We start from the raw sequence: 140930 nt of genomic DNA on the forward strand, positions 1-140930 counted from the left end.
CGCAGTGCCGCCGCGGGAAAGTGCACGACACCATCCAGCCAGGGGCAGCCGCTCCTCTAGCGGGTGGAACCTCCCGGCCCTTCCCGGCATACTTTGCGGTGGGACCCCGCCCCCTGCCCCTTCCCCCCGACGGCTACCAATGGCAGAGCGGCGCGCTTGTCTGTATTTGCATACAAAAGGTTGCCCGTGCGCTGATTGGAGGAGGTGGCAGCCCGGTGGGCGGGGCCGAGGCATCCCCCTTTGGACTGGGGCACAGACTGGCTCAGCACGCCCCTTCTCCCCGCCCCATCGTGACAGCTCCTAAGACACGAGCGTGTGAGTGTGAGCGTGGGTGTGGGTGTGGGTATGAGTGTGGGTGTGGGTGTCAGTGTGAGTGTGAGTGTGAGGCGGGGCGGAGCCGGGAGGGGGGGCTGACCCTTTCCACTTTCCTGGCCCCTCCCTGCACCCTGCTCCTTCTCTGCCCGTTGTGCTCCTCACTTCTCGCGGTTCCCGGTTTTTCTCAGCCCCGCGGAGACTCCCCTGCCCCTCGGGCGGGGCTGTAAAGGGCCCAGGTCCCCCACGGGGCAGGTGTACACATTCGCTGCAGAGCTGCCTAATTAGCTCCACACTAAGCAAATCTGCATCTACACTGCACACCTAATGGGGGTGCGCACGGTGAGTGAACCCTGGGGCAGGCAAGTACTTGTAAATCCAAGTAGTAACTTGCTGCAGACGTTTTTGGCGTGCAACAACACACCTGTAGACACCTCCTGGCCGGCTGGGCATGAAGGTGCCAGCTAGCCCTGCCATGAAGCATGCTTTATACCCCAGCCCGCCCCTTGGGCAACGTGGTCGGAGCAGCCATGGGCTGCTGCCAGCTGGGCTGTCCTGAGTGGGCTCCATGTGCTGTGCACAAATAAACTCCGGAGCAATTTCCACTGCTGGGCTGCTCCGTGCCCCCTGCCTTCCCGGCGATGGGACGCACGTGGCGTCGCCTGGCTCTTGGGACAGCTGCAGCGGGAGCAAAGCCCAGCGTGCAGCAGCAGTCACCTCCACCCTGTGCACAGACTGGGGGGGCACATGCCCCGGCCCTCTGCCTGGGTGCATGCAGCAGTGGGAGCTCCCCCGTGCGCTGGGTCAAACTCCACCCTGAGGATCTTTACCCCCTCACGGGGGCTGGAGACCCCCAGGGCGACAGGTCTCTGAGATTGCCCAGGACTAGGCAGGTGCTTTTGCTCACACTGAGCTTGGCCCCTGCTGCTGCTCTGTATACCTGGGTGTGTTGTACCGCTTTTTCCAACAAACCCTTGTCTCTGCATATGATGTTAAGGTCGTCCATAGAAGCAGGGACTTTTGTCCCTCTCCCAGAAGCCTTCAGGCTGCTGTTCCTGGGGTCCTGCCTGAGCCACTGTGCGAGTGGCTCCATTGTACAGATAAACAGGACTGAGGAGAGTGGGCAGCCCTGCCTGATGCCCAGCTCCGTCGCTGCCGGGGTCCTGTTCACCAGTACCCTGCTGCTCATGTTGGTGTAGTGCCCTCATCCAGGTGACAGAGGTTTCAGGGACTCCCATCTTTTTCAGCATCCCTGAGGAAGGAAGTAATGGGATATCTGGTCATAGGCCTCCAAGCCAATGTTCAGCATGGTGATGTACTTTAGTGGTACTGTAGTGCGTCTCACAGCACTTTGTGGATCTGTCACCCCGGCACCGCGCACGCCTGGTCCTCATGGATCACTGCACCTATAAAAGACTCAAAATGCTCCACCAAGACTTTGGAAATTATTTAGTAGTCAAGGTTCAGGTGAACAGAAGGGTTGTGAGGTCCTCCTCCATCCCTGCTCCCAGATGGCCCTCCCACAAGCACTCCCCATAGACCTCCAGCAGGTCCAGGCCCACCTGGTCCCAGAAAACAATACACGACTCCTTGGGCAAGCTGTCTGCCCCAGGAGTCTTACTCTTCTGGAAGTTGCAGCGCATTGTATTGATCTCCTCAAGATCTCCTTCTCCACCAGCTTCTGTCCCTCGTCCTCCCCGAGGACCCATGTGAGTCTTTGCAGGCAGTCCTGCATTGCCCTGGGGTCCTCTGATCGTGCTAGGTAGAGCTCCCAGTAGCATGCCGCCGCCACCTCCAGCATCCCCTCTTTCGACTGGGGCTCCAACCCCATTACCAGGCTGGTCATCGCTGCTTTCTTGGTTTCCTTTATCCTGCTAAAATAAGCAGACCACTCTTCCCCCTCCTCCACCCAGGAGGTCTGGGCAAAGAAGATCTTCTTCCTGGCCTGTTCCCTGCACCAGGCCTTGATCCAGACCTTCACCTCCCCCATGGCCCCTCTCATGTCCCAACCCCAAGCACCCAGAGCTTATGCAGGCTCTGCAACTTGCAGTTTAGGTTTCCTATTGCCTTCTCTGGACCAGGCTCACCTCTTTCCAGCCTTGCAGAAGAAGTCCCTCATTCTCGCTCTCAGGCTGGCCCCCGGTGCCCAGGTCGGAGGGTTTTCCACCCTGCGTAGTGCTGTCTGAACTCCCGCTGTATCTTCTAATTTTCCAGAAGGGTCACATCCAGTTTCCACACACCCTGGCATCTTCCCCATCTGTTTTTGCTGTCAGGAGGCAGTGGTCCCAGAAGCAGACCAGCGTGCATTTGGCCTTTGCTACCACCCACCCTTTGGGGAGGAGAATGAAGTCTACGCATGATTCGAACTGCCCCAAGGGGTCTACCTGGGTGAGCTTTCCCCCGGGGCCTTTGCCCTCTTTGCCTGCATCCACCAGGCTGTGTTCGCAGATGAGCTGCTGCAGCAAGCTGGAGGGTCTGTCTGGTCCCTTCATTTGGCCTTCGCTTATTCTGCTGCCCACCTTGCGGATGCAGCGTAGATCTCCAGTGACCATCACTGGCTGGCCCCTGGGCACCACTACCATTGTTTCTTTAGGAAGGTGTGTTTCGCTGTCCTCTTTGCTGGTGTGTGCGCATTCAAAAGCTCGAAAGTCCCTTTTTCTGTTCCAGGGTGACCAGCCTGGATGGACTTCCCTGTGCTGCTGGGGTGCACCGTCTCCTGTCAGGAAGACTGTGACCCTGACTGCCGGATCCTCCCTGGCTCCTGACCAGAGTGAGGGGCCTTGTTGCCAACTCTCCTTGAACAAAGCACAGTCTTTCCTGAAGACAAAGGAGGTGTGCCTGCACTTGCCCGAGGGCCATGTCAATCGTGTCCCATTTCTCCTTCCTAAACAGGCTTCTGGCATTCACTGAGGCTGTCAGGATCCCCGTGAGTCAAAGTGTGCTGGCGTGGTGGGTCTGTAGCCTTTTCATTCCCCTTGTTTTAGCTTAAGGATTTGTTTGTTTCTCCTTTCCAGAGCGGTTTCCCCTTCTGCCTCCTCCCTTTCTGTGCTTTTTTCTGCCCCCTTCCTCTCTGTTTCTGCCCCCTTAGTTGCAGTGGGGCATTATGGTGGGGGTTACTTTCCACTTCCTTGATTGCAGTTGGACACTGTGGGAGGGGGTCACTCTCTGGAGTTTTTCTCTTTCCTTACATTAGCGTAGGCTCCCGGGCAGCCTTTAAAGATGTGCCTCTTGTTTCCACACAGATGGCACTTCCATTCCTGCAGTGCTCACGCTCCTTAGCTTCACGCCCCTTTCCCCCGCACACAGCACAGACTTTGTGCCTTGTGCAGTCAGGTGGCCCTCCTCCCCAAATTTCTTGCAGAGCTTGGTAGAAAAGGAAAGCCCTGTGGGGCCCAGGAAGGTGGCTGGGGAGAGGCGCTGCGCTTCTCTTGGGTTTCCAGGCTTGCTGCTGAGCACTGCCTTGGTTCTCCACCACAGTCCCAACTCACCCAGGGCCTTCTTCAGTTTTCCCAGCCTCTCATACTACCTTTGGAGGCAGAGCCTCAAGTCCTCTTCCTTTTCTAGACCAGAATGCATTTTCATAGTACCAGTCTCTCTCTTCTTGGGCTTTCCATAGCAAATTCAAAAAACCTTCAGCAGGGGCTTACCCATGGCTGCCCGCAGTTACACCCAGAACTCTGCCCTGCTCCTGGGATCTTTAAAGCAGAGCTCCCACACTGCCTCTCCAGGCATATCAATGAGCCAGTGCAAATTAGCAAAATTTACCTTCAGCAGTTCTTGGAACTTAAAAAAATTAAAAATCTATATGTGTGTATGTATATGTATATACATATGTGTGTATATATATATATATATAACTACCAACCTGGCTTGTGACCACTAAGGTTCACTTGACAATCCAAAAAACACACTTTTACAGTTACATCATTTTTAGTCTCATTACCAAAAGCACACTGTGCTCCTGCATGCCCACACATCCATCACTGTCCCCTTGACACCGGCACAATGTGCAAAGAACAACCTCAGTCTCCTCCCTGCTCCCAAATCCCACTCCTGCTTGTTCAGTCCTTTCACTCATTGTCGTATTTGTTGTCGTCATCCTTGTCTTCCTCGTTGCTTTCTTTAGAAGGGTCACCTTGGAGAAGTCTATGCCAGTCCCCTCTTTCCCATATGATGTCTGCTATTTCTTTCCCATTCCCTAATACTGTCTTCCAGTAGTACCAGTACATCTCACCCAGGCCGTGTTTTGGTCTCTGGCCCGGTCGCCAGCTTGCAGATCTGGCTCGTGTCCTGTGCCTGCAGGAACAGATGGATGTCTGGGCACTGCTGACCCTGTCATTCTCGCTGATAATAACAGGAGACTTCAACTGCGTTATTACCAGCCGGCCGCTCAGCATTGTTTTGGCCATGTTTTCTGGAAACTCACACCTGGCCTTGGGGTGGGCTGGCACGTACATGCTCAACACTTGGAAAGCTATCCCCTTTGCTTCCATGGTGGCTTGCAGCAGTCTCTTTTCAGCAGGATTGGGACCCCGGGAGCCCTACTGTCATCCACCCGACCACAGAGCTGCCCCGTGCAGCCAGCGTTTGGAGGAAAAGAGCTGGGTGGTTGACAAGGCAAGGCAGGTTATGTCTGCCTCTATTTGTTCCAAGGTCTGGCAAATCTGGTCCCAATTCCTTTGCCCCACAAGACTTCAAAAATTTACTGATACGATGTGGAGTCTCTTCATCTTGCTGGCTTTTCGGGAGGAGGTTGGGGGAGGCTTTCTGCTTTCACTTTCTCCTTTGCAACCAGAGCCTCTAGCTCACACCTTTTGTTTCCATATCACTGGTGACTGCTTTTCCAAGCCCTGTTCTGCTCTTTTGTGGGAGAGTGGTGGGTTTTCCCATGTCTGGCTTTCCTCTGACTGTAGAGTATTTCCCGGTCGCTAATATTCAGATTTCCTGCTCAGTCATGGGGTGGGGGGGGGGGGGCGGGGGGGGGGGGGTGGTGTCCAAGGTTTGGAGTTTGCACCTTCCTCTTCCGTGTCCAGCTCTCCCTCCTGGGGCTGGCTCCCTGCTTCAGGGGTCTCTTTAGTCACCTCCATTTCTCCTTCTTCTACCTCCCCATCCTCTGTGCTTTGCTCCTCTCTTCCTTTAGCTGCCTGATGGTTTCCCCCACTTCTAGGGATAGCATGGGGGTCTCTCTCTCTGATAAGCCCTCCTCTCCTTCTTTCTCCTCCTTTTGCTCTTGCTCTGCTTCCCCAGGCTAGCTTCTTCCATATCTCTCTGATATGTAATGTCAGACAGCATCAAGGGGACGTCAGCCTCTGGCAGCTGCCCCATTCCCAGCTATCCTGTCTCTGAGTTGGGCCCCCCTTGGAGACAGGGCCCTATCCCCTGGCCCCCACACTGCCCCTCTACTAACCAGTCTTGTGACTGCTGTGGTTTCCTGACAGTGCAAAACACACCTTTACAGTCACACCATTCCTAGTCCCGTTACAGAAAACTTCACTGTGTGCCCACGCACCCATCACCATCACCTTTAACCATTGCAATTACTACCTCAGTGCCCTCCCCCACTTCCCAGCTCCCCCACCCATTTGTCCAGTCCTTTCACTCATAATTGTATTTGGTGTCATTCTCCATCATCATTGTCCTCTTATTATTCATTGCTTTCTTTGGAGGGCTCACCTCTGAGCAGTCTATGCGACTCCCCTCCCTTCCATATGATCCATATGATATCTCCCATTGGGTCCCTGCCTTGTGTGCCAGGTTAGAGCGGAGTGGGCACAATAAGCCGCATGGGCTGGATGTAGCCTGCCAAGGGATATATGGCCCATGGCAGGTCCCTTGGCCCTGCCTGGCCCAGGCCCAGGGGCAGCCCAGGTCATGGCTTGTACAGCCAGTCCCCCGTGCACCTGGCCATGCAGTGGGGCAGAGGCGGTGTGGTGGCTGGACTCTGCTTCCTGGTCGCCCTGGCAGTGGCTCCTTCCAGCTGACACTGCCAGTGAAGTGGCAGGCTCCACGCTGCCACCAGTCCCTCTCAGTCTGTTTTTTTCCAAATTAAATAATAATAATTCCCTCAGCCTTTTCTGGCAAGTCATGTTCCCCAGCCCCCTCACTATTTTTGTTGCCCTCTGTTGCACTCTCTCTAATTAGTCCACATCCTTTCTGTTATGGGTGGCCCAACACTGGACACAGCACTCCACAGCAACAGCAGCAGCAACAGCTGGTGAGGACCACGTGGAGGCACTAAAACCCATCTGGTCTCCTACTTACACAAACACCCAGGCAGCCACATGACCAGGGCTGACCTGCAATATGGTGATGGTTACCTGCTGCACCCCTAGGCTTCCTGGACTGGATGAGCCACCGCCCCCTCCCACCATGCATCCAAGACCTCCATCCAGATAGAGTCTATGGTCCCTGCCCTCACACAGATGGAGCCCTGGACCCCAGGCTGCAGGGGATACCTGGCACATCTGCTGGGATCAGAGGCACGGGCACTCCCACTTGTGGGATGTGCAGCTGGTGGAGACCCTGGGGGGCCGGGTGCAGGACCTACAAGAGGAGGCGCACAGGCTGTGATGCATCAGGGAACACGAGGCAGAAATTGATGCTTACTGCCGGGCGCTGCACCTGGAGAAGAATGCCATGCTGAAGAGCGGGACTAAAAAAGATGTCTCAACTGATAGCAGGTGGAAAGTGGTCATGTCATGACTAAAGCCATGATGTGCAACAATTGCCCCACCAATAACCCTGCACAACAGCTACGAAGCCCTCACACCATCGATGGATGATGCATCTGTGCAGGACCAACCAACCCCATCAAGGAAACAGTATAGGGTGATAGGAGGGTGGGAGACTCCCTGCTGCGGGGCACAGAGGGTACCGTCTGCCATCCAGACCCCTTTGCTCAAGAGCTCTGCTGCCTTCCAGCAGCCAGGATTAGAGATGTTACACCAAGACTCCCTAAACTGGACTGCCCTACTGACCACTACCCCACGCTCCTTGTCCTTGTGGGCACCAACTGTTGGCTACAAATGTCCAACTCAGGATCCTTAAAATTCTAGTTTATTAGGTGGATTGAAACTCTGTAATGAGTTAAATCATAAACTTGGGGCTGGTCCCCCCCCACACACATGCACACACACAGTAGCAAGCTACAAGAGTCAGGTATACCTATCCTACAAGCGCTGGAGTCTGCCATCGATGGCCAGTCGAGGCGTCTTTCAGTGTGGTGTTATCTTCCAGAAAGGGGTTGCCGGCTGGTCCTTCTGGCTGGCCAGGTCGGGTACTGGTCAAGTTGGAGATCAAGAGGGTGCCACTGAGGGTCACTTTTCACTGCTTTTTATCTGTCCTTGGCAGACTTTGGTGACTCCCCAGTTTTCAGGGTTGCCCAATCCAGGGGTCTTTGACCCTCGTGGGACTTCCCCCTCGGTAGCTACTGGATGGCATCTGTCAGCCCCAGGGGTCATCCGTGTGTACGTGCAGGTTTGGGAGTCCATTGATGAATTTAGAATAGGGCTCTGGGAGCGGTCGATTTGGAGATATTCAGCCCAAAAGTTGGTCCCCGGTGTTGATTAACTCAGGCCAGGGCTTCTAGCCCTTGATCAGTGACGTTTAGAGATTTCCTGGTTGTTACATTGTTGCTCTGCAGTTTCCTTAGGTGTTAGTTGCTGCCTGCTGCTACAGTGTTACACATTCAATCACTGATTCACTCCTCTCTCAGGGGCCAGGCTGATACAGGGAAAGGCAGTTTGATTCCTGCCCTTATTAACATTGTTACAATGTATAACTTACTTATGAAACTAAAGGAAGACAAGGTTCCTTGAGTGAATTTGATATCTTTTATTAGACCAACCCAAATAGTTGGAGAATATTTATTAAGTAAGCTTTTGGGTTCAAAAACCCTTCGTCAGGCTAAGGAAGTTTCAGCAGTTGGTGTGTGCTCTTCCTGGATGGAATGAAACTAAACACATTTAGTTGAAAGTTGAAAGGCGAGGAGTATAAAATATAAGCTACAAAAGTAATGCCATGGCACACAAATAGACAAAAATACCAAAATACACAGGGAGATACAAAATGCACACATACAAATTTTAAAACACAATCCCTTATCTTAAAGTGAAAGGAAGAAAAGGTAGAAGAGGAAAAACATATTTAAAGAGGGGAAAGCAAATGCCGGCAAGAGGAAAAGGGGCTTTCTGCTACACAATGATATGCTGAGAAGTAGCCCTGGGAGGATCATGGGAGACTACAAGACCATGGGGGTGAAGCTCAAGGACCTTCACCCTCCTTAAGCTGCCGTGCAGTGTGGGGCTGGTGCACACTGATGGGCCCAGCTGGGCCCTCCCAGTGCTGGCTGGGAGGGGGCAGCAGGGCCTGTCCTGTCATCTTCGGTCAGTTCCAGTTCGCACACTACAGGGAGGGCCTGAGTCAGAGCCCAACAACCCTCCTAACCGTGTCCACCAAGGGGTAACACAGGAGTGAGACTGCAGGCTGTCAGGCTCTGGTCCTGGGAGAGCAGCTGACCTGCGATACAAACATTCACTGCCCAGGCACAGCCCTGTCTAGCTGCTGTGGGATCCATTTCCCCTGCCCCTTCCCTGTGTTTTGCCATAGGCAACACACACATAGGTGCTGCCCAGCTGGCTGGGGCACGAAGGTGCTTCAGTTCTGTATCTGGCTGCCAATGAGCCCTGTGCTGAGGCACACGTATGCGGGAGCCAGCTCGTGTGCAGCACATTGCAACTCAGTCAGAGCAGCCACAAGCTGCTGCCAACCGGGGCTGTACTCAATTTGCCGTGCACAAATAAATTCCAGAGCAATATTCCCGAGAGGTTTTTGCTCCAGGGCATACCTTCAAACAGCGTGCCCAGGAGCAAAGATCTGTGGAGCAACAAGCCCCAGAGTTTATTTGTGTGCACTGATTGCACACACAGACACACCCGCACTGATGTCAGCTGATCTCACCAGCAACTCCATATGTCTATGGAGAAGGGAAAAGCTTTCCTTGGGATGGGGAAAAAGCTCAGGAACACTCTGATTCTGATCTAAAGCTGAGGAGAGGTGAGGAAGGCCATTTTTATGATGATGAATTTCTTTTTTAAATGTCCTGGACTTGGGCCAAATGAGCCAAACCAGTTCCCAATTCGATGGACAGAGCACAGCTCAGTCATTCCAGTCTGTGAGTGGCTACCCCAGCAAGTCTCCTCCATCACTCACTCTTCAGCCTGGGGCCTCAGATAGTCCCAAATCCATGGCAGGCATCCTACATCCAAGCTCCAAGCCTGGAGCAGCCTGTGTGTGGGCCATGGGACAGAAGCAGCGACTCCCTGGGTGGACTTGTCACACGCTCCTCATTCATTCATTCATTCATTCATTCATTCATTCCCTCTATATTGCACTTACATAATCCTACAAAGGCAGCAGATGACAAAATAGCCTAGAAAAGACCAGGAGAGCAGAACAAGTTCAGAAAGAAAATCAAGAATCTCCTTGAAAAAAGATCCTCCCCTTTGAAGATCATCCCAGCCTAGCTCTCTTTCCTAAACACCTGCCCTATCAGAAAGGACGATTTAAAGCTCGTGGCTGCCCCTTCTGTGCCTGGAAGCATGTGGCTGAAGGGTTAACTATCTCATTAAAGAGGGACATCATCTCCAGGCAGAAATCTTTGGAGTAGTACTACAGAACTAATTACCCATCGATCTTTTCTGAATATCAGATATGCCTAAAAACTGATGCCATTCCGTATGTATTAACTACTCCAAGATGGGTACCTTTGCCACTAATGGACAAAGGTAAAGAAGAGCTAACAGGAATGGAGGAAATTGGAGTAATTACAAAAATTCAAGAACCTACTCGTTGATGTTCTGGGATAGTGGATGTGCCAACACCCGATGGTAAGATTAGGAGATGTGCTGACCCCTCACAGCCAAACAAGTATGTGTGTAGAGAAAGACACATTCATCCTGCTGTGAGACACACCTTGGCTCAACTTGCAGGGGCCAAAGGTTTCACAAAATAGGATGCTTGGGCAAGGTGCTAGCAGATTCCTCTGGACCAGTGTTTCCCAACCAGTGTGACATAGTACAAAAGTGTACCGTCAAAATGAACAGGTGTGTCGCCCAGTCTTGCTATGGCAATGAGCTACAATGAACTACAATAGGTAAGAGGATGGGGAAATGCTTTAACAGATGTGCCATGGAAAAAAATGTGTTAATGTAAGTGTGCCTTGGGCTGCAGGAGGTTGGGAAGCACTGCTCTAGACATTGAATTGCCCAGGCTAATGTCTTTTCTTACTCCATTTGGACATTACCGGTTTAAATGGCTACTTTTCAGAATTTCCTTAGCTCCTGAATTCTTTCAGTTTTAGAGATATTGGATGACCTAGAAGGGGCTCTTTGCTGTGCTGGTGACATTTTGATTTTTGGGACCACCAAGGTGCAACATGACGCAAGAGTGGATGCAACACTTAGAAAACTCCAAGAAGCTGGAGTTACACTGAATGAATAGTGCACCTTTGGTACTTCAGAGCTCATGTTTGTGGGACACTGAATTACACCACATGGAATTCAACCAGCTCCATCAAAAGTCGCAGCCATCAAGGGGTTCCTGGAACCAAAGATGTCCCCGAATTATGCAGATTTTTAGGCATGGCCACATACTTGGACCATTTTGTGCCAAACTTGGCAGCAATAACAAAGCCTTTAAGAGACCTCTTAAGTTAGGCGCTCTGGTGTAGTGCCCGAAGACTGTAAGAAGGCCAATGTGGTGCCTATCTTCAAGAAAGGGAGGAAAGTGGATCAGGCTAACTATAGGCCCATCAGCCTGACTTCTATCCCAGGGAAGATCTTAGAAAAGTTTATTAAAGAGGCAATCCTTAATGGACTAGCCGACGTCAACGTCTTAAGGGATAGCCAGCACGGGTTTGTTGCGGGTAGGTCTTCCTTGACCAATCTCATTTCCTTCTACGACCAGGTAACCTACCACCTGGACAAGGGAGAAGAGATTGATGTCATATATCTTGACTTCAAAAAAGCCTTCGATCTGGTTTCCCATGATCGCCTCTTGGAGAAACTGGCCAATTGTCGCCTTGGGTCCTCCACGATCCACTGGCTGGAAAATTGGCTCCGGGGTCGGACCCAGAGGGTAGTAATTGATGGAAGTCACTCATCGTGGTGTCCTGTGACCAGTGGGGTCCCCCAAGGCTCTGTCCTTGGACCCATACTGTTCAACATCTTCATTAATGATGTGGACACTGGAGTCAGAAGCGGACTGGCCAAGTTCGCAGATGACACCAAACTTTGGGGCAAAGCATCCACACCAGAAGACAGGCGGATGATCCAGGCTGACCTGGACAGGCTCAGCAAGTGGGTGGACGAGAATCTGATGGTGTTCAACGCCGATAAATACAAGGTTCGCCACCTTGGGAAGAAAAAGCCGCAGCATCCTTATAGGCTCGGCAGTGCTATGTTGGCTAGCACTATGGAAGAAAGAGACTTGGGGGTCATCATTGACCACAAGATGAACATGAGCCTGCAATGCGATGCTGTGGCTAGTAAAGCGACCAAAACGCTGGATTGCATCCATAGATGCTTCTCAAGCAAATCCCGGGACGTCGTTCTCCCCTTGTACTCAGCCTTAGTGAGGCCGCAGCTGAAGTACTGTGTCCAGTTTTGGGCTCCACAATTCAGAAAGGATGTGGAGAAGCTTGAGAGAGTCCAGAGAAGAGCCACGCGCATGATCAGAGGTCAGGGAAGCAGACCCTATGATGACAGGCTGAGAGCCCTGGGGCTCTTTAGCCTGGAAAAGCGCAGGCTCAGGGGTGATCTGATGGCCACCTACAAGTTTATCAGGGGTGACCACCAGTATCTGGGGGAACGTTTGTTCACCAGAGCTCCCCAAGGGATGACGAGGTCAAATGGTCACAAATTACGTCAAGATCATTTCAGGCTGGACATAAGGAAGAATTTCTTTACTGTCCGAGCCCCCAAGGTCTGGAACAGCCTGCCACCGGAGGTGGTTCAAGCGCCTTCATTGAACACCTTCAAGACAAAACTGGATGCTTATCTTGCTGGGATCCTATGACCCCAGCTGACTTCCTGCCCTTTGGGCAGGGGGCTGGACTCGATGATCTTCCGAGGTCCCTTCCAGCCCTAATGTCTATGAAATCTATGAAAGTGACAAGAACACATGGCTCTGGGGACCATTACAGCTGTTGGCCTTCAATGAGATCAAATCCATACTCAGTTCATCCCTGATACTGGCCCAATATGATCCAACATGACAATCCTGTATTGCAGCAGACGCTTCATCGTACGGGATTGGAGGAGTGTTACTACATCAGGAAGTGGGCCACTGGGCCCCTATGGCTTTTGTGTCAAGAGCGCTCTCTCCACCTGAAACTCGATATGCACAACTAGAAAAAGCAGCACTATCAGGTCAATGGACATGTGAGCAATTCTGAACTCTCCTTATGAGCCTGACTTTTACTTTACAAACTGATCACAACCCACTTGTGTCTCTATTAGGAGACCAACCCCTTGATGAATATCCACCAAGAACCCAGAGATTTCACCTCAGATTGCTGATATTCACCGACAATATAGCACATATCCCAGGAAAAGTCACAAACAGCTGCTGCTCTTCCCAGGCCCCTATTATGGACTCCACTGTCTTCAGAGGAACTCCACCAGGAGCGAGAGATTGCTGTTTACATGGATGTTACTGTGGATGGGATACCCATATCTGCTTCACTACAACCGAGAATTCAGGAAGCTCCAGAAGCTGATTCCTCTTCCCATGTCTAATATTAGAAAACCCGTCGTCTGTCTGTCTGTCTGCCTGTCTGTCTGTCCATAAAGTTTTATTCACACCGATTGGCTGTCTCAGCAGCCAGGTGACAGAGCAGGGGGGAGGTGGGGCCAGCAGGTAGAGGGGGGCCTGGCCCTGGCCCAGGAGAAAGTGGGGAAAGAGGGTAAGTGCGCCCGGCCCGAAAGTGGGAGGAACCGGTGCTGGACGCAGGCCTCTGTTACCGGCTGCTCCCCGCCCCCCACGTCTGTCATTCTTGCCAGGCAATTGGCTGGTATATAAAGAAATACTACTTGGAAGGATGTCCTCAAGGAAGATTCATGGACTGAAAACTAGCAAAGTACCAACAGGAGGAAATCAACCTCCACGATGCCAGAGATTTACTTATGCTCTACAACTGAGTGCGGATACCTTCCGCACTATGCCAGGAAATCCTAGACAAGATTCACAATGCTCACCAGGGCATTACAAAATGTCAAGCCAGGGCTCACCAGACACTTTGGTGGCCCTCCATCTGTGCGGACATACACAACTGGGTGGCCAGTTGTAAGGTTTGTGCCCAGGACCATCCAGTCCATGTGGAGCCATGCCTCACAACTGATTTACCAGATCATCCTTGGCCAATGTTGGGAGCTGATTTATTCACCTGGAAGGGTTCTGTTTACCTCATTGCTATTGATTATTATTCCCATTACTTGGAGATGGCACAATTACAGCGCACCACAACAGAAAGCGTGATAACGGCACTGAAGAGCATGTTTGCGTGCCATGGCATACCCTCAGTTTTAAGAACTGATAATGGCCCACAATTTTCTGGATCCATGTTTAAGCAGTTTGCAGCCCAGTGAGACTTTCAGCATGTCACCAGCAGTCCATATTTCCCCTGCAGTGACAGAGAAGCAGAATGTGCGGTGTCGACTGTGAAGAATTTGCTCCAGAAGAAGGAAGATCTCTACAAGGAATGATTGATCTATTGTTCAACACCATTGGAGCACGGGAGGAGTCCACCTGAGTTGCTTATGAGTCGTCAACTCCGTACAACCCTTCCAAGTATGACCAATGAGTTGGTGCCAAAACTTGTCACTCCACAGGCATTTCATGAGAAAGAAACATAAAGGACCAGCTTAGACAGAATTATGACACCCGGCATGCTTCAGGACATGTACCTGCTCTTTCCACTCAGCAAGAAGTTTGGATCGCAGATCCAGGGGTCCAAGGCACCATCCAGGCTAGGGCAGACACCCCTCGTGCCTACTGGGTGGAGAAAACTAGTGATCTTCTCCATAGGAATCGAGACCATCTCCACCAAATCGCACCTCTTTATCACGTTAGGTCTGGACGTGCCTCAGTTCGACCAAAGAGATTAGACCTGTCAAGTAGTTTGGTCTAAACGAATAGACTTACCAATGTTTCTGCTTTGTTTAGGTTCCTTTTGTAACTGTGTATCAGGTTTTCCCTTGAGAAAGGGGGACATAGTAGTTAGGGTTAACTCTTTTATTAAAGACTGATGTCATCCACAGAAAGAGGTCAGTCATCCATTTTTGTTCAGGGATTAGTTGTTACAATAAAGGCTTAATGAGGCCAAAGAATCTTCCTGATGCTTCCTCAGATCCGGAATGGCATTAAAAAAAAAAAGAGTTTGAGTTTAAATAAAATCTGAGGCATTTTCCAAGTAAAGGGTTTCATTTTGGGATCAAAATAAATGATCTAATGTAATATGTTCACTTGGGTGTTGTTCATAGGATCATAAATGTAGGGTCGGAAGGGACCTGAGCAGATCATCAAGTCCAAAACCCTGCCCTGGGCAGCAATGAATACTGGGCTTATCTGACCCCAGGTAGGTAACTATCAAGCCTCCTCTTAAAGACCCCCAAGGTAGGAGCCAGCACCACTTCCCTTGGAAGCTGGTTCGAGATCCTAGCTGCCCTGACAGTGAAGTAGCGCCTCCTGATGTCTAGTCTGAATCTCCCCTCTGCCAGCGTGTGACCGGTATTCTTCATTACTCCGGGAGGCACTTGAGGGAACAGGAACTCCCCCATTCCCCTCTGGTCCCCCCTGGTTAGTTTATAGGCGGCCACCAGGTCCCCTGTCAGTCTTCTCTTGTGGAGGCTGAACAGGTTCAGGTCCCGTAGCCTCTCCCCGTAGGGTCTGCCATGCTGCCCCTTGATCATGCAGGTGGCCTCCTCTGGACCCTCTCCATGCTGTCCACATCCCTCCTGAAGTGCGGCGCCCAGAACTGGACACAGTACTCCAGCTGCAGCCTGACCAGTGCCACATGGAGGGGGAGGATCACTTCCTTGGACCTGCTTGAGATACATCTGTGGATGCATGACAAGGTGCAGTTGGCCTTCCTGACCGTGTCATACATCTGTGGATGCATGACAAGGTGCAGTTGGCCTTCCTGACCGTGTCCCCACACTGTCGGCCCATGTTCATTTTGGCATCAATAATGACTCCAAGACCTCTTTCTGCCACTGTGCTTTTGAGAAGGGTGTTTCCCAGCCTGTAGGTATGCTGCTGGTTTTTACTGCCCAAGTGCAGCACCCTGCACTTGTCAGTATTGAATCCCATCCTATTCACATTCACCCACCCCTATAATCTGTCCAGATCCAGTTGTATCCTGTTCTCCCTTCTAGCGTGCCCATCTCACCCCAAATCTTGGTGTTGTTTGCTAATTTGAACAGGGTGTTTGTTACAATTTAGTTTTTCACCGAAAGTGTTTGTTGCTGGTGCTGTTTGTTGCTAAATTGTGGTTTTTTCCAATTTAGATATTCACTGAAACAGTGTTTGTTGATGGTGTTGGCATTTTTGGCTTTAGAACAAAGACCCTCTTTTTTTGGAAATTTGAAACAATTTTTACTACCAGGAGTTTTCCTTTTTCACATTTCTGTCAGACTATTTTTAGAGAAAATTCACAATCTTAAAAGGCATTTGCAAAATTCTGCACACTGGATAGAGGTTGTTGGCATTTTCTGCCCAGCAGCAGCCTGAAGCCCGTGGCAGGGCGGTTCAATGGTAGCACACCTCACCTATTCCCTTCCCCAAGGTGTCCTGTCCTCTGAGCTCCAGGACTGAGTGCTGCTGGGATTCCCCTCTGGGCACACACACAGTTGAGACTGCAGTGAATTGTTCACAACCAGGCACCCCTCACACTGGCCAAGGTAGGAGCAAGGAAACCTGAAGAGCAGTGGTTCCCAAACTCTAGCAGATTGCACACCACCAATATAAAATGATAAAAGTGTATCACCACCACTTAAGGGTGTGTGTATATGTGTGCACATGCATGTGTGTGTATGGTGGTGTGTGTGTGTGTGTGTGTGTGTGTGTGTGTGTGTGTGAATGTGCATGGTAGGGTGTGTGGGAGGCTTGCGAGATGGTGTGGCGAATAGGGTATGTTGAGGGGTTGTGTATATATGGGGATTGTGGGGACAGGGTGTGGGTGTGTGGAGTCTGTGGGGTGTGGGGGGGGATTTGTGCACCCCTGCACCTCCCCCATGGTGCAGAAGGAGGCAGGGGTGCTCAGGGCACTCACAGCACAAGCACCAGAGGGGTATGGCCAGTACTGCACATCCCAGTAAAGGGCACATCCTCCGTTGGGCAGTCTGTATCGTCCACACTCACTGACCATGAGACGGAAGCCCCACATGCTGAAACCAGCTGCCTTTCCCACTCTTCAGGAGAAGACAACTGGGGCTTCCCTCCTGTGCTGTGCAGCCCCAGCAGGGAGGCAGCCAGCTCCAGTGCCTGCAGCTTCTCCCTCCCCACCCCCGCATGCCTGGTGAATGCAAGAACTGCACGTGTGAGTGGGGAGCACTGGCAAAAGAGATGGCCCGACAGAGGCTGTGCTCCTTGCTGCATGTGCAATGCAGGTAGGGCACCTGTGCCAGGCATGAGTGCCCTGAGGGCAACTTCCTGCTGCTGCTGCCACTGCCTACCAGGGCTGCGTGTCATGAGGGCATTGTGGGGGGTCCCCACACCCCCACCCTCCCTTAAACTCAGACACTGCCCAGCAGAGCTTCCTGCTGCTGATGCCCCCCGGGTGCAGGCTCCGCGCTGTCACCAGTCCCAGCCCCATCTGCTGCTGTCCTGCTCAGAGACAGCCCCTGCTGCATCTGTTCCTGCTTCCTGCACCAGCAGGAGCCTGGGAAGCAGAGCAGGTGCCTGGGGCCCCACCTGGAAGCTGTGCTGGCAGGGCCAGGCCCTTCCACCCACAGGGCTGGGAGGGAGGTTAAATAGATGTTTGGCCTGTGCGTACATGTGGGCACCTTGCTTTCACCCTCATGGGTGAAAGGTCTTGGTGGGGCACGTGTACCACTGACATTTTGTCTGCATAGCACTGCTGGTATGTGTACCAAAGTTTGGCGACCAATGCCGTAGAGACGATGTTCCAGAGGACAGAGCAGGTCATGAAGGACTCAAGGAGGGAGAGCACAGAGAAAACAGCAGGGATGTATCTCCAAGAAGGGATCTGCCATCCATTGGGCAAAGGAGGGGAGGGCTTCCTTTAGTCACTGCACCACTCCTCTTGCCCTCCAGTCTCCCTGTGCCCTGCAGCCCTCAGCACCCTCCTGCTCTCTCCATGCAGGGGAGCTGGCAAGGGCACTCATGGGCAGTGGCAGCAACACCAGGCCCTTCAGCAGCCTCCCCACGTCCCACCCCAGACCCTCTGCCAAAGGCTTTTCTCCCCACTGCTGCCTTTACTCATAGCCAGGCCTGGCACAGTGGTCTCATGTCCTGCTCCTGTCCCAGGAGAACAAAGTCCTGCAACTTCCTCTAGTGCAAAGGCTCGGCTATGTGGGCTCTTGTCTCTGACCTCTGCCCACAGCATCTGGTCCTGGGATCCCTGGCTCATGCCCCCCTTGTTTGCTGCCTGACTTGGGGGCAGCCACAGGCAACTATCAGAGCAGGAGCCCATGTGTGCGGCCAGCTACCTCTGTGTGAACACGCTCCCCTGCCTTCTGCACACTGGACCAGCTCAGGCACTGCCAGGGAGGGAGGTCTCCCTCGCTGCAATCCTCCCTCCCTGAGGGAAGCAGTGGTAAGGCCAGACCCCCTGCCAGGGGGCAGTTACCTGAAGGATACGGGGGTGGTTTGGGCATCTGTGCAGCAGTACATATCCCAAGGATTATTATAGAGTCAAATGGCTGTGGCACTTTAAGGAAGGCCTCAGTACTCTAAGTGGGCAATTACAATGTGCTGCACTTCACCAGCAGAATGTTTTTATACTTTCCTCATCTTTCCAGAGGGGAGGGAGGACCTGCCACCAGCTGCACCGCCTTCACTCCTCCTACAGCACTGCACTCACGTAAGGGACTCTACTGCCTCCTGCCCAGGGTTCATTCAAGAGGGCAGGGTCTTAGCTGCACAGCGAGACAGGGGAGTGAAGCCAAGTGGGACCAACTCCTGCCCCTGAGGCTTAGCAACAAGCTCTGCGTAACAGTGAATCTTCTGAAAGACAAGGGTCTGGGAAGTCACAGAGAGATCTGCCCTGGAAAGGGTTGAGGGTTCCCACGGCACAGCTCTGCAGGGGACACAGACACCAACCACAAGGTACCATGTTCGGTCCAGGAGCTTTGCTAGCAGGGATGTCATGAGAGAATGCAAGGGAGGCAGGGAGGGAGGCAGGGAAGAGTGTCAGGGTGACAGTATTTGGATCTTGGGGAGCATTGGATTTGCAGCTGAATAAAAGGCAATAACCTGTGGCTTAGCAGAGCTGCTGACCAGAAGGCAGAATGGTATGTTAAAAGTAACACTGCAAGACACTTAGGCAAGCATTTTCCTCACAATAGAGTACTGTTGTAAGAGATATAGCTCACTGTGTACAAGAAACAAGATGTAGACCTCTCACTATCATGAGGAGATAAAGCACAAGCAAGACCTTGGAGATGGTGAAGACATCAGCAAGAAACTTCAAGTGACGGAGAGGAGCAGAGGTCAGGGTTTTAGGCATGCGCTCATAGCAAAAAGACATGTAAATGAGTGACATGCAAAGGCAACTGCATGCTAATAAAGTAAGCCGTAAACAAAGGCGGAGCTTAAGGTGGGAAGGACTAAGGGTGGAGAAAAGGAGAGACAAAGGTGGGGTAAATGTTAATGAGTAAAAACAAAGGTATATAAATATGAAAAGAACTAATGTTCATTGCAGCTTCCCAATTTGTTGAAGCTGGTCCAAAGATGTCTCCACTTTGAATAAAGCTGTTGACGAGCAATGTGTGCATCGATCCATTTTCTCCCTACTTGTTGAGCATCGCATAGAGGCAGGGTCTAACAAAGAGCAGGTACCAAGTGCTGCACAGGTCTGCAGAGGCTGAAAAGCAAAACTGGTAAAAAAGGCTAATAGGGTGGCAGTAGCAGCTCCTGGCAGACCCGACTGGGCATGGGCAGGTCTGGGAGAGGGCTGATGTGGTGGTGAGGAAAGGCGAGGTCAGGTAGGAGGGTAGGGAATGCTTCCTCAGCCATAAATGCACTCCTCCCTGCAACTCAGGGCTCATATGTCAGAAGCCCTAGACCAGGAGGAAGGAGAAAGCTGAGAGGCAGCCAAGGAAAGTCCCTGGGTGTCATTTGAAGACAGCTGTCTTGGGGAGGGCACCCTACCATGAAGGGACTTGTTGCCCTGGGATTACTACCTGCTTTTAAAGAAGGATGGGAAATGCACAGGCTCCAAGCCTGATCCAAAGATCATATCCTTCTTGTCTCCTTCCCCTGCATTAGGGCTCACCTCTGCCTGAGGTCCCTCCCCACAATCAATTCTAAGTTCCTCCCCACAATCAAACCTGGGCTCTGGACCCCCACTGTACCCTACAACGGACAAAGCCTGGGGGAACTCTTTCTGCAGGCCACCAGCATGAGGGTGCTTGTGTGAATGCACCACTGGTGGGTGCTGAGCAGGCAGACAACTCCAACCCCTTCCTGTCCTACTGGCAGAATCAGGGGTGCTTCTGGGTGTGGATGTGCTGATTCCAGAACAGGTGGGAGAGATGTGTGAAGACTTTGCAATACTCCGAGAACTGATGTGGCTTCTCCCCTATGAAGATGCACAGGCTGGAGGAGAAGGTGAACCTCTTCCTACACTAAGAGCAATGATATGGCTTCTCTACTTTGTGGATGCAATGGTACTGGGCCAGGCTGGAGGATTGGGTGAAGCTCTTCCCACACTCAAAATACTGATGTGGCATCTTTCCTGTGTGGATGCACAGCTGTTAGACCAGGAGGTAGGAGTAGGCAAAACTCTTCCCACACTCAGAGCAGTGATATGACTTCCCCCTTGTGTGGATGCTTTGGTACTGGGTCAGGCTGGAGGATCGGGTGAAGCTTTATCCACACTGAGAGCACTGATGTGGCTTCTCCCTTGTGTGGACACGCTGGTGCTGGGCCATCCAGGAGGACTGAGTGAAGATCTTCCCACACACAGAGAATTGATGTGGCTGCTCCCCCGTGTCAATCAGCTGATGCCTGGCCAGGTGGGAGGAATGGGTGAAGATCTTCCCACAGACATGGCACCGATGTGACATCTCCCCTGTGTGGATGAGTTGGTGTTGGACCAGAAGGGAGGAGTAGGCGAAACTCTTCCCACACTCAGAGGACTGATGTGGCTTTTCCCCGTGTGAATGCGCTGGTGTTGGGCCAGATTTGATGTGCGGGTGAAGCTCTTCCCGCACACAGAGCACTGATGTGGCTTCTTCCCTGTGTGGATATGCTGGTGCCGGGTCAGGTGTGAGTAGTAGGCGAAACTCTTCCCACACACAGAGCACTGATGTGGCTTGTCCCCTGTGTGGATCAGCTGATGGTGGGCCAGGCTGGAGTATTGGGCGAAGCTCTTTCCACATACAGAGCAGTGATATGGCTTCTCCCCTGTGTGGGTGCGCTGGTGCTGGGCCAGGTTGGAGGAGCGGGTGAAGCTCTTCCCACACACAGAGCAGAGATGTGGCTTCTCCCCTGTGTGGATAAGCTGGTGCTGGGTCAGACTGGAGATGTAGGTGAAGCTCTTCCCACACTCAGAGCACTGATGTGGCTTCTCCCCTGTGTGCACATGCTGGTGCTGCACCAGCCTAGAGAACTGAGTGAAGCTCTTCCCACACACTGAGCAGTGATGTGGCTTCTCCTGCATGTGGATCAGCTGATGTCGGGTCAGCTGAGAGGAAGAGGTGAAGCTCTTCCCACACACAGAGCAGTGATACGGCTTCTCCCCTGTGTGGATGAGCTGGTGCTGGGTCAGGTAGGAGGATCGGGTGAAGCTCTTCCCACACACAGAGCACTGATGTGGTTTCTCCCCAGTGTGGACATGCTGGTGTTGGGTCAGCCTGGAGAACTGAGTGAAGCTCTTCCCACACACAGAGCAGTGATATGGCTTCTCCTGCATGTGGATTAGCTGATGACGGGCCAGTTGGGAGGCAGCGGTGAAGCTCTTCCCACATACAGAGCAGTGATATGGCTTCTCCCCTGTGTGGATGCGCTGGTGCTGGGCCAGGTAGGAGGAGTGGGTGAAGCTCTTCCCACATTCAGAGCACTGGTGTGGCTTCTTTCCTGTGTGGATAAACTGGTGCCGGGCAAGACTGGAGGATTGGGTGAAGCTCTTCCCACACACAGAGCACTGATATGGCTTCTCCCCTGTGTGGATGCGTTGGTGGTTGCTCAGTTGGGAGGACTGGGTGAAGCTCTTCCCACACTCAGAGCACTGATATGGCTTCTGTCCTGTGTGGATGCGCTGGTGCAGGGTCAGGCTGGAGGACTGGGCAAAGCTCTTCCCACACACAGAACAATGATGTGGCTTCTGCCCTGTGTGGATAACCCGGTGTTGGGCCAGCTTGGAAGAGGAGATGAAGCTCTTCCCACACACAGAGCAATGATGACGCTTCTCCCGTGTGTGCATGCACCTGTGCCTGGCCAGGCTGGAGGGCTGCCTGAAGCTCTTCCCACACTTTGTGCAGCAGTGTGGTTGCTGCCTCTTCTGCACACACCGGTGTTGGGACAGGCCTTGCCAGCTAATGAAGTTCTTCCTGCACTCAGTGCAGCGGTGCGTCTTCCTCCCCAAGTGCATGCGCCGGTGCTGAACCAGGGAGAAGAAATGGGTGAAGGTATTACCACATGTGACACAGCAGTACTGACGCTTCTTCCTGTGCACATCCTGGGTTTGGAACAGCTCCAAGCTGCGCAAAAACCTCTTCCCTCTTTTGGTGAAGCGGTGGGAGAGTTGTCCAGAATGGATCTGGTGGTGAGCAGCCAGGGTCGAGAGGCAGGTGAAGCTCTTCCCACACATGGCGCATACACGGGGCTTCTCCCCAGCGTGCCTTATCTTGTGCAGAGCCAGGCGCGAGGGACAGCTAAAACTTTTCCTGCACTGAGGGCAGGGGTAGGCTTTCCCCCTGGGCTTGGCAGTGAGCTCCTGCTTCCCTCTGAGGCCCCCCACACTGCCTTGGTTTGCATGCAGTGTCTCTCTCCAGTGCACCTTTGCTTTCTGCCTCTTCAGGTGTCTCAGCATGACATATTCATCCCTGCACCTTGGCCTTTTTCTGGCTTCTTTCCCTTCTTCACTCCAAGGCCCTACCACAGATGGGACCACGTTCACTGCTACATTTTCCTGCTTTGGGGGCATCCCCTGACCCTTGTGCCATTGGTCCTTCTTTGGGTTCAGGGAATCCACCTCACACATACTCCCCAGGGAAGCCCATGGTGGCTCCAGCTTTCCAGGCCCTTCCTCAGGAGCCTGCTCCTCAGTTCTGCTCAGCAACCAGGCATGTCCTGCATGGGAGGAAGAAACACCAGATTAGTCCCTGCCTTGCTGCCAAGGGGCAAGCACTGCTACTCCTTCTACTGGGATGGGCCTCAGAGCAGGGCAGGGCAGTGCTTGGCACTTCTGTTTCCCCAAGAAAACTAGGTCTTTCGGCCAAAGGCCCAAGTGCCGGGGCTGAGACAGTGCCAGGTCCCTGTGCCAGTCTCATCTTCCCTACTCAGTGGAGTTAAGTGTCAGGCTCTCAAGATTTCTTGCCAAGCTCTCTGCCCCACCACCTCAGGCCCTACTAGATTACTATTTAATTACTATTAAACTGTACCTATTAAATCAGACAAGAGGCCATGTCTATCCTTGGGGGTCTTTGGTGAAAAGACTACTGAGAGTTTCCACAGTTTGAATTTCAGGGGGTGGAACAACACCCGTCTGCACACACGACAGCGTAAGCTATTTGAGGTCAGCACCCTGAAATGGCAGCACAGGGCAGGTCTGCAGTTTCCAGGCTCCCTTTCACCCTGGGCATGGTGCATTTGTGAGAGGGGAGTCGGGTGCAGGGGACAGCCACAACTCACCTGGCCGCAGGTCCTCCGACCTCGAGATTGCCCCACGGTCCTCATCATCACAGACCCAGAGCTCCACCTCTCCTTGCTGGATGCGGCAGATCAAGTCAGGTGTGGGACCTCGATATCCTGCTTGGGCAGTGGTTAGAGAGAGTTTAACCAGGGCCTATCACAGGTGGGGCCAGAAGGACCATTTGGCCCAGGCCTCTCATTCATGGAGGGCCTCAAATTTTGACTATGTTAAATAAAAAAGGAACATTTATTACAAAGTATTGCATTGTATTTTTTCTGTCTTAAAAGTGATAATTTGTTAAGTGTAAACATTTAAAATATACCACAAGTTTTGGCATTTCATTTTTGAATATTCATTTAATTTCATTTCATTTTTTAATATTTTGGAATATTTAATAAACTGGAAGTGGCCTGGGCCTCTCTCGACCTCTGAGAGGGCCTAAGTTTAACCACTGGTACTGGATGCAAAAAAACCAACTGAAATTTGGGGAATGGAGCCAATGAACTCAAGGATTAGACTAAGGACTTGAAGGACAAGGGAAGATGGACATTTAGTATGAAAGGGAAGGCATAGCAGGGGGAAGAGGATGGTCCTTTTCATCCAGGTAGTGGACATATGGTCATAGGAAGCAAACACCAGTGCAATTCCAGGCAAATGAGTGGAAATGAGTTTGGACAGGACACACTAGGCAAGAGAGGGAGGAAATCAGAATAACTGCCCAAGGAATGGCTGTTAGTGCATTTTAAGGCACAATGAATGGCAAATGATATGATCATCGTGAGAAGGCAAAGGGAAATCATGTTATCATGGGGGAAGACTCCAGAGAAGGCGACAGGATCAAATGAAGGAGGAATACATAGAAGTATGAGATGTGAGAGGTCTGATCATGGACAGAGCAGTGAGGAGCAAACGGATTTAAGCCACCAGCCAAATGTCCATGAGGGTGATACTGTTAACACTAGGAAGAAGGCAGAAAAGGATTTTGGAGTCATGCTTGATGCCAAAATGAACGTGGGTCGCCAATGTGGGGACGTGGTCAGGGAGGCCAAACACACTTTGTCGTGCATCCACAGATGCATCTCGAGTAGATCCAGGGAGGTGAACCTCCCCCTCTACGTGATACTGGTCACGCTGCAGGTGGAGTACTGCGTCCAGTTCTGCGTGTCGCACTTGAGGAGGGATGTGGACAGCATGGAGAGGGTCCAGAGGAGGCCATTCACATGATCGGGGGCCAGCAGGGCAGACGCTACGAGGAGAGGCGACGGAACCTGAACCTGTTCAGCCTCCACAAGAGAAGGCTGAGAGGGGATCTGGTGGATGCCTATAAACTTGCCAAGGCGGACCAGCAGGCCATGGAAGAGTCCCTGTTCCCCCGAGCACTACCGGGGTAAGAAGGAACAACAGCCATAAGCTGACTGAGAGTAGATTCAGACTAGACATCGGGAGGCGCTACTTCACTGTCAGGGTGGCTAGGAGCTGGAACCAACTTCCAAGGGAACTGGTGCTCGCTCCTACCCTCGGGGGCTTCAAAAGAAGGCTAGGCAATCACCTAGCCGGGGTCGTGTTATCCCAGCATCCCCCCTGGCATGGGCAGGAAAGTCAGATTTGATGATCTGCTTAGGACCCTTCCGACCCGACCAGCTATGAAACTATGAAGATGACAACAACACTGCAGAGCTCACATGGCTCCAGGGCAAGGCAAGAACCAGAGCTTTACCCAGGGAAACGAGGGCTTGGTAGTTCCTCAGCATCTGGTCCCGGTAAAGCCCCTTGTCCTCCTCTTCCAGCAGCTCCCACTCCTCCCGTGTGAAATACACTGCCACGTCCTCAAACACCTCCCGGAGCTGCAGGTGCAAGCATTACAGCATCAGTGTCTCCTGCCCCGCTGCCCCCACAGCCCTGTCTGCACTCACTCTGCACTACAGCCCTTTGCACACTTAGCCAGGACAGACACGGGTACGCTACTCAGCTGACACGTGACATGCAGGATCCTGGTTTTGTCTGTTTGCAAACTGCAAGTTCTCTCATAAAAGAAAAAAAAGTGCTCCCAACCCATAACCCCCCACCAATCCTGCTGGTGCCCCACACTCCCCCCACAGCCCCCTGGCCTTGCTGGGGACTTGCTCCCCACTGCTGGCACTGCTGGTCCCCTCAGTCCTCACCCACAGCACTCTGCCCAGCCCAGCCCTGCCTGCTCCGCGGCACCCTGGCCGTGGCTGCAGCCCGAGGGAGGTGCTGACTAGTGCAGCACAGCCCACGGGGTGGTAGGGAGGGCTGCCAGCTGCGGGCTCAGGCTCCCGGTCCTGCTGCCCACCTCCTGAGGCCTCCATGGCAGGGAGCAGGACACAGCATGGCAGGACAGAGCAGGGTGGAACAGTTTGGTGGTGGTGCCATGAGCTAGTGCCACCACAGAGAGGCGCCCTTGCCCACAGCGGGGGTTGTGGCACAGACTTGTGCTTCCCGCTGCTGCTGTGTGGGCAGGGGGTGAATCACCATGGCGGTGCTTGGATCGCAGCAGCAGCATCGAGCTTCCCTGCCTGGCCCCACTGAGTCCTCGCCGGCCAGGACACACCATTAATGACCTCCATCTCCTCCTGGCAAAGGAGGGCCAATTCAGTGTCCTATGGGGCACAGACATGTCTTGGCTACCACGCAGCCCATTCTCACCAAGGCACCAGGCCTTGCAACGGAGCCTGATGCAAACACTGCTCCCTCCTCAATGCACACCACATCGTCACTGAGCCACACAACATGGATCGTGGCATCAGAGGGTCATCCACCTGGGCCCCTACTGTTCTTATAGGGCATCCCCTGCTTACAGTGCCCCGCTGCTGTCTACACTGCCAGATGGTGCAATCCCTCCAGGAAAGACTGAATCAACCCCGCTCCAACATCTGGTCCAGGAAGAGACAAAGGCTTGTGGCAGGATACTTTCACCTCCCTGGACTTCCCAGTGCTGGCCTCAGAGCAGCTGTCCTTACACCAAACACTGCAACACAAACCTGAACATGGAGTTGTGCAACCAGAAATCATCTGCAGGCTGGGTTGTGTTACGCACAGTCCACACAGGGACTGTGCAGTCTTCTCCGATTAACCAGATTAGCTGCTGTGTCCCCTTTGCGTGCGGGGGTCTTTACTTACATCCCCTCTCCCAGCACTGTCCCCCTTCCCACCACGCTGACCCCCTGCACTTGGTATCCAAAAGACTCTCTCTATTTAATAGTCTGGTCTGTGCATATCCTTCAATTCAAACCTATCAAATGAGTGTGGAATTGAAAAAACCTGTGCTGCGCCTCTGATTCAGGTCGTTTGTAAGCTGCAAATCCATCCCGGCTTCTGCCTCCCCTCACACTAACACACATAATCAGCAGCCAGGTGTGCAGCTCACTCCTGCCAAACTGATGGGGTGGGGGGACCCTGCTGGCATCGGCTGCAGAGACCCTCTGTGCTCCCCAGTCCCAGGCAGGCGGGAGAGGCCTTGCTGGGCTCAGCTGTAGAGACCGCTGCCCCGGGCTCCCTGGTGCTGGCTGGCTGTCACGGAGTACCCAGAGGGGCTCTTCCCTGGTGCCTCTGCTCTTAAAATGTCCCATTTCAGTGGTTCTCAACCCTTTTTGTGTCAGGACCCATTTGTAAACATCCATGGCCAGTCCCAATCCAGTGCCCCTCACTCCCAACCCGCTGCCCCCCACCCCCAGGTCCCAGCACCCCAGGCTGTGGGGCAGGCAATGGATGTGTTGGGCTGGGGTGGGTGGGTGGGGCAGGGGGAGCCCCAAGCAATCTTACAGGCTGCAACTCTGCCAGCCTGAAAACGAGAAGCAGGGTTTCCCATGATTTTCTCTTTTAAAGGAGAATCCATTTTTAAAGTTCGATCACAAGCCTTTCAACTATTCTTACGACCCACTTTCGCACCCCACGGGCTGAGAAACGCTGTCCTGTTTCATCAATGCCTAGAGGCAGCCCAGGCAGCACGTCTGCAGGCAAAAGCAGTCCCAGCTGCAGACTCTGACCAGACCATCCTGTGCCAGCACCCTTGGCTCTCAACACCCCGGAGCGCGCGCCTGCTAATGCAGCCTGGGGGCTTTGCAGTCTCCATCACCACAGACTTCTCGCTTTTCAGGTCTCTGCTCCCCAAACTCTTGACAGCACCCCTGGCTCCTCCTGGGCTCTCCCCAGCTGCACTCCCACCCCCACCTCCAGCTGGTGCCCTGCTCACCTCCATGCTCTCCCCCTGCTTTGCCGGCCTGCCCTGCCCCTCCTGCAGCTGGCCCGGCCCAGGCGTCAGGGAGCCACTCTGTCCCCGTGTCCCTGGGGAGGGTCTCTGCAGCTCCAGGTTCACAGGCCCTTCCTTTGGAGGCTGCTGACCCGCTCTGCTCAGGGTCCTGGCACCTGCGGGTGGAAGAGAGTGCACAGGTGAGCCCTGGGGTGGGGGCAGGGGAAAACCCCACTCGTCCCCTGGACCGGCCTGGGGTGAAGGGAGCTGGAGGCTGCAGTGGGTGGAAGAGCGGGAAGAAGGGAGACAAATCGTCCCACAGGCTCAATGCTGCTAGAACTTCCCCAGCGTCGGTGGTGATCACAGCACCGTGACCTTGTTCCCTGGGAAAAGATCTGGAGGGTGCTGGCGCTGCGTCATGTCCACATGCTGGGTTGGGCGGGGGAGAAGGGAGGGTGGGAAATGCAGGGTCAGTCTACTCCAGGATGTGTGAAATGCTCCCAGGGGCACCGGGAGAACAAGAGCCGCCGACCTGCTGGAGCACAGACCCATCAAACTGTTCTGGCAGAGAGATTTCTGCACTGGGGGACGGGGCCTCCTGCCACTAGGAAGGGGAGACCCACCACTCCTCACCTCACCTGGGGAAGGGCCTGGTCCGGGGCACCCGCCTGGGGACCCTCCACGTGCCGACATCTCCCAGGTCTCCCCTGTCTCGGGGAGCTGCAACAGGACGGAGGCCTGGGTGGACTGCACCTGGCCCAGCCAGAGGCCACTGGGGACTCATTTCCGCATCACCTGCACCAGCCTCTTATTGACTGATATTATTACAACACTGATCGTTAGAACAGCAATTACATCACTGGTTGTGACCATGGCAGCACGGCAAGAGCCAGTCACCTAAAGCATCTTTCTGACAGCAGCAGTGCAGGCAGCGAGAAAGATCCTGGGCCTCGGACCACCCACAGGGAACAGAGCCCTGTCCCACCCCAGCCACACAGGTACAAACCTTGCAGCCCTGTCCCGGGCAGGGGCAGGCTTTGGAGGCGCTCACCCCAACCGCAGGACAGCCACTCAGGCTCCTAACTGCACGCCAGGACTTCATCCCGCACCTCACCTGCCCCTGGCTCCTTGGACTCATTCAAGAGCCACCGGCTACTGCCCGCTCTGCTCCGCTCGCTGTCCCCCCGTGCAGCGCTTGTTTGGAGCCTGCGACCCACTCCCAGCCCTGTTTTCTACCTAGTTGTCCCCCAAACTCAACTGACCTAAACCCCGTCACCAACACTAATAATGGCGGGGGTGTGGGGAGGTAACTGCTACTCTTTGGGTGTCAAGCCCATGTTAAGCTTGTGCATCAAAAAGGGTAGTAAGCACCTGGCTCCGGGTTGGGTAGGGGCTCCTCCTTTTGGACATGGGGCAGCTCGACCTCGGGCCCTGGGGTTTCCCGCTCTCCTGCCTCCTCCAGAGGCCTGTCCTCACCATGGGCCTTTGGCTGCTGCCCCCGGGAATCACCAGGCTCTGGCAGGGCCCCCACGGGCTGCATCTGGTCTGAGGACCCCTCCTCGACCTTCACACACACGGTGACCTGGGGACGAGATACACGTGTCATTGGGGATCTGGGGGGGAACATCCCCCAACACGTGGAGGGATGGACAGCAGCAATGATGATAAGGGGGAAACCAATGCTCTCACCTGGAGCTGATTGTCCTCCTCTTGGCACATTTGAAACCCCTGGGCCAGGGCCATGGCCTGGGCACAGGTCTCCACGCGGCACCCGCACACCCAGCTCCGCATCTCCGGGGGCAGGATGGCCAGGAACTGCTCCAGCACCACCAGCTCCAGCATCTGCTCCTTGCTGCGGCGCTGGGGCTCCAGCCAGCGCCGGCACAGCTCCCGCAGGCGGCTGCAAATCTTCCCTGGGCCCTCAGCTTCCTGGTAGCGCAGGCCACGGAAGAGCTGGCGCCAGGGCTCTGGGGTGGGGGGCTCATCCCGCGCTGCCAGGTGTGGGGTCGCGGAGGGCAGCTCGGCCTCGCAAGGGGGTTGCGTGGCCTGCATCGCGTCCTGCCCCCACAGCTCTCGGTGCTGGACTGGCTCTGGTCTGGACGACACGAGGGACTTCTGCACCCTCAGCCCCTCCTGCACACCTCTTGGGTCCTGCTCCTCCAGCTCCCGCCGGGAAGGGGAGGCCCACAGCTGCCACGGGCTCCAGCGCAGCAGCCACGTCTCTCCAGGAGGGATCTCACTGGCCGGGGGCCTGGGCTCTCGCTCTCTGTACACTTGTGCACAGCGCCTGTCATCAGTGTCCGGTCTCCAGGAACACCTGTGGGAAAGGAGACTGCAGAAATCTGACCATGGATCTGAGACCTGGGACCGTAATCCTGCCTCAGCCCGATGTCTGCCCAGCCCTGATGCTCCCAACTGTAAGGGTTACAATATTCAGATTTTGGAGAGCGCTGGATTTGCAGCTGAATAAAGGCTTCTGCGTCTCAGTAGAGCTGCTGACAGCAAGGCAGAATGATGCATTAAAAATAGCCTTGCAAACGCTTAGGCAAGCAGTTTTTTAACAAGGTCGCAGTGTTGTAAAGTACAGAGCCCATTGCGTAAAAAGAACAAGATGCAGCCCACCCACTATTGTCAGGAGATAAATTAGAAGCAAAACCTTGGAGAGGCTGCTAAAGTCAGCAAGAAACCAGGAAGAATCAGCAAGTGACTGAGAAAAGCCGAGTTCCTTGCCTTACGCATGCGCTCTTAGCAGAGAGGCATGTAAATGAATAACGTGCATAGGCAATGCCATGGTAATGAGGGCAGAGCTTGTGATGGGAGGAGAAATGGGTGGAACAATGCGGGGAGGGGCGAAGGGGGGTGGATTTTAATGAGCGTGAACCAAGCTGTAGAAATGTGGAAAGAAGTGTTGTTCAGTGCAGGGCCCCGGTTTGTTGGTTGTTTGGGAGCTCACCGGAAGCTGTCTCCCGGCTGAATAAGGCTGTTGTGAGCGCTGTGTGCTGGCGTTTGCTCCCTGCTTGCTCTGGCTAAGGAGTAACCGGATCCATGGGCAATTGGATCATCGTCTCCCTAGTCTTTGGACGCCACATACAGTCGGGGTCTAACACCCACTGCCCCACTCGGAGCAGTGTCGGAGCCGTCCTTCCTGCCCCTCCGGCCCCAGCGCAGGATGCGGGCACCGGGCCGGCTGGAGAAATGGGGCATCCGCAGCTCTCCACCCTTCCCAGCCCATCGGCTGCTCCCTCCTGTCCCCGCCCTGCAGTTAGGGTCACCCCCGCTCCCTGATTGGGTGGGACAGCGCCCAAATAGGAACCGCAAATACTGGACCTGGGCTGCATGACCAAGGACAGCGTTTGTCCCAAATTCACAGTGTCTAGAGGGACGGGAACCCGTGCTTTCCCTGCGCAGATGGGCAGCGTGCAGGTGTGCAAGGGGCTGGTGGGAGCGGGACGCAGGGGCACCAGGGCACTCGCACGCCCGCACACAGGCACCCTGCCGTGAATACAGCGGGAAAGGCTGGAGAGCAGGTCCCTGCAGGGACACGTGAAGGAGGAGAGGCAGAAGAGGTATGTGGGGGCTGGAGCCCCCCAGGGTGAGGGAAGGGGGGGGATGGAGACACGGGCAGGTTCTGGGGGTGGAAATGCCAGCCCAGACCTCTGCACAGTGTGTGGGGGGGTGCTGCCATCCCCAGAGCCCCTTGCGACCCGCACGGCAATGCCCCGCCCCGCAGCACGGATCCGCAACCAGGCTTGCGGGGAGGGGGGGGGGGTCCTGCCTTCCCCCGCCGGGAAGGTGTGCGCGGGCCCTGCCTGCAGCGCCGGGCTCGGCCTGGGCGGCTCCTCCCGCCCCGCCCCGCCCCGCCCGCGCCCCGCCAGCCTCCTCCCGCTGCCGCCGCCCCCATCTCCGTCTTACCTTCACCGTCAGTTCCCCCCAGCACCCGGGTCTGCCCCGGGGCGGGGCGGGGCGGGCCTGTCCGGGCAGAGCCGGGCCAGGGCCAGGGCCAGGGCCAGGGCCAGGGCAGCGGGCGAGCGGGCGGGGGGGAGACGGCGCTGCCCGCACCCGTGTCCCCAGAGCAGGGGCCCGCACCCCCAACTGCCCCCCAGCCCTGCGGGGCCCACAACCCCCTCCCCCCGCACCCGCTTACCCCTCCGCGCTGCGCCCGCGGGCCGGGCCGGCGCAAGGGGATCCCGCACCCGGGCTCGGCGGGCAGGAGGAGGGGCGGGGCGGGGCGGGACGAACCCGCCTCCCCGCAGCAGCCCGTCCTGCTCCCGCGCCTCTTCCCGCCCCGCCGGGGCCTGCCCGGGACGAGCGCGGAGCAGGGCCGGGCCGGGCTGCTTCGGGACAGACCCCAGCGGAGCGCCGGGCTGGGCCGTGGGGCCGCTCCATCCCGTCCCGTGCGCCCCCCCCCCCCCCCCCTGCTGCCCCGGCCCGGCTCTGCCCGGACAGACCGCCTCCCCATCCCGGGCAGCAGGACGGGCCCTGCCCGCAGGAAGGAGGCGGCTGGGACGGGACGAGGCGGGACGGGGCGGGAGGTACCGGGTCCGCGTCCGCCGCAGCCGCTCGTCCCGGCCGGGGCCGCCCCGGGCTGTGGGGGGGCTCGGGTACCGCGCGGGGACGGGGGCACCGCGGAGGGAGCCCGCCCGAGCGGACAAAGAAGCGAGCAGGGCTGGGCCCGGGACCAGGGCAGGGGCGCCTGGACGTTTCTCGGCCAAAAAATTGAGCAGCCCCCATGAGGCTGCAGTTGGGTCCCTAGTCCCAGGTCCTTATTCCTTATTCCCGGTTCCTTTTGCAAAGCTAATCTTCACCCAGTAAAAACTTGTTATTAATGAATTACACATCCTAAAGAGACAGCATTTCATTAGCTAGCATCTGTACTAATTAATATGTAAAATGATATTTCACATCAAGTACAGAGCCCTAAAAGAAAGGTCAGATTAGGATGCGATTATGGAGCAAAATACTTCTTGGGCCACCCCAAATCTCATGGCAATGCCACTGGGGGACTGTCCCAAAGAACCATGACCACAGTCCCGCCTGGCCCAAGTGCGGTCTTGCCGTGCCAGGCTGCCAGTTAACAGCCCCCATGCCTACTCTACTAAGTATAATGGCTTGAATAAGGAACTGACTTTTGGGCTGGGATTATGGCTAGAAATTCTGCTTGGGCCGCCATCACAATATCTCTGCACGACCGGGGGACTATCCTGGATGTCTGTGACCAGAGACTTGTCTGGCCCAAGCTGTGGTTTGGACATGCCAGGCTGCCAACAGACAGCACCCCCCAGACACTGTGCTAAATGCATGGACCCAAATAAGGAACGGGATTTGGGGCTGGGATTATACCCAGAAATCCTTCTTGGGCCACCCCATGGCATACCTCTGTGCCACCAGGGGATACTTCTGGACCTCTCTGAATAGAGACCTGCGCAGCCCAAAGTGCAGTTTGGCCATACCAGGCTTCCAAAACACAGCACCCCGGCCTCTGTGCTAAGTATCTGGACCCAAATAAGGAACTGGAATTTGGGCTGGGATTATACCCAGTAATCTTTCTTGGTCCAGCCCGGAACACATCTCTGTGTCACTGGGGGACGCTGCTGGACATCTCTGACCAGAGACTTGCCCAGCCCAAAGCATGGTTTGGCTGTGCCAGGGTGCCAACTAACAGTACCCCCCCCCCAACACTGTGCTAAATTAATGGACCTGAATAAGGAATTGGATTATGGGATGGGATTATGGCCAGAAATCCTTCTTGGGCCACCTCAAACCACACCTCGGTGCCACCAGGGGATGCTTCTGGACATTTCTGAGCAGGTACTTGCCTGGCTCAGAGCACGGTTTGGCCATGCCAGGCTGCCAGCAGACACCACCCCCCAGACACTGTGCTAAGTGTTAGACCCCAACTCCATGTGTTACCCCAACAACTAGGGAGACAACTGTCCAATTGCTCATGGATCCTGGTACCCATTAGCCAGAGCAAGCAGGGAGCAAACACCAGCACACATTGCTCACAACAGCTTTATTCAGAATGAAGACAGCTTCGGGCGAGCTCCCTCACAGACACCCAGTCTATGAACATGGGGAGCAGCCCTTAACAATATTTATATACCTTGGTTCATACATATTAACATTTAACCTGCTTTATCCCTCCTCTGGTTCCACCTATTTCTCCTCCCATCTCAAACTCCGCCTCTGTTTATGGTTTGCTTCATTAGCATGGTATTGCCTATGCATTTCCTACATTTGCATGATTCTCTGCAAACAGCGCGTGCGTAAAACTGTGACCCCCCCCCCTCCCCCCCCGGTCTTCTTTCGGTCTCTTGTGGTTTCTCACTGGCTTTTTCTAGTTTTCTTGCTGACTTCAGCACCATCTCCAAGGCCATACTTCCGCTTTGTCTCCTGACACTGGTAGGCTGCATTCTATTTTTACCCAACACATCATGCACTTTGCACCCTATCCTTTTAAGAATCCGCTTACTTAAGCATTACCTAAACTAGTTGCTTTTAATATATCATCGAGCCTTGTGACTAGTAGCTTTTGCTGAGACACAGGAAAAAGCCTTTATTCATCTGCATACCGAGCACCCCCAGATTCCATATCGTTACCCCAACATTGAAAATCCACATGGTTACCCCAACGCTCCCTCACAGAATTAGTATAGGCAGCAAAAGAGAAACCCAGCCGATTCTGCAGAGGTCATCACTCCCCCCGCACACTACACCTCTTGGGCATGGCAAGGTGGATGGTGTTTTTGTGTTATCTGGACAGAGGACGGACCTTTTTGCCCATCATTGGCAATGGGTGAGAGAGTGCTTAAGCTACTTACTTTCTAGCCTGAGACCAAGCCAGGAACTGGGATGATGGTACCATAGGGATATTCTCTTTTTTTATTATCATGAATATGCAGCTGAACATTAACTGGATGCTTGGTGTTACAGTAGCACTACTAGTGACTTCACATTTTATAAAAGTTTGGATAAGTGTCAAGGGCTAGGACCTTTTAACTCGTCATGGAAACTAGGTATGCTGTTTGCACAGGAAGTCCCTGGGCTTTTTTAGGATTTTATCATTTTACTTTGTATTTCTAATCTTTGCACAAATTCTGGGAATTAATAAAACCACATTACATGACTATTTCTACTATCCAAACTAAAATACGTTAATTTGAACACAAACAAAACAAATACAAGGGGAGGGGGACAGGAAGCAAAGATGACGACAATACAAGTATCTATTCAGTAGCCTTCTTGATGTTTGGCACAGCTGATCCCTGCGAGGTCATGGAGGTGATGCTCTGCTTGATGTATCATTTTTGTAGCCACTCTTGCCTCACCGCTTTTGGTTAGTTTGCTTATTATACACTGTGGCTGGCTTTGCTTGGCTTGTAGCCAGGTTGGCATTCATTAACAATTTCCCCTCCTTGCACCTTGCAGAAGCTACTTTGACAGCAGTGATCTTCTCTTAAAGTGGCAGGCGTTTTATGCCACACATCTCTTTTCCTTGGTTTATACCAAGGGTTTTCCTGCTGGAGTATGCTCCCCTAGCTTTTGTTAATTCACAAGGAGGTGGGAGCGAGGGTTTTAAGGCGCTCTGTATTTGCCTTTGCCTATTCCCCAGGGTGGTTATTATGCAGCATTTTGCAGACCTTACCTTGCTTCAGGTAGCTCTACTACACTAACCGTGCTTAGAAGGGTGGCGGTTGCAGGTTATACTCAGGATTAAACTTTTTACTCTCCTGCTTTGGTCTTTTTTTTACTTCTTATGGGCACAGTCTCTGACTTCTGGGCTTTTTTTTGGCCCCCCCTCAGGTCAGTTGAGATTGCATGCTCTCAGCTCCGGCAGCTCTAACAGCAATTTTTCTGCTGGTTCCCCTTTTCAGGACTGTTAGATTACTTGGTTTTTTAAGGTCCTGCAGACTCTTTATTAGATCTTTATTTTTTCTTTTTCTAACAACTTCCTAGAATCCTAACACTTTTTCCTAGGTTTTACTTAACTTTTAGTTTTTCTTTCTTAACAGATTTTAATTATATCCTTTCTGGGGTACAAGCTTCACAATCTGTTCTCATTTGTGACCCCTTTCTTGCCTTGCTGTCTGCAAACTAATCTATCTTCCCCCCCCCCCCCTCTTTTACAGCTCTACAGCCCAGCAAGCTTCACTTTAGGACTAAGAAAGTTTCCCTGGAAGACCGTGGGTGACAAATTACACACTACATACAATCCCTTCAAGAAAACTCTTTCCACCTTAAAAAAAGAAACTTTTAAACTATGCCTCTGCAGAGAAAAACAAAACAAAACAAAACAAAAGATGCCTCTGATAAGATTACTTTTCTTTCTCTGCTTAGAGTAACTTAGGAAATTCTGGGCACTGATTTTTCTTTACACAGCTATACCGTGATGTTTCTTAAAACAAGCTGTTACACTGCTGTAACAATCTCTACCTCTTCTAGGCTGTTCACTGTTCCTGGAGAAGCAGGGGGGAGAACTAAGTTTCTTCCTTTTTTCTAATCACAAATCCTCTGCCACTGCCTGAACAGATGTCTAGTAACAGTCCTTGTCTCTTTCTGTGCTACTTTTGCCTCCATGTTCTGATACACACAGGATCCCAGAATGCCTGTCTCACATTTCTCTAATTGTTTTGTTCTCTCTGAAACTATACTGCCTGTATACCACTTTGTCTTGCTGTCACTTGTCCTGGTAACTTACACTTTACAAACACCACAGCAAACACACACCGGCTTTTGTCCTTTTCTGCACAAAAACCTGTGATAATTTTCCCAGGGAGTTAAAGGACCCTGTTCATTTACACAGCCTTTCTAGCAGAGAGATGACTTCCTTTGTTTTCTAGCTTCCTATTGTAACCGCAACAGGAGGTTTTTACTTCATTCCAAGTGGACGACAGCATATACTCATGTCCGCTACCCTGCCTGACCTGCACTGTGACGGTGAGAAGCCCCCACAAGCACTAAGGGTACTGGAGGCAGCCCCGGGCACACCTGGGGTGAGTAAACAGACACCCTGTGCCCTGGTAGATTTACTTCCAGGATAACAGATAGAAATCCTTCTTGGTCCACCCCATGTCATAACTCTGTGTCCCCGGAGGACTGTCGTGGACATCTTTGACCAGAGACTTGCCCGGCCCAAAAGGCGGTTTGACCATGCCTGGCTGCTGTCTGACAGTCCCCCAGCAACTGTGCTAAGTATAATGGCTCAAATAAGGAACTGTTTTTTGGGCTGGGATTAGAGATGGAAGTCCTTGTTGGGCCACCCCACTCTATGACTCTGTGGCACTGGATGATTCTCCCAGGCATCCCCAAGCAGAGTATTGTCTAACCCAAAGCATGGTTTGGCTCTGCCGCGCTGTCAACTCAGAGCACACACCTGCCACCCTGGGTCCCAGCGACTGTACTAAGGACAATGGCTTGAATAGGGATCCCTTTTTGGGCTGGGGTTAGAAATGGGAATCCTTCTTGGTCACCTGACACCTTGCCTCTGTGGCACTGGGGGACTCCCCCGGACATCTCTGACCAGAGTCTTGCCCGGCCCAGTGCACGGTTTCTTCCTGCCATGCTGCTAACTGCAGCCCCCATATCCATTAACATAATAAAAGGCTTAGTCTGGCTGTCTGCGTGCCTCTCTGAATGTCTGTCCGCATTGCTTCTAGCCAGCTGCGCGTGCACCCCTGGGAGGGCGGGTGGCAATTGGCTGGGTGGCACGTTCTGCATGGGCCCAAGTTTGCACTGCTGACGGTGAATTTTGGCAGTGGGAAATGTGTCCCAGCCATCTAGGCAGCTGGTCTGCCCCTCATCTTCCTGCCTAAGGGCCAATGGGGTATCACAGTGGCCCCCCATCCTGGATGCCCCCAGACAACCAGCAGGGATGGGGAGATGGGGGCAGGGATGGAGGGAAAGGAAGGGAGGCAGGCAGATGCAGGCCAGGCAGACCTGAAGCGGCTGTGGGGGGAAGGAGGGGAGCGGGGTCAGACCTGAAGTGGCGCGGAGGGGGTGGAAGTGGGACCGGACTTGTCATGGGAGAAAACTCCCTGGAGTTTGTTGTCTAGCTGCATAGGAACCAGGCAACGTGGGTAAAGGCTTTTACTGCAGTTTATTTGCTTGAGCAAATGACCATAAGCCAGCAAAGAGGCAAAATGCCCCCCCCCCCCCCAAGGGCGGGGCGTTCTTTTATACTTTTTGTAACAAGGCAAGACTACAAGGTTAACAAAAAAGCAGTACTTGGGGAGGCGCTTCACAAATCTTCATAACAGCCTATTTCTGTTAAGATGAACTAGCACTTTTTAAAAGCTCAAGTTAAGTAACAGTTACATATTATCTTCTACAGTCCAATCTGTATTTCTGTTTTGAGTTTTGCTATCTTTCCTCCTTTTGGGCCCCTTTATTTTATCTCATTCTTTGCTGTAGCTGGTTCGCAGCACACAGACTTACACAGATTCACTTGCTGCCTTTCACTCAGAAAATGGTTAACACAGTTAAAATGGTTACTTAACATAAGCAAATGGCTGGCTTAGCTATTATTCTGCCTTGTGGTCAGCAGCATTGCTAGGCCACAGGTCATGCCTTGTATTCAGCTGCAAATCTAATACTTCTCAATAATCTAAATTATTGTTAACCTAACTGTATGCTATCAAAAAACTGTTTTATTTCAGGGTAATAACAAACTTGCCCATCACAGTCTGAAGTGGTAGGAGGGAGGAGGGGAGTGGGGTCAGACCCAAAGTGGTGAGTGGGGATGGGGGTGGCTTGGGGTCAGACTTGAAGCAGTGGGAGGGAGGTGCGGGTAGAGTGGGATGGGGGGAGGAAGGGGCGGGGTCAGTTGCGGGGCTCCGTACCCATGCCCTTCCCTCCACCCCCCATCATTCTTGACGGGCAATTTGTTAGTACTAAGTATATTGGCTTGAATAGGGAACTGGGTTTTGGCCTGAGATTATCATTGCAAATCCTTTTTGGGCCACCCCACACCATGCCTCTGTGGCAGTGTGGGACTCTTCTGGACACCCTTGACCATGGCTTTGTCTGGTCCAAAGAATGCTTTGGCCATGCCAGTGTTGTGGGAGAAAACTCCCTGGAGGCCGTTGTCTAGCCGCATAGGAACCAGGCAACACGGGTAAAGGGTTAACTGCAGTTTATTTGCTCAAGAAAAGACCATAAGCCAACAAAGAGGCAAAATGGCCCCAACTTAAGGGTGGGGCTGTCTTTTATGCCTTTTCTAACAAAGAAAACTACAAGGGCATTAAATATGCAATTCTTATGGTGATCATCTCCTTATATGGTGCATTACAAATTTCCATAGTAACACTACATTAATCTGTTATAGCTAGTACTTTTCTAGAAGCAAAAGTTACGTGTTATCTTACACATTCCAATCTGTTTTCCTGTCCTTGGCTGTACCATCTTCCCTCCTACTCGGCCCCCCTTATCTTATCTCACTCCATGCTGTAACTAGTCCTCAGTGACAGATTTACATTCATTGTCTTTTCTCTCAGAAAATGGTTGACACAGTTAAAATGGTTACTTAACATAAGCAAATGGCTGGCTTAGCTATCATTTTGCCTTGTGGTCAGCAGCATTGCTAGGCCACAGGTCATGCCTTGTATTCAGCTGCAAATCTAATACTTCTCAATAATCTTAATTATTTTTAACCTAACAGTATGCTTGGGGCCGGGCGGGACTGTGGTCATGGTTCTTTGGGACAGTCCCCCAGTGGCATTGCCATGAGATTTGGGGTGGCCCAAGAAGTATTTTGCCCCATAATCGCATCCTAATCTGACCTTAGTTTAGGGCTCTGTATTTGATGTGAAATATCATTTTACATATTAATTAGTACAGATGCTAGCTAATGAAATGCTGTCTCTCTAGGATGTGTAATTCATTAATAACAAGTTTTTATTGGGTTTTATTTTAATTAGCTTTGCAAACGCAACCGGGAATAAGGAATAAGGACCTGGGACTAAGGACCCAACTGCAGCCTCATGGGGGCTGCTCAATTTTCTGGCCGAGAAAGGTGCAGGCGCCCCTGCCCTGGTCCTGGGCCCAGCCCTGCTCGCTTCTTTGTCCGCTCGGGCGGGCTCCCTCCGAGGTGCCCCCGTCCCCGCGCGGTGCCCGAGCCTCCCCACAGCCCGGGACGGCCCCGGCCGGGATGAGCGGCTGCGGCGGACGCGGACCCGGGACCTCCCTCCCCGTCCCGCCCCAGCCGTCTCCTTCCTGCGGGCAGGGCCCGTCCTTCTGCCCGGGGGGGGGGGGGTCTGTCTCGGCAGAGCCGGGCCGCGGCAGCGGGCGGGACGGGATGGAGCGGCCCCACGGCCTGGCGCTGCGCTGGGGTCTGTCCCGAAGCAGCCCGGCCCGGCCCTGCTCCGCGCTCGTCCCGGGCAGGGCCCGGCAGGGCGGGGCGGGGAGGGGCGCGGGAGCAGGACGGGCTGCTGCGGGGAGGCGGGTTCGTCCCGCCCCGCCTCGTCCCTCCTCCTGCACGTCGAGCCCGGGTGCGGGATCCCCCTGCGCCGGCCCGGCCCGCGGGGGCAGCGCGGAGGGGTAAGCGGGTGCGGGGGGAGGGGGTTGCGGGCCCCGCAGGGCTGGGGGCCACTTGGGGGCGCGGGCCCCTGCTCTGGGGACACGGGTGCGGGCAGCGCCGTCCCCCCCCGCCCGCCCGCCCGCCCGCCCGCTGCCCTGGCCAGGCTCTGCCCAGACAGACCCCCCTCCCGCCCCGCCCCGGGGCAGACCCGGGTGCTGGGGGGAACTGAGGGTGAAGGTAAGACGGAGATGGGGTCGGCGGCGGCGGGAGGAGGCTGGCGCGGGGCGGGAGAAGGGACACGCCGGGTCGGGAGGAGCCGCCCAGGCCGAGCCCGGCGCTGCAGGCAGAGCCCGCGCACACCTTCCCGGCGGGGGTAGGCAGGACCCCCCCCACCCTTCCCGCAAGCCTGGCTGCGGATCCGTGCTGCGGGGCATTGCTGTGCGGGTCGCAAGGAGCCCTGGGGACGGCAGCACCCCCCACCCCCACTGTGCAGAGATCTGGGCTGGCACGTGGCACATGCCCCCAAGGACCTGCCCCTGTCTCCATCCCCCCCTTCCCATACCCTGGGGGGCTGCAGCCCCCAAATATCTCTTCTGCTTCTCCTCCTCCACGCGGCCCTGCAGGGACCTGCCCTCCAGCCTTTCCCGCTGTATTCACGGCCGGGTGCTTGTGTGCGGGCGTGCGAGTGCCCTGGTGCCCCTGCGTCCCGCTCCCACCAGCCCCTTGCACACCTGCACGCTGCCCATCTGTGCAGGGAAAGCACGGGTTCCCGTCCCTCTAGACACTGTGAATTTGGGACAAACGCTGTCCTTGGTCATATCGCCCAGGACCGGGATTTGCGGTTCCTATTTGGGCACTGTCCCACCCAATCAGGGAGCAGAGCTGAGACTAACGGCAGGGCGGGGGCAGGAGGGAGCAGCCGATGGGCTGGGAAGGGGGGAGAGCTGCGGCTGCCCCATTTCTCCAGCCAGCCCGGTGCCCGCATCCTGCGCTGGGGCAGGAAGGACGGCTCCGACACTGCTCCGAGTGACTCCATGCGGCGCCCAACCAGGGAGACGATGATCCAATTGCCCATGGATCCGGTTACTCCTTAGCCAGAGCAAGCAGGCAGCAAACACCAGCACACAGCGCTCAAAACAGCCTTATTCAGCCTGGAGTCAGCTTCCGAGCTCCCCAAAAACCAACAAACCGGGGCCCTGCACTGAACAATAGTTCTTTCCACATTTCTACAGCTTGGTTCACGCTCATTAAAATCCACTCCCCCTTCGCCCCTCCCCCCCATTGTTCCACCCATTTCTCCTCCCAGCACAAGCTCTGCCCTCATTACCATGGCATTGCCTATGCACGTTATTCATTTACATGCCTCTCTGCTAAGAGCTATGCATGCTAAGGCCAGGAACTCGGCTTGTCTCAGTCACTTGCTGATTGTTCCAGGTTTCTTGCTGACTTTAGCAGCCTCTTCAAGGTTTTGCTTCTAATTATCTCCTGACAATAGCTGGTGGGCTGCATCTTGTTCTTCTTACGCAATGGGCTCTGTACTTTATAACACTACAACCTTGTTAGAAAACTGCTTGCCTAAACATTTGCAAGGTTATTTTTAATACATCATTCTGCCTTGCGGTCAGCAGCTCTGCTGACACAGAAAAAAAGCCTTTATTCAGCTGCAAATCCAGTCATCTCCAAAATCTGAATATTGTAACCCTTACAGTTGGGAGCATCAGGGCTGGGCAGACCTTGGTCTGGGGCAGGATTACAATCCCGGGTCTCGGATCCATGCTCAGATTTCCGCTGTCTCCTTTCCCACAGGTGTTCCTGGAGACTGGACACTGTTGAGAGGCGCCGTGCACAAGTGTACAGAGAGCGAGAGCCCAGGCCCCCGGCCGGTGACATCCCTGCTGGGGAGACGTGGCTGCTGCGCTGGAGCCCGTGGCAGCCGTGGGCATCCCCTTCCCAGCGGGAGCTGAAGGAGCAGGACACAGAAGGTGTGCAGGAGGGGCTGAGGGTGCAGAAGTCCCTCGTGTCATCCAGACCGGAGCCGGTCCAGCACCAAGAGCTCTGGGGGCAGGACGCGATGCAGGCCATGCAGCCCCCTTGCGAGGCCGAGCTGCCCTCCGCGACCCCACAGTTGGCAGCGCGGGATGAGCTCCCCACCCCAGAGCCCTGGCGCCAGCTCTTCCGTGGCCTGCGCTACCGGGAAGCTGAGGGCCCAGGGAAGATTTGCAGCCTCCTGCGGGAGCTGTGCCGGTGCTGGCTGGAGCCCCAGCGCCGCAGCAAGGAGCAGATGCTGGAGCTGGTGGTGCTGGAGCAGTTCCTGGCCATCCTGCCCCTGGAGATGCGGAGCTGGGTGTGCGGGTGCCGCGTGGAGACGTGTGCCCAGGCCGTGGCCCTGTCTGAGGGGTTTCAGCTGGGGCAGGCAGAGGACGAGAAGCTCCAGGTGACAGCCTTTGTTTGGTGCCATCTGCACCTCCACGTGTCAGGGGATGTTCCCCACCAGATCCCGGCTCCCCAGTGACATGTGTATCTTGTCCCCAGGTCACCATGGGTGTGAAGGTCGAGGAAGGGTCCTCAGACCAGATGCAGCCCCCAGGGGCCCTGCCGGAGCCTGGTGATTCCTGGGAGCAGCAGCCAAATGCCCATGGTGAGGACAGGCGTCTGGGGGAGGCAGGAGATCTGAAAACCCCAGAGCCCGAGGTCGAGCTGCCTCATGTCCTGAAAGAGGAGCCCCCACCCAACCCGGAGCCAGGTCCTTACCAGCCTTTTTGATGTACAAGGTTAACATAGGCTCGACATGCAAATAGGAGCAGTTACCTCCCCACACCCCCCGCCATTATTACTGTTGGTTAGTGGGTTTAGGTCAGTTGAGTTTGGGGGACAACTAGGTAGAAAACAGGGCTGGGAGTGGGGTTGCAGGCTCCAAACAAGCGCTGCACGGGGGGACAGCAAACGGAGCAGAGCGGGCAGTAGCCAGTGGCTCTTGAATGAGTCCAAGGAGTCAGGGGCAGGTGAGGTGCGGGATGAAGTCCTGGCGTGCAGTTAGAAGCCTGAGCGGCTTTCCTGCGGTTGGGGTGAGTGGCTCCAAATCCTGCCCGGGACAGGGCCGCAAGGTTAGTACCTGTGTGGCTGGGGTGGGACAGGGCTCTGGTCCCTGAGGGTGGTCCGAGGCCCAGGATCTTTCTCACTCCCTGCACCGCTGCTCTCAGAAAGATGCTGTAAGTGACTGGCTCTTGCCGTGCTGCCATGGTCACAATCAGTGATCTGATTGCTGTTCTAACGATTAGTGTTGTAATAATACCAGTCAATAAGAGGCTGGTGCAGGTAATGCGGAAATGAGTCCCCAGTGGCCTCTGGCTGGGCGAGGTGCAGTTCACCCAGGCCTCCGTCCTGCTGCAGATCCCCAGGGCAGGGGAGACCTGGGAGCTGTCAGCACGTGGAGGGTCCCCAGATGGGTGCCCCGGACCAGGCCCTTCCCCAGGCTAGGTGAGGAGCGGTGGGTCTCCCCTTTCCTGTGAGAGGAGGCCCCGTCCCCCAGTGCAGAAATCTCTCTGCCGGAACAGTTTGATGGGTCCGTGCTCCAGCAGGTCAGCGGCTCTTGTTCTCCCGGTGCCCCTGGGAGCATTTCACATGTTCTGGAGTAGACTGACCCTGGATTCCCCACCCCAACATGTGGACATGACCCAACACCAGCATCCCTCCAGATCCTTTGCCAGGGAGCGAGGTCACGGTGCCGTGATCACCATCAGCACTGGTGCAGTTCTAGGGGCTCATGTGCAGCCTCTTGCCGGAACAACGATTTGTCTCCCTTCTCCCCGCTCTTCCACACACTGCAGCCTCCAGCTCCCTTCACCCCAGACCAGTCCAGGGGAAGAGCAGGACTTTCCCCTGCCACCACCCCAGGGCTCACCTGTGCACTCTATTCCAACCACAGGTGCCCGGACCCTGAGCAGAGCGGATCAGCAGCCTCCAGAGGAAGGGCCTGTGAACCTGGAGCTGCAGAGACCCTCCCCAGGGAGACGGGGACAGAGCGGCTCCCTGACGCCTGGGCCGGGCCAGCTGCAGGAGGGGCAGGGCAGGCCGGCGAAGCAGGGGGAGAGCATGGAGGTGAGCAGGGCACCAGCTGGCGGTGGGGGTGGGAGTGCAGCTGGGGCAGAACCCAGGAGGAGCCAGGGGTGCTGTCAAGACTTTGGGGAGCAGAGACCTGAAAAGCGAGAAGTCTGTGGTGATGGAGACTGCAAAGCCCCCAGGTTGCATTAGCAGGCGCGCGCTCCGGGGTGCAGAGAGCCAGGGGTGCTGGCATGGGAAGGTCTGGTCAGAGTCTGTGCAGCTGGGACTGCCTTTGCCTGCAGACATGCTGCCTGGGCTGCCTCTAGGCATTGATGAAACAGGACAGCGTTTCTCAGCCCGTGGGGTGCGATGCAAAAGTGGGTCATAAGAATAGTTGAAAGGGTTGTAATCGAACTTTAAAAATGGATTCTCCTTTAAAAGAGAAAATCATGGGAAACCTTGCTTTTCCTTTTTTAGGCTGGCAGAGTTGCAGCCTGTCAGACAGCTTGGGGCTCCGCCTGCCCCACCCACCCACCCCGGCCCAACACACCCATTGCCCGCCCCACAGCCTGGGGTGCTGGGACCTGGGGGCGGGGGGCAGCGGGTTGGGAGTGAGGGGTACTGGGTTGGGACTGGCCATCGATGTTTCCAAATAGGTCCTGGCACAAAAAAGGGTTGAGAACCCCTGAAATAGGACATTTTAAGAGCTGAGGCACCAGGGAAGAGCCCCTCTGGGTACGCCGTGACTGCCAGCCAGCACCAGGGAGCCCGGGGCAGTGGTCTCTACAGCTGAGCCCAGCAAGGCCTCTCCCGCTGCCTAGGACTGGGGAGCACAGAGGGTCTCTGCAGCCGATGCCAGCAGGGTCCCCCCACCCCATCAGTTTGGCAGGAGTGAGCAGCACACCTGGCTGCTGATTATGTGTGTTAGTGTGAGGGGCGGCAGAAGCCGGGATGGATTTGCAGCTTACAAACGACCTGAATCAAAGGCGCAGCATAGGTTTTTTTGATTCCACACTCATTTGATAAGTTTGAATTGAAGGATATGCACAGACCAGACTATTAAAAAGAGAAAGTCTTTTGGATACCTAGTGCAGGGGGTCAGCGTGGTGGGAAGGGGGACAGTGCTGGGAGAGGGGATGCAAGCCAAGACCCCCCCACACAATGGGGACACAGCAGCTAATCCGGTTAATCGGAGAAGACTGCACAGTCCCTGTGTGGACCGTGCATAAAACAACCCAGCCTGCATTTGATTTCTGGTTGCACAACTCCATGTTCAGTTATGTGTTGCAGTGTTTTGTGTAAGGACAGCTGCTCTGAGGTCAGCACTGGGAAGTCCAGGGAGGTGAAAGTGTCCTGCCACAAGCCTTTGTCTCTTCCTGGACCAGATGTTGGAGCGGGGTTGATTCAGTCTTTCCTGGAGGGATTGCACCATCTTGCAGTGTAGACAGCAGCGGGGCACTGTAAGCAGAGGATGCCCTATAAGAACAGTAGGGGCCCAGGTGGATGACCCTCTGATGCCACGATCTATGTTGTGTGGCTCAGTGACGATGTGGTGTGCATTGAGGAGGGAGCAGTGTTTGCATCAGGCTCCATTGCAAGGCCTGGCGCCTTGGTGAGAATGGGCTGCGTGGTAGCCAGGACATGTCCGTGCCCCATAGGACACTGAATTGGCCCTCCTTTGCCAGGAGGAGGTGGAGGTCATTAATGGTGTGTCCTGGCTGGTGAGGACTCAGTGGGGCCAGGCAGGGAAGGTCGGTGCCACTGCTGCGATCTAAGCACTGCCATGGTGAGTCACCCCCTGCCCACACAGCAGCAGCGGGAAGCACAAGTCTGCGCCACACCCCCCGCTGTGGGCAAGGGCGCCTCGCCATGGTGGCACTAGCTCATGGCACCACCACCAAGCTGTCCCACCCTGCTCTGTACTGCCGCGCTACGTCCTGCTCCCTGCCATGGAGGCCTCAGGAGGCGGGCAGCAGGACCGGGATCCTGAGCCCGCAACTGGCAGCCCTCCCTACCACCCCATGGGCTGTGCTGCACTAGTCAGCACCTCCCTCAGGCTGCAGCCACGGCCAGCGTGCCACGGAGCAGGCAGGGCTGGGCTGGGCAGAGTGCTGTGGGTGAGGACTGAGGGGGCCAGCAGGGCTGTACATAGGGAGCGAGTCCCCAGCAGGGCCAGGGGGCTGTGCGGAGAAGTGTGGGGCACCAGCAGGGCTGGGGGACTATTGGTTGGGAGCAATTTTTTTTTCTTTCATGAGAGAACTTGCAGTTTTCAAACAGGCAAAACCAGGATCCTGCATGTCACGTGTCAGCTGAGTAGCGTACCCCTGTCTGTCCTGGCTAAGTGTGCAAAGGGCTGTAGTGCAGAGTGATTGCAGACAGGGCTGGGGGCAGCGGGGCAGGAGACACTGATGCTGTAACGCTTGTGCCTGCAGCTCCGGGAGGTGTTTGAGGACGTGGCAGTGTATTTCACACGGGAGGAGTGGGAGCTGCTGGAAGAGGAAGACAAGGGGCTTTACCGGGACCAGATGCTGAGGAACTACCAAGCCCTCGTTTCCCTGGGTAAAGCTCTGGTTTTGCCGTGCCCTGGAGCCATGTGAGCTCTGCAGTGTTTTTGTCATCTTCATAGTTTCATAGTTGTTCGGGTCGGAAGGCACCTCAGCAGATCATCAAGTCCAACCCCCTGCCATGGGCAGGAAAGGATGCTGGGGTCACACGACCCCGGCTGGGTGATTGCCTAGCCTTCTTTTGAAGCCCCCGAGGGTAGGAGTGAGCACCCCTTCCCTTGGAAGTTGGTTCCAGCTCCTCGCCGCCCTGACAGTGAAGTAGCGCCTCCTGATGTCTAGACTGAATCTACTCTGTCAGCTTATGGCTGTTGTTCCTTCTTACCCCCGGTAGTGCTCGGGGGAACAGGGACTCTTCCATGGCCTGCTGGTCCGCCCTGGCAAGTTTATAGGCATCCACCAGATCCCCTCTCAGCCTTCTCTTGTGGAGGCTGAACAGGTTCAGGTCCTGTCGCCTCTCCTCATAAGGCCTGCCCTTCTGCCCCCTGACCATGCGAGTGGCCCTCCTCTGGACCCTCTCCATGCTCTCCACATCCCTCCTGAAGTGCGGCGCCCTGAACTGGTTGCAGTACTCCAATTCTGGCCTGACCAGTGTTGCATAAATGGGGAGGATCACCTCCTTGGCCCTGCTCGAGATGCATCTGTGGATGCACGACAAGATGCAGTTAGCCTCCCTGACCACGTCCCAACACTGTCACCCCATGTTCATTTTGGCATAAATAACGACTCCAAGATCGTTTTCTGCCTTCTTCCTGGTATTAACACTTTCATCCTCATGAATGTTTGGGCGGGGGATTAAATCCCTTTGCTCCCCACTGCTCTGTCCATGATCAGACCTCTCACATTTCAGACTTGTATATATTTCTTCTTCATTTGATCCAACCACCTTCCCTGAAGTTTTCCCCTTTGACAGCACGATTTCCCTTTGTGTTCTCCATGATCATATCATTTGCCATTCATTGTGCCTCAAAATGCACTAACAGCCATTCCTTGAGCAGTTATTCTGATTTCCTCCCTGTCTTGTCTAGTGTGTCCTGTCCAAACTCATTTCCACTCATTTGCCTGGAATTGCACTGGTGTTTGCACTGGTGTTTGTTCCACTACCTTTTCATCCAGGTAGTGGACCATACGTCCACTACCTGGATGAAAAGGACCATCCTCTTCCCCCTGCTATGCCTTCCCTTTCATCCTAAAGGTCCATCTTCCCTTGTCCTTCAAGTCCTTAGTATAATCCTTGAGTTCATTGGCTCCATTCATCAAATTTCAGTTACTTATTCCAAATACAGTACCTGTGAATAAACTCTCTCTAACCACTGCCCAAGCAGGGTATTGTGGTCCCACACCTGACTTGATCTGCCGCATCCAGCGAGAACAGGTCGAGCTCTGGGTCTGTGATGATGTGTACTGTGGGGAAATCTTGAGGCCGGAGGACCTGCTGCCAGGTGAGTTGTGGCTGTCCCCTCCACCCGACTCCCCTCTCACAAATGCGTTGTGCCCAGGGTGAAAGGGAGCCTGGAAACTGCAGACCTGCCCTGTGCTGCCATTTCAGGGTGCTGACCTTAAATAACTTATGCTGTCACGTGTGCAGACGGGTGTTGTTCCACCCCCTAAAATTCACAGTGTGGATACTCTCAGTAGCCTTTTTGCCAAAGACCCCCAAGGATTGACATGGCCCCTTGCTGATTTAATATCAGGTAAAGTTTAATAGTAATTAAATAGTAATTTAATAGGGCCTGAGATGATGGGGCTGAGAGCTGGGCCAGAAACCCTTGTGAGTCTGCAGCTTAACCCCACCGAGTAGGGAAGATGAGATTGGCACAGGGACCTGGCACTGCCTCACCCCCAGCACTTGGGCCTTTGGCAGAAATACCTTGTTTTCTAGAGAAAACACAAGTGCCAAGACATGTCCTGCTCTGAGGCCCATCCCAGCAGAAGGAATAGCAGTGCTTGCCCCTTGGCAGCAGGACAGGGACTAATCTGGTGTTTCTTCCTCCCATGCAGGACATGCCTGGTTGCTGAGCAGAAATGAGGAGCAGGCTCCTGAGAAAGAGCCTGAAAAGCTAAAGCCATCATGGGCTTCCCTGGGGAGTGTGGGTGAGGTGGATTCCCTGAGCCCAGCAAAGGACCAATGCCACAAGGGCCAGGGGATGCCCCAAAAGCAGGAAAATGTAGCAGCAAAGCAGGTCCCATCTCCAGTTGGGCATTGGGATGAAGAAGGGGAACAAGCCCGAAACAGCCCGAGGTGCAGGGATGAATATATCATGCTGAGACACCTGAAGAGGCAGAAAGCAAAGGTCCACTGGAGAGAGACACTGCATGCAAACCAGGGCAGTGTGCAGGAGCTGGTAAAGAGGCAGGAGTTCACTGCCAAGCCCAGGGGGAGAGTCCACTCCTGCCCTCAGTGCAGGAAAAGCTTTAGTTGCCCCTCGCGCCTGGCTCTTCACAAGATAAGACATGCTAGGAAGAAGCCCCATGTATGTGCCACGTGTGGGAAGAGCTTCACCTGCCTCTCGACCCTGGCTGCTCACCACCAGGTCCATTCTGGACAGCTCCCCCACCGCTTCACCAAAAGGGGGAAGAGCTTTGTTCACAGCTTGGAGCTGCTCAAAAAACAACATGTGCACAGGAAGAAGCATCAGTACCACTGCGTCACATGTAGCAAGACCTTTACCCATATCTTCTCCCTGGTTCAGCACCGTCGGATGCACTTGGGGAGGAAGACGCACCACTGCAATGAGTGCAGGAAGAACTTCATCAGCTGGCAAGACCTGTCCCAGCACCGGTGTGTACAGAAGAGGCAGCAACCACACTGCTGCACAAAGTGTGGGATGAGATTCAGGCAGCCCTCCAGCCTGGCCAGGCACAGGTGCATGAACACACGGGAGAAGCCACATCGTTGTTCTGTGTGTGGGAAGAGCTTTGCTCAATCCTCCAACCTTACCCTGCACCAGCGCATCCACACAAGGGAGAAGCCACATGGTTGTTCTGAGTGTGGGAAGGGCTTCACCCTGTCCTCCCACCTGACTGTGCACCAGCGAATCCACAATGGGGAGAAGCCACATCAGTGCTCTGTGTGTCAGAAGAGCTTCACCTACATGTCCCGTCTGACCCGGCATCAGCGCATCCACACAGGAGAGAAGCCACATCAGTGCTCTGTGTGTCAGAAGAGCTTCACCCAATCCTCCCACCTAGCTGTGCACCAGCGCATCCACACAGGGGAGAAGCCACATCAGCGTTCTGTGTGTCAGAAGAGCTTCATGTCCAACTCCAGCCTGACACAGCACCAGCGCATCCACACAGGGGAGAAGCCACATCAGTGCTCTGTCTGTGGGAAGAGATTCACCAAACGCTCCCAACTAGCTGAGCACCAGCGCATCCACACAGGGGAGAAGCCACATCAGTGCTCTGTGTGTCTGAAGAGCTTCAGCTACATCTCCAGCCTGACCCGGCACCAGCGCATCCACACAGGGGAGAAGCCACATCAGTGCTCTGTGTGTCAGAAGAGCTTCACCCAATCCTCCCACCTAGCTGTGCACCAGCACATCCACACAGGGGTGAAGCCATATCACTGCTCTGTGTGTGAGAAGAGCTTCACCCAATCCTCACACCTAACTGAGCACCAGCGCATCCACACAGGGGAGAAGCCATATCACTGCTCTGTTTGTGAGAAGAGCTTCACCCAATCCTCCCACCTAGCTGAGCACCAGCGCATCCACACAGGGCTCAAGCCACATCAGTGCTCTGTGTGTCAGAAAAGCTTCACGTCCATCTCCAGCCTGACACAGCACCAGTGCCTCCACACAGGGGAGAAACCACTTCAGTGCTCTGTCTGTGGGAAGAGATTCACCAGATGCTCCCAACTAGCTGAGCACCAGCGCATCCACACAGGGGAGAAGCCACATCAGTGTTCTGTGTGTATAAAGAGCTTCACCGACATCTCCAGCCTGACCCGGCACCAGCGCATCCACACAAGGGAGAAGCCACATCAGTGCACAGTGTGTGGGGAGACCTTCACCCATTCCTCCCACCTGGCCCGGCACCAGCGCATCCACACAGGGGAGAAGCCACATCGCTGTTCTGAGTGTGGGAAGAGCTTCAGCCGATCCTCCCACCTGACCCGGCATCAGCTGATCCACACAGGGGAGTAGCCACATTAGTGCTCTGCATGTGGAAAGAGCTCCACACTGTCCTCCAGGTGGGCCTAGCCCCAGCATGTCTACACAGGGGACAAGCCACATCAGTGCTCTGTGTGTGGGAAGAGCTTCCCCCACTCTTCCCATATGGTGCAGCAGCAGCTTATCCACAAAAGGGAGAAGCCAAATCAGTGCTATGAGTGTGGGAAGAGCTTCACCCACTCTTCCAAGCTGGCCCAGCAGCAGTGCATCCACAAAGGGGGAGTAGCCACATCATTGCTCTTAGTGTAGGCAGAGCTTCACCTACTCCGGCAGCCTCTGCTGAGCACCAGTGCATCTACACAGGGGAGAAGCTACATCGGTGCTCTGAGTATTGGAAAAGCTTCCCCCATCTCTCCCACCTGTCCCAGTATCAGCACATCCATACCCAGAAGCATCTCTAATTCTGCCAGCCGTGCAGGAAGCCCTGGGAGATGTCTGCCTGCTCAGCACCCACCAGTGGTGCATTCAGACAAGCACCCCTATGCTGGTGACTGTCACAACCCAAAAGTTGTGATTTGGTTTTTGTGTGTGCTTCGGCACTGCTAAATTATGTTCCCACCAAATTGTAGTTTCTTTGCATGGTAGAGTTCTCTGCTGTGAGAGAGAACTCTGGTGCAACGGAGGGTTTTCCCACCGATTTTGCAGCTTCTTTGCACTGTGTATATCTTTTGCATTTGGAGATACACGCTGCAAAGGAGTTCCCGCCATTTGTATTAAGATCCGTGCCACATTATTGGCCGGTTTTTAAATTATGCATATGTGGCGACTAGCTATTGGCTTGCTAGCCATACAAAAGGCTTGGGTAGTTTCCGCCCAAGCCAGAGAGAGAGGAAACCTGGAGATACCCGGAGGGAGAAACCCGGAGATACCCGGAGAGAGAGAACCTGAACTCGAGGATCTCGAAGCGCTGCGGATCCTCACGGACCGAACGCATCTCTCTTAAGCAGGCAGCGGAGTTCTAACCAGCCTCTAGCCTCTCCCCGTCGCCGAGCACAATCCTAAGATGTATCCCTATCCTAAGAACCCAGTTTTCGACCCCTCGGAGTATTGGCAGCTCCAAGGGACCTGGGAACCGGACCGTTTCCACAGAGCCTAGCAAACTTCGTGTGATTAATTACCGAACCTGCGGAGCCTAGCAAACTCCGTGAGGACCGAACCCCGCAGAGACTAGCTAACTCCATGAGGACCGAATTGCTGAACCCCGCGGAGCCTAAACCACTCCGGGGCCTAGGAACCGTGTTTGTCAGAGTCCTTTAATGAGGATTCAATGGATCTGCACCTGGAAAGCTGTCCAGCCTACACCATAACCATCTTCGGTGTAAGTAAATAATCTTTTCAATCAACAATTACGCCTCCGTGACTGATTCTAGCTCGCACGTATCAAGCCCCCCACACAGTTCTCTCCTGACCCCGCGTGCCCAGGCTGCTGGCCACAGTCCGTGTGCGCAAAGACGGGCCCAGCTCACACCCAAGAGGGTGGCACCGGGAGCCTGCATACACAGTGACCTGAACAAAGAGTTCCCCCAGGCTTTGTCCCTCGTAGGGTACAGTGGGAGTCCAGAGCCCAGAGGCTCACCCACAAGTTTTGATTGTGGGGAAAGGGTAAGAAGAAACACCTCAGGCAGAGATCACCCCCAATGAAGGGGAGATGAGATTTGTTTTTTGTAAATATATATTTCTCTCTCTATATATGGTTATATATATCTAAACCTATTCTGTTACAGAAACCCGCCCCCCCCCCGCACCCTTTCACCCACACTCCTGTGCACCTGTGCACCTGTACGAAGGCCCGCTGGCCACCCGTACCCATTACAATGTCTGAAGCCACGTGCAAAACACACACAATGCACCCAGTCCTTTCTGGTCTCTCCAACCAGCCCTTGTTTCACGCCTACTCATGCCCCGTTTCTGGGGTCAGGTACTCTGCTCAACTGGTCTCTTCTTCATTGTCACTCCAGCTTCCACTGGAGGACCTGCTGCTGCTGTTGTCACTGTGGCTGTCCTCCATACCACTCCTCTGGTCCTCTTCTCCGCTGCCGTTGCTCTCTTTTTTGTTGGTGGGGGTTGTATGGTCCTGAGCCACGTGTCCCTGTGCCAGATAGTGTTTGCTGCATCTTCTCCATGTGATGAGGAGGTGATCTTTGTATCAAGCTTGGAGCCTATGCATTCCCCATCGTGAATTAAAAGCAGATAGTAGTCCCAGGGGAAGAAGTGCCTTAATGGTAGGGCGACCCAAGATCCAAATACTGTCACCCCGACACTCTTACCTGCCCTCCCTCCCTCCCTCCCTTCCTTGCATTCTCTCATGACATCCCTGATAACAAAGCTCCTGAACTGAACATGGTACCTTGCGGTTGGTGTCTGTGTCCTCTGCAGAGCTGTGCCGTGGGAACTGTCAACCCTTTCCAGGGCAGATCTCTCTCTCACTTCCCAGACCCTTGTCTTTCAGAAGATTCAGTGTTGTGCAGAGCTTGTTGCTAAGCCTCAGGGGCAGGAGTTGGTCCCACTCAGGGCTTCACTCCCCTGTCCTGCTGTGCAGTCAGGACCCTGCCGTGCTGAATGAACCCTGGGCAGGAGGCAGTAGAGTCCCTTACGTGAGTGCAGTGGGGTAGGAGGGGTGAAGGAGGTGCAGCTGGTGGCAGGTCTTCCCTCCCCTCTGGAAAGGTGAGGAAAGTATAAAAACATTCTGATGGTGAAATGCAGCACATTGTAATTGCCCACTTAGAGTACTGAGGCCTTCCTTAAAGTGCCACAGCCATTTGACTCTATAATAATCCTTGGGACATCTACTGCTGTACAGATGCCCAAACCACCCCCGTATCCTTCAGGTAACTGCCACCTGGCAGGGAGTCTGGCCCTACCACTGCTTCCCTGAGGGAGGGAGGATTGCAGGGAGGGGAGACCTCCCTCCCTGGGAGTCCCTGAGCTGTTCCTGTGTGCAGAAGGCAGGGGAGCGCGTTCACACACAGGTAGCTGGGCAGCACACATGGGCTCCTGCTGAGATAGCTGCCTGTGGCTCCCCTAAAGGCAGGCAGCAAGCAAGGCGGGCATGAGCCAGGGATCCCAGGACCTCACTCCCACCCTTGTGGGTGGAAGGGCTTGGCCCTGCCAGCACAGCTTCCAGGTGGGGGCCCCAGGCACCTGCTCTGCTTCCCAGGCTCCTGCTGGTCCAGGAAGCAGGAACAGATGCAGCAGGGACTGTCTCTGAGTGGGACAGCAGAGCATGGGGCTGGGACTGGTGACAGCGCGGAGCCTGCACCTGGGGGGCATCAGCAGCAGGAAGCTCTGCTGGGCTGTGTCTGGGTTTAAGAGAGGGCAGGGGTGTGGGGACCCCCCACAATGCCCTCATGACGCACAGCCCTGGTAGGCAGTGGCAGCAGCAGCAGGCAGTTGCCCTCAGGTCACTCATGCCTGGCACAGGTGCCCTACCTGCATTGCACATGCAGCAAGGAGCACAGCCTCTGTCGGGCCATCTCTTTTGCCAGTGCTCCCCACTCACATGTGCAGTTCTTGCACGCACCAGGCATGCGGGGGTGGGGAGGGAGAAGCTGCAGGCACTGGAGCTGGCTGCCTCCCCGTTGGGGCTGCGCAGCACAGGAAGGAAGCCATAGTTGCCTTCTCCTGAGGAGTGGGGAAGGCAGCTGGTTTCAGCATGTGGGGCTTCCTTCTCATGGTCAGTGAGTGCGGGCGATACAGACTGCCCAAAGGAGGATGTGCCCTTTGCTGGGATGTGCAGTGCTGGCCATACCCCTCTGGTGCTTGTGCTGTGAGTGCCCTGAGCACCCCTGCCTCCTCCTGCACCATGGGGGAGGTGCAGGGGTGCACACATCCCCCCCCACAAACTCCACACACCCACACCCTGTCCCCACAATCCCCATATATACACAGCCCCCCAACATTCCCTATTCTTACCCACCCACACGGCCACACCACCTCACAAACCTCCCATACACCCTACTATACACACTCTCACCCCCCCACACACACACACCCTTAAATGTGGTGATATGGTTGTCTCATTTTGAGTTTTTGGTGTGCAATCTGCTAGAGTTTGGGAACCACTGCTCTTCAGGCTTCCTTGCTCCTACCTTGGCCAGTGTGAGGGGTGCCTGGTTGTGAACAATTCATTGCAGTCTCAACTGTGTCTGTGCCCAGAGGGGAATCCCAGCAGCACTCAGTCCTGGAGCTCAGGGGACAGGACACCTTGGGGAAGGGAATAGGCGAGGTGTGCGACCATTGAACTGCCCTGCCGCAGGTTTCAGGCTGTTTCTGGGCAGAAAATGCCAACAACCTCTATCCAGTGTGTTGAATTTTGCAAATGCCTTTTAAGGTTGTGAATTTTCTCTAAAAATAGTCTGACAGAAATGTGAAAAGGGAAAACTCCTGGTAGTAAAAATGGTTTCATATTTCCAAAAAAAGAGGGTCTTTGCTTTCAAGCCAAAAATGCCAACACCATTAACAGGCAGACAAGGTTCCTTGGGTGAATCTGATATCTTTCATTAGACCACCCCAAATAGTTGGAAAATAATTATTAAGCAAGCTTTCGGGTTCAAAACCCCTTTGACAGGTTAAGGAAGTTTCAGCAGTCGGTGTGTGCTCTTCCTCGATGAAGTGAAAAGTAAAGAAGCCAGCGGCTGGGCTGGATTGGATTTATGACAGATTATAACCTGTTTGATATCTGACTCCCCAGGTATCTCTCCACTTTCATCCCCCTTCTCTCTCCCCCTCCCTTACCCACACCCCGTCTCTCACCCATTGACTCCTCAATCTACATTTTCACTGACTACTTGTCTTGTATGCATACCAGCCCAGCCGCTGGCTTCTTTACTGACAGATGGAGGCAGGCTGGGGCCAGTCACAGGGCTCAAGTGCCTATACACTAATGCTAGGAGCATGGGGAACAAGCAGGATGAACTATCACTCCTGCTTGCAGAAAACACCTACGACTTAGTAAGGTTAACAGAAACCTGGTGGGATTCTTCCCATGACTGGGCGGTACACATTGAGGGTTATAGGCTGTACAGAAAGGATAGGGTGGGAAGAAATGGAGAAGGGTTGTGCTCTACGTCAAGGAGCGATATACATCGACCCTTATCAAAACGGAATCGGAGGAGGAGAAAGTAGAAGGATTGTGGGTTAGGTTACATGGAGGGCAAGGAGAAAGGGATTTGGTGGTAGGGGTCTTCTACAGACCCCCACATCAAGGGGAAGAACTAGATTCGGGGCTCCTGAGGCAGCTCTTGGAGACCATAAAAACTAGGGAGGCGGTAGTCATGGGGGACCTAAACTACCCAGACACCTGCTGGGACACGCAGACAGCAAAGTCCCACCGTTCATGCATGTTCCTATCCTGTGTCCAGGACCTCCACCTGACACAGGAGGTACACAGTCCCACCAGGGGGGAATGCCATACTGGACCTGGCATTGGCAACAAGGGATGATATGGTAGGGGACCTACAGATTGGTGGTCACCTGGGGGACAGTGATCACCAAATAATAGAATTCATCATAAGACGTCGAGTGGGTAAGGTAACTAGTAGGGTGAAAGTGCTAGACTTTAGGAAAGCTGATTTCAATGAACTCAGGCGTTTAGTCATGGACACACTGCAGAGTAGGAGTTTTGAAGAGATGGGAGCCCAGGAAGGGTGTCTGTGCCTTAAGGAAATGATCCTTCGGGCACAAAAAGGGGAAAAGGGGCCAAGAGGCTTCCTTGGCTGACTGGAGAAATCCAGAGCAGCCTACGGGAAGAAAGGGGGGCACATAAAAAGTGGAAACGGGGAGAGATTACTAAAGAGGAGTATACCTCCTCTGCTCGCGCTTGTAGGGAGGCAGTTAGACGGGCCAAAGCTACCATGGAGCTGACGATGGCATCCCAAGTTAAGGATAACAAAAAATTGTTCTTTAGATACATAGGGAGTAAAAGGAAGCCCAGGGAGGAATAGGACCCCTGCTAAATGGGCAGAAGCAATTGGTGATGGACAGGGGGGACAAGGCTGAACTCCTCAACCGGTTCTTTGCCTCAGTGTTCCTAAGCGAAAGACAAGACAAGTCTCTCACTGGGATTGTAGAGAGGCAGCAGCAAGGTGCCAGACTGCCACGCATAGACCCTGAGATGGTGCAGAGTCACTTGGAGGTACTGGATGCGTTTAAGTCGGCAGGCCCGGATGAGCTCCATCCGAGGGTGCTGAAGGCATTGGCCGACGTCATTGCACAGCCACTGGAGGGAATATTTGAACACTTGTGGCACACAGGCCAGGTCCCGGAGGACTGGAAGAGGGCCATTGTGGTCCCCATTTTCAAGGAGGGGAGGAAGGAGGACCCGGGCAACTATAGGCCAGTTAGTCTCACCTCCATCCTTGGCAAAGTCTTTGAAAAAATTATCAAGGCTCACATTTGCAACAGCCCGGCAGGAGAAATTATGCTGAGGGGAAACCAGCACAGGTTCGTAGCAGGTAGATCATGCCTGACTAATCCAGTCTTGTTTTATGACCAGGTTACAAAACGCCTGGATGCAGGAGTAGGGGTTGACGTCGTATACTTAGACTTCAGGAAGGCCTTCGATACGGTGTCCCACCCCATACTGGTGAACAAGTTAAGAGGCTGTGACTTGGATGACTGCACAGTCCAGTGGATGCCATCAGGAGACCAAGAAGCAGATCAGGGCCCCCACCTGGAAGCTATGCTGGTAGGCCTGGGCCCTTCCACACACAAGGGTGGGAGCAAGGAACAATAGGGTTTATGTAACCCCTAGGGGTTACAGTAATTGCAAACATCGTCAGGGCGCGGTCCACTTTGGAAATGCAGCTGAAAAGGAGGTACATTTGGTCTTGAGTTAACTTGTGAATGAGGATTTTGATCGGACGCTGGGATCCCAGGATAAAAGTTTTTACGAGGTTAGACATATGGGCGAGGGCCAGTACACTATTTTTGTTCTAAATCTTGGATTTGCAAAGCCATAAGACTCGTTTTAAGTTCTTTTCTATTTTCCTTTTCTGCCTGCTGTTGTTCCCATAAATCGATACAAGCCTGAACAATCTCGGCCATGGGTTTACCCTTCCAGCCCAGTACTAATTGCTGTAGTTTATCCTGTAGTTGTGGCTGTAAATTCTTTACGTAAGTGGTAACTATTAACCCTCACATATTGACTGCACCAGGATCATTGCCAGTATGTCTGAATTGCTGTACAAAGTCGATTTTGAAAATCGGCTGGATGCTCGTCAGGATTTTGTTTGCAATTTTCTACCTTTGTTCAATCTACATAATTCTGAGCTACTCTGGTAATGGTGTTTAACAGAGCGGCCCTTGCAATCCCTGATTGTCCTCATAGTTGTAATCATTTCGTGGTCATGGGGTGCCGCCCAGTATATTTCCGGTTTCAGCAATAAGAAGCCGTTTTTGCTGTGGGCTTAAGAGACTGTTTAGGAGCCAATTGACATCTGACACAGTGGGATTGTAGATATTAAAAACTTGTTGCAACTTTTCTCTAAAGTCTGAGGGACTTTCTCTCAGTTTTGGAAAGGTATTGCAAAAGGTGGTGATGTCACTAGCAGTCCAAGGGACATGAACAATAGTCCTTTGGCTGCTGTACATTGGAGGCGGGTACTGTTTCAGGGGACAGAAAACGGCAGGTTTAAAGTATTGTGGATTATCGAGACCTGTTATAATCATTCTTAATCCTTCTGGGGCGACAAAAGTTATGTCAGGTTGTCCATCTAAACCTCTCTGAATATTTTTCACTTCATATAACAGTCTTAATTCAGATTTAATTCATTTTTTGACCTCTTTAACAATGGGTAGGTCTGGCAGGTTAGATTGGTCATCTTCTTCAGAACTTGAAGCAATGGAGGGTGGGGGAGAGACTAAAGTTATTGGTGGTTTAGCAGGAGTTTGTCTGGCACTGCTTTCAGAGGTAACGAACCCCTCTGCAGGAACTGGAGGTGGAGGAGCTTGACTTGGTACCCAGGAGTCTAGCAAATCTTCTGTGTCTTCCGGAGTGGTGGTATCGTTGGGTGCCGCAATACTGGGGTACAATTTTTTATAGGTAGGAGGATCAGGTGAGGGAGCACCTGGATTTTACCTCTTTTATGGGCAATCCAGGGCTGGATTTTGGCTCTTTTAAAGTAGCCAATTGTTTTTTCAATTTTTTGTTTGCATCTCTGAGACTAGCCTCAATTGATTTTTGTTTCCTTTTAGAAGCTTCATTGTCCCATCGGTACCGATATTCCATTTGCTTTGGCTTGGGTATTTCTAGGAATCCCCTCAAACAATTTAATTTGTCAGGGTCAAAGGTTCCTTCATTAGGAAAGTGTAACTCGGGGTTCTCAAAGGTATACCCATTCTAAGCATGTGCCAATTTAACTAAGCGCTTTTGCTTCTTTGGACCCAATTTAGTTTCATAAGTCTTATGCATATAACCCAAGGGTGTTTTTGGTCTGGGCAAGAGGATCACTGATCCATTTCTTTTGTTTTCAGTTAAGAAAGCGAATGGGAATTTAAAGATGTTAGATGTGCAGCTGGCTTGTTGGTCTAGGGGTATAATTGTGGTTTTGGGTCTGAGAGGTCCCGGGTTCAAATCCTGGACAAGCCCTATTTTGGATACGCATCTAGCTGGGGTCATCTAGACCCAGCACTCTTCCCTGCCTGTGCAGGGGGTCAGACTCGATGATCTATTGAGGTCCCTTCTGACCCTAACATCTATGAATCTCTTGTAACCAAGGGTAGTACACAAAGCGGTATTCTACCTTTACCTGCTGATTAGTCAGCCCGTTTGTGAATGAGGAGACCATGCTGAGAGATGGTGAGTCATGAAGGACACATGTGAAGGACACATGACCACAGCGGTGATGGGAGCGCAGCGGTGGTGGCGGGAGCTCCTGCAGACGGCACTGGCACTGTCGGGGTGTGGGGAGAGGTGGTGAGTGCTGACCAGGGGGCAGCGACCACCCACAGACCTTGCCAGCAATGTTGGAGGCGCCTTTTTGTAGGGGGTGCAGCGCCATGCTCAGGGGTGCATGTGCACCTGTGTGCACCTTCTACATAGTTTCATATTTTCATAGTTGGTCAGGTTGGAAGGGACCTTGACAGATCATCAAGTCTGACCCCCTGCCATGGCAGGAAACAGCACTGGGGTCAAATGACGTTGGCAAGGTGTTCATCCAGCCTCCTCTAAAAGACCCCCAGGGTAGGAGCCAGCACCACTTCTCTTGGAAGTTGGTTCCAGGTCCTAGCCACCCTGACAGTGAAGTAGTGGCTCCTGATTGTCTCTAGTGGGTTATGGAATAGAGACAATCCCACACAACTTACTGATTTGTTTGATGCACTGGCTGGGGAAATTTTCAGCTAATTGCATGATTTCACAGTGATTTCACTCTTAATTTATGCAACACAATTTTATTTTAAGAAATACCATAAACATCAAAAACATGATAACTATATTTAGAAGGACCAATACTCTAAATGCACTTCTTTAAAACAATTACAATTAACTATATAATTTGAGCCAGAAAAGTTATTACTATATTATATTTACAATCCTAGAATTCCAAGAAGCCAAACACCTAAATATGGTTTCATTCCTCAGTAGTACAATTTAATGGGTTGGCCTCAGTAGTACGGTTCAATGGGCTGTCCTCAGTAATACGGTTCAATGGGTTGGCCTCAATACTGATAGGACTAAGTCCCCTTCCTTCAGTCCCGCTCCGCGGCTTCAGTGTGAACTAAGAGATTTGTGTTCATGGAGAGGGTGGTTCTGGTGATCAGTCTGATCTGGCCTACCCTTGCGATTCTTCCTTCATTGTTCTGCAAGTGAGGTTACCTCCAAATTGGGACTGTAGGTTACAGTTTTTATTGAGTGAGTTGCCGTCTTGAGCCCCTCCCACCTAAACCTGTCACTACTCCCAAATTTGGGCTCGGATCCTACTCAACAGGTTTTTGCTAAGTGGTCAGTTTGTCTTCCGCAACGGAATTTGTCTGCTGAATATTTAGTTTATCTTAAATTTTGCTTTGGAAGATTTTCCATGCCACTGCGGTGACCTTTCTTTTACAACCACCTTTCAAAAGGCCTCTGAGATTGAGGAGCCAAGACTTTAAGCATCTTCATTGTAAGGTCAGGAAAATGAACCTAGATAAGAAGATGAACCTTGCCTTCTTCTAAACTGGCTAATGGGCAACTATTACAAGCATTCAAACTATTACATTCAATATGACACTGATGTCTAGTCTGAATCTACCCTCTGCCAGCTTGTGACCGTTATTTCTTGTCACTCCTGGTAGTGCTCGGGGGAACAGGGACTCTCCCAATGCCTGTGGGTCCCCTCTGACTGGTTTGTAACAGGCCACTAGATCCCCCGCAGCCTTCTCTTGTGGAGGCTGAACAGGTTCAGGTCCCGTCGCCTCTCCTTGTAGGGCCTGCCCTTCTGCCCCCTGATCATGCGCAAGGCCTCCTCTGGACTCTCTCCATGTCATCCACATCCCTCCTGAAGTGCGACACCCACATTGCCCCTGTGGTAAGTAGAGTGTGTGCCTGCATGTGCACACCTGTGTGTGTGTGCGTGTGTGCGTGTGTGTATTTGGCCATAGTGGGGGATGGGGAGTGGTTAGGTAGCAGGGAGAAGAGGGGGTCATGTACCCCCCCTGCCCCCAGTCTGGAAGGGTCCCCCCAGCCTCCCCCACCAGCACCGGGAGGGGAAGGGCCCCTCCCCACCCCCCTGTTGTCCAGTACACATTGACCCACGGGGGAGGGGGCAGACATTGACCCCGAGCCCATCATTGTTGATGGACAATTTGCTAGTATTATCTCTAAATGTGGAGTTAAACATTGCATTAAAAAATCTGTTTCATGCCAGCTCGGGAAAGCACACGCGTGTTCATGTTTGCTTGCAAGTCCATTGGAAATATCCAGTCCACCTCTTGGAGCTGCAAGTCTGCACTGCGGGTGACACTGAAATCTACCCGATAGAGGCAGTTTTGCCAGACATTTTACTTCAAAAAAATGCAAGAAAAAACCTGGCAGACATACATTATGGCAAATTTAATCCCTAAAGCGAGCTATACATTATGACTAGGAGTACTGGGTCCAGTTTTAGGAGTATTGCATCCAGTTTTGGGTGCTGTACTTCAAGAAGGATGTGGATAGAGTTGAGGGTCCAGGGGAGCCCACTCGTATGGTCAGGGGCCTGCAGGCAAGTGCCTACGAAGAGAGACTGAGGGACCCGGACCTCTTCAGCCTCCGCAAGAGAAGGCTGAGAGTGGATCTTGTGGCCTCTGCAAATTCATTAGGGGATGCAGCAAGGGACTGGAGATGTTCTCTTCACCAGGTGCCTTGTGGGGTAACAAGGAACAATGGTCACAGACTGACAGACAGCAAATTTACACTGAATATGAGGATAAATGTCCAACTCGGGATCCTTAAAATTCTAGTTTATCAGGCGGGTTGAAACACTGTAATCATAAACCTTGGGACTGGTCCCCACACACACACACACATGCACACACATGCACACACATACACACACACACAGTAGCAGGTTACAGAGTCAGGTATACCTATCCTACGAGCGGTGGAGTCTGTCATTGAGGCTTCTTTCAGCGTGGTGTTATCTTCCAGAAGGGGGTCGCCAGCTGGTCTTTCTGGTTGGACAGGTCTGGTCGAGTTAGAGGTCAAGAGGGCGCCACTGAGGGTCACTTTTCACTGCCTTTTATCTGTCCCTGGCAGACTTTGGGGACTCCCCAGGTGTCTGGTTTGCCCAATCCAGGGGTCATTGACCCTCATGGGACTTCCCTCCCCTCGGTGGCTACTGGACAGCATCTGTCAGCCCCAGGGGTCATCTGCATGTACGTGCAGGTTTGGGAGTCCATTGATGAATATTGAATAGGGCTCTGGGAGTGGTCGATCTGGAGATATTCAGCCCAAAAGTTGGTCTCTGGCATTGATTAACTCAGGCCAAGGCTTCTAGCCCTTGATCAGTGACGTTTAGCGATTTCCCAGTTGTTACATTGTCTTCTATTGGGTTCTTCCTTTGGTTGATGTGCAGCTTCCAGGTAATAATTGCTGTCTGCTACTATGTTACACATTCAATCACGTTACACATTCAATCACTGATTCACTCGCTCTTTCATGGGCCAGCCTGATACAGGGAAGGGCAGTTTGATTCCTGCCTTTGTTAACATTGTTACAATGTATAATTTACTTATGAAACTAAACACATTCAGTTGAAAGTTGAAAAGTGAGGAGTATCAAATATAAGCTACAAATGCCATGGCACACAAATAGATAAAAATACCAAAATACAAGGGGAGATACAAAATGCACACACACAAATTTTAAAACACAATTCCTTATCTTAAAGTGAAAGAGAGAGGAAGGAAGAAAAGGTAGAAGAAGAGAAACATATCCAAAGAGGGGAGAGCAAATACAGGCAAGAGGAAAAGGGGGCTTTCTGCTACACCTGGACTGCACACAACTTGCTGGCAAATCTGCTTAGTTCATATACTGTTTAACTGTCCAGCTTTGAAGCATTTTCCCTTGATAGTTGGCCAATCAAAAGTCCGAACAAAACAGGGAAGAAAAGGGGAACCATCACATTACAGCTGTTAAATTGCCTGGCTCATTTTGGATTTCTCTAGGTGTGAAGATGTGTGTTTCTCTAAAGCCCCTGCAACTCTAGATTAATTACAGGTGACGGGTTTTGAGTGGTAAACAGGATGCCTAGACACAAAACTGGCTGGAGCATTGGGCTCAGAGAGTGATAATCAATGTCTCAATGTCTAGTTGGCAGCCGGTATCAAGGGGAGTGCCCAGGGGTCGGTCCTGGAGCTGGTTTTGTCCCATATCTTCATTAATGACCTGGAAGATGGGATGAGTGCACCCTCAGCAAGTTTCCAGATGACACCAAGCTGGGGGGAGGTAGGACTGGGATTCAGAGTGACCTCGACAAATTGTAGGATTGGGCCAAAAGAAATCCCATGAGGTTCAACAAGGACAAGTGCAAAGTCCTGCACTTAGGACAGAACAATCCCATGCACCGGGACAGGCTGGGGGTGACTGGCTGGGAAGCTGAACAGGACCTGGGGGTGACCATGGGCAATAGCTGAACTGCAGCCAGCAGTGTGCTCTTGCAGTGCCCTGGAGGAGAAGGGAGGAAACAGGGGGCCCGGCCGCCAAGCACCCCCAATTCCCAGACCCGCCGCCAAGCTGCAGCATGGGAACCTGAGGTTGGATATTAGGGAGAACTTTCTCATGAGGAGGGTGGTGAAGCACTGGAACAGGCTCCCCAGAGAGGTGGTGCAATTACATAACACCCCCACCCCCTCGCCCCAAACACCCTGGTATCCACACACACACACACACACACACACACACACACACACACACACAGAGTGTCCAAACCATGCCTCCTGGCTCTGTAGGGGTGGGCAGCGGGGGACAGATGTTTGCCCACCAGCAAATCTCCTTGCCCCTCTCCCTGGCCCCATATGGAGCTCCCAGCCAGCCCCATGTAGCAACAGCGGGGTCTGCCGTCCCCTTCATGTCCTGCCGCCAGCCCAGAGCTGCACTAAGGGCCGGGGGGGGGGGGGGGCAGGCACAGAGGAGAGCAGAGGCAGGGCCCATGGGGGCTCACACCTCCCCCCAGACTGTGTGCACTGGGGTCTGTGGTGGGGTGGGGGGCAGACCTGAGACCCATCCCCACCCCTTAGCTAAGCACGAACCCTTAGCCAGGGGTGGGAGCCAGGATTGTCATAACACTGCTCATGCAGGAAGAAGTTGAGATGGTGCCAGGAGGGGCACCCACCCAGAGACAGCCACACCGGGGTCCTGTTATACCCAGCCTGGTGCCCACTCCAGAGGCTGCTGGATCTCAGCCCCTTGTTATACCTCGCCATGACTGCCCACCCCAGAGCTAGTCACACCACCCACCTGTTTCTCTCCTGCATGCATACCTGTACTGCCTTTATGGTGACCATCTGCCCCCCGCCCCCCCACTCCCCCCATCTTCTTGAAACAGGCTGAATAGTTGAGGGAAGGATGGCTGGAAAGGTCGGAAATGGTCCCTGCATGGTTGGTCACTGTGGAAGAAACTGGAGAACAGCTGCAACCTCAGAGGACCAGGGAACTTCAGGAGATGGAAGAAGGGGGAGAGTTCAGGCAGACGTGGACCCCCCAGCACCCCCCAGACAGCACGTGGGGCGAGACCCATCCCAGCAGGTAAGGGAACACTGGGACCGTATACAGCAGGGGGCTAAGATGCGGCAGGCTTTGGGGTGGGCATTGGGGGCTGGGTATAACCAGGCTTCCCAATGCAGCTGGCTCTGGGGTGGTGCTGGGGCTGGGTATAATGGGGTCACCCCCTTGAACAAAGGGGCCCAACTCCCCCTGCTCCAACCAGCTAGTCTCCCTTCCTGTCCCAGAGCTGGGGGAGAACCCAGGCGTCCAGGCTGTCAGCTCCTCGCCTCCCCAGTCTTTACAGGGACTGGAAGAAGGCACCAGGGTGTGGACCTTCTGTACAGGTGTCCCATTTGTTCCTGATGTCTTAGACAGCCCCAGTGTCACCAGTATCTCCAGCACTGGGAGGGGAGCAAGTGTTAAAAAAGGCCCAGAGCAGCAGAAGCAGCTCCCTGCCTGCTCCCGGAAACCTGGGTTCCTCGCCCCAAATCCCTGAGCCAGGGGCGGGAAGGGACCCGCAGGGGCACCTGCAGCCCCAGCCCTGCCAGAGGCAGCAGGATCAGCCCTGTGTAGCCCAGACACCCCCGGCTCTGTCCTGGGGCAGTGCTATCTGGAGGGCGTGCAGCCTACACAGCTCAGCATTGCTCCATCCAGGCGATCACCCTGCCCCAGACGCCCCCAGAGAACTGGAGGAGCTGGACTTGGTGGATGGGGCCTGCTGCCCTAGGGGTGGGGCTTGTGCATGGGGAGGGCATAGTGGGGGTTCCTTAGGGGTGAGAGAGGCATGGGCAGAGCTGTGGGGTAGGGGCTGCAGGTCAGGAGTGGGGCCACCGGCAGGGCTGGGGGGACAGGGATGGCGGGTTGGGAGTGGGGAGCACCGGCAGGGCTGGGGGGGGCAGAGGGGCAGGTCAGGAGTGGGGGGCACCAGGAGGGCTGGGGGGGGCAGGGGTGGCGGGTCGGGAGTGGGGAGCACCAGCAGGGCTGGGGGGGCAGGGGTGTTGGGTCAGGAGTGGGGGGCACCGGCAGGGCTGGGGTGGGCAGGGACGGCGGGTCAGGAGTGGGGAGCACCAGCAGGGCTGTGGGGGCAGGACTGACTCAAGTTTCCATCGGCCCCCCCTCTGCGTGTCCCCGGCCCTGGGAAATAAGAGGAGGCGATTGGCTGCTGGCTGCCTGAGGGCGGGGCGGTGGCAGTGCCATCCCAGGTGCATCACTGACACTTGAATTGCGGTTTGGGGTGATTTGAAAATAGTATTTGTTGTAATGCAAGTGAAAATAAAAAGTAATGGGTTAGATTACATGACTTTTACAGACAAACTGAAGATTTGTGCCTGCGGGGTTCATGACAGGGGTGCGGAGAGGAGACTGGGGCGCGAGAGCAGGGGCCCAGATGCCTGGGTCCTTGCGGGGCCAGGGCGGTGCTGAGGGCCTGGACGCCTGGGATCTCTGAGGGAGGGGCTGGGGGTGAGACCTGGGGGCTCGGATGCCTGGGTCCTCGGGGGCTGGGGGGTGAAAACAGTGCGTGGCTGTTTCTGGGTCTGGAGTCTAGGGTAGGAATCAATCCGTGTTTAGACCCAAAAAAGATCGCTAAAAAGCATTTTTCCAACTCCTTGAGTTGGTCTAATAAGATACTGGATTTACCCAAAGTTCCGTGTGTGTGTGGGGGGGGGGGACAGGGGCGTAAAGATCGGAGCTGTAAGGTCATCTACGTACCCACGTGACCAAGCCCCCATACACTTCGTGCTCTTCCCTTTCCCGTTTTTTGCCTTTTGCTTCTTTCTCCTTTTCTCCTTCCCTTTTTCTCTCCCACGTCTTTTCTTTTTCCCCCCGCCCCCGCTGGATGCGGGCGTCTTGCCCCAGGAAGGACAAACAACACACACACACACACACACACACACGTCACATAACACAGCAATGGCCTCGCTGCCCCGCGTCCACACCGGGCTGTCACGTGTGTCTTTGCCCCGCGCCCCAGCAGCGCCGGGGGGTGCGGGTGAAGCTGTGCTGGGCAGGGCGGGGGACAACGCAGTCCGCGGGTCTCATTTACATTAGATTTGCATATGCAGATATGGGCGGGGCTGACGTTCGCCTCTAGGGACGGGTGGGGTCCAAGAGGCTGCTGCCTCCTCCAATCGCGCCGCGCATGGCTTGCAAAGCAGGCTGGGAAGGGCCAGCAGCCCCCCCACACCCCGCCCCGAGTAGGACGTGCCGGGCGGGGAGGTGAGTTCCTTCCGCCCCGTCCCTCCTCCACGCCGAGTTCATGTACTGTTTAATTGTCCAGCTTCGAAGCATTTTCCCTTGACAGTTAGCCGATCCCTGCTTCTGGGGCAGTTTCAGCTGCATCTTCAATGCCAGAATGTCTTTCAAGTATGACTTTCAAGCGATCCATGTAGTCTGCTGGGGATTCTCCTTTGTTTTGCTTACAGTTATTTGTTTTGACCCAGTCAGTTTTCCTGGGGCAGATTTTAAGCATGGCCTCAAAAAGGCATTCTTGGGAACCTACTGAGCGACCTCCCATTCTGGGGTCTTGAGGAGGCCAATTAGCCTGTGCGATGAGGCAGTTACGGACCTTGGAGGGCAGAACACTTCCCATTAATTGGTTTAAATCTGCCCATGTTGGCTCATAACAATTGATTACAGTTTCCAGTTCCTCTCTAAATTTCTGGGGTTCTTCCCTGATATTGGGGAATTGCTTAACAGGGTTTAGGAGATCTCCTGAGACTGCCTGACTAACCCAGTCTCTTTCTATGACCAGGTTACAAAACACCTGGACGCAGGGGTAGGGGTTGACATCGTATACTTAGACTTCAGGAAGGCCTTCGATACGGTATCCCACCCCATACTGGTGAACAAGTTAAGACGGTGTGACTTGGATGACTACACAGTCCAGTGGGTGGAGAATTAGCTAGAGGGTCACACCCAGAGAGTCATAGTGGATGAGTCAGTATCAACCTGGAAGGGTGTGGACAGTGGGGTCCCGCAGGCCTCGGTCCTAGGACTGATACTCTTCAATGTCTTCATCAGTGACTTGGATGAGGGAGTGAAGTGTACTTTGTCCAAGTTTGTGGATGACACAAAACTGTGGGGAGAAGTGGACAACTACAAGCAGACCTGGATAAGTTGGACAAATGGGCAGAAAACAACAGAATGCAATTCAACAAGGAGAAATGCAAAGTGCTGCACCTAGGGAGGAAAAATGTCCAGCATACCTACTGCCTAGGAAATGACCTGCTGGGTGGAACGGAAGCAGAAAGGGATCTTCACAGTTCGAGTGGCCAAGGTCTGGAACGGGCTCCCAAGGAAGGTGGTGCTCTCCCCTACCCTGGGGGTCTTCAAGAGGAGGTTAGATAGGCATCTAGCTTGGGTCATCTAGACCCAGCACTCTTCCCTGCTATGCAGGGGGTTGGACTTGATGATCTATTGAGGTCCCTTCCGACCCTAGCATCTATGAATCTATGGTATGGGTGTGGCACACTAAAAAAAAATCAATTAGGTCTTCTACAGATTCATTCTCAGTCAATTGTGGGTAAAGTTGTGTTGGTGCTGATAATGTTGTTGATGGGGTATCCCCTTCTGGTGCATTTTTCTGTTTTATTTTTTTTATCTGAGATTTATTTTTTCTTGGGAGTCCTTAAGGCTGCAAACTTGAGATTCTTGATGTCTTTTGGAAGCTTTTGAATACCAATCAAAAATGTATCCCACTGGGTCTGTGGCGTTTTACTGCCTCTTGACTCAAGGGCTCCGAGGAGATGATGGATTTTTCTTAAATCAAATGTTCCCTCCAGAGGAAATTGCAAGCTAGCATCATCCCTGGTATACCAGTTCCATTTGTCTAGACACTTACAACTCTTATGGCCATAGTGTGTGTACATGTACAATGCTGGAGTCCCTTCTGCCGGAGCCAGTACCTCTTTAGACCCTCCGCTCCCCATATCCTTAACCTCAATTCACACAGGTCTTTCACACAGGAGAGGCTTATTGAGGGTGTCCGGTCAGGTCGTGAGATTTGCTAGCAGCACAGAAATGCTGTGGCTAATGTCCATAGCACTGGCACACAATGCAGTTGCTCACTGTTAGACACGGCTCATTCATGAGAGTAGGGGTAGGGAAAATTTGTCACACGACCCTGATCTCCTTCAGTCTAAGAGTTTCCACCTTGCACCCTTGCTTTCGAGGAGCACACAGAACAAGTCTGGTGTCCTCGGGGCGGCTGCACAAGGTTTCCTCTCCTAGCTTCAGAAAGACCTCATAGTTCTTTGCGGAACTTAACTCAATTCACACGAGGAAATACATTCCCTGACAACAGCAACACAGTTTCTTTGAGCTTTCTTTAACCTTAATTCACAGTTCCTACTTACATAGTGGGTCTGACAATTCTGGCAGCAAAAGGGCCGAATAGGGTAAGCCTCAAGCAGCGAACAGGAAGACACACAGGCAGTCTCTCACTTGAAAGACCCAATAGAGATTTCAAAAGGTTTCTTGCCTGAGTTTGCTGCCGGGGCATCAGTGAGGAGACTGGAAGAAGGGGTACTTTGTCCAAGTTTGTGGATGACACAAAACTGTGGGGAGAAGTGGACAACTACAAGCGGACCTGGACAGGTTGGACAAATGGGCAGAAAACAACAGAATGCAATTCAACAAGGAGAAATGCAAAGTGCTGCACCTAGGGAGGAAAAATGTCCAGCACACCTAATGCCTAGGGAATGACCTGCTGGGTGGCACAGAGGTGGAAAGGGATCTTGGAGTCCTAGTGGACTCCAAGATGAACATGAGCCGGCAGTGTGACGAAGCCATCAGAAAAGCCAATGGCACTTTATCATGCATCAGCAGATGCATGACGAATAGGTCCAAGGAGGTGATACTTCCCCTCTATCGGGCGCTGGTCAGACCGCAGTTGGAGTACTGCGTGCAATTCTGGGCGCCGCACTTCAAGAAGGATGCGGATAACCTGGAGACGGTCCAGAGAAGGGCAACTCGTATGGTCAAGGGCCTGCAGACCAAGCCCTATGAGGAAAGACTAGAGAAACTGGACCTTTTCAGCCTCCGCAACAGAAGGTTGAGAGGCGACCTTGTGGCTGCCTATAAGTTCATCACAGGGGCACAGAAGGGAATTGGTGAGGATTTATTCACCAAGGCGCCCCCGGGGGTTACAAGAAACAATGGCCACAAGCTAGCAGAGAGCAGATTTAGACTGGACATTAGGAAGAACTTCTTCACAGTTCGAGTGGCCAAGGTCTGGAACGGGCTCCCAAGGGAGGTGGTGTTCTCCCCTACCCTGGGGGTCTTCAAGAGGAGGTTAGACGAGTATCTGGCTGGGGTCATCTAGACCCAGCACTCTTTCCTGCTTATGCAGGGGGTCGGACTCGATGATCTATTGAGGTCCCTTCCGACCCTAACATCTATGAATCTATGCATCTATGACATTGCTGATATTCTTGCAATTGCCAAAGCATACACAAGGTGGCTTTCTGAAAGGTGGATTGTTTCTTCAAGATGCCAGTTATTTCAAGAGCAGTCTGGTTAACTCATTGCTAAAGATGATAGGTACTAACTAAATGTGTCTCGGTCAACTAGAGCAATAAGGGTCTTCAAGAACTTATCAATTTTAGGGCTTGTCTATCAAGTGAGCTCAATTTACTCAACTTGTTTGTTAAGGTTTCAATGTCAAAGCTATTGATCACTCCTGCGCTTGCTCTAGTTCTCTGTAGGATAGTATCGCTTATATCTCTCTTAACTCGCAGTGTATGTTCTAACTAGGGGGCACATCCTTTCAGCTGGGCTGATTTCCCACCCCCTGCCTGCTGTACTGCTGACTGCCTGCCCCCAGCCTGATCTAGTGTCAGGGATGGGGATTCAGCCCAATTGGGTAGACTCCCAGCCCCATGCCCTACCTAGTATGGGGATGCGCCCACCCACACTAGCACCGACTCCCCACCCCTCCACCCGCTCTAGTGCCAGGGATGGGCAGTCAGCCCAGCTGGGCTGATTTCCACCCCACCACCCAGTCTAGCGTGGGGTTTGGGAAGTTAGCCTAGCTGGGCTGACTTCCCATCCCCTGCCTGCTCTAGTGTCCAGGATGGGGAAGTCAGCCCAGCTGAGCTGACTCCACACCACACGTCCTACCTAGTGATGGGGATGAGAAGTCATCTCAGTTAGGCTGAGCTCCATCACCCCCTGCACTGGCACTGACTCCCTGCCCACCGCCTGCTCTAAGGCCAGGGATGGGAAGTCAGACCAGCTGTGCTGATTCCCTGTCCCAGCCCGGTCTTGCGCTGGAGATGGGAAGTCAGCCCAGCTGGACTGACTTCCGATCTCCAGCGCTATGGTCGAAACAGTTCGACTTTCAAAATATTTTGACTAGCCTCCTTTTGTTTCCAGGCTTTTTCAAAGCCCCCTTTTTTTTATTTTGATTTTGCTGTTTTGACCTTGAAACAAGTTGAAACAGTGTCAAAATGAAGTGGCCAGCAAAATTTCAGAGCCCCAGTGTTTATGGTGTGCAGAGGAGATCTAACACTTTAATAGAGGAAACTTCCCAAGGGCCTGCAGACAGAGACCTTGAGCTGCTACACTGCTTGTACCATGTCTCCATGAAGATTAAAACAGGCATCAAATCTTCCCCAGGGCATAATTTCATTGGAGGCATCAACATACCAAGTTCAGAAAGTGTAGTACCTGAGACTTTCTACGTGTTTCTTTGCCTGCTATGATCTGGACATGACGTATATGAAGACTGCAAGAGTGATTAGTGTCACACATGATTACTGTCTGTTGCCCAGGACACTGTGTTCTTGACTACAAATGGATGAAAAGATACTCCCAAGTACCTGGGACTTTGACTGACAATCCTTCAAGCACCAAGGTTTAAACAGCTTGTGCAGCTTTTGCATGCAGCAGGCCACTCTGTGAGTGGGGGCAGCGCAGTTCATTCTGAAGCCAAGAGCATTCGGGACCAGACCCAGGTCCCCCTCCCGTCCCCAGCACGACACTCACCCAGGCTCAGTGTTCACAGTCGAGTTGGCCCACGTGCCGTGGTGAGACTTCAGCTGCTCCTGCAGGGAGAAACAAGACGGTCTGTGGTGCTGGATGCCCACCCCAGAGCCAGCTGAAGGTCCTTTTCTGCAGAGCTGCTGCCAAGCCCATCACCCCCAGCCTGTCCCAGTGCATTAATCTGTCCTAAGTGCAGGACTTTGCACTTGTCCTTGTTGAACCTCAGGAGATTCCTTTTGACCCAGCCCTCCAGTGTGTCGAGGTCTCTCTGAATCCTAGTCCTGCTACTTCTCCCAGCTTGGTGTCATCCCTGAACTCCCTGAGGGTGCACTCAGCCATCTCCCAGTTCACTGATGAAGACATTGAACAAAACTGGGCTCAGGACCAACCCCTGGGGCACACCAGTTGATACCAGCTGCCAACTAGACATTGAGCCACTGCTTACTACCCATTGACCCCAATGCTTCAGCCAGTCTTCTGTCCACCTTGCAGTCCATTCATCCAACTTGGACTTCCTCAGCTTGCTACCACGAATGCTATGGGAGTCGGTATCAAAAGCCTTGCCAGTCACTTTGTCGTAGAAGGCAATCGGGTTGGTCTGGCATGACTTGTCCCTGGGGAATCCACACCGACTCTTCCCGATCAACTTCTTTTCTTCCCAGTGCTTAGAAATGGATCCCTCAAGGATCTGCTCCAGGATTTTTCCAGGGACTGAGGTGAAGCTGACAGGGCTGTAGTTCCCTGGATCCTCCTGCCCTTCTGTCATCTCCATTCTCTTGGGCTACCTCTGGCAGTTTTTCCTCCGTAGTCCCAGGGGTCTCCTCCAGCATCGAGTCAATGAGCTCCTCATGGTGAAGGATGCTTTGGAGCCTCCCCACCAACTCCTGTGATGCCCTTGCCTGTTCCCTGACAGACACCCCAGGAGGCACCACTCACACTGCAGGTGCTACTTGACCTGGCCCTCACCCGAAGGAACCTGCAAGTCACGCACGTGAGAGACCCCCAGCAGGACTGCCCTGCCCCGAGGTAGCTTCCTGGGGCCGGCCCCCCACTTCACCCACTGCCCCCGGGCCCAGCCGCCCTTCCCCTGTGTCGGGTCCATCATGCTGACACTCACCGGAGCTCGCCGAGGCTTTGCTCACCAAAGCTTTGCTCTCCAAGGCTTCCCTCTCCATGGCATCAGAGGCTTCGCTCTCCACAGCTTCCTTCTCCACGGCTTCAAAGGCTTCCCTCTCCTCGGCTTCTTGGGCTGAGAGAGAAGGAAGAGGGTTACAGTTCCTGAAATGCAGGCACTGGCTCCCCCAGACCAATCCCCCCCCCCCCATGCCTCACACCCTCCCATGCCAGCAAGAAGGTGCAGATGCCAGGGTGACAGACACCCTTATCACTCCCCAGACAGGAGCAAGGCCCAAGGCTCTGCCCAGCCTCCCCAGCACCATCTGACACTCCAGCAGCCTCTGCATCATGTATTCACTGTGCCCGTGTTTCAAAATGGCAGCAGCAGCACTTTAACTAAAGATCTTCGAACCAGCTTTTGTTAAATCACCCCCGCTGCCATTTTGAAGCACAGGATGCTGAATACATGTGACACTGCGGGCACTCTAGTTAGACCCTTCTCCCCACCTCAGAGCATGTGCATAGAGGCCCTGAGAGATTTTTCAACAGCATTTCAAATTTACGTGCAACCGCCATCCAGAAACTTGGTCAAATAACTTAAAGCTGGGTGTTGTAATTTAAAGAAACCTGCTCACTCACCAGCAAATGTTAAATTCAAACAAGTTTATTACAAGGGAAAAGGAGAACAGTGGTACTCCCTAAGCAAAATCTTTAACTGTAGCTCAAAATGGATCACAGTCACAGTCCGAGGCAACCCAACCTGGGGAGCTCCCTCCTAGCCCAGTCACCCACAGCTGCCATCCGGGGACTCGACCACTCATGGTCCAAAAGAAATTCCTTATTTGAGCCAGTATACTTTGTGCAGTGGGCATGGCATGAAGAAACCATGTGCTGGGCCGGACAAGACTCTGGTCAGGGATGTCCAGGGGAGTCCCCCAGTGCCACAGAGTCATGGTGCGGGGTGGCCAAGAAGGATTTCCATTTCTAATCCCAGCCCACAGCAAATTCTCTATTCAAGCCATTGTCCTTAGTACAGTCACTGGGGGTGGGGGGCTGTGCTCTGAGTTGACAGTGCGGCAGAGCCTAACCACGCTTTAAACTGGGCAATACTCTGGTCAGAGATGCCTGGGAGAATTGCCCAGTGCTGCAGAGTAATGGCAAAGGGTGGCCCAACAAGGACTTCCATCTCTAATCCCAGCCCAAAAAACAGTTCTTCATTCAAGCCGTTATATTTAGCACAGTTGTTGGGGGGGGGGGGGGGGGCTGTCAGACAGCAGCTTGGCATGGTCGAACCGCCTTTTGGGCTGGGCAAGTCTCTGGTCAAAGACGTCCAGGAGAGTCCTCCAGGGGCACAGAGGTATGCCATGGGGTGGCCCAAGAAGGATTTCTGGGTATAATCCCAGCCCATAATCCCATTCTTTATTTGGGTCCATGCATTTAGCACAGTGTCTGGAGGGTGCTGTCTGTTGGCAGCCTGGCATGTCCAAACCACAGTTTAGGCCATGCAAGTCTCTGGTCACAGATGTCCAAGACAGTCCCCCGGTCATGCAGAGATATTGTGATGGCGGCCCAAGCAGAATTTCTAGCCATAATCCCAGCCCGAAAGTCAGTTCCTTATTCAAGACATTATACTTAGTAGAGTGGGCATGGGGGCTGTTAGCTGGCAGCCTGGCATGGCCAGACCGCGCTTGGGGCCGGGCGGGACTGTGGTCAGGGTTCTTTGGGACAGTCCCCCAGTGGGTGGCCCAAGAAGTATTTTGCCTCATAATCGCATCCTAATCTGACTTTAGTTTAGGGCTCTGTACTTGATGTGAAATATCATTTTACATATTAATTAGTACAGATGCTAGCTAATGAAATGCTGTCTCTCTAGGATGTGTAATTCATTAATAACAAGTTTTTATTGGGTTTTATTTTAATTAGCTTTGGAAAAGGAACTGGGAATAAGGACCTGGGACTAGGGACCCAACTGCAGCCTCATGGGGGCTGCTCAATTTTCTGGCCGAGAAACGTCCAGGCGCCCCTGCCCTGGTCCCGGACCCAGCCCTGCTCGCTTCTTTGTCCGCTCGGGCGGGCTCCCTTCGAGGTGCCCCCGTCCCCGCGCGGTGCCCGAGCCCCCCCACAGCCCGGGGCGGCCCCGGCCGGGACGAGCGGCTGCGGCGGACGCGGACCCGGCACCTCCCGTCCCAGTCGCCTCCTTCCTGCGGGCAGGGCCCGTCCTGCTGCCCGGGATGGGGGGCGGTCTGTCCGGGCAGAGCCGGGCCGGGGCAGCGGGCGGGACGGGATGGAGCAGCCCCACGGCCCGGCGCTGCGCTGGGGTCTGTCCCGAAGCAGCCCGGCCCGGCCCTGCTCCGCGCTCGTCCCTGGCAGTCCCCGGCGGGGCGGGGAGGGGCGCGGGAGCAGGACGGGCTGCTGCGGGGAGGCGGGTTCGTCCCGCCCCGCCCCGCCCCGCCCCTCCTCCTGCCCGCCGAGCCCGGGTGCGGGATCCCCTTGCGCCGGCCCGGCCCACGGGCGCAGCGCGGAGGGGTAAGCGGGTGCGGGGGGAGGGGGTTGCGGGCCCCGCAGGAATGGGGGGGCAGTTGGGGGTGCGGGCCCCTGCTCTGGGGACACGGGTGCGGGCAGCGCTTTCCCCCCTCCGCCCGCCCGCTGCCCTGGCCATGGCCCGGCTCTGCCCAGACAGACCTCCCCTCTCCGCCCCGACCCACCCCGGGGCAGACCCGGGTGCTGGGGGGAACTGAGGGTGAAGGTAAGACGGAGATGGGGGCGGCGGAAGGAGGCTGGCGCGGGGCGGGGCTGGGAGGGAGGAGGGACACGCCGGGCCGGGAGGAGCCGCCCAGGCCGAGCCCGGCGCTACAGGCAGGGTCCGCGCACACCTTCCCGTCGGGGGAAGGTAGGACCCCACCCCCCCACCTTCCTCGCAAGCCTGGCTGCGGATCCGTGCTGCGGGGCATTGCTGTGCGGGTCGCAAGGAGCCCTGGGGACGGCAGCACCCCCCACCCCCACTGTGCAGAGATCTGGGCTGGCACGTGGCACATGCCCCCAAGGACCTGCCCCTGTCTCCATCCCCCCCTTCCCTCACCCTGGGGGGCTGCAGCCCCCAAATATCTCTTCTGTTTCTCCTCCTCCACGCGTCCTTGCAGGGACCTGCCCTCCAGGCTTTCCCGCTGTATTCACGGCCGGGTGCTTGTGTGCGGGCGTGCGAGTGCCCTGGTGCCCCTGCGTCCCGCTCCCAGCAGCCCCTTGCACACCTGAACCTGCCCGCCTGCGCAGGGAAAGTACGGGTTCCCGTCCCTCTAGACGCTGTGAATTTGGGACAAACGCTGTCCTTGGTCATGCAGCCCAGGACCGGGATTTGCGGTTCCTATTTGGGCACTGTCCCACCCAATCAGGGAGCGGGGGTGACCCTAACTGCAGGGCGGGGGCAGGAGGGAGCAGCCGATGGGCTGGGAAGGGGGGAGAGCTGCGGCTGCCCCATTTCTCCAGCCGGCCCGGTGCCCGCATCCTGCGCTGGGGCCGGAGGGGCAGGAAGGACGGCTCCGACACGGCTCCGAGTGACTCCACGCGGCGCCCAGCTAGGGAGGCGATGATCCAATTGCCCATGGATCCGGTTACTCCTTAGCCAGAGCAAGCAGGGAGCAAAAGCCAGCACACAGCGCTCACAACAGCCTTATTCAGCCTGGAGTCAGCTTCCGAGCTCCCCAAAAACCAACAAACCGGGGCCCTGCACTGAACAACACTTCTTTCGACATTTCTACAGCTTGGTTCACGCTCATTAAAATCCACTCCCCCTTCGCCCCTCCCCCCATTGTTCCACCCATTTCTCCTCCCATCACAAGCTCTGCCCTCATTACCATGGCATTGCCTATGCACGTTATTCATTTACATGCCTCTCTGCTAAGAGCTATGCATGCTAAGGCCAGGAACTCGGCGTTTCTCAGCCACTTGCTGATTGTTCCAGGTTTCTTGCTGACTTCAGCAGCCTCTCCAAGGTTTTGCTTCTAATTTATCTGCTGACAATAGCTGGTGGGCTGCATCTTGTTCTTCTTACGCAATGGGCTCTGTACTTTATAACACTACGACCTTGTTAGAAAACTGCTTGCCTAAACATTTGCAAGGTTATTTTTAATACATCATTCTGCCTTGCAGTCAGCAGCTCTGCTGAGACGCAGAAAAAAAGCCTTTATTCATCTGCAAATCCAGTGCTCTCCAAAATCTGAATATTGTAACCCTTACAGTTGGGAGCATCAGGGCTGGGAAGACCTTGGGCTGGGGGAGGATTACAGTCCTGGGTCTCGGATCCATGCTCAGATTTCCGCTCTCTACTTTCCCACAGGTGTTCCTGGAGACCGGACACTGTTGAGAGGCGCCGTGCACAAGTGTACAGAGAGCGAGAGCCCAGGCACCAGCCGGTGAGATCCCTGCTGGGGAGACGTGGCTGCTGCGCTGGAGCCCGTGGCAGCCGTGGGCCTCCCCTTCCCAGCGGGAGCCGGAGGAGCAGGACACAGAAGGTGTGCAGGAGGGGCTGAGGGTGCAGAAGTCCCTCGTGTCGCCCAGACCGGAACCGGTCCAGCACCGAGAGCTGTGGGGCAGGATGCGACGCAGGCCATGCAGCCCCCTTGCGAGGCCGAGCTGCCCTCCGCGACCCCACAGCTGGCAGCGCGGGATGAGCTCCCCACCCCAGAGCCCTGGCGCCAGCTCTTCCGTGGCCTGCGCTACCGGGAAGCCGAGGGCCCAGGGAAGATTTGCAGCCACCTGCGGGAGCTGTGCCGGCGCTGGCTGGAGCCCCAGCGCCGCAGCAAGGAGCAGATGCTGGAGCTGGTGGTGCTGGAGCAGTTCCTGGCCATCCTGCCCCTGGAGATGCGGAGCTGGGTGTGCGGGTGCCGCGTGGAGACGTGTGCCCAGGCCGTGGCCCTGTCCGAGGGGTTTCAGCTGGGGCAGGCAGAGGACGAGAAGCTCCAGGTGACAGCCTTTGTTTGGTGCCATCTGCACCTCCACGTGTCGGGGGATGTTCCCCCCCAGATCCCGGCTCCCCAGCGACACATGTATCTCATCCCCAGGTCACCGTGCGTGTGAAGGTCGAGGAAGGGTCCTCAGACCAGATGCAGCCCCCAGGGGCCCTGCCAGAGCCTGGTGATTCCTGGGAGCAGCAGCCCAATGCCCATGGTGAGGACAGGCCTCTGGAGGAGGCAGGAGATCTGAAAACCCCAGAGCCCGAGGTCGAGCTGCCTCATGTCCCGAAAGAGGAGCCCCCACCCAACCCGGATCCAGGTCCTTACCAGCTTTTTTGATGTACAAGGTTAACATAGGCTCGACATGCAAATAGTAGCAGTTACCTCCCCACACCCCCCGCCATTATTACTGTTGGTTAGTGGGTTTAGGTCAGTTGAGTTTGGGGGACAACTAGGTAGAAAACAGGGCTGGGAGTGGGGTCGCAGGCTCCAAACAAATGCTGCATGGGGGGACAGCGAGCGGAGCAGAGCGGGCAGTAGCTGGTGGCTCTTGAATGAGTCCAAGGAGCCAGGGGCAGGTGAGGTGCGGGATGAAGTCCTGGCATGCAGTTAGGAGCCTGGGCGGCTGTCCTGCGGTTGGGGTGAGCGGCTGCAATGCCTGCCCCTGCCCGAGACAGGGCCACAAGGTTAGTACCTGTGTGGCTGGGGTGGGACAGGGCTCTGGTCCCTGTGGGTGGTGTAGTCCGCAGGTTTGTCATTGCCCTGAAATAGAATAGTTTTCTGAAAGCATACTGTTAGGTTTACAATAATTTGGATTTTTAAGAAGTATTAGCTTTACAGCTGAATACAAGGCATGACCTGTGGCCTAGTAATGTAGCTGACCACAAGGCAGAATGATAGCTAGGCCTTTGCTTGTGTCAAGTAATCATTTTAACTGCAACAAGCATTTTCTGAGTTAAAAAGTGAATCTGTGTCTGTGTGCTAAAAAAAATCAGCTACAGCTAAAAGTAAGATAAAACAGAGAAACCAGTGTTTGAGCTTACTGGTTGTGTCCTTGAGAAGTATCTTCTACTGTGTAAGGTTTTGCTAACATAATGTTACTGTTACTTAACTTTTAGCTTTTAAAAAGTGCTAGTTCAGCTTAATAGAAATATGCTGTTACAAAGATTTATAGAACACCACCCCAAATATTGCTTTTTGTTAACCATATAGTCTTGCTTTGTTATAAAAAGTATAAAAGATCGCCTCACCCTTGGGGGGGGGGGGCATTTTGCCTTTTGCTGGCTTTATGGTCTTTGCTCGAGCAAATAAACAGCTGTCTTTCTTTACCCGCGTTGTCTGTCAATCAAATTACAGCTAGACAACAGACCTTAGGGAGGTTTCTCCCACCACAATTTGGCACCCCAGATGGGACCCGTCTAGCTTGACGCCTTTGGAGACCTCCATCCCCCGACACCCCAGCGCGCACCAGGTGAGTTCACCTATTGGGTTAGTCTCGGGAGGTGGACGGTCCCCTCAGGATCAATAAGGCGGGATCCTCAAGTCGGGTAAAGGAACGGTACCGGCGAGTACCTCAGGTCAGGTATGTTTTTGGTTTCTATCTGGTTTCTGGTTTTCTGGTTTTACCTCTAGAGGTCTATGGAAGCAGTCTTTGAGGGTATCTGTCTGCTGATCTAAATGCTGATAGAGCCAGCAGCCTCGCCGAAAGGCAAAAGACACAGATATAAGGTAGAAATGCTATTATAACGGCCAATGACTAGGGTCTCGAACTCAAGACGCCCCTCCTCACGGAGAAAGCCAGTGGGGTCCGAGAACACCGGTTGTTGTACGTGAACGAAACAGCTTCTAGGCAGGTAGAACTTAGGGAAATAAGACTGCTTGTGCTTGGATATAATCATGGGTTCCGGTCTAGGGAAAGTTATTCCTGATTCACCCCTTGATTTTATGATTAAGAATTGGAAACATTTGGAGGGATGGGCGGAACTGTCCAAGTCTCGTATGGCAGAACTCTGTTTAACTAATTGGATGTCTTATACGTCCCAGTTAGATTTGGGAAGACAATGGCCAGAAAATGAATCATTTGACCTAAATCGTCTGGCTGCCTTACGAAAGATCTTGGAGGACCTCCGCCCTGGCCAAATTAGTTATTAGTATTTATGGGACAACGTTGCTAGCAAGCAATTAAAACCTTTAGCCTCCCAGACCCCTGCACCTTTTCCAAATCTGTTAGCTCCCCTTCTATATCCAAAACCTGCTGCACCACCGTCATATTCAGAAGATGATTACAGACCCATGCCTAGGCCCCCTAACCTACCATTGATACCACCCCAAATGTTTGAACCCCAAAACATTGCCCCTGGGCCAGCCGAGGGACTGGGAAGTCTTCGGGAGGCATCACTTCGATTGTCTCTCTCAGAATCCCCGAGTCCCGGATCTGGAGATGGGTCCAGAGATCCCTCTCCAGATTCCAGTTCTACTCCGATTTCAAATCGCACTCATCAAAAATTGTCTAAGCCTGAACTTCAGTTACCTCTAAGAGAATACCCTGTGCCTGGCGAGGGTAGAGAAGTTATCAGTCACTGGACACATGCTCCGTTCTCCACCACAGACCTCTTGAACTGGCAAAAAAAACACCCCCAGGCTCAGAGATGATCCCGAAGTAGTTCTAAGATGCTTCAAAACCATTTTCATGACTTATAACCCCTCCTGGTCAAATGTCATGCAGCTTCTCGAAAACCTCTTAACTATGGATGAGAAGACTCAAGTACTACGCCATGCTGACCAATTTCTAGCCGATCAGCCCCATGAAAACCACCCCATGCCTAATGGCGTGCTCAGGCAAAATCCGAATTGGAATTACAATCAGGAAAGGGGGCAAAATTCAATACAAATGCTGAAAGACAACATTTTAGAAGGATTAAAGAAAGCAGGAGACAGAACTACAAACTGGTCCAAAGTGACAGCTACTGTTCAGGGTCCCAAAGAACACCCTTCAGACTATTTTAAAAGACTCTGTAAAGCTATACGTCAGTATGGAAACATGGACCCCGAGACACCTGCCACTTTGCCTGTGTTAAGACTTGTGTTCATAAGTCAGGCTAGCGAAGATATTAAAAAAAAGCTTCAACATAACACTGAGGGTGTTGAGGGCAAATCCATGGCAGAAATCTTAGCCATTGCTACTAAAACTTTTAATGAAAGGAAAAAAAAAAGAAGAAAAAAAAACAAAAAAAAAAAATCAGTCCAGCATTCGCATGTTGGCAGCAGTAATACAGCCCACAAATGCCTATAAAACCAATCTGCCCCATGGCCCGAGGCCCTTTGTGCCTAGGCAACCGGGCCGTACCTACCAACCGTATGGGCCCAACGTATGTCATTACTATAAACAGGAAGGACACTGGAAAAGAGAGTGCAAGTTAAGACCAAAAAGATCCCCAAGTGATAACCCTAAAAATCAAAAATTCAAGAACCCTCAGTTCACTACTGTTACCCCAGATCTTGCTCAAAACCAATGTGACGACTGATGTGATGAGGGAGATTCTACATGCCACTTTCTGCAACTATCCTCTGTCCAACCTAAAAAAGTCACCCTAAACTGCAGTGCTCAAGATCCCCTAATACCCTTAAAGATAGGAGAACACGTCTACGAGTGCCTGCTAGACACAGGGACAACATTTTCCAGTATTTCCAAAGGACAACTTTCACCAAGTAAAAAACAAGTCACTGTTATGGGAATTAAAAAAAAACCCTTCCGTTGCTCATTTTCACAACCCACGAATATAAAAATTGGCCCCCTCTCAGCAGAACACTCTTTTCTTCTAGCAACTGGCCCTGTTAACCTTCTTGGACGGGATCTTCTTTACAAACTACAAGCCACCATACAGTGCTCACCTGACGAAATTATTCTAACGTTTCCGTCCTCCCTGGTCCCAATAATAGCCACAGTGCTTGCAGTTACAGAAGACTCAAGCTTGCAGTCTCTTCCCCTTGTTCTAAAAGAAAGGGTACCCCCAGAGCTTTGGGGCCTCACCTCCAGCTCGGTTGGACTCCTAAAATCTGCAGATCCTGTCAAAATTCTAATTCATACCAATCTTGAGCCACCTAAAGTACCCCAGTATCCTTTGAAAGCAGAAGCTATTGAGGGACTCAAGCCTTTAATTAAAGATTTTTCTAAACAAGGAATTTTAATTCCCTGTCAGTCCCCCTATAACACACCTATACTTCCAGTAAAAAAACCCAAGCCTGGTCCAGACGGGAAACCTGTATATCGTCTGGTTCAAGATCTCAGACAAATTAATAAATATGTCATTCCTCGACACCCGGTTGTTCCTAACCCCAATACTATTTTAACTGCAATACCCCCTGACACTGCTTTTTATACCGTAATAGACCTCTGTTCTGCTTTCTTCAGCATCCCCATCCACCCTGAATCCCAATATCTTTTTGCCTTCACCTGGGATTCTTCTCAACTGACCTGGACAAGGTTACCCCAAGGATATATAAAATCTCCCAGCATTTTTTCTCAAATTCTTCACAAAGATTTGCAAGATGTTACTTTTCCTAACTCCTCATCCCTTCTAATATACATGGATGATTTACTCTTATGCTCTGCCTCATCATAAGCATGTATTCAAGACACCATCATTTTACTCACTGCACTAGCCGCCAAAGGCCACAAGGTATCACCAAATAAGCTTCAGTTTTATAAATCCACTATTAAATACTTGGGCCACATTTTAGAGCCTGGCCAAAGATGCCTGAGTGATGACAGAATCCAAGCTATCCTAAATATTCCCAAGCCTATAACAAAGCGTCAAGTTCGGGGTCTGCTGGAAATGGTGGGGTTCTGTCGCTCCTAGATTCCAGCCTTCGGAAAATTAACCAAACCACTTGTACAGCTTACTACAAAAGAGGCAGAAGAGCCAGTCTTTTGGGATCATAAAGCTGCCCATAGTTTCAATAATATAAAATCTGCTTTAACTTCTGCCCCTGCCCTAGGGCTACCAGATTATCAAAAACCTTTCACCCTCTTTGTCCATGAGCAACTAGGAGTAGCCTCTGAGATACTTATTCAACCCTTAGACAACACCCAACGCCCGGTAGCTTACTTCTCTACACAATTAGATCCAGTGACAAAGGAGAGAGTAGGCTGCCTTCGTACAGTGGCAGCAGCTGCAATTATAGTCAAAAAAGCCCAAGAATTAGTCCTTGGATATCCCCTTATCCTCAAGTCTCCACATGCAGTTGCCCTACTTCTACTCCAGAAAAATACTCAACATTTTTCTCATCAGAGAATAAACAAGTATGAAACCACACTTTTAATAGCTACAAACCTGGTCATAGAGAGATATAATACCCTGAATCCGGCTACTCTATTACCTCTACCCAGCAACGGGAAACCAGACTCTCACAATTGCCTTCAAGTTACAACATTTTCAGACAAACCCAGGGTAAATCTTAGTGACCTACCCTTAGACAACCCTGACTTGATTTTTTTTATAGATGGCTCTTCAAAATTAGTAAATGGAGTTAAAAAAACGGGTTATGCAGTAGTAACTCCATTTAAAATACTTAAAGCTGAACCACTGCCTGGGCAGTTGAGCTCGCAGGCAGCTAAACTTACTGCCCTTACACGAGCTTGTCAATTAGCATTGGGCCACTCTATAAATATTTAAACTGATTCTAAATATGCCTTTGGAATCTGTCATGCCACTGGACAATTATAAAAACAGAGAAGATTTATGACAGCTTCTGAGACTAAAATATCAAATGCTAAACAAGTTAATAATCTCCTACAAGCTATAATGTTGCCAAAAACATTAGCGATAATGCATTGCCCAGCCCATACCAAAAAGGGAGATCAAGTCTCAAAAGGCAATGCCCTGGCCAATGCTGCAGCTCAAACAGCAGCCTTACAACCACTATCCGCCCTAGCCTTCCAAGCTCAAATTCCCCAGTCAAAGGCATATTTGGGAATATTGCTAGAGCCAAAAATATACGAGTCTGCACCACCTTTAAAACAACAGAGATAAAAAGCGGCAGGAGCCACCTGTAAAAAAGATGGAATATGGCGATTGCCAGATAAAAGGATAGTGTTACCTAAAGCAGCTCTTAGACCCTATCTACAACAACTCCATCAAAGTGAGCATTTAGATTATGAAAAACTTGCCACTATCACTAACAGGCTGTTCTACGCACCCGGAGTCTACCAGGAAGCAAAAAGGCTTTTAAAACACTACAGTATATGCAAAAGGTTTAATATAAAAAAAAAAAAAAAATCAGAACCCCCTGGGGCCTGCCCCGGGCTTATGCTCCCTTTAAAAGACTACAAATAGATTTTGCTGATATGCCTAAAGACAATGGATACAAAAACCTCCTAATAATTGTTAATCAACTCACGGGGTGGATAAAAGCTTTCCCCACCAGAAGAGCTACAGCACAACAAGTAATAAAAATACTCCTTAATAAAATTATACCCAGGTTTGGTCCTCCACGTATCATTAAAAGCGATCAAGGATCGCATTTTACTGCTGACATAAACAAAACACTGGCCAGCTGCCTAAAAATAGAATAAAAATTCCATACCCCTTGGCACCCAGAAAGCTCAGGACAAGTAGAGAAAATAAATCAGACCCTGAAACAAAAAGTTAAAAAGCTATGTGCTGAGAGCGGGTTAAAATGGACTAAGATTCTCCCACTGGCCCTTATGTCCATCAGAACTACCCCCAGGAAAAAACTAAAGCTCAGCCCTTACGAGCTGCTGTTTGGACACCCTGTTCCCCAACATTTCCCCTTATTACCGGCTCACACTTCTTCTCTTTTAGGTGATAAAGGACTCACCTCCTATATTTTATCTCTACAGTCTCAATTAAAATCTCTCCATAAGTATGCTGCTTTAAACCAACCCCTCCCTGTCGATGTCCCAGCACATCGCATCCAGCCTGGAGACTGGGTATATATAAAAACTTAAAAACGGTCTCCCCTTAAACCTAGGTGGCAAAGACCATATCAAGTCCTCCTCACCTCCCACACCGCCGTAAAAATAACAAAAAAAGACAACTGGATTCATTATACTCATACAAAGAAAACAGAAGTTTCACCCGAGCTCAGGATCGGCTCCAACGCGAGCTTCCCTGACCTAAAAGAAAAAAAAGCCAGAAAAAGACGACTGCGGACCTCGTGAGAGCACCGCATGCCCACCTGACCGTGACAAGGGTAAGCCAGAAACAGACAAAAAAATAAAAACAAACACCTCCTGGACCTGCAGCCCGTTAGATAATATAAAACTCAAACTAACCAAGGTCCACTCATAAACTGTCACCCTTTTGGGGTCCTGCCCAGCCCAGAAAACACCAAACTCCAAGTACTGCATCCTCTAGACACTTTTAGATCAGCTGAAACCGAGCACTTTGAGACTGTAACATGTCCCAGAAGATCAGTTATTAGAGCTGCAGGGTTGTGCATACTGTTTGTGCTGATTTTGGTTATAATATGGTTTTTATAACTATGTTATTTCTAATCTTTCTCTTTGCTGGAGAAATAAGTCTCTCACAGGGGTCGGCTATAGCTGCCAGTTGCTGCAGATGTGGTAATCCTGGTGCCCGAGGTTTTCCTGTCTGAATAAGCAATTCAATCGAACTCTCTAATATAAACGGGAAGGTCAACATTGCCCGTTGGTATCCTCCCTCACATTGCTGTAGTTCAGCAAAAGTTCGGGTATTTACTTATGAAACAGAATATTGTGTGAAGCCTAGCCACCCAGTTTTCAGACAATTTGCAGAGTCTCCTCTTTAACCAAGGACACTAATCCTATCTGCACCCCCATCTCCTCTTTAAATAATACCTTGTAATATTGTTTATACACTGATACCTCCCGGGGACAATGCTTCTTCAATAGAACTACAAATCCTTCCTTTAAATCAAAAGATAAACGCGGGGTGCTAGGATTAAAAAACGGGGGCCAAATACCTCCTAAATATTCAAACCTCGCTGCTTTAAAAGGACAATACTGAGTCTGTGGCTCCCACGCCTACCATAAAATCCCTGCCAAAAAAAAAGGTATCTACTGTCCAGCGATGCTAAAACCCTCTACGTCCTTTGCCACACACCTTCCACGGGCAGGTGGCAAAACAAGAGGGATTTGCAAAAAAGCCGTAATATAATAGATAAATATCAAAAAACTCCGCTTACCAAAGAAGTGTTAGTCGGGTGTTCTTTAGCAGGTATACTCCCAGGAATAGACACTGCTTGTCTTAAAAGATTTACACTTCGCCTACAAGCTATAATAAAAATCATGGCTCATAAATTCAGTAAAGATCACAAAAAACTCTCGAAGGCCGTTGCTGCTTTGGCTGACACCCAAGAAAAACTCAGACAAATGATAATTCAAAACCATATAGCCCTTGATTTTCTCCTCGCTGCTCAAGGGGGAGCTTGCGCAGTTATCGGACCAGAATGTTGCGTTTGGGTTAACAGTTCTTTTACAATAATACAAACCCACCTCAATAATACAACTATCCATATCCAAAAAGCCAAAAATATAACAAAAATCCCCAAAAATACATCTCTTAGTTAACTCACAAATTGATTACCTTCCCTTACAGGATGGCTTAGACCTTTTATATTAAGCTTAATTAAAATTGTTATAACTATAATCTGCCTGTTGTGCTGTTTTCAGTATCTATGCTCTCTAAGACAACAGTTTATGCAAAGACAAATAAAAATATATAATCAGTTTATACAAATATCCAGCATCAATCATCAAAACCTAACCCCACAAGAAGTTGAGTACCTAAAAGTGTGTTCCAAAATTTCCTCTAAAATATTAAAACAAAGTGGGGAATTGTAGTCCGCAGGTTTGTCATTGCCCTGAAATAGAATAGTTTTCTGAAAGCATACTGTTAGGTTTACAATAATTTGGATTTTTAAGAAGTATTAGCTTTACAGCTGAATACAAGGCATGACCTGTGGCCTAGTAATGCAGCTGACCACAAGGCAGAATGATAGCTAGGCCTTTGCTTGTGTCAAGTAATCATTTTAACTGTACCAAGCATTTTCTGAGTTAAAAAGTGAATCTGTGTCTGTGAGCTAAAAAAAATCAGCTACAGCTAAAAGTAAGATAAGACAGAGAAACCATTGTTTGAGCTTACTGGTTGTGTCCTTAAAAGGTATCTTCTACTGTATAAGGTTTTGCTAACATAATGTTACTGTTACTTAACTTTTAGCTTTTAAAAAGCGCTAGTTCAGCTTAATAGAAATATGCTGTTACAAAGATTTATAAAACACCGCCCCAAATATTGCTTTTTATTAACCATATAGTCTTGCTTTGTTATAAAAAATATAAAAGATCGCCTAACCCTTGAGGGGGGACCATTTTGCCTTTTGCTGGCTTTATGGTCTTTGCTTGAGCAAATAAACAGCTGTCTTTCTTTACCCGCGTTGTCTGTCAATCAAATTACAGCTAGACAACAAACCTTAGGGAGGTTTCTCCCACCACAGTGGTCCGAGGCCCAGGATCTTTCTCACTCTCTGCACCGCGGCTCTCAGAAAGATGCTTTAGGTGACTGGCTCTTGCCGTGCTGCCATGGTCACAACCAGTGATGTAATTGCTGTTCTAATGATCAGTGTTGTAAAAATATCAGTCAATAAGAGGCTGGTGCAGGTGATGCAGAAATGAGTCCACAGTGGCCTCTGGCTGGGCCAGGTACAGTTCACCCAGGCCTCCGTCCTGCTGCAGCTCCCCAGGACAGGAGAGACCTGGAAGCTGTCAGCATGTGGAGGGTCCCCAGGCAGGTGCCCCGGACCAGGCCCTTCCCCAGGCTAGGTGAGGAGCGGTGGGTCTCCCCTTTCCTGTGAGAGGAGGCCCCGTCCCCTGTGCAGAAATCTCTCTGCCAGAACAGTTTGATGGGTCTGTGCTCCAGCAGGTCAGCGGCTCTTGTTCTCCCGGTGCCCCTGGGAGCATTTCACATGTCCTGGAGTAGACTGACCCTGGATTCCCCACCCCAACATGTGGACATGACCCAACACCAGCATCCCTCCAGAAACTTTGCCAGGGAGCGAGGTCACAGTGCCGTGATCACCATCAGCACCAGTGCAGTTCTAGGGGCTCATGTGCAGCCTCTTGCCGGTACAACGATTTGTCTCCCTTCTCCCCGCTGTTCCACACACTGCAGCCTCCAGCTCTCTTCACCCCAGACCAGTCCAGGGGACGAGCGGGGCTTTCCCCTGCCCCCACCCCAGGGCTCACCTGTGCACTCTCTTCCACCCGCAGGTGCCGGGACTCTGAGCAGAGCAGATCAGCAGCCTCCAGAGGAAGGGCCTGTGAACCTGGAGCTGCAGAGACCCTCCCCAGGGAGACGGGGACAGAGCGGCTCCCTGACGCCTGGGCCGGGCCAGCTGCAGGAGGGGCAGGGCAGGCCTGCGAAGCAGGGGGAGAGCATGGAGGTGAGCAGGGCACCAGCTGGCGGTGGGGGTGGGAGTGCAGCTGGGGCAGAGCCCAGGAGGAGCCAGGGGTGCTGTCAAGAGTTTGGGGAGCAGAGACCTGAAAAGCGAGAAGTCTGTGGTGATGGAGACTGCAAAGCCCCCAGGCTGCATTAGCAGGCGCGCGCTCTGGGGTGCAGAGAGCCAGGGGTTCTGGCACGGGAAGGTCTGGTCAGAGTCTGTGCAGCTGGGACTGCCTTTGCCTGCAGACGTGCTGCCTGGGCTGCCTCTAGGCATTGATGAAACACGACAGCGTTTCTCAGTCCGTGGGGTGCGACGCAAAAGTGGGTCATAAGAATAGTTGAAAGGGTTGTAATCGAACTTTAAAAATGGATTCTCCTTTAAAAGAGAAAATCATGGGAAACCTTGCTTTTCGTTTTCAGGCTGGCAGAGTTGCAGCCTGTAAGACTGCTTGGGACTCCCCCTGCCCCACCCACCCACCTCGGCCCAACACACCCATTGCCTGCCCCACAGCCTGGGGTGCTAGGCCCTGGGGGTGGGGGGCAGCGGGTTGGGAGTGAGGGGTACTGGGTTGGGACTGGCCATCGATGTTTCCAAATAGGTCCTGGCACAAAAAAGGTTGAGAACCACTGAAATGGGACATTTTAAGAGCTGAGGCACCAGGGAAGAGCCCCTCTGGGTACTCCGTGACAGCCAGCCAGCACCAGGGAGCCCGGGGCAGCGGTCTCTACAGCTGAGCCCAGCAAGGCCTCTCCCGCTGCCTAGGACTGGGGAGCACAGAGGGTCTCTGCAGCTGATGCCAGCAGTGTCCCCCCACCCCATCAGTTTGGCAGGAGTGGACAGCACACCTGGCTGCTGATTATGTGTGTTAGTGTGAGGGGAGGCAGAAGCCGGGATGGATTTGCAGCTTACAAATGACCTGAATCAAAGGCGCAGCACAGGTTTTTTGAATTCCACACTCATTTGATAAGTTTGAATTGAAGGATATGCACAGACCAGACTATTAAATAGAGAAAGTCTTTTGGATACCAAGTGCAGGGGGTCAGCGTGGTGGGAAGGGGGACAGTGCTGGGAGAGGGGATGTAAGTCAAGACCCCCCCACACAAAGGGGACACAGCAGCTAATCCGGTTAATCCGAAAAGACTGCACAGTCCCTGTGTGGACTGTGCATAACACAACCCAGCCTGCATTTGATTTCTGGTTGCACAACTCCATGTTCAGGTTTGTGTTGCAGTGTTTTGTGTAAGGACAGCTGCTCTGAGGCCAGCACTGGGAAGTCCAGGGAGGTGAAAGTATCCTGCCACAAGCCTTTGTCTCTTCCTGGACCAGATGTTGGAGCGGGGTTGATTCAGTCTTTCCTGGAGGGATTGCACCATCTGGCAGTGTAGACAGCAGCGGGGCACTGTAAGCAGGGGATGCCCTATAAGAACAGTAGGGGCCCAGGTGGATGACCCTGTGATGCCACGATCCATGTTGTGTGGCTCAGTGACGATGTGGTGTGCATTGAGGAGGGAGCAGTGTTTGCATCAGGCTCCGTTGCAAGGCCTGGTGCCTTGGTGAGAATGGGCTGCGTGGTAGCCAGGACATGTCCGTGCCCCATAGGACACTAAATTGGCCCTCCTTTGCCAGGAGGAGGTGGAGGTCATTAATGGTGTGTCCTGGCCGGTGAGGACTCAGTGAGGCCAGGCAGGGAAGCTCGATGCTGCTGCTGCGATCCAAGCACCGCCATGGTGAGTCACCCCCTGCCCACACAGCAGCAGCGGGAAGCACAAATCTGCGCCACACCCCCCACTGTGGGAAAGGGTGCCTCACCGTGGTGGCACTAGCTCGTGGCACCACCACCAAGCTGTCCCACCCTGCTCTGTCCTGCCACGCCGCGTCCTGCTCCCTGCCATGGAGGCCTCAGGAGGCGGGCAGCAGGACCGGGAGCCTGATCCCACAGCTGGCAGCCCTCCCTACCACCCCATGGGCTGTGCTGCACTAGTCGGCACCTCCCTCAGGCTGCAGCCACGGCCAGGGTGCCGCGGAGCAGGCAGGGCTGGGCTGGGCAGAGTGCTGTGGGTGAGGACTGAGGTGACCAGCAGTGCCAGCAGTGGGGAGCGAGTCCCCAGCAGGGCCAGGGGGCTGTGGGGGGAGTGTGGGGCAGCAGCAGGGCTGGGGGACTATGGGTTGGGAGCAATTTTTTTTCTTTTATGAGAGAACTTGCAGTTTTCAAACAGACAAAACCAGGTTCATGCATGTCACGTGTCAGCTGAGTATCGTACCCCTGTCTGTCCTGGCTAAGCGTGCAAAGGGCTGTAGTGCAGAGTGAGTGCAGACAGGGCTGGGGGCAGGGGGGCAGGAGACACTGATGCTGTAACGCTTGTGCCGGCAGCTCCGGGAGGTGTTTGAGGACGTGGCAGTGTATTTCACACGGGAGGAGTGGGAGCTGCTGGAAGAGGAAGACAAGGGGCTTTACCGGGACCAGATGCTGAGGAACCACCAAGCCCTCGTTTCCCTGGGTAAAGCTCTGGTTCTTGCCTTGCCCTGGAGCCATGTGAGCTCTGCAGTGTTGTTGTCATCTTCATAGTTTCATAGTTGTTCGGGTCAGAAGGCACCTAAGCAGATCATCAAGTCCGACCCCCTGCCATGAGCAGGAAAGGATGCTGGGGTCACACGACCCCGGCTAGGTGATTGCCTAGCCTTCTTTTGAAGACCCCGAGGGTAGGAGCGAGCACCACTTCCCTTGGAAGTTGGTTCCAGCTCCTAGCCGCCCTGACAGTGAAGTAGCGCCCCCTGATGTCTAGCCTGAATCTACTCTGTCAGCTTATGGCTGTTGTTCCTTCTTACCCCGGTAGTGCTCGGGGGAACAGGGACTCTTCCATGGCCTGCTGGTCCCCCTTGGCAAGTTTATAGGCATCCACCAGATCCCGTCTCAGCCTGTTCCTGTGGAGGCTGAACAGGTTCAGGTCCCGTTGCCTCTCCTCGTAGGGCCTGCCCTGCTGCCCCCTGACCATGCGAGTGGCCCTCCTCTGGACCCTCTCCATGCTCTCCACATCCCTCCTGAAGTGCGGCGCCCTGAACTGGACGCAGTACTCCAATTGTGGCCTGACCAGTGTCGCATAAATGGGGAGGATCACCTCCTTGGCCCTGCTCGAGATGCATCTGTGGATGCACGACAAGATGCAGTTAGCCTCCCTGACCGTGTCCCCACACTGTCGCCCCATGTTCATTTTGGCATAAATAACAACTCCAAGATTGTTTTCTGCCTTCTTCCTGGTATTAACACTTTCATCCTCATGAATGTTTGGGCGGGGGATTAAATCCCTTTGCTCCCCACTGCTCTGTCCATGATCAGACCTCTCACATTTCAGACTTGTATATATTTCTTCTTCATTTGATCCAACCACCTTCCCTGAAGTTTTCCCCTTTGACAGCATGATTTCCCTTTGTGTTCTCCATGATCATATCATTTGCCATTCATTGTGGCTCAAAATGCACTAACAGCCATTCCTTGAGCAGTTATTCTGATTTCCTCCCTGTCTTGTCTAGTGTGTCCTGTCCAAACTCATTTCCACTCATTTTCCTGGAATTGCACTGGTGTTTGCTTTCCTATGACGATACGTCCACTACCTGGATGAAAAGGACCATCCTCTTCCCCCTGCTATGCCTTCCCTTTCATCCTAAAGGTCCATCTTCCCTTGTCCTTCAAGTCCTTAGTATAATCCTTGAGTTCATTGGCTCCATTCATCAAATTTCAATTACTTATTCCGAATACAGTACCAGTGAATAAACTCTCTTTAACCACTGCCCAAGCAGGGTATCAAGGTCCCACACCTGACTTGATCTGCCGCATCCAACAAGAACAGGTCGAGCTCTGGGTCTGTGATGATGTGTACTGTGGGGAAATCTTGAGGTCGGAGGACTTGCTGCCAGGTGAGTTGTGGCTGTCCCCTCCACCCGACTCCCCTCTCACAAATGCTCCATGCCTAGGGTGAAAGGGAGCCTGGAAACTGCAGACCTGCCCTGTGCTGCCATTTCAGGGTGCTGACCTTAAATAACTTATGCTGTCATGTGTGCAGACAGGGGTTATTGCACGCCCTGAAATTAAAATGTGGAAACTCTCTGTAGCCTTTTTGCCAAAGACCCCCAAGGATTAACATGGCCCCTTGCTGATTTAATATCAGGTAAAGTTTAATAGTAATTAAATAGTAATTTAATAGGGCCTGAGATGATGGGGCTGAGAGCTGGGCCAGAAACCCTTATCAGTCTGCAGCTTAACCCCACCGAGTAGGGAAGATGAGACTGGCACAGGGACCTGGCACTGCCTCACCCCCAGCACTTGGGCCTTTGGCAGAAATACCTTGTTTTCTAGAGAAAACACAAGTGCCAAGTCCTGTCCTGCTCTGAGGCCCATCCCAGCAGAAGGAATAGCAGTGCTTGCCCCTTGGCAGCAGGGCAGGGACTAATCTGGTGTTTCTTCCTCCCATGCAGGACATGCCTGGTTGCTGAGCAGAACTGAGGAGCAGGCTCCTGAGAAAGGGCCTGAAAAGCTAAAGCCACCATGGGCTTCCCTGGGGAGTATGGGTGAGGTGGATTCCCTGAGCCCAGCGAAGGACCAATGCCACAAGGGCCAGGGGATGCCCCAAAAGCAGGAAAATGTAGCAGTGAAGCAGGTCCCATCCCTAGTTGGGCATTGGGGTGAAGAAGGGGAACAAGCCCAAAACAGCCCAAGGTGCAGGGATGAATATGTCATGCTGAGACACCTGAAGAGGCAGAAAGCAAAGGTCCACTGGAGAGAGACACTGCGTGCAAACCAGGGCAGTGTGCAGGAGCTGGTAGACAGGCAGGAGCTCACTGCCAAGCCCAGGGGGAGAGGCCACTCCTGCCCTCAGTGCAGGAAAGGCTTTAGTTGCCATTCGCGCCTGGCTCTTCACAAGATAAGACATGCTAGGAAGAAGCCCCATGTATGTGCCACGTGTGGGAAGAGCTTCACCCGCCTCTCAACCCTGGCTGCTCACCACCAGATCCATTCTGGACAGCTCCCCCACCGCTTCACCAAAAGGGGGAAGAGCTTTGTTCGCAGCTTGGAGCTACTCAAAAAACAACATGTGCACAGGAAGAAGCATCAGTATCGCTGCGTCACATGTGGCAAGACCTTCACCCATTTCTTCTCCCTGGTTCAGCACCATCGGATGCACTTGGGGAGGAAGACGCACCGCTGCAACAAGTGCAGGAAGAACTTCATCAGCTGGCAAAAGTTGTCCCAGCACCGGTGTGTGCAGAAGAGGCAGCAACCACACTGCTGCACAAAGTGTGGGATGAGCTTCAGGCAGCCCTCCAGCCTGGCCAAGCACAGGTGCATGCAGACACGGGAGAAGCCGCATCATTGTTCTGAGTGTGGGAAGAGCTTTGCTCAATCCTCCAACCTTACCCTGCACCAGCGCATCCACACAGGGGAGAAGCCATATCAATGCTCTGTGTGTGGGAGGAGCTTCGCCCAATCGTCTAACTTGACCAAGCACCAGCTCATCCACACAGGGGAGAAGCCACATCATTGTTCTGAGTGTGGGAAGGGCTTCACCCTGTCCTCCCACCTGACTGTGCACCAGCGAATCCACAATGGGGAGAAGCCACATCAGTGCTCTGTGTGTCAGAAGAGCTTCACCCACTCGTCCACCCTGACCCGGCACCAGCGCATGCACACAGGGGAGAAGCCATATCAGTGCTCTGTCTGTGGGAAGAGCTTCACCAAATGCTCCAGCCTCACACAGCACCAGCGCATCCACACAGGGGAGAAACCACATCAGTGCTCTGTGTGTCTGAAGAGCTTCAGCTACATCTCCAGCCTGACCCGGCACCAGCGCATCCACACAGGGGAGAAGCCACATCAGTGCTCTGTGTGTCAGAAGAGCTTCACCCAATCCTCCCACCTAGCTGTGCACCAGCACATCCACACAGGGGAGAAGCCATATCACTGCTCTGTGTGTGAGAAGAGCTTCACCCAATCCTCCCACCTAGCTGAGCACCAGCGCATCCACACAGGGGAGAAGCCATATCACTGCTCTGTGTGTGAGAAGAGCTTCACCCAATCTTCCCACCTAGCTGAGCACCAGCGCATCCACACAGGGGAGAAGCCACATCAGTGCTCTGTGTGTCAGAAGACATTCACGTCCATCTCCAGCCTGACACAGCACCAGTGCCTCCACACAGGGGAGAAGCCACATCAGTGCTCTGTGTGTCAGAAGAGCTTCACATCCATCTCCAGCCTGACACAGCACCAGTGCCTCCACACAGGGGAGAAACCACATCAGTGCTCTGTCTGTGGGAAGAGATTCACCAGACGTTCCCAACTAGCTGAGCACCAGCGCATCCACACAGGGGAGAAGCCACATCAGTGCTCTGTGTGTCTGAAGAGCTTCAGCTACATCTCCAGCTTGACCCGGCACCTGCGCATCCACACAGGGGAGAAGCCACATCAGTGCTCTGTGTGTCTGAAGAGCTTCACCGACATCTCCAGCCTGACCCGGCACCAGCGCATCCACACAAGGGAGAAGCCACATCAGTGCTCTGTGTGTGGGAAGAGCTTCACCCATTCCTCCCACCTGGCCTGGCACCAGCGCATCCACACAGGGGAGAAGCCACATCGCTGTTCTGTGTGTGGAAAGAGCTTCAGCCGATCCTCCCACCTGACCCGGCATCAGCTGATCCACGCAGGGGAGAAGCCACATTAGTGCTCTGCATGTGGAAAGAGCTCCACACTGTCCTCCAGGTGGGCCTAGCCCCAGCATGTCTGCACAGGGGACAAGCCACATCAGTGCTCTGTGTGTGGGAAGAGCTTCCCCCACTCTTCCCATATGGCCCAGCACCAGCTTATCCACAAAAGGGAGAAGCCAGATCAGTGCTATGAGTGTGGGAAGAGCTTCACCCACTCTTCCAAGCTGGCCCAGCAGCAGTGCATCCACAAAGGGGGAGAAGCCACATCATTGCTCTTAGTGGAGGCAGAGGTTCACTTACTCCGGCAGCCTGTGCTGAGCACCAGTGCATCTACACAGGGGAGAAGCTACATCGGTGCTCTGAGTATTGGAAAAGCTTCCCCCATCTCTCCCACCTGTCCCAGTATCAGCACATCCATACCCAGAAGCATCTCTAATTCTGCCAGCCGTGCAGGAAGCCCTGGGAGATGTCTGCCTGCTCAGCACCCACCAGTGGTGCATTCAGACAAGCACCCCTATGCTGGTGACTGTCACAACCCAAAAGTTGTGATTTGGTTTTTGTGTGTGCTTCGGCACTGCTAAATTATGTTCCCGCCAAATTGTAGTTTCTTTGCTGTGAGAGAGAACTCTGGTGCAACGGAGGGTTTTCCCACCGATTTTGCAGCTTCTTTGCACTGTGTATATCTTTTGCATTTGGAGATACATGCTGCAAAGGAGTTCCCGCCGTTTGTATTAAGATCCGCGTCACATTATTGGCCGGTTTTTAAATTATGCATACGTGGCGGCTAGCTATTGGCTTGCTAGCCGTACAAAAGGCTTGGGTAGTTTCCGCCCAAGCCGGAGAGAGAGGAAACCCGGAGATACCCGGAGAAAGAGAACCTGAACTCGAGGATCTGGAAGCGCTGCGGATCCTCACGGACCCAACGCACCTCTCTTAAGCAGGCAGCGGGGGTCTAACCAGCCTCTAGTCTCTCCCCGTCGCCAAGCACAATCCTAAGATGTATCCCTATCCTAAGAACCCAGTTTTCGACCCCTCGGAGTATTGGCAGCTCCAAGGGACCTGGGAACCGGACCGTTTCCACAGAGCCTAGCAAACTTCGTGTGATTAATTACCGAACCCGCGGAGCCTAGCAAACTCAGTGAGGACCGAACCCCGCGGAGCCTAGCTAACTCCATGAGGACCGAATTGCCAAACCCCGCGGAGCCTAAACCACTCTGGGGCCAAGGAACCGTGTTTGTCAGAGTCCTTTAACGAGGATTCAATGGATCTGCACCTGGAAAGCTGTCCAGCCTACACCATAACCATCTTTGGTGTAAGTAAATAATCTTTTCAATCAACAATTACGCCTCCGTGACTGATTCTAGCTCGCGCCTATCAAGCCCCCCACACAGCTCTCTCCCGACCCCGCGTGCCCGGGCTGCTGGCCACAGTCCGCATGCGCAAAGACAGGCCCGGCTTGCACCCGAGAGGGTGGGACCGGGAGCCGGCCTGCACAGTGACCTAAACAAAGAGTTCCCCCAGGCTTTGTCCCTTGTAGGGTACAGTGGGAGTCCAGAGCCCAGACGCTCACCCACAAGTTTTGATTGTGGGGAAGGGGTAAGAAGAAACACCTCAGGCAGAGATCAGCCCCAACGAAGAGGAGATGAAATTTTTTCTTTGTAAAATTATATTTCTCTATCTCTCTATAGTTATATATATCTAAACCTATCCTGTTACAGAACCCCCCCCCCCACACCCTTTCACCCACACTCCTGTGCACCTGTGCACCTGTACAAAGGCCCGCTGGCCACCTGTACCCATTACAATGTCTAAAGCCACGCGCAAAACACACACAATGCACCCAGTCCTTTCTGGTCTCTCCAACCAGCCCTCGCTTCACACCTACTCATGCCCTGTTTCTGGGGTCAGGTACACTGCTCAACTGGTCTCTTCTTCATTGTCACTCCAGCTTCCACTGGAGGACCCGCTGCTGCTGCTGTTGTCACTGTGGCTGTCCTCCATACCACTCGTCTGGTCCTCTTCTCCGCTACCGTCGCTCTCTTCTTTTGTTGGTGCGTCTTCTCCATGTGATGAGGAGATGATCTTTGTATCAGACTTGGAGCCTATGCATTCCCCATCATGAATTAATAGCAGATGGTAGTCCCAGGGGAAGAAGTGCCTTAATGGTAGGGTGCCCTCCCCCAGAACGCTGTCTTCAAATGACACCCAGGGACTTTCCTTGGCTGCCTCCCAGCTTTCTCCTTCCTCCTAGTCAAGGGCTTCTGACATATGAGCCCCTGAGTTGCAGGGAGGAGTGCATTTATGGCTGAAGAAGCATTCCCTACACTCCTCCCTGACCTCGCCTTTCCTCACCACCACATCACCCCTCTCCCAGAGCTGCCCATGCCCAGTGGGGTCTACCAGGAGCTGTTACTGCCACCCTATTAGCCTTTTTTACCAGTTTTGCTTTTCAGCCTCTGCAGACCTGTGCAGCACTTGGTACCTGCTCTTTGTTAGACCCTGCCTCTATGCGATGCCCAACAATTAGGGAGAAAATGGATCGATGCACGCATTGCTCGTCAACAGCTTTATTCAAAGTGGAGACATCTTTGGGCCAGCTTCAACAAATTGGGGAGCTGCAGTGAACATTAGTTCTTTTCATATTTATATACCTTCGTTTTTACTCATTAACATTTACCCCACCTTTGTCTCTCCTTTGCTCCACCCTTAGTCCTTCCCATCTTAAGCTCTGCCTTTGTTTACGGCTTAGTTTATTAGCATGCAGTTGCCTTTGCATGTCACTCATTTACATGTCTTTTTGCCATGAGTGCATGCCTAAACCCCTGACCTCTGCTTCTCTCTGTCACTTGAAGTTTCTTGCTGATGTCTTCATTATCTCCAAGGTCTTGCTTGTGCTTTATCTCCTCATGATAGCTAGAGGTCTTCATCTTGTTTCTTGTACACAGTTAGCTATATCTCTTACAACAGTACTCTATTGTGAGGAAAATGCTCGCCTATGTGTCTTGCAGTGTTACTTTTAACATACCATTCTGCCTTCTGGTCAGCAGCTTTGCTAAGCCACAGGTTATTGCCTTTTATTCAGCTGCAAATCCAATGCTCCCCAAGATCCAAATACTGTCACCCTGACACTCTTCCCTGCCTCCCTCCCTCCCTTGCATTCTCTCATGACATCCCTGGTAACAAAGCTCCTGAACTGAACATGGTACCTTGCAGTTGGTGTCTGTGTCCTCTGCAGAGCTGTGCTGTGGGAACTGTCAACCCTTTCCAGGGCAGATCTCTCTCTCACTTCCCAGACCCTTGTCTTTCAGAAGATTCACTGTTATGCAGAGCTTGTTGCTAAGCCTTAGGGGCAGGAGTTGGTCCCACTCAGGGCTTCACTCCCCTGTCCTGCTGTGCAGCCAGGACCCTGCCGTGTTGAATGAACCTGGGCAGGAGGCAGTAGAGTCCCTTACGTGAGTGCAGTGGGGTAGGAGGGGTGAAGGAGCTGCAGCTGGTGGCAGGTCCTCCCTCCCCTCTGGAAAGGTGAGGAAAGTATAAAAACATTCTGCTGGTGAAGTGCAGCACATTGTAATTGCCCACTTAGAGTACTGAGGCCTTCCTTAAAGTGCCACATCCATTTGACTCTATAATAATCCTTGGGACATCTACTGCTGCACAGATGCCCAAACCACCCCCGTATCCTTCAGGTAACTGCCCCCTGGCAGGGAGTCTGGCCCTACCACTGCTTCCCCCAGGGAGGGAGGATTGCAGGGAGGGAGACCTCCCTCCCTGGGAGTCCCTGAGCTGTTCCTGTGTGCAGAAGGCAGGGGAGCGCATTCACACACATGTAGCTGGGCAGCACAAATGGGCTCCTGCTGAGATAGCTGCCTGTGGCTCCTCTGAAGGCAGGCAGCAAGCAAGGCGGGCATGAGCCAGGGACCCCAGGACCAGATGCTGTGGGCAGAGGTCAGAGACAAGAGCCCACATAGCCAAGCCTTTGCACTAGAGGAAGTTGCAGGACTCTGTTCTCCTGGGACAGGAGCAGGACATGAGACCACTGTGCCAGGCCTGGCTATGAGTAAAGGCAGCAGTGGGGAGAAAAGCCTTTGGCAGAGGGTCTGGGGTGGGACGTGGGGAGGCTGCTCAAGGGCCTGGTGTTGCTGCCACTGCCCATGAGTGCCCTTGCCAGCTCCCCTGCATGGAGAGAGCAGGAGGGTGCTGAGGGCTGCAAGGCACAGGGTTACTGGAGGGCAAGAGGAGTGGTGCAGTGACTAAGGGAAGGCCTCCCCTCCTTTGCCCCATGGATGGCAGGTTCCTTCTTAGAGCTACATCCCTGCTGTTTTCTCCTCTGTGCTCTCCCTCCTTGAGTCCTTCGTGACCTGCTCTGTCCTCTGGAACATCGTCTCTATGGCATTGGTTCCCAAACTTTGGTACACATACCAGCAATGCTATGCAGACAAAATGTCAGTGGTACACGTGCCCCGCCTAGACCTTTCACCCATGAGGGTGAAAGCGAGGTGCCCACATGTACACACAGGCCAAACATCTATTTCACCTAGCTCCCACACTTGTAGGTGGAAGGGCGTGGCCCTGCCAGCACAGCTTCCAGGTGGGGCCCCGGGCACCTGCTCTGCTTCCCAGGCTCCTGTTGGTGCAGGAAGCAGGAACAGATGCAGCCGGGGCTGTCTCTGAGTGGGACAGCAGAGCATGGGGCTGGGACTGGTGACAGCGCGGAGCCTGCACCTGGGGGGCATCAGCAGCAGGAAGCTCTGCTGAGCAGTGTCTGGGTTTAAGGGAGGGTGGGGGTGTCGGGACCCCCCACAATGCCCTCATGACGCGCAGCCCTGGTAGGCAGTGGCAGCAGCAGCAGGCAGTTGCCCTCAGGGCACTCATGCCTGGCACAGGTGCCCTACCTGCATTGCACATGCAGCAAGGAGCACAGCCTCTGTCGGGCCATCTCTTTTGCCAGTGCTCCCCACTCACACGTGCAGTTCTTGCACGCACCAGGCATGCGGGGGTGGGGAGGGAGAAGCTGCAGGCACTGGAGCTGGCTGCCTCCCCGCTGGGGCTGCGCAGCACAGGAGGGGAGCCCCAGTTGTCTTCTCCTGAGGAGTGGGGAAGGCAGCTGGTTTCAGCATGTGGGGCTTCCTTCTCATGGTCAGTGAGTGCGGGCGATACAGACTGCCCAACGGAGGATGTGCCCTTTGCTGGGATGTGCAGTGCTGGCCATACCCCTCTGGTGCTTGTGCTGTGCGTGCCCTGAGCACCCCTGCCTCCTTCTGCACCATGGGGGAGGTGCAGGGGTTCACCCCCCCCACACCCCACAGACTCCACACACCCACACCCTGTCCCCACAATCCCCAAATATACAAACCCCCCCAACATTCCCTATTCTTACCCACCCATGGCCACACCACCTCACAAACCTCCCATACACCCTGCTATACACACTCTCACCCCCCTCCCCCACACACACACCCTTAAATGTGGTGATATGGTTGTCTCATTTTGAGTTTTTGGTGTGCAAGCTGCTAGAGTTTGGGAACCACTGCTCTTCAGGCTTCCTTGCTCCTATCTTGGCCAGTGTGAGGGATGCCTGGTTGTGAACAATTCATTGCAGTCTCAACTGTGTGTGTGCCCAGAGGGGAATCCCAGCAGCACTCAGTCCTGGAGCTCAGGGGACAGGACACCTTGGGGAAGGGAATAGGCGAGGTGTGCGACCATTGAACTGCCCTGCCGCAGGTTTCAGGCTGTTTCTGGGCAGAAAATGCCAACAACCTCTATCCAGTGTGTTGAATTTTGCAAATGCCTTTTAAGGTTGTGAATTTTCTCTAAAAATAGTCTGACAGAAATGTGAAAAGGGAAAACTCCTGGTAGTAAAAATGGTTTCATATTTCAAAAAAAGAGGGTCTTTGCTTTCAAGCCAAAAATGCCAACACCATTAACAGGCAGACAAGGTTCCTTGGGTGAATCTGATATCTTTCATTAGACCACCCCAAATAGTTGGAAAATAATTATTTAGCAAGCTTTCGGGTTCAAAACCCCTTTGACAGGCTAGGGAAGTTTCAGCAGTCGGTGTGTGCTCTTTCTCGATGGAGTGAAAAGTAAAGAAGCCAGCGGCTGGGATGGATTGGATTTATGACACATTATAACCTGTTTGATATCTGACTCCCTAGGTATCTCTCCACTTTCATCCCCCTTCTCTCTCCTCCTCCCTTGCCCCCCCCCCCCCGTCTCTCACCCATTGACTCCTCAATCTACATTTTCACTGACTACTTGTCTTGTATGCATATCAGCCCAGCCGCTGGCTTCTTTACTGGCAGATGGAGGCAGCCTGGGGCAGTCACAGGGCTCAAGTGCCTATACACGAATGCTAGGAGCATGGGGAACAAGCAGGATCAACTATCACTCCTGCTTGCAGAAAACACCTACGACTTAGTAAGGTTAACAGAAACCTTTTGGGATTCTTCCCATGACTGGGCAGTACACATTGAGGGTTATAGGCTGTACAGAAAGGATAGGGTGGGAAGAAATGGAGAGGGGTTGTGCTCTATGTCAAGGAGCGATATACATCGACCCTTATCAAAACGGAATCGGAGGAGGAGAAAGTAGAAGGATTGTGGGTTAGGTTACATGGAGGGCAAGGAGAAAGGGATTTGGTGGTAGGGGTCTGCTACAGACCCCCACACCAAGGGGAAGAACTAGATTCGGGGCTCCTGAGGCAGCTCTTGGAGACCATAAAAACTAGGGAGGCGGTAGTCATGGGGGACCTAAACTACCCAGACACCTGCTGGGAGACGCAGACAGCAAAGTTCCACCGTTCACGCACGTTCCTATCCTGTGTCCAGGACCTCCACCTGACACAGGAGGTACACAGTCCCACTAGGGGGGAATGCCATACTGGACCTGGCATTGGCAACGAAGGATGATATGGTAGGGGACCTACAGACTGGTGGTCACCTGGGGGACAGTGATCACCAAATAATAGAATTCATCATAAGACGGCGAGTGGGTAAGGTAACTAGTAGGGTGAAAGTGCTAGACTTTAGGAAAGCTGACTTCAATGAACTCAGGCGTTTAGTCATGGACACACTGCAGAGTAGGAGTTTTGAAGAGATGGCAGCCCAGGAAGGGTGTCTGTGCCCTAAGAAAATGATCCTTTGGGCACAAAAAGGGGAAAAGGGGCCAAGAGGCTTCCTTGGCTGACCGGAGAAATCCAGAGCAGCCTACGGGAAAAAAGGGGGGCACATAAAAAGTGGAAACAGGGACAGATTACTAAAGAGGAGTATACCTCCTCTGCTCGCGCTTGTAGGGAGGCAGTTAGACAGGCCAAAGCTACCATGGAGCTGACGATGGCATCCCAAGTTAAGGATAACAAAAAATTGTTCTTTAGATACATAGGGAGTAAAAGGAAGCCCAGGGAGGAATAGGACCCCTGCTAAATGGGCAGAAGAAATTGGTAATGGACAGGGGGGACAAGGCTGAATTCCTCAACCGGTTCTTTGCCTCAGTGTTCCTCAGTGAGGGACAAGACAAGTCTCTCACTGGGGTTGTAGAGAGGCAGCAGCAAGGTGCCAGACTGCCACGCATAGACCCTGAGATGGTGCAGAGTCACTTGGAGGTACTGGATGCGTTTAAGTCGGCAGGCCCGGATGAGCTCCATCCGAGGCTGCTGAAGGCATTGGCCGACGTCATTGCACAGCCACTGGAGGGAATATTTGAACACTCGTGGCACACGGGCCAGGTCCCGGAGGACTGGAAGAGGGCCATTGTTGTCCCCATTTTCAAGGAGGGGAGGAAGGAGGACCCGGGCAACTATAGGCCAGTTAGTCTCACCCCCATCCTTGGCAAATTCTTTGAAAAAATTATCAAGGCTCACATTTGCGAGAGCCCAGCAGGACAAATTATGCTGAGGGGAAACCAGCACGGGTTCGTAGCAGGTAGATCATGCCTGACTAATCTAGTCTTTTTTTATGACCTGGTTACAAAACGCCTGGACGCAGGAGTAGGGGTTGTCGTCGTATACTTAGACTTCAGGAAAGCCTTCGATACGGTGTCCCACCCCATACTGGTGAACAAGTTATGAGGATGTGACTTGGATGACTACACAGGCCGGTGGATGGCAAATTGGCTAGAGGGTCACACCCAGAGACTCGTGGTAGATGGGTCGGTTTCGACCTGGAAGGGTGTGGGCAGTGGAGTGCCGCAGGGCTCGGTCCTTGGACCGATACTCTTTAATGTCTTCATCAGCGACTTGGACAAGAGACTGAAGTGTACTCTGTCCATGTTTGCAGATGACACAGAGGTTCCCACACCCCCACCCTCTCTTAAGCCCAGTTACTGCCTAGCCAAGCTCCCTGATGCCAATGCCTCACTAAGTTCAGGCTCCACGCTGCCACTAGTCCCAGCCCCATGCTCTGCGGTCCCACTCAGGTGCTGCCCCTGCTGCTTCCCTACCTGCTTCCGGGAGCCATCAGGAGACCAAGAAGCAGATCAGGGCCCCCACCTGGAAGCTATGCTGGTAGGCCTGGGCCCTTCCACACACAAGGGTGGGAGCAAGGAGCAATAGGGTTTATGTAACCCCTAGGGGTTACAGTTATTGCAAACATCGTCAGGGCACAGTCCACTTTGGAAACGCAGCTGAAAAGGAGGTACATTTGGTCTTGAGTTAACTTGTGAATGAGGATTTTGATCGGACGCTGGGACCCCAGGATAAAAGTTTTTACGAGGTTAGACGTATGGGCGAGGACCAGTACGCTATTTTTGTTCTAAGTCTTGGATTTGCAAAGCCGTAAGACTCGTTTTAAGTTCTTTTCTATTTTCCTTTTCTGCCTGCTGTTGTTCCCATAAATCGATACAAGCCTGAACAATCTCGGCCATGGGTTTACCCTTCCAGCCCAGGACTAATTGCTGTAGTTTATCTTGTAGTTTTGGCTGTAAATTCTTTACGTAAGTGGTAACTATTAACCCTCACATATTGTCTGCACCAGGATCAATGCCAGTATGTCTTTGAATTGCTGCACAAAGTCGATTTTGAAAATCGGCTGGATGCTCGTCAGGATTTTGTTTGCAATTTTCTACCTTTGTTCAATCTACATAATTCTGAGCTACTCTGGTAATGGTGTTTAACAGAGCGGCCCTTGCAATCCCTGATTGTCCTCATAGTTGTAATCATTTCGTGGTCATGGGGTGCCGCCCAGTATATTTCCGGTTTCAGCAATAAGAAGCCGTTTTTGCTGTGGGCTTAAGAGACTGTTTAGGAGCCAATTGACATCTGACACAGTGGGATTGTAGATATTAAAAACTTGTTGCAACTTTTCTCTAAAGTCTGAGGGACTTTCTCTCAGTTTTGGAAAGGTATTGCAAAAGGTGGTGATGTCACTAGCAGTCCAAGGGACATGAACGATAGTCCTTTGGCTGCTGTACATTTGAGACGGGTACTGTTTCAGGGGACACAGAACGGCAGGTTTAAAGTATTGTGGATTATCGAGACCTGTTTTAATCATTCTTAATCCTTCTGGGGCGACAAAAGTTATGACAGGTTGTCCATCTAAACCTCTCTGAATATTTTTCACTTCATATAACAGTCTTACTTCAGATTTAATTCGTTTTTTGACCTCTTTAACAGTGGGTAGGTCTGGCAGGTTAGATTGGTCATCTTCTTCAGAACTTGAAGCAATGGAGGGTGGGGGAGAGAATAAGGTTATCGGTGGTTTAGCAGGAGTTTGTCTGGCACTGCTTTCCGAGGTTGTAGCAGAAAGCCCCCTTTTCCTCTTGCCTGCATTTGCTCTCTCCTCTTTGGATATGTTTCTCTTTTCTACCTTTTCTTCCTTCCTCTCTCTTTCACTTTAAGATAAGGAATTGTATTTTAAAATTTGTATGTGTGCATTTTGTATCTTCCCTTGTAGTTTGCTATTTTTATCTATTTGTGCACCATGGCATTTGTAGCTTATATTTTATACTCCTCACCTTTCAACTTTCAACTAAATGTGTTTTAGTAAGTTATACATTGTACAATTGTTAACCAAGGCAGGAATCAAACTGCCGTTCCCTGTATCAGGCTGGCCTCTGAAAGAGTGAGTGAATCAGCGATTGAATGTGTAACATGGAAGCAGGCAGCAATTATCACCTGGAAGCTGAACTCAATAGAAGACAGTGTAACAAATGGGAAATCTCTATATCTCACTGATCAAGGGCTAGAAGCCCTGGCCTGACTTAATCAACACCAGAGACTAAATTTTGGGCTGAATATCTCCAGATCGACCACTCCAGGAGCCCTATTCTAAATTCATCAACGGACTCCCAAACCTGCACGTACATGCGGACGACCCCTGGGGCTGACAGATGCTGTCCAGTAGCCACCGAGGGTGGGGAAGTCCCACGAGGGTCAATGACCCCTGGATTGGGCAAACCAGAAAACTGGGGAATCACCAAAGTCTGCCAAGGACAGATAAAAGGCAGTGAAAAGTGACCCTTAGTGGCGCCCTCTTGACCTCCAACTCGACCAGACCTGTCCAGCCAGAAGGACCAGCCGGCGACCCCCTTCTGGAAGATAACACCACACTGAAAGAAGCCTCAACGACAGACTCCAGCGCTTGTAGGATAGGTATACCTGACTCTGTAGCCTGCTACTGTGTGTGTGTGTGTGTGTGTGTGTGTGTGTGTGTGTGTGTGGACCAGCTCCAAGGTTTATGATTACAGTGTTTCAATCCGCCTAATAAACTAGAATTTTAAGGATCCCGAGTTGGACATTTGTAACTGTTCAACATTATTTGGTGGAGAACGCAGGCATTATTCTAGGGTTATTAGCGGATTGATAATTGGGGAGACTGTGTCTCCAGATAGAACCCATGTTCATGGAGGTGGGTGGGCAATAGTCACCCAAGGGGGTGGATTAGGATTTAGACTCACCCAAGGGGGTGGGCAGACTCAAGGAGGGTCTGGATTTAGTTGTCACCCAAGGGGGTGAGCATATCTCAAGGAAGGGATTTGGTTCTAGAACTGCAGGGGCAGGGACAGAGTCGGTTGGGAGCGTGAGGACTCAAGGAAACTGAGAGGCTTGAGGCATGTTGAGGAAAATGTCTTTGTTTAGGAAAAAAGCCCCTAAGGTTGGAGCAGGAGGCCAAGAAGATAAGTGGGTACGGAGGGAGGAAATTCCCCCTCTCCATAGGGAGATTCTGAAGGGTGGACCCAGCCCATGGAGGGAGGATGTGTGCACCTCAGGCTTTTCCATAGGGGACATTGAATCTCAATTTGAAAGATTTTGCCTTTGTGAAAAACCCTCGGTTCAAAGGCAACACAGTGCCTTGGTCTGGCTGCTGTGGCATGCTGTAAAAACAGCAGTTGAGGAAAAAGCTCAGCGAGCCTCTGAATTTGAGGAAAAGGAGGAGCTAATCCAAATTCTAAAAGATAGATGTATTCAGTTGGAAACCAGTAATCAGACTCTAAAGGGGTTGTCTCGGAATTTGGAAAATGAAAAGGAGCAATTGAGAAAAATAAATCAAGACAATGCCCAAAAATTGTAATTATTGGACCAAGAAAAGGCTAGCCGAGGAGCCTTGCAAAAATTGGTAAAAATAAAGGCTAAAGACCAAGCTGAGAAGGGAGCCAAGGTCAACCATGGCCCCTGTCTAAATACCATTAACCGTTTAAAAAAGGAACTCCAGGAGCGCAGCCTGCAAGTAGCAGCTGTCATTGGGGGAGACCAAGCCAGGGATCCAGACATCCCCTTCAATCCAGGAGAGATTTGGGGTGGGGAGATATGGGGAGATCCAGAGGATGCAGGGGAGCCCTCTCCTGAAGACCCCAAGTCAGATCAGGAAAGGACCCTGGTGCCTGAGGTGACCGCAATCACGCGGACCTCAGTCAATCGGGATGCTCAGGGAAAACCCACAGAAACCACACAGGTAACGGTCCCCCTCAGTAGAGCTGATCTAGCAGCCCTGGGCAAGACCCTGGGATCTGCTAACATTAGGAATTTGGGACAGTGGTTGCAGAAATCCCTGAATGTAGTGGAGTGTGAAACCCTGAGTGTCCGGGGATGGCACCGCCTACTAAGGGCTTGCGCCACCCCAGAGATTCAGGCAGCTATGGATCAGGAGGACAGCTTTGGGGGAGACAATATTCTCCGGAGTATAGTGGGTTTGGGGATCAGTTTGGGAAGAAAGACATTTAAGGGACAGTTCGGGGCTAGCCACCAGACACCTGGGGAACCTGTTAAGGACTATGTGATCCAGTGTGTTATGCTGGGATTGCTGTCAGGGACGGTTCTGCCCCTAGACAAGGAGAACAAAAGGACTTCAGACATAAGAAGTATAGATTACCCTCCTGGGTTTTGGAAGGAGGTACAGGAGGGGATGCATCAGCCCATAATTGGACTGATGGGGCCACTCCAAGAGACTGGGAGATATGTGCTGGGAGAAGTCCTAGCCCAGACTCAGGATGCAGAGAGGTTAATTGGACGTCAAGGGGGGGCAATTGCAGCCACCCAGTTCAAAGAAAAGCTTAATGACATACCAAATTATATGGTTACCTATTCTAATGAAAGTGCATACCCCAAAACTGATAGGGGGGTTGGGGTCCAAATTATTGCCCCAGCCCACACTGGGTTAACCCCAGGGTATCAAAGGAAAGAGAGGGGGAAAATGGGATTCAGTCAGCAGTGTGGAAGTTTTTAATGCAGCATGGGGAACCAAAAGGGAGATGGCATGGAAAGCCTCTAGCCGAGCTGCTTATCAGAATGGTAGAGCTGACTGGGGAGGGAGCAGCACCTCCCCTCTCTAACAGGGTAGCAGCCTCAGCCCCGGTCTCCGAGGAGCACTGATGGAGCCCCCGTAATGGGACCCCTGAGCAAAGCCCTGGCTCATGGGAGAAATGGGGGACCCTCATTTGGGATCCAGGAGGGAGACCCCAAATACCTGTTACAGTGGGAACTCAAGGGTATACCAGTGCACTCCTGAACACCGGAGCTGCACTAAATGTATATGGGAGGAAATGGGACCTAAATCAGGAAAATGGGTACATGTGTCCCAAGAAACTGTTTAAGGGGGCAGAATAGATCTAACCCTGAATCTAGCTTTGTTAATAGGATTCTTTGTGTCATGAGGAGAGCATCCCAGTGACCCAGCTTGGAGAAAAGAAAAAAAAAAAAAATGAGCCACCAACCACCTAACCCTCGAGGAACAATCTCTTAACCCTGCCGGCCACCCTTCTAGGCTAGCAGGAAGGAACGGCTCTGAGCCGTTGGAAAATACTCATCGGACGGGCTGATCAGTGCCCACCTCGATGTTGAGGCAGGAAAAGGCCAGAGAAGTCTTCGACTTGTGACGGCCACCCTCCTGTAGGTAACTGCTCCACTTTTTCACTATAAAAGAAAAGTACCCAAAAAAATGGAAAATGCTGTGTGCACTGCCACTGCACACGTCAGCATTGCACTTTGTAAATATGAATAATCAGCCGCTGCAAGGAGTTTTCCTTGGCAGGTTTGTGTGTGTTTGTTTTCTTTTGCAGAAACCACAGTGTAGTCAAAGGTGACCGACAAACCATGAGGCCTCACTACCATCAGCAGCATCTTCCTCATTACAGCCATGGCAAAAATTGTCTTGTCTGTTTGTGTTGTCTTGTTTTATGTTTTGTGTTTGTTTGTCTGGTTTGTTTTAAGTTGTCAGTTTAAAAAGATATGATATCATAAAGATATAATAAGGGTATTTGGTAATACCTCATCTAAAAATTGGACCTGTCTGTGGATCCCAGACCAGAACACTTCCATCCGCTTGGACTGGAAAGTTGTTCTGATATTTGAAACAAAGGCAGCAATTCTCAAAAGGTTTTATATTCCACTTGGTTAGCAAAAGGATATTTATTAAGGGTCATGTGTACTTTGTTTTTTTGGTTTTGTTTTGTTTTTTCTCTGTACTTCTCTTAAGGATTTAAATGCTATTTAGAATATCAGTATACCAAGATGTATGTAAAAAACTGCATTCAAAGTCATATTTTAGTAAGCGAAGAGACAACTATACCATTGTAAATGTTCAAATCAACCTCGTTATGTTATTTTCTCTCTCCCACCCCCCAAGGCCTTTCTCTTTCAATATCTTTTAACTGCCTAAGTTTTGTTTTAACTTCAAACCAGCTGAAGATGACACACCTCCTGTCTATATAGCTGAACAATGGTGTTCAAACAGTATAGTGACATCACCCTTGTGTAAGGCTGATGTCAAGGGGGGGAATAATGTAGCAGAAAGCCCCCTTTTCCTCTTGCCTGCATTTGCTCTCCCCTCTTTGGATATGTTTCTCTTTTTCTACCTTTTCTTCCTTCCTCTCTCTTTCACTTTAAGATAAGAAATTGTATTTTAAAATTTGTGTGTGTGCATTTTGTATCTCCCTCTGTAGTTTGGTATTTTTATCTATTTGTGTCCCGTGGCATTTGTAGCTTATATTTGATACTCCTCACCTTTCAACTTTCAACTGAATATGTTATACATTGTAACAATGTTAACAAGGGCAGGAATCAAACTGTCATTATCTGTATCAGGCTGGCCTCTGAAAGAGTGAGTGAATCAGTGATTGAATGTGTAACATAGTAGCAGGCAGCAATTATCCCCTGGAAGCTGCAGATCAACCACTCCCAGAGCCCTATTCTAAATTCATCAATGGACTCCCAATACTGCACGTACATGCGGACAACCCCTGGGGCTGACAGATGCTTTCCAGTAGCCACCGAGGTGGGGGGGGGGGGGGGAAGTCCCACGAGGGTCAATGACCCCTGGATTGGGCAAACCAGAAAACTGGGGAGTCACCAAAGTCTGCCAAGGACAGATAAAAGGCAGTGAAAAGTGACCCTCAGTGGCGCCCTCTTGATCTCCAACTCGACCAGACCTGTCCAGCCAGAAGGACCAGCCGGCGACCCCCTTCTGGAAGATGACACCATGCTGAAAGAAGCCTCAACGACAGACTCCAGCGCTTGTAGGATAGGTATACCTGACTCTGTAGCCTGCTACTGTGTGTGTGTGTGTGGACCAGCCCCAAGGTCTATGATTACAGTGTTTCAATCCGCCTAATAAACTAGAATTTTAAGGATCCCAAGTTGGACATTTGTAACTGTTCAACAAGGTAAAGGACCCCTCTGCAGGAACTGGAGGTGGAGGTGGAGGAGCTTGACTGGGTACCCAGGAGTCTAGCAAATCTTCTGTGTCTTCTGGAGTGGTGGTATCGTTGGGTGCCGCAATACTGGGGTACAATTTTTTATAGGTAGGAGGATCAGGTGAGGGAGCACCTGGATTTTACCTTTTTTATGGGCAATCCAGGGCTGGATTTTGGCTCTTTTAAAGTAGCCAATTGTTTTTTCAATTTTTTGTTTACATCTCTGAGACTAGCCTCAATTGATTTTTGTTTTCTTTTAGAAGCTTCGTTGTCCCATAGGTACCGATATTCCATTTGCTTTGTTTTGGGTATTTCTAGGAATCCCCTCAAACAATTTAATTTGTCAGGGTCAAAGGTTCCTTCATTAGGAAAGTGTAACTCGGGGTTCTCATAGGTATACCCATTCTAAGCATGTGCCAATTTAACTAAGCGCTTTTGCTTCTTTGGACCCAATTGAGTTTCATAAGTCTTATGCATATAACCCAAGGGTGTTTTTGGGTCTGGGCAAGAGGTTCCCTGACCTATTTCTTTTGTTTTCATTTAAGAAAGTGAATGGGAATTTAAATGTTTTAAATGTGCAATTGGCTTGTTGGTCTAGGGGTATGATTCTGGGTTTGGGTCCGAGAGGTCCCGGGTTCAAATCCTGGACAAGCCCTATTTTGGATACGCATCTAGCTGTGGTCATCTAGACCCAGCACTCTTCCCTGCCTGTGCAGGGGGTCAGACTCGATGATCTATTGAGGTCCCTTCTAACCCTAACATCTATGAATCTCTTGTAACCAAGGGTAGTACACAAAGCGGTATTCTACCTTTACCTGCTGATTAGTCAGCCCGTTTGTGAATGAGGAGACCATGCTGAGAGATGGTGAGTCATGAAGGACACATGTGAAGGACACATGCCCACAGCAGTGATGGGAGCGCAGCGGTGGTGGCGGGAGCTCCTGCAGACGGCACTGGCACTGTCGGGGTGTGGGGAGAGGTGGTGAGTGCTGACCAGGGGGCAGCGACCACCCACAGACCTTGCCAGCAATGTAGGTGGCACCTTTTTGTAGGGGGTGCAGCGCCACGCTCGGGGTGCATGTGCACCTGTGTGCACCTTCTACATAGTTTCATATTTTCATAGTTGGTCGGGTCGGAAGGGACCTTGACAGATCATCAAGTCTGACCCCCTGCCATGGCAGGAAAGAGTACTGGGGTCAAATGACGTTGGCAAGGTGTTCATCCAGCCTCCTCTAAAAGACCCCCAGGGTAGGAGCCAGCACCACTTCTCTTGGAAGTTGGTTCTAGGTCCTAGCCGCCCTGACAGCGAAGTAGAGGCTCCTGATTGTCTCTAGCGTGTTATGGAATAGAGACAATCCCACACAACTTACTGATTTGTTTGATGCACTGGCTGGGGAAATTTTCAGCTAATTGCATGATTTCACAGTGATTTCACTCTTAATTTATGCAACACAGTTTTATTTTAAGAAATACCATAAATATCAAAAACATGATAACAATATATATATAAGGAACAATACTCTAAATGCACTCCTTTAAAACAATTACAATTAACTATATAATTTGAGCCCAAAAAGTCATTACTATCTTATATTTACAATCCTAGAATTCCAAGAAGCCAAACACCTAAATATGGTTTCATTCCTCAGTAGTACAATTTAATGGGTTCGCCTCAGCAGTACAGTTCAATGGGCTGTCCTCAGTAATACGGTTCAATGGGTTGGCCTCAATACTGATAGGACTAAGTCCCCTTCCTTCAGTCCCGCTCCGCACGTTCAGCGTGAACTAAGAGATTTGTGTTCATGGAGAGGGTGGTTCAGGTGATCAGTCTGATCTGGCCCACCCTTGCGATTCTTCCTTCATTGTTCTGCAAGTGTGGTTACTTCCAAATTGGGACAGTAGGTTACAGTTTTTATTGAGTGAGTTGCCGTCTTGGGCCCCTCCCACCCAAACCTGTCACTACTCCCAAATTTGGGCTCGGATCTTACTCACCAGGTTTTTGCTAGATGGTCAGTTTGTCTGCTGCAACGGAATTTGTCTGCTGAATATTTAGTTTATCTTAAATTTTGCTTTGGAAGATTTTCCATGCCACTGCGGTGACCTTTCTTTTACAACCCCCTTTCAAAAGGCCTCTAAGATCGAGGAGCCAAGACTTTAAGCACCTTCATTGTAAGGCCAGGAAAATGAACCTAGATAAGAAGATGAACCTTGCCTTCTTCTAAACTGGCTAATGGGCAACTATTACAAGCATTCAAACTATTACATTCAATATGACACTGATGTCTAGTCTGAATCTACCCTCTGCCAGCTTGTGACCGTTATTTCTTATCACTCCTGGTAGTGCTTGGGGGAACAGGGACTCCCCCAATGCCTGTGGGTCCCCTCTGACTGGTTTGTAACAGGCCACTAGATCCCCCGCAGCCTTCTCTTGTGGAGGCTGAACAGGTTCAGGTCCCGTCGCCTCTCCTTGTAGGGCCTGCCCTTCTGCCCCGGATCATGCGGGTGGCCTCCTCTGGACCCTCTCCATGTCATCCACATCCCTCCTGAAGTGCGGCACCCACATTGCCCCTGTGGTAAGTAGAGTGTGTGCCTGCCTGTGTGCACACCTGTGTGTGTGTGTGTATTTGGCCATAGTGGGGGATGGGGAGTGGTTAGGTAGCAGGGAGAAGAGGGGGTCATGTACCCCCCCTGCCCCCAGTCTGGAAGGGTCCCCCCAGCCTCCCCCACCAGCACCGGGAGGGGAGGGGCCCCTCCCCACCCCCCTGTTGCCCTGTACACATTGACCCACGGGGGAGGGGGCAGACATTGACCCCGAGCCCATCATTGTTGATGGACAATTTGCTAGTCTTATCTCTAAATGTGCAGTTAAACATTGCATTAAAAAATCTGTTTCATGCCAGCTCGGGAAAGCACACGCGTGTTCATGTTTGCTTGCAAGTCCATTGGAAGTATCCCGTCCACCTCTTGGAGCTGCAAGTCTGCACTGCGGGTGACACTGAAATCTACCCGATAGAGGCAGTTTTGCCAGACATTTCACTTAAAAAAAAATGCAAGAAAAAACCTGGCAGACAAACACAATGGCAAATTTAATCCCTAAAGCGAGCTATACATTATGACTAGGAGTACTGGGTCCAGTTTTAGGAGTATTGCATCCAGTTTTGGGTGCTGTATTTCAAGAAGGATGTGGATAGAGTTGAGGGTCCAGGGGAGCCCACTCGTATGGTCAGGGGCCTGCAGGCAAGTGCCTACGAAGAGAGACTGAGGGACCCGGACCTCTTCAGCCTCTGCAAGAGAAGGCTGAGAGTGGATCTTGTGGCCACTGCAAATTCATTAGGGAATGCAGCAAGGGACTGGAGATGTTCTCTTCACCAGGTGCCTTGTGGGGTAACAAGGAACAATGGTCACAGACTGACAGACAGCAAATTTACACTGAATATGAGGATAAATGTCCAACTCGGGATCCTTAAAATTCTAGTTTATCAGGCGGGTTGAAACACTGTAATCATAAACCTTGGGACTGGTCCCCACACACACACACACACATGCACACACATGCACACACACACAGTAGCAGGTTACAGAGTCAGGTATACCTATCCTACAAGTGGTGGAGTCTGTCGTTGAGGCTTCTTTCATTGTGGTGTTATCTTCCAGAAGGGGGTCGCCAGCTGGTCTTTCTGGCTGGACAGGTCTGGTCGAGTTAGAGGTCAAGAGGGCGCCCCTGAGGGTCACTTTTCACTGCCTTCTATCTGTCCTTGGCAGACTTTGGGGACTCCCCAGGTGTCTGGTTTGCCCAATCCAGGGGTCATTGACCCTCATGGGACTTCCCCCCCCTCGGTGGCTACTGGACAGCATCTGTCAGCCCCAGGCGTCATCCGCATGTACGTGCAGGTTTGGGAGTCCATTGATGAATATTGAATAGGGCTCTGGGAGTGGTCTATCTGGAGATATTCAGCCCAAAAGTTGGTCTCTGGCATTGATTAACTCAGGCCAGGGCTTCTAGCCCTTGATCAGTGACGTTTAGCGATTTCCCGGTTGTTACATTGTCTTTTGTTGAGTTCTTCCTTTGGTTGATGTGCAGCTTCCAGGTAATAATTGTTGTCTGCTACTATGTTACACATTCAATCACGTTACACATTCAATCACTGATTCACTCGCTCTTTCAGGGGCCAGCCTGATACAGGGAAGGGCAGTTTGATTCCTGCCTTTGTTAACATTGTTTCAATGTATATTTTACTTATGAAACTAAACACATTCAGTTGGAAGTTGAAAGGTGAGGAGTATCAAATATAAGCTACAAATGCCATGGCACACAAATAGATAAAAATACCAAAATACAAGGGGAGATACAAAATGCACACATATACATTTTAAAACACAATTCCTTATCTTAAAGTGAAAGAGAGAGGAAGGAAGAAAAGGTAGAAGAAGAGAAACATATCCAAAGAGGGGAGCGCAAATACAGGCAAGAGGAAAAGGGGGCTTTCTGCTACACCTGGACTGCACAAGCCTTGCTGGCAAATCTGCTTAGTTCATATACTGTTTAATTGTCCAGCTTTGAAGCATTTTCCCTTGACAGTTGGCCAATCAAAAGTCCGAACAAAACAGGGAAGAAAAGGGGAACCATCACATTACAGCTGTTAAATTGCCTGGCTCATTTTGGATTTCTCTAGGTGTGAAGATGTGTGTTTCTCTAAAGCCCCTGCAATTCTAGATTGATTACAGGTGATGGGTTTTGAGTGGTCAAACAGGATGCCTAGACGCAAAACTGGCTGGAGCATCAGGCTCAGAGAGTGATAATCAATGTCTCAATGTCTAGTTGGCAGCCGGTATCAAGGGGAGTGCCCACAGGTCAGTCCTGGAGCTTGTTTTGTCCCATATCTTCATTAATGATCTGGAAGATGGGATGAGTGCACCCTCAGCAAGTTTCCAGATGACACCAAGCTGGGGGGAGGTAGGACTGGGATTCAGAGTGACCTCGACAAATTGGAGGATTGGGCCAAAAGAAATCCCATGAGGTTCAACAAGGACAAGTGCAAAGTCCTGCACTTAGGACAGAACAATCCCATGCACCGGGACAGGCTGGGGGTGACTGGCTGGGCAGCTGAACAGGACCTGGGGGTGACCATGGGCAATAGCTGAACTGGAGCCAGCAGTGTGCTCTTGCAGTGCCCTGGAGGAGAAGGGAGGAAACAGGGGGCCCGGCCGCCAAGCACCCCCAATTCCCAGACCCGCCACCAAGCTGCAGCACGGGAACCTGAGGTTGGATATTAGGGAGAACTTTCTCATGAGGAGGGTGGTGAAGCACTGGAACAGGCTCCCCAGAGAGGTGGTGCAATTACATAACACCCCCACCCCCTCGCCCCAAACACCCTGGTATCCACACACACACACACACACACACACACACACACACACACACACACACACACAGAGTGTCCAAACCATGCCTCCTGGCTCCATAGGGCCTGGGCAGCGGGGGACAGATGTCTGCCCACCAGCAAATCTCCTTGCCCCTCTCCCTCTGCCAGGCCCCATATGGAGCTCCCATCTGCCGTCCCCTTCATGTCCTGCCGCCAGCCCAGAGCTGCACTAAGGGCCGGGGGGGGGGGGGGGGCAGGCACAGAGGAGGGCAGAGGCAGGGCCCATGGGGGCTCACACCTCCCCCCAGACTGGGTGCACTGGGGTCTCTGGTGGGGTGGGGGGCCGAGAGCAGACCTGAGACCCATCCCCACCCCTTAGCTAAGCACGAACCCTTAGCCAGGGGTGGGAGCCAGGATTGTCATAACACTGCTCATGCAGGAAGAAGTTGAGATGGTGCCAGGAGGGGCACCCACCCAGAGACAGCCACACCGGCGTCCTGTTATACCCAGCCTGGTGCCCACTCCAGAGGCTGCAGGATCTCAGCCTCTTGTTATACCTCGCCGTGACTGCCCACCCCAGAGCTAGTCACACCACCCACCCGTTTCTCTCCTGCATGCATACCTGTACTGCCTTTATGGTGACCATCTGTCCCCCCACCCCCCCACTCCCCCCGTCTTCTTGAAACAGGCTGAATAGTGAGGGAAGGATGGCTGGAAAGGTCGGAAATGGTCCCTGCATGGTTGGTCACTGTGGAAGAAACTGGAGAACAGCTGCAACCTCAGAGGACCAGGGAACTTCAGGAGATGGAAGGAGGGGGAGAGTTCAGGCAGATGTGGACCCCCCAGCACCCCCCAGACAGCACGTGGGGCGAGACCCATCCCAGCAGGTAAGGGAACACTGGGACCGTATACAGCAGGGGGCTAAGATGTGGCTGGCTTTGGGGTGGGCATTGGGGGCTGGGTATAACCAGGCTTCCCAACGCAGCTGGCTCTGGGGTGGTGCTGGGGCTGGGTATAATGGGGTCACCCCCTTGAACCAAGGGGCCCAACTCCCCCTGCTCCAACCAGCTAGTCTCCCTTCCTGTCCCAGAGCTGGGGGAGAACCCAGGCGTCCAGGCTGTCAGCTCCTCGCCTCCCCAGTCTTTACAGGGACTGGAAGAAGGCACCAGGGTGTGAACCTTCTGTACAGGTGTCCCATTTGTTCCTAATGTCTTAGACAGCCCCAGTGTCACCAGTATCCCCAGCACTGGGAGGGGAGCAAGTGTTAAAAAAGGCCCAGAGAAGCAGAAGCGGCTCCCTGCCTGCTCCCGGACACCTGGGTTCCTCGCCCCAAATCCCTGAGCCAGGGGCGGGAAGGGACCCGCAGGGGCACCTGCAGCCCCAGCCCTGCCAGAGGCAGCAGGATCAGCCCTGTGCAGCCCAGACACCCCCGGCTCTGTCCTGGGGCAGTGCTATCTGGAGGGCGTGCAGCCAGCATAGCTCAGCATTGCTCCATCCAGGCAATCACCCTGCCCCAGACGCCCCCAGAGAATTGGAGGAGCTGGACTTGGTGGATGGGGCCTGCAGCCCTAGGGGTGGGGCTTGTGCATGGAGAGGGCATAGTGGGGGTTCCTTAGGGGTGAGAGAGGCATGGGCAGAGCTGTGGGGTAGGGGTTGCGGGTCAGGAGTGGGGCCACCGGCAGGGCTGGGGGGACAGGGATGGCGGGTTGGGAGTGGGGAGCACCGGCAGGGCTGGGGGGGGGCAGGGGCGGCTGGTCAGGAGTGGGGGGCACCGGGAGGGCTGGGGGGGGGCAGGGGTGGCGGGTCGGGAGTGGGGAGCACCGGCAGGGCTGTGGGGGCAGGACTGACTCAAGTTTCCATCGGCCCCCCCTCTGTGTGTCTCCAGCCCTGGGAAATAAGAGGAGGCGATTGGCTGCTGGCTGCCTGAGTGCGGGGCGGTGGCAGTGCCATCCCAGGTGCATCACTGACACTTGAGTTGCGGTTTGGGGTGATTTGAGAATGGGATTTGTTGTAATGCAAGTGAAAATAAAAAGTAATGGGTTAGATTACATGACTTTTACAGACAAACTGAAGATTTGTGCCTGCGGGGTTCATGACAGGGGTGCGGAGAGGAGACTGGGGCGCGAGAGCAGGGGCCCAGATGCCTGGGTCCTTGCGGGGCTAGGGCGGTGCTGAGGGCCTGGACGCCTGGGATCTCTGAGGGAGGGGCTGGGGGTGAGACCTGGGGGCTCGGATGCCTGGGTCCTCGGGGGCTGGGGGGTGAAAACAGTGCGTGGTTGTTTCTGGGTCTGGAGTCTAGGGTAGGAATCAATCCGTGTTTAGACCCAAAAAAGATCGCTAAAAAGCATTTTTCCAACTCCTTGAGTTGGTCTAATAAGATACTGGATTTACCCAAAGTTCCGTGTGTGTGTGGGGGGGGGGACAGGGGCGTAAAGATCGGAGCTGTAAGGTCATCTACGTACCCACGTGACCAAGCCCCCATACACTTCGTGCTCTTCCCTTTCCCGTTTTTTGCCTTTTGCTTCTTTCTCCTTTTCTCCTTCCCTTTTTCTCTCCCACGTCTTTTCTTTTTCCCCCCGCCCCCGCTGGATGCGGGCGTCTTCCCCCAGGAAGGACAAACAACACACACACACACACACACACACACACACGTCACATAACACAGCAATGGCCTCGCTGCCCCGCGTCCACACCGAGCTGTCACGTGTGTCTTTGCCCCGCGCCCCAGCAGCGCCGGGGGGGTGCGGGTGAAGCTGTGCTTGGCAGGGCGGGGGACAACGCAGTCCGCGGGTCTCATTTACATGCGATTTGCATATGCAGATATGGGCGGGGCTGACGTTCGCCTCTAGGGACGGGTGGGGTCCAAGAGGCTGCTGCCTCCTCCAATCGCGCCGCGCATGGCTTGCAAAGCAGGCTGGGAAGGGCCAGCAGCCCCCCCACACCCCGCCCCGTGCAGGACGTGCCGGGCGGGGAGGTGAGTTCCTTCCGCCCCGTCCTTCCTCCTCCCCGCCGAGTTCATGTACTGTTTAATTGTCCAGCTTCGAAGCATTTTCCCTTGACAGTTAGCCGATCCCTGCTTCTGGGGCAGTTTCAGCTGCATCTTCAATGCCAGAATGTCTTTCAAGTATGACTTTCAAGCGATCCATGTAGTCTGCTGGGAATTCTCCTTTGTTTGGTTTACAGTTATTTGTTTTGACCCAGTCAGTTTTCCTGGGGCAGATTTTAAGCATGGCCTCAAAAAGGCATTCTTGGGAACCTACTGAGCAACCTCCCATTCTGGGGTCTTGAGGAGGCCAATTAGCCTGTGCGATGAGGCAGTTACGGACCTTGGAGGGCAGAACACTTCCCATTAATTGGTTTAAATCTTCCCATGTTAGCTCATAACAATTGATTACAGTTTCCAGTTCCTCTCTAAATTTCTGGGGTTCTTCCCTGATATTGGGGAATTGCTTAACAGGGTTTAGGAGATCTCCTGAGACTGCCTGACTAACCTAGTCTCTTTCTATGACCAGGTTACAAAACACCTGGACTCAGGGGTAGGGGTTGACATCGTATACTTAGACTTCAGGAAGGCCTTCGATACGGTATCCCACCCCATACTGGTGAACAAGTTAAGACGGTGTGACTTGGATGACTACACAGTCCGGTGGGTGGCGAATTGGCTAGAGGGTCGCACCCAGAGAGTCATAGTGGATGAGTCGGTATCAACCTGGAAGGGTGTGGGCAGTGGGGTCCCGCAGGCCTTGGTCCTAGGACCGATACTCTTCAGTGTCTTCATCAGTGACTTGGACGAGGGAGTGAAGTGTACTCTGTCCAAGTTTGTGGATGACACAAAACTGTGGGGAGAAGTGGACAACTACAAGCAGACCTGGACAGGTTGGACAAATGGGCAGAAAACAACAGAATGCAATTCAACAAGGAGAAATGCAAAGTGCTGCACCTAGGGAGGAAAGATGTCCAGCATACCTACTGCCTAGGAAATAACCTGCTGGGTGGAACGGAAGCAGAAAGGGATCTTCACAGTTCGAGTGGCCAAGGTCTGGAACGGGCTCCCAAGGGAGGTGGTGCTCTCCCCTACCCTGGGAGTCTTCAAGAGGAGGTTGGATAGGCATCTAGCTGGGGTCATCTAGACCCAGCACTCTTCCCTGCTATGCAGGGGGTTGGACTTGATGATCTATTGAGGTCCCTTCCGACCCTAGCATCTATGAATCTATGGTATGGGTGTGGCAGACTAAAAAAAATCAATTAGGTCTTCTACAGATTCATTCTCAGTCAATTGTGGGTAAAGTTGTGTTGGTGCTGATAATGTTGTTGATGGGGTATCCCCTTTTGGTGCATTTTTCTGTTTTAATTCTTTTATCTGAAATTTATTTTTTCTTGGGAGTCCTTCAGGCTGCAAACTTGAGATTCTTGATGTCTTTTGGAAGCTTCTGAATACCAATCAAAAATGTATCCCACTGGGTCTGTGGCGTTTTACTGCCTCTTGACTCAAGGGCTCCGAGGAGATGATGGATTTTTCTTAAATCAAATGTTCCCTCCAGAGGAAATTGCAAGCTAGCATCATCCCTGGTATACCAGTTCCATTTGTCTAGACACTTACAACTCTTATGGCCATAGTGTGTGTACATGTACAATGCTGGAGTCCCTTCTGCCGGAGCCGGTACCTCTTTAGACCCTCCGCTCCCCATATCCTTAACCTCAATTCACACAGGTCTTTCACACACGAGAGGCTTGTTGAGGGTGTCCGGTCAGGTCGTGAGATTTGCTAGCAGCACAGAAATGCTGTGGCTAATGTCCATAGCACTGGCACACAATGCAGTTGCTCACTGTTAGACACGGCTCATTTATGAGAGTAGGGGTAGGGAAAATTTGTCACATGACCCTGATCTCCTTCAGTCTAAGAGTTTCCACCTTGCACCCTTGCTTTCGAGGAGCACACAGAACAAGTCTGGTGTCCTCGGGGCGGCTGCACAAGGTTTCCTCTCCTAGCTTCAGAAAGACCTCATAGTTCTTTGCAGAACTTAACTCAATTCACACGGGGAAATACATTCCCTGACAACAGAAACACAGTTTCTTTGAGCTTTCTTTAACCTTAATTCACAGTTCCTACTTACATAGTGGGTCTGGCAATTCTGGCAGCAAAAGGGCCGAATAGGGTAAGCCTCAAGCAGCGAACAGGAAGACACACAGGCAGTCTCTCACTTGAAAGACCCAATAGAGATTTCAAAAGGTTTCTTGCCTTAGTTTGCTGCCGGGGCATCAGTGAGGAGACGGTCTGTATCTCAACCAATCACCCCGGGAGTCTCTATACAAGTCACGACACCAAATTGTGGAAGAAATCAAACTTCACGTTGTGGTTGTATTAGAATTGGCAGAGCCATCTAGGTTTATTTAAAGCTATACAAGTGATCACAGGGAGAGCTCTCAAAGGAACTCTGACCTCTACAAGTTTACAAGCGTATTTATACTTTAGACAGCGACAAAAGATGCAGGGTTCAGACAAAGCAACCTTGAGAGAAACAGAAAGATGTTGATCGTTCATTTGTCACACTTAAGCAGTTACTAATTTAGAAAAAAAACACTGTGTTTTGGGAACAGTTATCAGCATCTAGTTCGGCGGGAAGGAGGAGGTTAACATCTGCACACAGACAAAACAAGGCATGAAAGTTTTTCCTTATCTTAGAACATTATAAACATATAGCATCAGCATCTTTTTCTCTTCTCTTTCTCTCTCTTCTTAGTCAAGTAAGAGGCCTGGTTAAACTTATTTCCACAAGTGCATGGCTAAACCCCTGGCTTCATATGAGACATTAAGGAAGGGGACACTCTCTTTGGTCCGTAGGTTGGTAATAATCATCACCTGATGGTGGCACTCGCACACAGAGAGCAAGGAGACTTTATCCCTATTCTACTGAATCGGGTTAGAAGAAAACACACAAGCTGTCTCATTCTTTAAGTTGTATGTGAGGCTCTCTTGCAACTACTAGCATTCTCACTTACAATGACTGGGGTCATGACTATAAGTGCATGGCTCATACAAATGGTTACGAGCTGGGCATACCCATCTCTCTGGCTAATTCTCACAATTATCTATGCGATGGGTCTTATTCATTAGATCAGTGTGGGAACTCTCAAACGTGGGGGCCCACCATTGATCGCTGAACAACTGGGGGAATATCTGCATTTCACACTACACGGCAGACTAGGTCTGATTAATGGCTAGTTTAAACTCTACTGTGCAAACTGAGATATTGCACCAATGTACTGAGGGAGGGGTTGCAGCCACCCCCCAAACTGTATTTCCAGGGCTTTTCGCTATTCTGACTCTGAGGATTTTTGTATGACAGCTCTTAATTTATGACATTGCTGATATTCTTGCAATTGCCAAAGCATACACAAGGTGGCTTTCTGAAAGGTGGATTGTTTCTTCAAGATGCCAGTTATTTCAAGAGCAGTCTGGTTAACTCATTGCTAAAGATGATAGGTACTAACTAAATGTGTGTCGGTCAACTAGAGCAATAAGGGTCTTCAAGAACTTATCAATTTTAGGGCTTGTCTATCAAGTGAGCTCAATTTACTCAACTTGTTTGTTAAGGTTTCAATGTCAAAGCTATTGATCACTCCTGCGCTTGCTCTAGTTCTCTGTAGGATAGTATCGCTTATATCTCTCTTAACTCGCAGTGTATGTTCTAACTAGGGGGCACATCCTTTCAGCTGGGCTGATTTCCCACCCCCTGCCTGCTGTACTGCTGACTGCCTGCCCCCAGCCTGATCTAGTGTCAGGGATGGGGATTCAGCCCAATTGGGTAGACTCCCAGCCCCATGCCCTACCTAGTATGGGGATGCGGAGTCAGCCCAACTGGGCTGACTCCCTCCCCTCGCCCACCCACACTAGCACCGACTCCCCATCCCTCCACCCGCTCTAGTGCCAGGGATGGGCAGTCAGCCCAGCTGGGCTGATTTCCACCCCACCACCCAGTCTAGCGTGGGGTTTGGGAAGTTAGCCTAGCTGGGCTGACTTCCCATCCCCTGCCTGCTCTAGTGTCCAGGATGGGGAAGTCAGCCCAGCTGAGCTGACTCCACACCACACGTCCTACCTAGTGATGGGGATGAGAAGTCATCTCAGTTAGGCTGAGCTTCATCACCCCCTGCACTGGCACTGACTCCCTGCCCACCGCCTGCTCTAAGGCCAGGGATGGGAAGTCAGACCAGCTGTGCTGATTCCCTGTCCCAGCCCGGTCTTGCGCTGGAGATGGGAAGTCAGCCCAGCTGGACTGACTTCCGATCTCCAGCGCTATGGTCGAAACAGTTCGACTTTCAAAATATTTTGACTAGCCTCCTTTTGTTTCCAGGCTTTTTCAAAGCCCCCTTTTTTTTATTTTGATTTTGCTGTTTTGACCTTGAAACAAGTTGAAACAGTGTCAAAATGAAGTGGCCAGCAAAATTTCAGAGCCCCAGTGTTTATGGTGTGCAGAGGAGATCTAACACTTTAATAGAGGAAACTTCCCAAGGGCCTGCAGACAGAGACCTTGAGCTGCTACACTGCTTGTACCATGTCTCCATGAAGATTACAACAGGCATCAAATCTTCCCCAGGGCATAATTTCATTGGAGGCATCAACATACCAAGTTCAGAAAGTGTAGTACCTGAGACTTTCTATGTGTTTCTTTGCCTGCTATGATCTGGACATGACGTATATGAAGACTGCAAGAGTGATTAGTGTCACACATGATTACTGTCTGTTGCCCAGGACACTGTGTTCTTGACTACAAATGGATGAAAAGATACTCCCAAGTACCTGGGACTTTGATTGACAATCCTTCAAGCACCGAGGTTTAAACAGCTTGTGCAGCTTTTGCACGCAGCAGGCCACTCTGTGAGTGGGGGCAGTGTGGTTCATTCTGAAGCCAAGAGCATTCGGGACCAGGCCCAGGTCCCCCTCCCGCCCCCAGCACGACACTCACCCAGGCTCAGTGTTCACAGTCGAGTTGGCCCACGTGCCATGGTGAGACTTCAGCTGCTCCTGCAGGGAGAAACAAGACGGTCTGTGGTGCTGGACACCCACCCCAGAGCCAGCTGAAGGTCCTTTTCTGCAGAGCTGTTGCCAAGCCCGTCACCCCCAGCCTGTCCCAGTGCATTAATCTGTCCTAAGTGCAGGACTTTGCACTTGTCCTTGTTGAACCTCAGGAGATTCCTTTTGACCCAGCCCTCCAGTGTGTCGAGGTCTCTCTGAATCCTAGTCCTGCTACTTCTCCCAGCTTGGTGTCATCCCTGAACTCCCTGAGGGTGCACTCAGCCATCTCCCATGTCACTGATGAAGACATTGAACAAAATTGGGCTCAGGACCGACCCCTGGGGCACACCAGTTGATACCAGCTGCCAACTAGACATTGAGCCACTGCTTACTACCCATTGACCCCAATGCTCCAGCCAGTCTTCTGTCCACCTTGCAGTCCATTCATCCAACTTGGACTTCCTCAGCTTGCTACCACGAATGCTATGGGAGTCGGTATCAAAAGCCTTGCCAGTCACTTTGTCGTAGAAGGTAATCGGGTTGGTCTGGCATGACTTGTCCCTGGGGAATCCACACCGACTCTTCCTGATCAACTTCTTTTCTTCCCAGTGCTTAGAAATGGATCCCTCAAGGATCTGCTCCAGGATTTTTCCAGGGACTGAGGTGAAGCTGACAGGGCTGTAGTTCCCTGGATCCTCCTGCCCTTCTGTCATCTCCATTCTCTTGGGCTACCTCTGGCAGTTCTTCCTCCGTAGTCCCAGGGGTCTCCTCCAGCATTGAGTCAATGAGCTCCTCATGGTGAAGGATGCTTTGGAGCCTCCCCACCAACTCCTGTGATGCCCTTGCCTGTTCCCTGACAGACACCCCAGGAGGCACCACTCACACTGCAGGTGCTACTTGACCTGGCCCTCACCCGAAGGAACCTGCAAGTCGCGCACGTGAGAGACCCCCAGCAGGACTGCCCTGCCCCGAGGTAGCTTCCTGGGGCCAGCCCCCCACTTCACCCACTGCCCCCAGGCCCAGCCGCCCTTCCCCTGTGTCAGGTCCATCATGCTGACACTCACCGGAGCTCGCCGAGGCTTTGCTCACCAAAGCTTTGCTCTCCAAGGCTTCCCTCTCCATGGCATCAGAGGCTTCGCTCTCCACAGCTTCCTTCTCCATGGCTTCGAAGGCTTCCCTCTCCTCGGCTTCTTGGGCTGAGAGAGAAGGAAGAGGGTTACAGTTCCTGAAATGCAGGCACTGGCTCCCCCAGACCAATGCCCCCCCCCATGCCTCACACCCTCCCGTGCCAGCAAGAAGGTGCAGGTGCCAGGGTGACAGACACCCTTATCACTCCCCAGACAGGAGGAAGGCCCAAGGCTCTGCCCAGCCTCCCCAGCACCATCTGACACCCGCAGGGAGACAGTGTAGGGCAGGATGAGGCTGTCTGCCCAGGGGGCTGCTCTGCACAGAGGGGAGGAGAGACAAGGAGGCTTCACACTCACCGGGTGCTGCTTCGTTGTACACTGCTCCATGTTCTGCTGCCCGTCCTGCCCGCTCTGCATGGAGAAGGCAGAGGACAGCAACTGCAGCTGTTTCCACAACTGGGGTCACGACCGCAGCCCAGGACGTGGGGCCAGGATACTCCCACTGGGGAAGGGATGGTCAGTGGGGCAAAGTCCATGCAGAGCCCAAGACCAACCCTCGTGTTGCACAAACTGCTAGTTTTGTGCCCTTGGAGGCCTTTCCAATCCACCTCAAGAAGAGGGTCACACACTCAGGCTGGGTCCATCTTAAGTTTATTGTTTGCGCAAACAGATCGACAAAGGGGTTGAGTCACCCAAAGCAGAGTTGACCCCGAGTCTTGCCCGAGGGTTCATTTTTATAGCTTATCTATGTGAGGGCCGGGCTCCGATCCCGCCGCCAAGTGCGAGTCAGGAGGGGCGATCCGCGGCCCGCCTTTGTGCATGCGGGCTGTGGCCAGCAGCCCGGGCACGCGGGGTCGGAGAAAACCAGTGGCGAGCTAGAATTAGTCACAAATGTGTAGCGGTTGATTGAAAAGATTATTTACTTACACCCAAAGATGGTAGTGGTGTAGGCTGGACAGGTTTCCAGGTGCAGCTCTGCTTAAATCCTCGCTAGAGGACTACGACAAATTCGGTTGCTCCCACGGAGTTGTTTAAGCTCCGCGGGTTTGGTTCAGTTCCCTGGTCCCCCGGAGTTGTTTAGGACTCTGTGGGTTCAAAAATTGGGTTTGCAGGAAAAGGATACGTCTTGGATTGTGCTCGGTGACGGGGAGAGGCTAGAAGTGGTTTGTTCTTTTGTTTCCCCCTCCGGAGTTGTTAAAGCTCCGTGGGTTCGGTTATTAAGCCTCTATTGCCCGCTTAAGAGAGGCGCGTTGGGTCCGCAAGGGTCCACATCACTTAGAGATCTTCACACATCGCGAAGTCTCCTCCTCCTGGCGAGTTCTGTATCTCTCCAGTTTTCCTCTCTCTCTGACTCGGGCGGAAACTACCCAAGCCTTTTGTACAGCTAGCAAGCCAATAGCTAGCTGCCACGTGTGCCTACATTTGGAACTGGCCAATAATGTGGCGTGAATCCAAATACAAATGGCGGGAACTCCTTTGCAACGTGCATCACTAGTATGCAAAAGAAATGCACCCTGCAAAGAAGCTGTAATTTGGCAGGAAATCCCCCGTTGCACCACAGTTCTCTCCTGCAGCAGAGAACTCTACCATGCAAAGAAAGCTACAATTTAGGCGGGAACAATAATTTAGCGGTGCCGAAGCGCACACAAACAAAAACCACAACTTTGGGTTGTGACAATCTAAACAAAGAACTTTAGTGTGTTCTGCAACTATTGGCAGCTTTACAGTTTCCTTACTGTTACGTCTAAGTTTCCACAGGACGTCTAAGTTTCCAGGCTGGGCTCAACTTATTATTGGTTAGGTTATAGCACATGCGTATTTTTAACAGGAGGAACTGCGGCAAACTTAATGTCCTTTAGTAACCCCTTATCTCTGTGTAACTCTAGGTCACTGAACAGGTGCAGAGAAAAAGAGGAACTGCGGCAAACTTAATGTTCTTTAGTAACCCCTTATTTCCGTTTAACTCTAGATCACTGAATAAGTATGGTTGTGAAGTTTTATGTGCAAAGCAGGCCTCAATCTATATGCAGAAGCTATTGCAAGTTATGTTTAATACAGAAGCATTTTGCAAAAAGGCATTATGTCTAAATTCTAATGTATTTGTACCACACTCGGGGCCCCCAGCAAGGCAGCCTCGCAGCACTGGTGCTGGGGTCTGGATGCTGCTGCCCTGGGGACACGTGGATCTGGGAGCCCAGAGCAACCTGAGAATCCACCATCCCCCAGGTCCCAGGCACGGCAGTGATGAGCCCTCCCGGCTCCCCTGCCCCAAGGCCTGGGCATGGCCTGGCCCCAAGGGCTTCCCCCAGCACTTACTGACACAGCAAACACCTGCGCCTGCCATGGCAACAAGCTGCGCAATGACACCGACAGCAATAACAATGCCTTCAATCTGCATCGGGTCGAACTCTGGAAGAGGGAAGGGGCCTGTGACTAAGGGGAGCCCCCAGGCCTGCCCGCAATGCTGGACGGGCCCAGAGGCCCCCCCCACAGTAGTGTCCCCAATTCCTCTTCCGTTTAGCAGGGTCAATCAGCTCCTCCTTCCCCAAACACCACATTTCTTCTCCCACCCCGTGCGGGGGTCACTCACCTGTCCTGCCCTTGTCCCAGGCCACTCTCAGGGCTGCACCCAGGCTCTCGTGCTCCACACTGCAGGTGTAGTTGTGGTTGCTGCTTGGGTCAATCTCAATGGTGGCCCAGGTCTGGTAGGTCCCATCTCCACTGGGAAGGACCCCCGAGCGGCTCGTCTCCTGGGGCTGCGCCTCCCCATTCTTCAGCCAGACGACAGCCACATCCCTGGGGTAGAAGCTGTGGACCCGGCAGGACAGGATGCTGCGTCTGTCCCAGGACAGCCTGTTGCTCACCTGTGCCACGGGATGCTCTGGGAGGGAGGAGACACCTGTGAGAGCAACTGCTTCTGTGGGACCCTCAGCACCCCTGCCAGGAGGCCGGGCTGGGCCCTGCACTGGGCCACACAACCTGGCTCCAGCACCCATTTCAGGCAGGAGCTGATGGCATCGGGGCAGGACCACAGGGGACAGGAGACACGGCTTTGCTGAGCTCGGGGCTGCAGGAATGGGGTCCCAAACGGATGATCTCTGGTTCTCAGACATGTGGCTGAGGCACGGACACCCCGTGGGCTCTGCCCAGCTGAGAGGCCTGAGCAGGACAGGGACAGGGGCACCGGGTCCCACAGCAGTGCTGGGCACCCTGGACACAGGGGGATGGGGTGGGCATTCCCCGAGGTATGGAGGTGCCCTGGTCAGTGCTGCCCTGGGCAGTGACACCAGGACTCACTGCTCTGCAGTGCTGCCTCCCCGTGCTGCAGGTACTTCCGCAGCCACGTGGTGCAGGTCTCCTCCAGGTAGGCTCTTACATCCTGAAGAAGGGCCTTATCCTCATTCCACCTGCGCTGGGTGACCTGGGCCTGTGTTGTTTCTGCTACCCAGGTGCGTGTTCTCAGGTCATAGCTGATGAAGTCTCCCCCCTCGTAGCCAAACCGCATGGACCCTCCAGTGCTGTTGTCTTCGTGGAGCTCACAGCCGTACATGAGCTGAAGTATGTGAGACCCTGAAACACACAGATCCAGGCCATGGTCAGGGTCACAGAGGAGCTATGTGCTGACCCATGGCAGGACCGGGAACCCTCCTCAGTCCCAGGGTCCCCCATGGCCTCCTGCTCACACCTGCCTGCTCACACTCACCGCTGGTCTGGTTGTAGCAATACCGCAGGGTGACAAGGTTTGATTGAAATCCCCCCTGCCAGCCCCACAAGCTCCTGGTTTCCCTGTCCCAGAAGTGTGGTCTGACGGCGCCCTGAACCCAGTCCTCGTGCGGCTCCTGTCTCCGCGTCTCACTGTCGTAGTGGAGAATTTTCTGGTCGTCCACATAGCTCATAGCAGTGAAGTAGGGCACGCCTGGGCTGGGGTCCGACACCCCCATGTAGAGGTGACGGTAGCAGTGGAAGCCTGCAGGAATGACAGTCAGCACTAGTGGGCAGACACCAGGGTCCCCAGTGCCCGGTGCCACTTCCCAGAGGGGCCACAGAGGACGAACACAGGACTGCACCAGGCACGGTGCGAGGGGCAGTGGGGCTGACAGAACAGGGCAGAGCTGGCTGAGTGTTACAATAGGGGTTACATCTAGGGGTTACTAGATGATGTAATTACTGTAATTACTGTCCCCACCACCTAGGAGCCTCCTGAAGAAATCTGGGGAAGTCCCAGCTCAATGCAATGCTCGCTTTTTGAGTGTAAGCCTGCCAGCTGACACCCAACCTTTAACACCTTTACATTGCTGTTCCACCAGGCACTGGATGGCAGGACAAATAACTGTATACAAATATAGGGCACCAGTGACAAACCTTTGCTCTGACGCATGGTATTTAGCTTGTGTCAGAGCAGACTCGACTAATCAAGTTTGCTGCCAGTCTGCTGAAGTGTGCTAATTAACACACTCCAGCAGCCTCTGCATCATGTATTCACTGTGCCCGTGTTTCAAAATGGCAGCAGCAGCACTTTAACTAAAGATCTTCGAACCAGCTTTTGTTAAATCACCCCTGCTGCCATTTTGAAGCACAGGATGCTGAATATGTGTGACACTGCGGGCACTCTAGTTAGACCCTTCTCCCCACCTCAGAGCATGTGCACAGAGGCCCTGAGAGATTTTTCAACAGCATTTCAAATTTACGTGCAACCGCCATCCAGAAACTTGGTCAAATAACTTAAAGCTGGGTGTTGTAAATTAAAGAAACCTGCTCACTCACCAGCAAATGTTAAATTCAAACAAGTTTATTACAAGGGAAAAGGAGAACAGTGGTACTCCCTAAGCAAAGTCTTTAACTGTAGCTCAAAATGGATCACAGTCACAGTCCGAGGCAAACCAACCTGGGGAGCTCCCTCCTAGCCCAGTCACCCACAGCTGCCATCTGGGGATTCGACCACTCATGGTCCAAAAGAAATTCCTTATTTGAGCCAGTATACTTTGTGCAGTGGGCATGGCATGAAGAAACCATGTGCTGGGCCGGACAAGACTCTGGTCAGGGATGTCCAGGGGAGTCCCCCAGTGCCACAGAGTCATGGTGCGGGGTGGCCAAGAAGGATTTCCATTTCTAACCCCAGCCCACAGCAAATTCCCTATTCAAGCCATTGTCCTTAGTACAGTCACTGGGGGTGGGGGGCTGTGCTCTGAGTTGACAGTGCGGCAGAGCCAAACCATGCTTTGAGCTGGGCAATACTCTGGTCAGAGATGCCTGGGAGAATTGCCCAGTGCTGCAGAGTAATGGCATAGGGTGGCCCAACAAGGACTTCCATCTCTAATCCCATCCTAAAACCCAGTTCTTCATTCAAGCCATTATATTTAGCACAGTTGCTGGGGGGGCTGTCAGACAGCAGCTGGGAATGGTCGAACCGCCTTTTGGGCTGGGCAAGTCTCTGGTCAAAGACGTCCAGGAGAGTCCTCCAGGGGCACAGAGGTATGCCATGGGGTGGCCCAAGAAGGATTTCTGGGTATAATCCCAGCCCATAATCCCGTTCTTTATTTGGGTCCATGCATTTAGCACAGTGTCTGGGGGGTGCTGTCTGCTGGCAGCCTGGCACGTCCAAACCACAGCTTGGGCCATGCAAGTCTCTGGTCACAGATGTCCAGGACAGTCCCCCGGTCGTGCAGAGATATTGTGATGGCGGCCCAAGCAGAATTTCTAGCCATAATCCCAGCCCGAAAGTCAGTTCCTTATTCAAGACATTATACTTAGTAGAGTGGGCATGGGGGCTGTTAGCTGGCAGCCTGGCACGGCCAGACCGCGCTTGGGGCCGGGCGGGACTGTGGTCATGGTTGTTTGGGACAGTCCCCCAGTGGCATTGCCACGAGATTTGGGGTGGCCCAAGAAGTATTTTGTCCCATAATTGCATCCTAATCTGACCTTCGTTTAGGGCTCTGTACTTGATGTGAAATATCATTTTACATATTAATTAGTACAGATGCTAGCTAATGAAATGCTGTCTCTTTAGGATGTGTAATTCATTAATAACAAGTTTTTACTGGGTGAAGATTAGCTTTGCAAAGGGAACCGGGAATAAGGAATAAGGACCTGGGACTAAGGACCCAACTGCAGCCTCATGGGGGCTGCTCAATTTTTTGGCCGAGAAACGTCCAGGCGCCCCTGCCCTGGTCCCCGGCCCAGCCCTGCTCGCTTCTTTGTCCGCTCGGGCGGGCTCCCTCCGAGGTGCCCCCGTCCCCGCGCGGTGCCCGAGCCCCCCCACAGCCCGGGGCGGCCCCGGCCGGGACGAGCGGCTGCGGCGGACGCGGACCCGGTACCTCCCGCCCCGTCCCGCCCCGTCCCGTCCCAGCCGCCTCCTTCCTGCGGGCAGGGCCAGTCCTGCTGCCCGGGATGGGGAGGCGGTCTGTCCGGGCAGAACCGGGCCGGGGCAGCAGGGGGGGGGGGCGCACGGGACGGGATGGAGAGGCCCCACGGCCAGGCCCGGCGCTCCGCTGGGGTCTGTCCCGAAGCAGCCCGGCCCGGCCCTGCTCCGCGCTCGTCCCGGGCAGGCCCCGGCGGGGCGGGGCGGGGGGGGGGAGGCGCGGGAGCAGGACGGGCTGCTGCGGGGAGGCGGGTTCGTCCCGCCCCGCCCCGCCCCGCCCCTCCTCCTGCCCGCCAAGCCCGGGTGCGGGATCCAACTGCGCCGGCCCGGCCCGCGGGCGCAGCGCGAAGGGGTAAGCGGGTGCGGGGGGAGGGGGTTGCGGGCCCCGCAGGGCTGGGGGGGGCAGTTGGGGGTGCGGGCCCCTGCTCTGGGGACACGGGTGCGGGCAGCGCCATCCCCCCCCCCTCCGCCCGCCTGCTGGCCTGGCCATGGTCCGGCTCTGCCCGGACAGGCCCGCCCCGCCTTGGGGCAGACCCGGGTGCTGGGGGGAACTGAGGGTGAAGGTAAGACGGAGATGGGGGCGGCGGGAGGAGGCTGGCGCGGGGCGCGGCGCGGGAGGAGGGACACGCCGGCCCGGGAGGAGCCGCCCAGGCCGAGCCCGGCGCTGCAGGCAGGGCCCGCGCACACCTTCCCGGCGGGGGTAGGCAGGACTGTTCCCCGACCCCCCCCGCAAGCCTGGTTGCGGATCCGTGCTGCGGGCCATTGCTGTGCGGGTCACAAGGGGCCCTGGGGACGACAGCACCTCCCACCCCCACTGTGCAGAGATCTGGGCTGACACATGCCCCCTCCCCAAGGACCTGCCCCTGTCTCCATCCCCCATTTCCCTCACCCTGGGGGGCTCCAGCCCCCAAATATCTCTTCTGCTTCTCCTCCTCCACGCGTCCTTGCAGGGAGCTGCTCTCCAGCCTTTCCCGCTGTATTCACGACCCGGTGCTTGTGTGCGGGCGTGCGAGTGCCCTGGTGCCCCTGCGTCCCGCTCCCACCAGTCCCTTGCACACCTGCACGTTTCCCGCCTGCGCAGGGAAAGCACGGGTTCCCGTCCCTCTAGACACTGTGAATTTGGGACAAACGCTGTCCTTGGTCATATCGCCCAGAACCGGGATTTGCGGTTCCTATTTGGGCGCTGTCCCACCCAATCAGGGAGCAGGGGTGACCCTAACTGCAGGGCGGGGCAGGAGGGAGCAGCCGATGGGCTGGGAAGGGTGGAGAGCTGCGGATGCCCCATTTCTCCAGCCGGCCCGGTGCCCGCATCCTGCGCTGGGGCCGGAGGGGCAGGAAGGACGGCTCCGACACTGCTCCGAGTGACTCCATGTGGCTCCCAACTAGGGAGACGATGATCCAGTTGCCCATGGATCCGGTTGCTCCCTAGCCAGAGCAAGCAGGGAGCAAACGCCAGCACACAGCGCTCACAACAGCCTTATTCAGCCTGGAGTCAGCTTCCGGCGAGCTCCCAAACAACCAACAAACCGGGGCCCTGCACTGAACAACACTTCTTTCGACATTTCTACAGCTTGGTTCACGCTCATTAAAATCCACTCCCCCTTCGCCCCTCCCCCCATTGTTCCACCCATTTCTCCTCCCAGCACAAGCTCTGCCCTCATTACCATGGCATTGCCTATGCATGTCAATCATTTACATGCCTCTTCTGCTAAGAGCGCATGCTAAGGCCAGGAACTCGGCTTTTCTCAGTCACTTGCTCATTCTTCCTGGTTTCTTGCTGACTTTAGCAGCCTCTTCAAGGTTTTGCTTCTAATTTATCTCCTGACAATAGCTGGTGGGCTGCATCTTGTTCTTCTTAGGCAGTGGGCTATGTACTTTACAACTCTACCACCTTGTTAGAAAACTGCTTGCCTAAACGTTTGCAAGGTTATTTTTATAACATCATTATGCCTTGCGGTCAGCAGCTCTGCTGACACAGAAAAAAAGCCTTTATTCAGCTGCAAATCCAGTGCTCTCCAAAATCTGAATATTGTAACCCTTACAGTTGGGAGCATCAGGGCTGGGAAGACCTTGGTCTGGGGCAGGATTACAATCCCGGGTCTCGGATCCATGCTCAGATTTCCACTGTCTACTTTCCCACAGGTGTTCCTGGAGACCGGACACTGTTGAGAGGTGCCGTGCACAAGTGTATAGAGAGCGAGAGCCCAGTCTCCCGGCTGGTGAGATCCCTGCTGGGGAGACGTGGCTGCTGCGCTGGAGCCCGTGGCAGCTGTGGGCCTCCCCTTCCCGGCGGGAGCTGGAGGATTAAGACCCAGGAGGTGTGCAGGAGGGGCTGAGGGTGCAGAAGTCCCTCGTGTCGTCCAGACCGGAGCTGGTCCAGCACCGACAGATGTGGGGGCAGGACGTGACGCAGGCCATGCAGCCCCCTTGCGAGGCCGAGCTCCCCTCCACGACCCCACAGCTGGCAGCGCGGGATGAGCTCCCCACCCCAGAGCCCTGGCGCCAGCTCTTCCGTGGCCTGCACTACCGGGAAGCCGAGGGCCCAGGGAAGATTTGCAGCCGCCTGCGGGAGCTGTGCCGGCGCTGGCTGGAGCCCCAGCACCGCAGCAAGGAGCAGATGCTGGAGCTGGTGGTGCTGGAGCAGTTCCTGGCCATCCTGCCCCCGGAGATACGGAGCTGGGTGTGCGGGTGCCGCGTGGAGACGTGTGCCCAGGCCGTGGCCCTGGCCGAGGGGTTTCAGCTGGGGCAGGCGGAGGACGAGAAGCTCCAGGTGAGAGCCTTTGTTTGGTGCCATCTGCACCTCCACGTGTCGGGAGATGTTCCCCCCAAGATCCCGGCTCCCCAGCAACACATGTATCTCGTCCCCAGGTCACCGTGCATGTGAAGGTCGAGGAGGGGTCCTCAGTCCAGACGCAGCCCCCGGGGGCCCTGCCAGAGCCTGGTGATTCCTGGGAGCAGCAGCCAAATGCCCATGGTGAGGACAGGCCTCTGGAGGAGGCAGGAGATCTGAAAACCCCAGAGCCTGAGGTCGAGCTGCCTCATGTCCCGAAAGAGGAGCCCCCGCCCAACCCGGAGCCAGGTCCTTACCAGCCTTTTTGATGTACAAGGTTAACATAGGCTCGTCATGCAAATAGTAGCAGTTACCTCCCCACACCCCCCGCCATTATTACTGGTGGTTAGTGGGTTTAGGTCAGTTGAGTTTGGGGGACAACTAGGTAGAAAACAGGGCTGGGAGTGGGGTCGCAGGCTCCAAACAAGCGCTGCATGGGGGGACAGCAAGCGGAGCAGAGCGGACAGTAGCCGGTGGCTCTTGAATGAGTCCAAGGAGCCAGGGGCAGGTGAGGTGCGGGATGAAGTCCTGGTGTGCAGTTAGGAGCCTGAGCGGCTGTCCTGCGGTTGGGGTGAGCGGCTCCAATGCCTGCCCGTGCCCGGGACAGGGCCGCAAGGTTTGTACCTGTGTGGCTGGGGTGGGACAGGGCTCTGGTCTCTGTGGGTGGTCAGAGGCCCAGGATCTTTCTCACTCCCTGCACCGCTGCTCTCAGCAAGATGCTTTAAGTGACTGGCTCTTGCCGTGCTGCCATGGTCACAATCAGTGATCTAATTGCTGTTCCAATGATCAGTGTTGTAAAAATATCAGTCTGTAAAAGGCTGGTGCAGGTGATGCGGAAATGAGTCCCCAGTGGCCTCTGGCTGGGCCAGGTGCAGTTCACCCAGGCCTCCGTCCTGCTGCAGATCCCCGGGACAGGGGAGACCTGGAAGCTGTCAGCACGTGGAGGGTCCCCAGGCGGGTACCCTGGACCAGGCCCTTCCCCAGGCGAGGTGAGGAGCGGTGTGTCTCCCCTTTCCTGTGAGAGGAGGCCCTGTCCCCCAGTGCAGAAATCTCTCTGCCAGAACAGTTTGATGGGTCCGTGCTCCAGCAGGTCGGCGGCTCTTGTTCTCCCGGTGCCCCTGGGAGCATTTCACATGTCCTGGAGTAGACTGACCCTTGATTTCCCACCCCAACATGTGGACATGACCCAACACCAGCATCCCTCCAGATCCTTTGCCAGGGAGCGAGGTCATGGTGCCGTGATCACCATCAGCACTGGTGCAGTTCTAGGGGCTCATGTGCAGCGTCTTGCCGGTACAACAATTTGTCTCCCTTCTCCCCACTCTTCCACACACTGCAGCCTCCAGCTCCCTTCACCCCAGACCAGTCCAGGGGACGAGCGGGGCTTTCCCCTGCCCCCACCCCTGGACTCACCTGTGCACTCTCTTCCACCCGCAGGTGCTGGGACCCTGAGCAGAGCTGATCAGCAGCCTCCCGAGGAAGAGCCTGTGAACCTGGAGCTGCAGAGACCCTCCCCAGGGAGATGGGGACAGAGCGGCTCCCTGATGCCTGGGCCGCGCCAGCTGCAGGAGGGGCAGGGCAGGCTCGTGAAGCAGAAGCAGAGCATGGAGGTGAGCAGGGCACTAGCTGGCGGTGTAGACAGCAGCAGCGGGGCACTGTAAGCAGGGGATGCCCTATAAGAACAGTAGGGGCCCAGGTGGATGACCCTCTGATGCCCCGATCTATGTTGTGTGGCTCAGTGACGATGTGGTGTGCATTGAGGAGGGAGCAGTGTTTGCATCAGGCTCCATTGCAAGGCCTGGTGCCTTGGTGAGAATGGGCTGCGTGGTAGCCAGGACATGTCCGTGCCCCATAGGACACTGAATTGGCCCTCCTTTGCCAGGAGGAGATGGAGGTCATTAATGGTGTGTCCTGGCCGGCGAGGACTCAGTGGGGCCAGGCAGGGAAGCTCGATGCTGCTGCTGCGATCCAAGCACCGCCATGGTGATTCACCCCCTGCCCACACAGCAGCAGCGGGAAGCACAAGTCTGTGCCACAACCCCCGCTGTGGGCAAGGACGCCTCGCCGTGGTAGCACTAGTTTGTGGCACCACCACCAAGCTGTCCCACCCTGCTCTGTCCTGCCACGCTGCGTCCTGCTCCCTGGGTCATGGAGGCCTCAGGAGGCGAGCATCAGACCCGGGAGCCTGAGCCCGCAGCTGGCAGCCCTCCCTACCACCCCATGGGCTGTGCTGCACTAGTCAGCACCTCCCTCAGGCTGCAGCCACAGCCAGGGTGCTGCGGAGCAGGCAGGGCTGGGCTGGGCAGAGTGCTGTGGGTGAGGACTGAGGGGGCCAGCAGGGCTGTACATATGGAGAGAGTCCCCAGCAGGGCCAGGGGGCTATGGGGGGAGTGTGGGGCAGCAGCAGGGCTGGGGGACTATGGGTTGGGAGCACTTTTTTTTCTTTTATGAGAGAACTTGCAGTTTTCAAACAGACAAAACCAGGATCCTGCATGTCACGTGTCAGCTGAGTAGCGTACCCCTGTCTGTCCTGGCTAAGCGTGCAAAGGGCTGTAGTGCAGAGTGAGTGCAGACAGGGCTGGGGGCAGCGGGGCAGGAGACACTGATGCTGTAACGCTTGTCCCTGCAGCTCCGGGAGGTGTTTGAGGACGTGGCAGTGTATTTCACACGGGAGGAGTGGGAGCTGCTGGAAGAGGAAGACAAGGGGCTTTACCGGGACCAGATGCTGAGGAACCACCAAGCCCTTGTTTCCCTGGGTAAAGCTCTGGTTCTTGCCTTGCCCCGGAGCCATGTGAGCTCTGCAGTGGTGTTGTCTTCTCCCTGCTTCTAACAGTCTCATCCTCATGAACGTTTGGCTGGTGGCTTAAATCCCTTTGCTCCCCTCTGCTCTGTCCATGAGTAGACGTCTCCTATCTCATACTTGTATATATTCCTCCTTCGTTTGATCCAGCCGCCTTCCCTGGAGTCTTCGCCTTTGATAACAGGATTTCCCTTTGCCTTCGCACCATGATCATATCATTTACCATTCATTGTGCCTCAAAATGCACTAACAGCTGTTGCTTGTGCAGTTATTCTGATTTCCTCCCTCTCTTGCCTAGTGTGTCCTGTCCAAACTCATTTCCGCTCATTTACCTGGAATTGCACTGGTGTTTGCTTTCCTATGACCATATGTCCACTACCTGGATGAGAAGGACCATCCTCTTCCCCCTGCTGTGCCTTTCGTTTAATCCTAAATGTCCATCCTCCCTTGTCCTTCAAGTCCTTACTATAATCCGTGAGTTCATTGGCTCCATTCCCCAAATTTCAGTGGCTTATTCTGCATCCAGTACCAGTGGATAAACTCTCTTTAACCACTGCCCAAGCAGGATATCGAGGCCCTGCCCCTGACTTGATCTGCCGCATCCAGCGAGGACAGGTGGAGTTCTGGGTCTGTGGTGATGAGGACCGTGGGGCAATCTCGAGGTCGGAGGACGTGCTGCCAGGTGAGTTGTGGCTGTCCCCTCCACCCGACTCCCCTCTCACAAATGCTCCATGCCCAGGGTGAAAGGGAGCCTGGAAACTGCAGACCTGCCCTGTGCTGCCATTTCAGGGTGCTGGCCTCAAATAGCTTGTGCTGTCATGTGTGCAGACAGGTGTTGTTCCACGCCCTGAAATTCAAAGTGTGGAAACTCTCAGTAGTCTTTTTGCCAAAGACCACCAAGGATTGACATGGCCCCTTGCTGATTTAATATCAGGTAAAGTTTAATAGTAATTAAATAGTAATTTAATAGGGCCTGAGATGATGGGGCTGAGAGCTGGGCCAGAAACCCTTGTCAGTCTGCAGCTTAACCCCACCGAGTAAGGAAAATGAGACTGGCACAGTGACCTGGCACTGCCTCACCCCCAGCACTTGGGCCTTTGGCAGAAATACCTTGTTTTCTAGAGAAAACACAGGTGCCACGTCGTGTCCTGCTCTGAGGCCCATCCCTGCAGAAGGAATAGCAGTGCTTGCCCCTTGGCAGCAGGGTAGGGACTAACCTGGTGTTTCTTCCTCCCATGCAGGACATGCCTGGTTGCTGAGCAGAACCGAGGAGCAGGCTCCTGAGGAAGGGCCTGGAAAGCTGGAGCCACCATGGGCTTCCCTGGGGAGTATGGGTGAGGTGGATTCCCTGAGGCCAGCGAAGGACCAGTGGCACAAGGGCCAGGGGATGCCCCAAAAGCAGGAAAATGTAGCAGTGAAGCAGGTCCCATCTCTAGTTGGGCATTGGGATGAAGAAGGGAAAGAAGCCAGAAACAGCCCGTGGTGCAGGGAAGAATTTGTGGTGCTGAGTCAACTGAAGAGGCAGAAAGCAAAGGTCCACTGGAGAGAGACACTGCATGCAAACCAGGGCAGTGTGGAGGAGCTGGTAGTGAGGCAGGAGCCCACCACCAAGCGCAGGGGGAGAGGCCACTCCTGCACTCAGTGCAGGAAAAGCTTTAGCTGCCCCTCGCGCCTGGCTCTGCACAAGATAAGACATGCTAGGAAGAAGCCCCATGTATCTGCCACGTGTGGGAAGAGCTTCACCCGCCTCTCGAACCTGGCTGCTCACCACCAGGTCCATTCTGGACAGCTCCCCCACCGCTTCACCAAAAGGGGGAAGAGCTTTGTTCACAGCTTGGAGCTGCTCAAAAAACATGTGCACAGGAAGAAGCATCAGTACCACTGCATCACATGTGGTAAGACCTTCACCCATTTTTTCTCCCTGGTTCAGCACCGTCGGATGCACTTGGGAAGGAAGACGCACCGCTGCAATGAGTGCAGGAAGAACTTCATCAGCTGGCAAGAGTTGTCCCAGCACCGGTGTGTGCAGAAGAGGCAGCAACAATACTGCTGCACAAAGTGTGGGATGAGCTTCAGGCAGCCCTCCAGCCTGGCCAAGCACAGGTGCATGCAGACACGGGAGAAGCCGTATCATTGTTCTTTGTGTGGGAAGAGCTTTGCTCAATCCTCCACCCTTACCCTGCACCAGCGCATCCACACAAGGGAGAAGCCATATGAATGCTCTGAGTGTGGGAGGAGCTTCGCCCAATTGTCTAACTTCACCAAGCACCAGCGCCTCCACACAGGGGAGAAGCCACATCGTTGTCCTGAGTGTGGGAAGGGCTTCACCCTGTCCTCCCACCTGACTGTGCACCAGCGCATCCACAATGGGGAGAAGCCACATCAGTGCTCTGTGTGTCAGAAGAGCTTCACCTACATCTCCAGCCTGACCCGGCACCAGCGCATCCACACAGGGGAGAAGCCATATCACTGCTCTGTGTGTGAGAAAAGCTTCACCCAATCCTCCCACCTGACTTTGCACCAGCTCCTCCACACAGGGGAGAAGCCACATCGTTGTTCTGAGTGTGGGAAGGGCTTCACCCTGTCCTCCCAACTGACTGTGCACCAGCGCATCCACAACGGGGAGAAGCCACATCAGTGCTCTGTGTGTCTGAAGAGCTTCATCCACTCCTCCAGGCTGAGCCGGCACCAGCTCATCCACACAGGGGAGAAGCCATATCAGTGCTCTGTGTGTCTGAAGAGCTTCACCCAATCCTCCCACCTAGCTGTGCACCAGCACATCCACACAGGGGAGAAGCCACATCAGTGCTCTGTGTGTCTGAAGAGCTTCACCTACATCTCCAGCCTGACACAGCACCAGCGCATCCACACAGGGGAGAAACCACATCAGTGCTCTGTGTGTGGGAAGAGATTCCACAGATGCTCCCAACTAACTGAGCACCAGCGCATTCACACAGGGGAGAAGCCACATCAGTGCTCTGTGTGTCTGAAGAGCTTCACGTACATCTCCGGCCTGACCCGGCACCAGCGCGTCCACACAGGGGAGAAGCCATATCACTGCTCTGAGTGTGGGAAGAGCTTCACCAAATGCTCCTCCCTTGCCCAGCACCAGTGCATCCACACAAGGGAGAAGCCACATCAGTGCTCTGTGTGTGGGAAGAGCTTCACCCAATCCTCCCACCTGGCCCGGCACCAGCGCATCCACACAGGGGAGAAGCCACATAGCTGTTCTGAGTGTGGGAAGAGCTTCAGCCGATCCTCCCACCTGACCCGGCATCAGCTGATCCACACAGGGGAGAAGCCACATTAGTGCTCTGCATGTGGAAAGAGCTCCACACTGTCCTCCAGGTGGGCCTAGCCCCAGCATGTCTACACAGGGGACAAGCCACATCAGTGCTCTGTGTGTGGGAAGAGCTTCCCCCACTCTTCCCATATGGCCCAGCACCAGCTTATCCACAAAAGGGAGAAGCCAGATCAGTGCTATGAGTGTGGGAAGAGCTTCACCCACTCTTCCAAGCTGGCCCAGCAGCAGTGCATCCACAAAGGGGAGAAGCCACATCATTGCTCTTAGTGTAGGCAGAGTTTCACCTACTCCGGCAGCCTGTGCTGAACACCAGTGCATCTACACAGGGGAGAAGCTACATCGGTGCTCTGAGTATTGGAAAAGCTTCCCCCATCTCTTCCACCTGTCCCAGTATCAGCACATCCGCACCCAGAAGCATCTCTATTTCTGCCAGCCGTGCAGGAAGCCCTGGGAGATGTCTGCCTGCTCAGCACCCACCAGTGGTGCATTCAGACAAGCACCCCCATGCTGGTGACCTGAACAAAGAGTTCCCCCAGGCTTTGTCCCTTGTAGGGCACAGTGGGAATCCAGAGCCCAGAGGCTCACCCCCAAGTTTTGATTGTGGGGAAGGGGTAAGAAGAAACACCTCAGGCAGAGATCAGCCCCAACTAAGGGGAGATGAGATTTTTTTTTTTTGTAAAAATATATTTCTCTCTCTATATATGGTTATATATATCTAAACGGATCCTGTTACAGAAAAAAAAAAACCCTGCACCCT

General features: G+C 53.1%; 3 protein-coding genes, 1 non-coding gene and 2 pseudogenes across 6 annotated transcripts; 4 read left to right on the top strand and 2 right to left on the bottom strand.

Moving 5' to 3' along the window:
- Window positions 1-14589: 14589 nt before the first annotated feature.
- LOC106739606 (zinc finger protein 135-like) lies at window positions 14590-31448 on the bottom strand (annotated as a pseudogene).
- An 8449-nt stretch (window positions 31449-39897) lies between these two features.
- On the top strand, window positions 39898-52257 carry LOC109281007 (zinc finger protein 420-like). 3 transcript variants are annotated; one of them, XM_059725394.1, is made up of 7 exons: window positions 39898-40154; window positions 41941-42568; window positions 42667-42772; window positions 44060-44232; window positions 46608-46734; window positions 48059-48178; window positions 48738-52257. In XM_059725394.1, exons 1-7 carry the CDS (start codon window positions 39913-39915, stop codon window positions 50882-50884), a joined length of 3543 nt encoding a protein of 1180 aa, XP_059581377.1. In that variant the 5' UTR covers window positions 39898-39912; the 3' UTR covers window positions 50885-52257. The 3 variants fall into 3 exon arrangements, with proteins under 3 accessions (XP_059581377.1, XP_059581380.1, XP_059581388.1); XM_059725397.1 differs by having other exon boundaries at window positions 48062-48178; window positions 48738-51699; XM_059725405.1 differs by lacking the exon at window positions 48059-48178 and having other exon boundaries at window positions 48738-51699.
- On the top strand, window positions 52140-105973 carry LOC106739790 (zinc finger protein 135-like; annotated as a pseudogene).
- A 4987-nt stretch (window positions 105974-110960) lies between these two features.
- Window positions 110961-111032, top strand: TRNAP-UGG (transfer RNA proline (anticodon UGG)). The gene has a single exon. It is a non-coding gene; the product is annotated as a tRNA-Pro (tRNA).
- Window positions 111033-125051: 14019 nt separating this feature from the next.
- LOC132249868 (major histocompatibility complex class I-related gene protein-like) lies at window positions 125052-131477 on the bottom strand. Its single transcript, XM_059725530.1, has 5 exons — window positions 128585-131477; window positions 128179-128451; window positions 127472-127762; window positions 127198-127290; window positions 125052-125966 (listed from the first exon to the last, which is right to left on the bottom strand). Exons 1-5 carry the CDS (start codon window positions 128820-128822, stop codon window positions 125959-125961), a joined length of 903 nt encoding a protein of 300 aa, XP_059581513.1. The 5' UTR covers window positions 128823-131477; the 3' UTR covers window positions 125052-125958.
- Window positions 131478-131489: 12 nt separating this feature from the next.
- LOC106739580 (zinc finger protein 665-like) lies at window positions 131490-140873 on the top strand. The gene is made up of 7 exons (XM_059725454.1): window positions 131490-131591; window positions 133382-134009; window positions 134108-134213; window positions 135507-135679; window positions 136699-136825; window positions 137432-137551; window positions 138111-140873. Exons 2-7 carry the CDS (start codon window positions 133629-133631, stop codon window positions 140177-140179), a joined length of 2976 nt encoding a protein of 991 aa, XP_059581437.1. The 5' UTR covers window positions 131490-131591; window positions 133382-133628; the 3' UTR covers window positions 140180-140873.
- The last annotated feature ends 57 nt before the right edge of the window (window positions 140874-140930 follow it).

The sequence above is a fragment of the Alligator mississippiensis genome, chromosome 1 (assembly GCF_030867095.1).
Source record: "Alligator mississippiensis isolate rAllMis1 chromosome 1, rAllMis1, whole genome shotgun sequence".
NCBI lineage: Eukaryota > Metazoa > Chordata > Crocodylia > Alligatoridae > Alligator > Alligator mississippiensis.

What these genes read in the sequence shown, in the direction of transcription:
- LOC132249868 (XM_059725530.1), bottom strand. Translation starts at nt 128,822, where the DNA reads ATGGGGGTGTCGGACCCCAGCCCAGGCGTGCCCTACTTCACTGCTATG. An exon ending in TTGCTACAACCAGACCAGCG is followed by an intron (nt 128,452 to 128,584) that starts GTGAGTGTGAGC and finishes TGTGTGTTTCAG; the next exon opens with GGTCTCACATACTTCAGCTC. An exon ending in CTGGGACAAGGGCAGGACAG is followed by an intron (nt 127,291 to 127,471) that starts GTGAGTGACCCC and finishes TCCCTCTTCCAG; the next exon opens with AGTTCGACCCGATGCAGATT.
- LOC106739580 (XM_059725454.1), top strand. Translation starts at nt 133,629, where the DNA reads ATGTGGGGGCAGGACGTGACGCAGGCCATGCAGCCCCCTTGCGAGGCC. An exon ending in GCAGCAGCCAAATGCCCATG is followed by an intron (nt 134,214 to 135,506) that starts GTGAGGACAGGC and finishes TTCCACCCGCAG; the next exon opens with GTGCTGGGACCCTGAGCAGA. An exon ending in GTCGGAGGACGTGCTGCCAG is followed by an intron (nt 137,552 to 138,110) that starts GTGAGTTGTGGC and finishes CCTCCCATGCAG; the next exon opens with GACATGCCTGGTTGCTGAGC.
- LOC109281007 (XM_059725394.1), top strand. Translation starts at nt 39,913, where the DNA reads ATGGAGCGGCCCCACGGCCTGGCGCTGCGCTGGGGTCTGTCCCGAAGC. An exon ending in CGCGGGGGCAGCGCGGAGGG is followed by an intron (nt 40,155 to 41,940) that starts GTAAGCGGGTGC and finishes CCTTTCCCACAG; the next exon opens with GTGTTCCTGGAGACTGGACA. An exon ending in CCAAGCCCTCGTTTCCCTGG is followed by an intron (nt 46,735 to 48,058) that starts GTAAAGCTCTGG and finishes CCACTGCCCAAG; the next exon opens with CAGGGTATTGTGGTCCCACA.